General features: G+C 45.9%; 3 protein-coding genes and 1 long non-coding RNA gene across 6 annotated transcripts; all 4 read left to right on the forward strand.

Moving 5' to 3' along the window:
* Positions 1-6,384: 6,384 nt before the first annotated feature.
* ERBB3 (erb-b2 receptor tyrosine kinase 3) lies at positions 6,385-84,584 on the forward strand. Its single transcript, XM_084829773.1, has 37 exons — positions 6,385-6,474; positions 7,144-7,246; positions 7,903-8,041; positions 9,121-9,261; positions 10,080-10,093; positions 10,464-10,551; positions 13,332-13,476; positions 13,834-13,917; positions 26,535-26,586; positions 28,960-29,091; positions 32,928-33,079; positions 39,708-39,894; positions 49,930-50,055; positions 51,304-51,369; positions 54,127-54,245; positions 55,533-55,674; positions 57,352-57,465; positions 58,196-58,316; positions 59,125-59,198; positions 59,983-60,073; positions 60,637-60,836; positions 61,894-62,026; positions 62,127-62,217; positions 63,797-63,951; positions 65,479-65,532; positions 68,171-68,312; positions 69,330-69,449; positions 70,054-70,152; positions 71,671-71,856; positions 73,629-73,784; positions 74,304-74,379; positions 74,746-74,892; positions 75,103-75,200; positions 76,943-77,095; positions 78,960-79,031; positions 79,648-79,915; positions 81,360-84,584. The coding sequence occupies exons 1-37, from the start codon at positions 6,385-6,387 to the stop codon at positions 81,899-81,901; spliced, it is 4,872 nt and encodes a 1,623-aa protein (XP_084685899.1). The 3' UTR covers positions 81,902-84,584.
* A 14,772-nt stretch (positions 84,585-99,356) lies between these two features.
* On the forward strand, positions 99,357-119,402 carry PA2G4 (proliferation-associated 2G4). 2 transcript variants are annotated; one of them, XM_084837384.1, is made up of 13 exons: positions 99,357-99,603; positions 103,132-103,260; positions 106,008-106,113; positions 107,237-107,306; positions 108,531-108,623; positions 110,223-110,286; positions 112,721-112,799; positions 113,020-113,098; positions 113,389-113,522; positions 114,147-114,241; positions 115,593-115,720; positions 116,769-116,822; positions 117,412-119,402. In XM_084837384.1, the coding sequence occupies exons 1-13, from the start codon at positions 99,516-99,518 to the stop codon at positions 117,475-117,477; spliced, it is 1,185 nt and encodes a 394-aa protein (XP_084693510.1). In that variant the 5' UTR covers positions 99,357-99,515; the 3' UTR covers positions 117,478-119,402. The 2 variants fall into 2 exon arrangements, with proteins under 2 accessions (XP_084693510.1, XP_084693511.1); XM_084837385.1 differs by having other exon boundaries at positions 99,357-99,574.
* A 7,408-nt stretch (positions 119,403-126,810) lies between these two features.
* On the forward strand, positions 126,811-130,918 carry LOC146353822 (uncharacterized). The gene is made up of 3 exons (XR_014788185.1): positions 126,811-126,960; positions 127,951-127,973; positions 130,621-130,918. It is a non-coding gene; the product is annotated as an uncharacterized LOC146353822 (long non-coding RNA).
* A 2,055-nt stretch (positions 130,919-132,973) lies between these two features.
* ZC3H10 (zinc finger CCCH-type containing 10) lies at positions 132,974-138,927 on the forward strand. 2 transcript variants are annotated; one of them, XM_084837387.1, is made up of 2 exons: positions 132,974-133,023; positions 136,539-138,927. In XM_084837387.1, exon 2 carries the CDS (start codon positions 136,565-136,567, stop codon positions 137,750-137,752), a length of 1,188 nt encoding a protein of 395 aa, XP_084693513.1. In that variant the 5' UTR covers positions 132,974-133,023; positions 136,539-136,564; the 3' UTR covers positions 137,753-138,927. The 2 variants fall into 2 exon arrangements, with proteins under 2 accessions (XP_084693513.1, XP_084693512.1); XM_084837386.1 differs by having other exon boundaries at positions 133,005-133,481.
* Positions 138,928-143,471: the final 4,544 nt, after the last annotated feature.

Consider the following 143,471-nt stretch of genomic DNA (forward strand, 5'->3'; position numbering starts at 1 on the left):
TGCCTGCAGGATGCCCAGCTCCAGCTGACGTGATGAGCAAGTGAATCAGAAAGACGCATGTTGCTGGGAAAGGAAGGGAAGGCTGGGAAGGCCAAACTCCGAGTGCCACACCGAGCATCATTATTTATTTGTCACATTTATATCTCGTGCATCATCCAGGACTGCAGGGTAGCTTCTATGGAGCTATTTAATTTTACATTTACAACAACCCTATGAAGTGGGCTTGGGTAAGAGGCGAGTGACATGTGCAGTGAACTTCCTGCCCAAGGAGGTAACTGAGTCCCAGATTCCCAACGTCTAAAGCCAACGTTCTTCCCACTTTCATTAGCTGCACCGTCGATGGGAGTTGCCATGGACAAATCTGGGTGTGGGGGTGAAAGAGAAAAGCATGTAGGGTGTGTGTGTTTGGGGGCTGATTCCAGGGTGCCATGCATATTCTTGTCATAAGGCTGGGAGAAGGAGCGTATGTATTGTCAGGGGGATAAGCATCTGTGGGACTGAGATGGGCATGATAAAGAGGCAGTGACCTAACAATGGAGCTTATTTCTCCAACATATTTATTTCTGACTGGAATATGTCCAGTTTCCAGCCATTGGGTCAGACTCTGCCTCCCACTCTGAGATTAAAGGTCTCTTTGTTGCTGGGGCTCCTCTTCTTATTTGATAAGTTTTAAAGGACCAAACGTCTTAAGTCTCTTGCTCAATGTTTAACTTGGAATATAAGAAGTGTCGGTTGACAAGTGGAGTGAATTCACAATCCTAGTGTTTACCTTTATTTGAATTAGATAATGAATGCAGGGAATTCATCACCAATTAATTGTAATCTAGGGTCACTGGGTTTTGCCCTCCTCCCGAACCAATTTTCAGTGCCAGATATGAGGGAGCTGGTTGTGGTGACTCCCCAAAGAGAGAAAGGCACTTTGCATATGGTCAGAAACTTTGTGCATCCTCTCCAGCCACCTTGCTGGAGAAATGGCTCCTGCGAAAACATCCTGTTGAATGGGGTTGGGCAGAAGGTGGGTTGTGGAGCACCGGCAATTTCTGGTGGACCATCTAGTGCAGGGATACGGAACCTCTGGCCCATGGGACTAATCCAGCCTGCAGAGGTTCTGCGTCTGGCCCCCTGAGGCTCCTTGGGTTTCTCCAGGGGACGGGCTGGGCATCCAAGCCCCCGGAATTCCTCCCCCCAGAGGAATCCTTGCTGTTTTCTCCAATCTCAGCGGGGATAACATGGAGAATGTGAGTGGTGGGGGACTCAGTTGTTGCTGGCAAGAACGGCTGCTTTTCCAGCACGGGCCGAGTTCTTTCACGTGCTACACACTGCCCCAAGACAAGGACAGGCTGGTGCTGGGATGAGCAGCAGCTTCTCCTCCCAGCCTGACTGAGTCTCTTGTCTCCCAGCATGGAGAAAGGTAAAGTGTGTGGGGGTGATAATATCCAGCCTTCAGAGGGCCTGGTGGAGGGCAATCCCCCCCCCCCATTTTTGTTTCTGGACTCAAGATTCTCATGCTTGCTGTTCACTGGGATTCTTGCAAAGAGTACTGGACCTTGTTCCGATTCAGAAAGGTACTTCATATGTTCTTAAGCAAGAGTGCATACTCAGGACCACTCAACACAGCTTAATTATGCCTTAACTGTTCAGAAATCCTGAGTCTGAACTCTTGTTTTGTAAATGTAGAGTTCATTGGCAGACCAAAGGGTGTCTAGTTGTTAAAGTAAATCACTGAAGACAGGAATCAGGCCACCACAGATAAAGAAGAGAATGGTACCAAGACTGGACATTAGCTTGTTCAACTGCTGCAACTTGACATGGGAGAACTCTAGCTGATATTGAAAACAATATGTATTACATTTGTATCCCACCTTTCCTCCAAGGAGCTCAAGGCAGCATACATGGTTAAATTAAGCCATGGAGGGCTGTTGTGTCATGCGAACCAGGTTACTGTGTCTTATAATCCACCAACAAAACCTGCATTAAAAAAAAATGAAGTAACTTTCCAAGTTTTAAAGTACCTCTCAGAAGTTAAATATGAAAAGGCTAGAACTTTCAAACTGGCCCAGTGTTTCATCTCAGTCCAATTTTGGATCTGATGCATGAGGCCTAGAAGGTAATTCCATCAGGGCTGTCCCAAGACATGCAGCCCAAAGTGCCTTGCAATGGCCTAGAGCAAGGGAAGGGAACCTGTTGCATGTCTCCAGATGTTGCTGGATACCAGCCCATTAGCCCCAGCCAGCATGGTGATGGGAATTCAACCACATCTGGGGGGGCACTGGTTCCCCACCCCTCGTTAAGAGGATGCAAGGGCCCAAATCTTGGGATGAATGAAGCTCACTCTATGGCCTTGAACCTCCTGTTAGCCCTGCCAGCCTAGCACAGGTCTCTTGGGAGGATAAATGGGAATTGGAGGGGGCAGAGCGAAGGGCATTGAGTTGCACCCTCTTCCCAAAAGCCAGGCCATTCACCCATCACTCGCCCATAGTAAGCCTATGGAATCCAGAGTTCAGCATGCCACGAAGCTAGAGCTGATGTGAGCGTAGTGCAGAGGTGAGCAACCTCGGGCTTGTGGGCGTAATCCAGCCTTCATTGTCCATCCGGCCTGTGGAGGCTTGGGCTCCCTCTATCCTGGTCCAAATGCCCACTCAGCCATGACGCCCACAGGGCGAGCATCTCTCTGCCTAACATACCTTACTGTAGCCTCCCTCAACCTGGCATGCTCCAGATGTTTTGGACCACAACTCCCAGGATTCCTGACCATTGGTTAAGCTGTCTGGGACTGTTGGGTGTTGAAATCCAAAACACTGGGTGGAGGGCACCAGCTTGGGGAAGGCTGCCTTGCAGGGTTGTTAATGAGGGTAAAATGTGGGGATGGGGGCAGGAGCCTTGTCTGCCACCTTGAGCTACTTGGAGGAAAGGTGGGATAGAAATCAATAAAATGGGTGCCCTGCAAAGTCAGAAAGTTATGGATAGGTGCTCCACGTGGCTCAAGCTGCCTCTTTTGTGGCATCAAATCAATCCTTCTGCAGGGTCCCTAGCCAATTTGACCTGGTGGAAAGACCCTCCCCATTCAATGTGCGCTTCATTCCTAGACAGGGTCCAGGAGAGCCGGCGGTGCTAATGCAAATCCACCGAGGTTCTCCTCCAGTGCCCTGGGGAGCTGCGCCTGGGCCTGCAAATTCTGTTTGGGCGGCATTTGGGGCCCACTTTCCCCGCCTGTCAAGCACAGGCTCCTTCTTGGGGCTCTGCTCTGCTCTCTGCCCTGTTTTTCAGCAGACTCTGATGCAGGCAGCCCAACCTGTGTGGTGTGAGCTCTAGCTCCGGCCAAGGGGCTGGCCCCAAGCTCTCCATCTGCGCATACTGCATGTTGTCAATGCTTTGTGTGGCCAAGGCCGGGGAGGATTTCCCTCCCATCTGAATCACTTCTGCAGGGACCTTTCGCAACAGCAGGTAGTGCTTGCGCTCTGAGTAAATTGCTACGAATGAAAGCCGGGCGGAGGGAAGGGAGACTGCCTGCTCGTGAAGCAACTCCAAGCAACAGCAAAAACAAAGGAGGAGGGTAGCAGAGGGGTGATCAGCCGGAGGGATCATCTCCAAACAAGGTGTTGAAAAACAGCATGGCTGCTGCTGCCTCCCTCCACCCATAACCGGGGTGTGCCACCTTCTCCTGCCCTGCTAGCACAGGGCTCCTTTACAAACAGAGGACTGAGTCACCGAAAGAGAAACAAGGTGTCACAGTGGTTAGAGTGGGAGGGATGGACGGACATTAGGAAGGCCCATGGGATCTGTCACTAAGCAGTCCCAGGACAGGACATGGGATTTAGGGCAGGAAAGTTGTCCGTGGAAGAGAGTACTTATGAAGTGAGGATTCTGTGTCTTCTTTAATCTCTTATTTTGATCTTATCACCTCTCCACTACCTTTTACCAAGGTGCTCTGCCAACAGTCTCCCACTAAATAAAGGCGTGTTAGATCAAAAGTGATTAAGGTTGCAATCCTGTACCCATTTACCTGGGAGTAAATTCCAGTCAACTCAGTGGGACTGATTTCTGAGTAGGCACATAGCTTTGTGCTGTAAATCCTCTCTTTCTGTGCGTGTGTGAATGTGCGTGCGCAATATGTGGTCAGAGTGTTGAACTGGGACGCAGGAGATCCGGGTTCTAGTCCCCACTCGGCCATGAAGTTCACTGAGTGAGTTTGGGCCAGTCACTGCCTCTCAGCCTAACGCACCTCACAGGGTTTTTGCGAGGATAAAATGGAGAGGAGGAGGAGGAGGAAGAAGACCATGTGAGCTGCCTTGGGTTCCTTGCAAGAGGACAAAAGGCAGGATGTAAATGTATTCATACATATTTCCCTCACTCTGCTGAAATGAAGAAGACTCCTGAGTGCAGGGAAACCCTGGAGGCGCAGCCTGCTCTCTGCGTTCCCTCTTGCCTTGCTAAGATGGGAGAGGAGGAAGTGGGTGGAGAGCAAACGCCTGTGGCACAGGTGTCCCGGTGCCCTCCAGTGCAGCTGCCTGTGCTAATTTTAGGCGCTTCAACTTTGACATTGCCCCCTGTAAAAATGCCTTTCCAAGCCTGCCTTCTTCGACATTCTTACGCCTCCTCCCGACAGGGGATACTCCTTCAGAGCGCAGACATGGCAGTGAAGGAGCAAATCAGGCTCTGCTAGAGGCAGTTTTCTAGTGAATATCATGGAAGTACATGACGGGTTTAGTACAGGACAGACTCCACCAAACCGTCACGGGGACTATTTATTAATTAGTTTGTATCTTGTAGTTTCTCTGAGGAGCATGAGGTGATAGAACAAGGCCTGGAGTCAGGGCTGGGGGGCTAGGGGGGCTGCCCCCCAATTTTATCTGCCCCCCCTAATTTTTTTTACGAACCCATAATTATAAAGCAGTTTACAATTGTTTCTTTAAAAGGCCTGCACACCAGATGAACTGCTCCCCTTCTTTTTTGGCAGCCACCCTCAGAACTTTTAGGCTGGCTACAGGCCTGGGCAGAACCCCCTTTTTTCATCATCACAACGTGAGAGGTAAATGTGGATTGTGTGAGTACGGCTGACCCAAAGTCACTTCATAAGCTGAGTGGGGATTTGAAGCCACGTCTCTCTCCCCCCATCAGTCTTGATAACCACTAGGGCATAACGTACAAATTATCATGCTTGGAAGACAATTTTGGGGAAGTTTTCCTTTGGGTGTAAAAAGCTTGTCCTGTTTATAACTTCTCGCGTTTTCTGGCCTAGGGCAGAATTAACACCACATCTCTGCCACAAATGCGTTACTCCCAAAATAGACTTATCAAAGCCCCTCTAAAATCTAAGGGCAGGTGGGGAGGGGGACAAAAGGGCAGCGGGCGAGATGGACGGGGGGGGCAGGGAGAAGCCCCCAGCTGAGGGGAATGTCTCACACACACACCCAGCTTAGTGGCACATTTAAAGGTATAGGAGAAAATTCCAGGTTGCTACCTGGCAGTGTTTTGTCACTCCTTCCTTCATCTTGTCTTCAACTAACCATAATTGAGATTAACCACACGTTAGGGTTCAGATGGTATGCTAAACCACTGTTCCTTTAGAATGGAAGCAGAAGCTTTCACTCTCCTCGTGGCCATGCCAGCGGAGAGGGGAAGGGAGGGTGCACAAAACTGAGGCTTGTTCTTGTAATTTTAAACCATGGTTTAATATTATGCCCATTATTTAGCATTCTGCTGGAACACAGTCATTGTGAGCTTTGAATTCTGGCACAGGGCAGCCCTCCCTAACCTGGAATCCTCTAGATGTTGTGAATTTCAGCTCCCATCATTCCCAGCCAACAAGGTCAATGGTCAGGAACCCTGGGAGTTGAACCCTGGGAGTTGTAGTCCAAAACAACTGGAGGGCACCAGATTGGGGCAGGCTGCCATAGGGTGTCACGGCAGATACTATTCCTATAACTATACTACTACTGCATATTTATACAGTGCTTTTTGAGTGTTCAGCATTCTTGATCTATATTATCCCACCCATCTGTACAACAGCCCTATAACGTAGTTCAGAATTATTATCCCATATTGCATATGGGAACAGGTTCAGACTGAGACGTAGAGAAGCCATTAAGGCCACTAGAAAGCTCGTGGTTGAACCAAGATCTGAGCTCTGGGCTTCCACACTCAAGCACTCAAAACCCAGGTCCAACCAACTAGATAAAGTCAGTGGTGTAACAATAAATGGGTCGAAGCCCTCTTGATCGCACATGTGGGACTAAAAATGTTTCTGCCACTAAAAACCCATCATGTACCTGTCTGGTGCCCTTGTTCTCCCTGCCCCCATAAATTCTGCGTGCACAGGAAAAGTATCACGCATATTATCCATTATAGATAAGGGTGGTGAATGTCTTCCTTCTCTCTGATGTCATGGTGGCAAAGCCCCAGTTGGCACTAGGAACAGAAAGGGTGGTTGCAACTGACAAGGTTCTGTGGCAGTTGGAAATGGCCAAGTGCCAGGTATGAGAACACGATTGGCAGCCGATGATTTATAGAAACCTGAGCTTTAGCTTTTGGGATGGGAAGTAGCTGGGATTTAGTAAATCAAGGACTGTGTTCTACATCTTTTTGTAAAAACCAACTTCCTCCTGAGATTGGTTTTGAACTCTGATGACTCTGATTATTCTCAAGCTGTGAACTCAGCCTACACAAATGGTCGTCATGTAGTGTGTACGAACAATGATTGTTTGTTGTCGTCAGCATTATTAATCATTTAGAAAGCACCTAAAATTTACTAAGCACTGTACAAAGATTAAAAAAAGATAAAAGGCAGTCGCTGCTCAGAGCCATACAGTCTAAGAGATGCAACACAAGAGGAAAAACAGATGGGAGGGCAGAAGAAAATGCTCGTGGATTGTTGTGTGCTAAATGCAAGTTTCAGGGAGCTAGACTGTTTGCCATCTTTCTAGAGCAGAAATGCACAGCTCAGGTTCAAACTTGTTTCAGGCTTTGCATTGTAGTTCCAGAAGAGCAGCAGTGCGGAGAGGAGTATTTATAAACAGAAGCATGTAGAGAGGATCAGAGACCTGCTCAGTATGGGGATGCATACACACCATGCTGTCATGTCTCTCACTGCTGACCACCACTCCCAACTGCCACAGAGCCATCAAGCTCCCTTTGATGGTCCAGGGTTCCTTTGAGCACTGCATTGATACCTTTCCACTCTTTGCCAAAATCACCCACGTTCTGCCTATAGGAGACTGGAACGCTCATAAAGTATTCGAGCGGATTGGTTTGGCGGTGCTCTGCTGACAGCGCCAACTTTTTAAAAGAGAACTTTGCAGAACTGAATCTGAGAGCCCCTCTGTCTTCGCTCAGCCTGGGGGAATGATTTCATCTGCTTCTAGTGTTCGCTGTGGCCAGGGGTGCCATTTCTGGCTTCAGTAGTGGGCTGGTGGGGTAGAAGGAGGGAAAAAGGGTTTTAGTGTGGGAGGGGAGATCCAAAGGCCTGCTCTTGGATAGAATCAAAATCCAATTGCCAAAAACCCATGCATTTTAAGAAAAGCATTCGTTGCGGTTACTGTTTTATACCTCGTAATAACTAGCAATGTTCCTGAGGGGTAATCAGGTGTGCTCTGTAACAAGGGGCGCGCAGGGCAATGATTTCCCCCTCTGTAACACACACCCCTGACTATGGAGGTTCTACACCTTCATGGCCCAACAGTTCCTTTTGGCAGGATGTTCTTTGCAGTACAAAACAGCACAGAACAAAAAGCTAGGGTTGCTCCTTTCCATGAATTCAGTGCCTCCACGTCTTCCATCTCCTCCCAACTATCCTTCCCCCCACCCCCTCCCGCTTACTTTCTAGTCAGGGCTTAGCCAAGCTTGACCACCTCCTTTCGCTCTCCCTGAGTCATTTTCTGTCTCACCTTTTGGTTTGACAATAAGGGAGACGGGGAGAGTATGAGGGTGGTCAGGGTGGGCTGGGGGACAAAGACAAGGACATTTCCCAGAAGGGGAGAGATAAAACACTGGACAGCAAATCCAAAAATGGAAACGAGCCGAAGCCGCAGCCGTGTAGCCAGAGGCAAGCATTGTGTATGTGTGTTGCTGGGCGTGTAGGAATGTTGATGGTGTAGTCCTTGGTTTCACGTGGCAAATACCAGCTCCGCAAAGGAATGCATGTAGATTGCTTCTGAGGTGGACTTGGCATTGGTGGGTTTTATCCAGAAACTGCCAAGGGCTGCTTGGAATGCAGGAACTATTTAACAGAACTGCAGGTGGGATTTTTAAAAAAAGTATTACCGATACAGATAAAACCCATTTAAATGTAAAGCATGTGATTTCATCTCGGCACGTATCAGTGCTCTCTACCATGCCTAGCAGGGCTGCGTGTACTCTGTACCAAGTTAACCCAAGTTCTGGGCCACAAAATGCTGAATTCTGCCATCTGAATAAATCAGTGTCAATTTGCATGTTTTACTGCTTCTGCTACTCATGGGGAAGGGTAAAGAGCCATGCAGGATGCTGAAAAACTGCTCAGATCCAACCCCCGCCCCCGTCTTTGAGATTTAACCAGACATCCTCTAGTCTGTCTTTGCAGGCGGGGGTGGGGCATGGGGACTAGAATCTTGTGATTGTTTTAAAAAGCAGCAGTTCTCCAGGTGCTGAATTCTGAACCACTAACAAGTTCTGCTTCCGCAGAGTGCGCTCGCAGACTGCACAGACGTGGCTGTACCTGTGCTTTCTAACATTTGCTTAGCATTTGCTTCTGCAGCTTCTCCATCATGTAAGTTGGAGGGAGCTGCCTTTCCTGCTGAGAACATGAATTTCTCTCTCTCTCTCTCTCTCTCTCTCTCTCTCACTCTCTCTTTCTCTCTCTCTTCTTTTTAATCTGGGGACATGGCGCGTTCTGTCTCTGTAGCTCTTTTGTTTCAAGCTAGTCGCTGCTCTGACAAGCAGGCATTATAGAAAGGCCCCTAATGGGCTGCAGCAGGGGAAGGAAAGCCAGTCCAGCGCCTTTTCCATGCAAAGGCATAAAGGCGCCCCATTGTGTAGCCATGACAGCCATTTAATTGGAGGGGGCTGTGGGTCAGGACCCCAGGGCAGCCTGCGCCTCAGAAACTCCTTCCACTTTTGCCACCCACCCACCACCACCCTCTATAGCAACCCAGGCCGAGGCTGTGGGAATGGAGGGACGTTCACTCCAACCTCTCTACCCATGGAAATAAGAAAGGCTGGGCAGGTCCTTCTTGCCATGGGAGGGAAAGTGGAGGAGGGAGCAGAGACAGGATCAGAAGATGGAGGGTATCAGAGTGCCATTTTATTCTGTGTCTGGCAGTCAGTCATGGGAAGAAGAAACAACTTAAGCCCTGCCCCCGAGAGATCCTGTTTATCCTCCCTTGTCTTCCCTTCCCCTATCTTTGAAGGCTTCATCATCCCTGCCTTTTATTTATTTTATTACACTTATGTGCTGCCTTTCTTCCAAACAGCTCAAGGTGGCATACATCCTTTCCCCTGTAATTTTATCCTCACAACAAGCCTGTGAGGTAGGTTAGGCTGAGAGAGACATATCTGTCCAAGGTCCCAGTGAGCTTTATTGCTGAATAGGGATTTGAGCCTGGGTCATGCAGGTCCAGGTCCAACGCTCTAACCCCTGCCCTATAGCATACTGGCTCTCCTGCATTCTGTATTCCCAGCTTTAAGGGCTGGAAAACCTGAGGGTTTAAAACGAAAACAAAATAAAAGCTGAGCTGCTCAGGATGTCGAGCCCTGCCCTGTATACCCATTGCTGCATTTGCATGAGACAGTTGTGCAGGCCTGATTCAGTTCTGCCTGCTTCCTTCCCAATACGCCTCCCCCCTCAAAGGAGCAAGAATATTTTGTTTGTTTACTGAAATGGATGACCTGTCAAATGTGTGTTTTCTTGGTGCCCTTGCAAAGGGGAGTGTCTGCTGTATTCCCTTAGAGGATCTCGTCCCGGGAGTCAACCCTGTCCCATTCAAGTCTCTTTCCCCACGCTCTGCTGTCTCTGGATGGAAAAGCCCTGCACGATGCTTTCTCTGCACTAAGGGTTCCTTTCTGGCAGCTTGGCCACTGTTAACTTTCATGTGTGCTGCTCTCAGGGCTGGCGTCAAAGGTAGGCATGGTTGGGCACTTACCAAGGGGCCATGCCCCAGCAGGGGCCCACTGACAAGAACTCCCTGGACTTGCTCCTCCTCCTCCCCCTTCCTGCAACCTGCTTGTTCATCTGCCACGTGCTCTGGCCCAGAGAAAGATGGCGGTGAGAAGGAGGAGCAGTAGATGCCATTGTTGACTGCTTGCGCACTGGCTCTCTGCCTGTCGAGCAAGCCAGCCATAGCAAAGGTGAGAAAAGGGGGCAGGAGCAGCTGGGGACAATGGCAGTGCGAAGGCCGGCTCACCAAGGGAGGGGCTCCGCTGAGGGTGCCTTGCCCAAGGGCCCTCCAAAACCTGGAGCCGGCACTGGCTGCTCTGCATCTGCTGTGCAGGATCCGCCCCTGCCCGGGTCCATCTTCAGCCTCAGCCAGAACTGGGCATCGCACTGGCGCTGGAGGGCAGGCGCAGGACATTGCCAGGGTGGGGTTGTCTGGCACAGGTCTGCCTGCAGCATCTATTGCCGAGGAAAGGTTGCACACACTACAGCCCCCCTCCCAAGCTGGGCCCCTCCAGATGTTTTGGACTACATTTGCCATCATTTCTAACCATTGGCCATGCTGGCCAGGGCTGATGTGAGTTGAAGTTCAAAACATCTGGAGGGCCCCAGGTCGGGGAAGGCTGCACCACAGGAATGGGAAGGGTTGCCAGCCAACCGGGGTTTTACTGGACTGAAATATAACCATAATCTGCCTGGTCCCCAGGATTTGGGTCATGACTTACTAGGGCGCACCTGGCTTGGCCTTGCTCTGCCAAGTTCCTCTAGGCACTCCCATGACCCACAGACCTGGGTCGCTTCAGACCGAGGGCTCCTAGCACCACCAACCAGCAGGCACTGTGCATCCATTCCCTATTTCCCTCCGTAACGGATTTTCCATGGTAAGAAAAATGTTGAAGAAGCGGTGAGAAAATGTGGGAGAGTTACAAATGGAAGGCAACAACTTCAGGACCCCCCCTAGAATTCATGAATGAGGCAGGGTGACTGCACCCTCACAGCCTCGTCTGGAAGCACCCTCAGAAGCAGAGCAGCACCAGCAGGAATGGCTGAGGTCTGGGGGCACTTTTCCCCCTCCTAATAACTCCTGTCTCTTTTCTTGCACTTGAAATATACTGCAAGCTGCCTTTGGTTAGGAAGGGGGGGACTAAATACGCCAAGTAAATAAATAAGCAAATAATACAGCACAACGTGCCATCACTAGCAAATCTGACCTGGGGGGTGGAGAGAGAGAGAGAGAGAGCACATGCATTCCCAGTGCCAAACAAGGCAATCGGTCAGATGCCGAGCATTAGAAAATCCCATGCATCAAATTTTCCCAAAGGAAAAGTGGGGTATTGGGGGGTGGGGGGTGGAGAGGGACAGAATGCAATTCCATGCCACTGATCTAATTGGAATTACAGCTGAAACCTTTGAATGCAGACGTCTTCTATGTTTCCTGTTGCTTTTGCCCTTCCCTCCCTCTCCCCCAATCTGTGGACCTTTAAAAAGGACAAGCCTTCTTTAGCAGCTACATTCTCCCTCTCTCTCTCTTCCCCGGGGAAATGTATCCCCCTTCTTCCCCCGCCCAAGCAGCCCTATCAGTGTAGCATGCCATAGATATCAGCCATATTCCATCCATGCCTTTGCTCCCCATGGCAAAAGGACTGCAGAGCTTCCATCTGATAGTATATGACAGCTTGAGCTACTGTTCATCACCGGGCACCAAAGCCTTTCAACAAACTTCTCTTGGCTCCTAGCTAAGTACTGGGGAATAAATATGGCCAAACTGTGGGCTTCTGGTGGGGAGCAGTGACGTGCCAAAGCACTGTAGGCGAAGAGCATCATTGTTTCTAGAATGGGGCAATGCAATGATGGTTATTAATATCAGCATTTATAATGGGCAGAGAACATGTGGTCCTCCAGTTGTTGTTAGACCAGCAACTCTCCCAGCCTCTGAGTAATGATGATGGGATTTGGTAGTCGAGCAACATCTGGAGGGCTGCATTCCTCCCCTCTGGGTTATAAAATTAACTTGTTGGATATGTATGAAGTGCATTGATTCTCACACAAACATGTGAATCAGATTTTTTATTTCTTTTATTTCTTTTAAGAATGTATATCCTGCCTTTGATAAGAGATTTTTTTTCCTGGACATTTTACAAATAGATCAAATGTAAAGTTAAAATACATAATCTAACAACAATGAGACCAAAAGATCTCACAGAACATCACAGATAAAATTAAGAGTTAAAAAGGCCTGGGAAAATAAAAAGTTGTTTGCCTAGTGCCAGATAGAGATCTGTGTTGGTGGCAAACCAAGCCCCCCGGGGAGAGAAACAAGGTACCACCACCAGGAAGCCCCCTTTCTCCTGTGACCACTCACCTCAAGTGTGTGTGGGGCACCTGGGGAAGGGCTTCTGAAGATGTTCTCAGTGTACGAGCAAGTTGTGCTCAGTAAAGTTGAATTCTGCAAGCTGAATACATTATGCAAATGAAGCAAATGTTCATAATTTCTCCTCTGTTTCGTGTGCATAATTTACAGCCATGGGGATCAGTAAGGAACTATGGTAAGCACTGGAACATTTCTTCCTAGCCTGTGGAAGCCCTGACCGACCCCTTGTAGTTCCTGAGACTTCACTAAGCATTGCGTATGTATTTTCACAGGGATTAAAACTTGCTTTTTTGTTTGTTTTTCAACTAATGCTGAGATTCCCAGGATGTTGAATTCCAGACTTGATTCCCTGTTGTACAAAGTGCTCACGGAAGAACACAAAGTATGCATCCCTACTTATTCTCATTTTGCAGATCAGGAGTTGAATTGAGTGGCAGTGAGTGGTCCAGGACTGAGTGTCTCTACAATCATTCTCTCTCTCTCTCTCTCTCTCTCTCTCCAGGATTAGTAACACTATCTCATGTATTTATTCCTGAGAATCCAGAGGGCATTAATTCCAAACTATTCATTCCAAATTGTTGCATTCTCCTGTTTTCCTTGTTCTTTTTTTAAAGTGCTGAATTGATGACTAGTCACTGCAGCACACTCCTTCTCACTATAGCAATGTTGTCTCGCCTGGTGTAGAGACAGGTATGGTTTTTGGAGAGATGGGTGATGGTGTGTAACTCCATCTTTTTGCTTTACTTACCACCTGTTCACCCCTAGCAGGGCAAAGTTTTATTCCTGTCAGTTTCATGCTAGCCTTCTTTTCATTCGTGTCATTTTCACTTCCAGAGCACCTTGTCAGTTTCTGGATGTTCCTGTGCTGATGTATGAACATGGCCCCTTTGACAAAAACAGCACACACTCCATTCTCCTCAGAGCAACAGTTAGCAGCAGCAATGGTGGCTCCAAAGAAACACAGAGCTCTTTCAAAAAGGTTAAATTCTAACCATTGGGGAAAAGTTCCACGTGTATAGTCCACGCTGTTGAACTGAGTCGCTGGCAAGTGAAGGCAGAGAGGGGAGTAATAGAGTAAGGTTGTTGAGGAAGAAACGTGTACACTTTGTACACTTCACCAGAAATGTGTACAAAGTGACCAGTACACTTGACCAGTACACTTGACCAGGAATGTGTACAAAGTACCAAGAATTGTGCAATTAACCCTGAGCAGGGCTAGCATTAGTAGCATTAGTAGCTGGTCATTAGAAGAACTTTGTAACCAAGAACTAGAATCTGACTTTTCCATTTTCCTCCCCACTCCCAATTCCTTTCCCTTTTGTGCCCTGTGTTTTAGATAGTAAACATGAGGGCAAGGATTGCCTTATTGTCGATCTTTGTAACCCAGTCTTTTGGGGAGGAAAAGCCCAGTAAAAATGCTGTAAGTAAATAAAGGCTCTCCCCCCCCACTTCCTAATTTTTAAGAGGGGCTATTGAGTGGGGATGAAAATGCCAGTTTTCACTGTCCAATCTCAAAATATAATCAAGTGGACTGAATAAGCTGATCATTAGAATCAAAAGAACTGATTGTTAACACTTATAGGGCAAACGGCACATTAACCAGTTCTGGATCCTGCAAAAATTTGCCATGACCAAGTCATGAGTTAGTCACGATTAACTTAAAACATGACTAAAATGTAGCAGGATTGGAGCCTAAAACTGCACTATTTCATGGGCATTCCTTCCAAAGGACGTAGCCAAATTAGTCTGGCACAGCAAAAACACCAAAGAGCTTTGTGGCTCCTGACAGACTAACAGATTTATTGTAACATACAGATAAAAATTCCTATAACATCATAGCTGGATGTTTTTGTATTCTTATTTTACGATTACTGTCATCTCTCTGAAGCCTTCTGGATGGCACAACTAGAAATTTATTTATATAGGTAGATACCATATGCATCTATATGTGCCACTTCATAAAACAGTTTAGTCACCCCATAATATCTCTTATAGGACAATCCTATGCGGTTTTACCCTGAAGGAAGTCCCATTATGTCTAATGGGGCTTACTCCCAAGTAAGTATGCATAGAATTGCAGCCTTAACCACTCTGTTATATTCACAGTCAGGTTGATAAAGTGTAGCCAAAAGGTGAGTTTATTACCCTTTTTTCATTCAGGTTTCTGGCTGGTGGGGATTATAAACTACATTTCTTACCCTAGGGAGTGATTTTGGATTAATTGCAGGGATCAGCATCTCTGATACCTTTTTCTATTGGTACCTGAAGAGGGATGGTGTTAATGCTTATAGACACCTCTTCCTGAGTCAATTTCCATATTAAATGATGAGAATTTGGCTGTTTTTACAACCATCCACCTCCAGGACACTGTTAGGAACAAATGGTTGAGTCCTTTAGATGTTGATGACCGGTGTAGACATTTTACTATACCGATGACTTAATCCTGTGGACTTTCTGCCCTCAGCTGGATCTTTACCTCACTATAAGAAACTAATGTGTTTCCATTCTTAGGACAAATGACACTTGTTCTTTTGTTGTTGTTCAGTCGTTCAGTCGTGTCCGACTCTTCGTGACCCTATGGACCATAGCACGCCAGGCCTTCCTGTCCTGCGCTCTCTCCCGGAGCGTGCTCAAGTTCATATTCATTGCATCCGTGATGCTATCTAGCCATCTCATCCTCTGCTGTCCCCTTCTCCTTTTGCCTTCAGTCTTTCCCAGCATCAGGGTCTTTTCCAGGGAGTTTTCTCTTCGCATTAGGTGGCCAAAATATTGGAGCTTCAGCTTCATTATCTGTCCTTCCAATGAGCAGTCAGGGTTGATTTCCTTTAGGATGGACTGATTTGACCTCCTTGCAGTCCAGGGCACTCGTAAGAGTCTTCTCCAGCACCACAGTTCGAAAGCATCAATTCTTCGACGCTCAGCCTTCCTTATAGTCCAGCTCTCACAGCCATACATTTTACACCTTTTGAATCCTTGAATTCTTCCAATGGAACCTGATGTGGGCCATTGAATGTGGGGAAGGAGAAGTCATAAGTGAAACTAAACCCACCGAAAATGTTTTGTCCATAAAATGCAGCGGGATTTGGACCACAAGATTCAAAATGAAAGTCTGCACTTCTTTTCTAAAAAGTAAAATGAAATGAAAAAGAAAACTCATTTTGGAAAATGAATTCAACGTTTAGAGAGGGCAGCTTCCATATTCCAATATTTTTGCAATTATAAAACATATTTCTACTGATATGTTGTAACTCCCTCAAGATGCTTCTGATATTATTAGAGCTTTCATGAGTCACTGAATGCTGTGTGAATTATATATGAAATAAGGCCTAGGGGCCTAGGCGCATAGAACCCAGGGACCTTGTTGCAATGAAATATGCAAAATTATATCGGAATCTAGCCAAAGACAGTTTCAGTGTTGGCAAAATGGAACCCAGTTTGGCAAGGTAATTCTTCCTCCAAACCCACCTTTTCTGTGAAGCTTTTTACACAGATTCTTTGACCCGTACCCTACCACCGCCTACCACTTAAGGCTGCACCCCTATGCCCATCTCTATGGGGGTAAATCCCATTCAACACAGTGGGACTTTCTTCTAAGTAAACATGCATAGGATTGTGTTAGCATGTGTAATTTAAATCAATGCATATTTGTCCCCTGTTCAATCTTGCTTCAATCCCTCACCTTCTCCTCTGGTCTCCACTGTGTTGAATTTTACACTGTAAGCTCCTTGGGGCAAAGCTCTGGACTTTCATACTTCATAAACTGCCATGCATATTGAGGATGCTATATACACAATTACTAGATTCCTTCTGCATGTTCCTGTTTACAGATTCCCACCCCCCGCCGCCACAAACGTGGGTTTTGAATCCCAGTATAAGGTTTCACAGATATTTTTCTGATCTAAATTTCAGTAGGATCAGAATCTAAATAAGTGTTGAAGCTAGAGATTATGGACACTCAGGCTGCAATCCTATACACACTTACCCGGGAGTAAGGCCTGTTGAACTCAATGGGATGTACTTCTAAGTCACTGTGTTTCGGATTCTGCTTTCAGGATGCAATCCTAAGCATACTTGCCAGGGAGTACGCCCCACTAAAAAAATAGTGAGTCTTGCTTTTGAGGAAGTATGCATAGGATTGCAGTGCAATACTATGAGATGCACCATGAAATGCCAGCCACTGCAAGTATGTCTGGCAAGTCCTGTGCCATAGGATAGCACCTAATTTAGCCTCCAAAATGTAGCAGGCTTGAATGTAGCTTGACCCTCTTGAGACTGCTGGGATTGTAAGTGGGGAAATGGATTTCACAGTGCAAGATGGACCATGGAAGTGACATGCAGCTCTGTGGGCTTTACAACAAGCCCTTTTGTGGGATGACAGGTCCTCGAAGACTTGGCACACTCCCCAGAAGTTTCCTAGTTTGGCTTTGATGAATTTGCTGAAAACCTCCTTTCAGTCCCCATAGGACTGGTCAGAAACAGAAGCTGCAGTTCAAGTTTTGTAAAATGTTACTCTGGCAGGTTAAAAATAACTTGTTGGGCTCTCCCTTGCATTTTTAAGGAGCCTTAAGGTGATTAAAATGGAAAGGAGTGAAATATGACATTTATTCCTTATCTTTGTTATGCTCTCAGTTTGACCTTTCTAAAACCATTATTTACAAGCCGAGACCTGTATGCAGCGTTTGTGGCTTTTATCTCTGTACAAGGCTGCTGTGTTGGAACTGAGTATTCAGGGTCACAAGATGCATGCATATATGTGAGAATTCAGCATTGTAAATTCCCACATATATCTGGGAATTCACCATTGTGAACTCACATTTGGAACTTGTATTCCATTTTGCAAATTTCACAGACCAGTTCATATACTGGTTTTCAGTTCACATAATGTCACCAGTTTACATACTGTCAAAGTTCTGTAAAATATGCTAATCGAGTGTTCATTTATTTGATAATGCTGAAATTTGTGGTTGGTAATAGTTGACCTGGTTCGCACATAATGCTAAACCATGGTTCATTTAACCCATGGTTTGTTGCCCTACCCAGGGTTTATCTGACAGATAATCAAACAAGCAACAGTTTGTTTTTTTAGTCCCTGATTTGTTTGCTTCCCTCCTCCTTTGCCTGCTTCCTCACCTGTATCCCAATTGCCTTTGTGGCAGTACTGGCACGTAGAGCAGCTAGGTGTTGTTGTTTTTTTACCACTCTTGCTTCCCAGCTCTATAGCCTGGCAAAACAACCCATGAACAACCATGTAATGACAACTCATGGTTTAAAGAACCCAGAGTTCACAAACCAATAGCAAGCCATGGATTCACTTTCTTAGTTGTTCATGGTTTGTTAGCATGGCTGGGTTTGCACATCATGACAACCCAGAATTCAACAACCCAAGGGTTAAATAAACTAGGGGTTAGTGTTATGTGCAAATCAGATCTATGGTGTGCGTGTGTGTGCGTGTGTGTGGTTGGCCACATTGCAAGATATGTTTTAAACTAGGGTCACCCCATTTTTTTCAATGAGGCTCTTGTGCATTTAACAACAGCATGATGAGCAGAAATGCAACAGGTAAAGCTTTCTTGTCATCATTTTCTTTATCGGATTCTGTAGCTGATAAACCTGCACAAACCTTGGACTAAAAGTTCTCTGCATAAATTCCTGCAGTTTTCTGTCTGGATAGATAAAGTATAGGCACCTGACGAAATTTCGTACCCTACTAAGGGATGTGCTTGGGGCTATAATTTCTGTAGTGGTTTCCTGATTTGGATCCAAGATGGCTCAAAAAGGCTGAAATAGATCTACAATGTAATTGAAGGATTCATGGAAAAATCATATAGTTAACACAGGGCAGATTATGCAAAGTGCATACAGCATGAACAAAAGTCCCCTTGCTTTTCAGCTTTTCATCTGCAGATTATTGCGCACTGTTGGTCCACTTACACTATTAATGTACCACTAGTGTAAGCAGTTTTCGTGCACTGTATACTAAAATTTTAACTCATTTACCCTGCCTTCAACTGTAATACTCATGGTTCCTTGAAACTATAACCTTCAGTCTGGAGACGGTTCAAATGTATAAAGATATATCCACACATGTGCGTTAATGGGGGGATCAGGATTGTCCCACCAACCCTGCCCCTGACTCCCACCATCTGCACATGGGCCTGTGTGCGTACATATCCAACATACAAAGTCGTCAGAGATGTGAGCCATATGGGGCTGGCCCCATGATTAGGCAAGGTGAAGCACTTGTCTCAGGTGGCATATGATGGGGGCGGCATCACAACGGGCTGCCATACTCTGGAACAATGTAGGGTACAGATCGCGCATTTGCAACCGAACTATGTTGTGGAATAGGCCCCTGCAAAGGCAGGGATTCAAGGGGAGGCCAGGTGGGGCCAGCAGGTGCAGTCCTGACTCCCCCCCTGCCCCCCTAGACATACACGCTACACACTTTGGCTGTCTTCATGAGGCTTATGTTTATTCCATTTTAACTCCATGCAACTTTTTAGGTAGCGAATGTGCACGCAGAACTACTCTGTTTTGATGGAGAAATAACATATTCTGGCATGCATCCAACAAAACCTGCCAGTTGCTCTGTGATTCCAAAGGACTTTAGAACTTGTGTTTCCCAAGAAGCAGCTTCCTGTGCCACATGACAAACAACTTTTGAAAGTGGGGAAAGTTTCGAATGTAGTTTGTGATATGGCAGAGCCAGGGGATGGGGCCGTCTGCCAGGCAGAACTCCTACTGAGCATGCCCCAAACCTTGGGCATGCTGAAAGTGGCTCTTTGGAACCCAGTCTCTGTTTAGTCACAACATGATAAAGAAGCAGCGTACACAATGCTTGTACATGCAAAAACAGAATGTCCAACAGATATGCAGGGTATTTTTCATGTCCCAAAGTAATTTTATTTTAGTTTCCAGGAAAACACCAATAGGCAGAAGATTGTCCATACACTATGACTACAATACTTAATATTATAGACACACATTAATGATACTGTAAATCTCAGGGTTATCAAATTACATTTTTTGAGACAGCAAATGTATTTTTAACTTTCAGATGGACAGCAGCTGTCCAAGCTCTACCTATAGCAGCAGGAAATAGAGTCCATACTGTGCAATTAATCTGTTGGAAAGGCAGTATACACAATGGTTAACAGGAAGAACATAAGAAGAGCCCTGAAGCTGGATCAGACCAAGGGTCCATCTAGTCCAGCAATCTGTTCACACAGTGGCGAACCAGCTGTTGACTGGGAAACCCACAAATAGAACACAAGTGCAACAGCGCTCTCCTGCCCATGTTCCCCAGCAACTGGTGTACATAGGCATACAAAATTAAGTACCTCTTAATTTTGTTTCTTTATTAGAAGTACTTGTGTCCTATCTTTCCAGTGCATCTGCTTCTCTCAGGATGGCCTACAACAGATTTTTTTTTTTTAAAGCAATACATTAACACCTCTATGAATTCCACCTCTGCATATGCATGTAATCTTTTGGTATGCCTAGAAAAAGTGTTATTGTGGGTGGGGGGATGCTGGACTCCCAGTGGCCAACAGAACCACACTCCCAAGCTGGCATGTTTCCTTAGACAGGAGTTGCCTTATAGCAGGGCAGACTATATTTGTCCATCCAGCCCACTGTTGTCTACTCTGAGTTTGAGACAGAGACCTGGTTTGCATGACATGGTAGGCCATCATGAGTTAATTCTCCCATGGGGTCTCTGTGCCACCATTTTGCATATGCAATGCATAGCAAACAACCCATGGGTTGTTTTAGGGTTGTGGGCAGTTTGTTAACCATGCCAACAACCCACCCTCGCTGCCTTCTCACAACACAACAAGCCGTGGCTTGCATATGCAAAATGGCAGCCAGCACACATCACAGAGCCCCGCGGGTAAATGAACCCACGGTAGCTTGTCATGATGTGCGAACAGGCCCAGAGACGTTCTCCCATCCTCGACTCTCTGATCTTTTCAACTGGAGCATGGTCCCTCCCCGATGAGCTGTGGTCCCTCCCCTTACACTGCTCCCATGCACATACATGCATAGTGGCAATGTGCTGTCTGGGCAACCTGCAGCCAATAAGAGTGGCAAATTAGAGCTGGGCCTGGCTCCCCCAGCAAGTCAGGCTGTAATCTTATACACACCTACCTGGGAGTAAGTCCTGTTGGACTCAGTGGGACTTAATTCTGAATAAACATGTATAGGATTGTACTGCAAATTGAGTAACACTGTGGAAGAAAGTCAATACACGGAAGTCTCACTTCGGCCAAAGAAGTTAAAGGCCATGAACACTTTGTACCATGCTAAGCAAATGTGCTACTTCCCCCCTGTTGTTAAAAAGGTGAGTGTGAGAGCATAACGGCCAAAGCCAGTTTCAGGCAAAGGCCTGAGGGGACACACTGAAGGACGTTTATGTAGGGTCAGTCTTGCTTATGGTCTGGCTCCTGAGCATTGAGGGCCTCCTGTGGGCAACATCTTCACAAGTCTTTGGCATAACCCTGCTGGCTTGGGATCATGGGGATTGTAGTCCAACACATTTGGAGGACATGGGGTTGGGCAAGGCTGGCATAACCCCTTAGTCCATTTACCCCACTGTACCCAGGACTGGCCCACAACATTTGGTGCCTGAGGGAAAGAACAAGATGGCACCCCCTTTCCATTCCATGTGAAAAAGCCGACTGGCCTGGCCATTTAATCTTTCTTCAACACTGACAATGGGACAGTGTCCTCCCAGCAGCTGGAGGCAGCAGGCTAGCTTAGGGGGAGTACAGGGCTGGCCATGTAACAGACAGTTCTCTCCTCCAACACCCTGCTGTCGTCTCCCAGCATCTGTTGCCTGAGGCGAACAGCTCGCTTTGCCTAATAACGGTAGGGCCAGCCTTGACTGTACTTCTGCCGAAATATATGCACTGGAATTAATGCATACTCCTCCTCTGTTCACTCCTGCCTCTATTTCCCTCCCCTCTCCCTGTTGCCTCTTCTGTGCTGAATATTAGATTGTAAGCTTCTTAGGGCAGGGACCCGTCTGCTTATACTGTGATGCACAGTGACGATTATATAATGTCCACCAACGCAAAGAATGATTCTTCTGAGTGACTTACAGGTGGCCATAATGATAGCTAATAATAGCAGACCATAAGAAGAGCCATGCTGGATTAGACCAAGGGCCCATCTAGTCCAGCATTCTGTTCACACACAGTGGCCAACCAGCTGTTGACCAGGAACCCACAAGCAAGACACAAGTGCAACAGCACCTTCCTGCCCATGTTCCCTAACAACTGGTGTACATAGGCTCACTGCCTCTGGTACTGGAGGTAGCACATCGCCATCAGGACTAGTAGCTATTGAAAGCCTTGTCCTCCAGGAAGTTGTCCAACCCCCTTTTAAAGCCATCCAAGTTGGTGGCCATCGCTGTGTCTTGTGGTAGTAAATTCCATCATTTAACTCTGCGCTGTGTAAAGAAGCCCTTCCTTTTATCTGTCCTGAATCTCCCACCAATCTGCTTAATGGGATGACCTCAGGATCTAGTATTTATTATGAGAGAGGAAGAAAAATGTCTCCCTATCCGCATTCTCCACCTCATGCATATTTTTATACACCTCTGTCATCTCTCCCCTTACCCTCCTTTTTTTCCAAGCTAAACAAGCCCAGCTGTTGTAACCTTCCCTCACAGGGGAGATGCTCCAGCCCCTTGATCATTTTAGTTGCCCTTTTCTGCACTTTTTCCAGCTCTACAATATCTTTTGTAGGTGTGGTGACCAGAACTGTACACAGTATTCGAAGTGTGGGTGCACCATAGATTTGTATAAGGGCAGTATGAAATTGGCAGTTTTATTCTCAATTCCTTTTCTAATTATGCCTAACATGGAGTTTGCCTTTTTTACAGTGGCTGCACACTGGGCTGACATTTTCATCCAGCTGTCCGCCACAACCCCAAGCACTTTTCTTAATTGTTCACAGTGCTTCACATACAGCATCTTCACAACAATCCTGTGAATATTATTATCTCCCTATTATGTCTTGGTGGGGTTGGGTGGAGAGGCGGATATTGAGACAAAGTAGCCTACCTAAGGCCACTTAGTGAATTCTTAGCTGAAGTAAGATTTCCGCCAACCATGTCCTGGCTCGCAGGTCATTCTCTTAACCACTATGCTAACTCTGGTCACTAAAAGGCATTTGAAGGGTTAGCTGGGTTTTGAAATAAAAACCCTGCTGGGTTAACAAGTTATAAGCAGCAAGAATGGTGAAGCATTAGCATGAACAAATTATGGGGTTGTGTAAATATCAGTGTTCTGTTTCAGGTCAGCCAGGGCCAGGGCCATGTCAATATGTGCGTTAATCTGTAAAGGAACACAGTGCGTATGTAATTATTTGCTTTGTGAAGCCTGTATCCTAGGGTACCACAACGCCCAAATATTCACTGTGAGGCACAAACTGCAGCAACAACACTGATAGAGCTGAGATAAAACGTGGAATTCCTGCAAAAGTAACTCACTCCGTTTTTCCCACCCTAGTCTGGGGTTTGGGATGCTGGAGGCCCAGCTTTTTGAAGGTCTTCCACAGCTCTTGAATGGGAAGGAATGTGGTATACTGCAGGGGTGGGCAGAAAGTAGATCTCCAGCCATTTTGGATTTCAACTCCCAGCGTTCCTGACCTTTGGCTGTGCTGGCTGGACCTTCTGGGAGTTGAAGTCCAAAACATTTGTAAATCTATCTTCTGCCCACCCCTGGTGTGTTGGATAGTATGTTGTGATTTGGGTTCTAACTCCTGTCCAATCATAACCAGTTGTATATCTCAGCCTAACCTACCTCCCAAGGTGGTTGTGAGGATAAAATACGATAATCCGGTCAACTGTCCTGAGCATCTTGGAGGAAAGGTGGGATACAAACATAATAACAATGCTCTAGACTTTGCTGTTTTCAGTAGTAAAGAGGAGAGCCTGGGATGGGTGTCCAGGTTTTCATCCCCCAACTCTCAGCTGCCTTTCTGTTGTTGATGTCTACATGCTCTGAGGGTCTGGATTTGTCCCTCTTCCATCCAATGTTTATGACTAGTGGTAACTCTTTTTAAAATTTTTATTCGCTGGCAGTCTGGTAGAGCCCAGATCCCTCTGCTCCCTTTTAGTGAATCAGCCTGTATGTGTCACCTCTCAGACAGGGAGTGGGCAGCTGGCCACACAATAAGTTGTATGTCTATGCGTACATAGTGTCTGCACTAAAAACTAGGCTTTTTCAGCCCCTGAAGATATGGTAGAGCAGAGTTTTTGGAACAGCACAGAGGGCTGCAAGCCGGGACAGGTGGCCTTTTAAAGACCCTGCTAGGCGAGCATCTTCTTCCTTTGGGCTGTGTTGTTGTCATTTGCAGAGGGTGAGGAGGGGAAGGAAGGTTTATCTAGAACAGAGGTGCAGAGCCTCAGGTCCAGGGCAAATCTGGCCTGCCTGGGATCCCAGTCTAGTTCCCCAGAAGGCCACACCCCTGTCCTTCGATGACAGATTGTTTGGTGCTTTCCCAGCTTTTGTAGTTTTCCCTGTATTCTAAAAGCCTCTCCTAAGGCTTAGTTACAGATAGTAAGAGCTTTAGGCTCAATGAGGGAAGGTTACAACAGCTGGGATTGTTTAGCTTGGGAAGAAGGAGGGTAAGGGGAGACATGATAGAGGTGTACAACATTATGCATGGGGTGGAGAATGTGGATAGGGAGACATTTTTCTCCCTCTCTCATAATACTAGAACCTGGAGTCATCCCATGAAGCTGATTGATGGGAGATTCAGGACAGATAAAGGGAAGGACTTCTTCACACAGCGCAGAGTTAAACTACGGAATTTGCTACCACAAGACGCAGTGATGGCCACCAATTTGGAAGGCTTTAAAAGGGAGTTGGACAAATTCCTGAAGGAAAAGGCTATCAATGGCTACTAGTCCTGATGGCTCTATGCTATCTCCAGTATCAGAGACAGTATGCCTATGTGCACCAGTTGCTGGGGAACATGGGCAGGAGGGTGCTGTTGCGCTCATGCTCTGCTTGTGGGTCCCAGTCGACAGCTGGTTGGCCACTGTGTGAACAGAATGCTGGACTAGATGGACCCTGGGTCTGATTCAGCAGGACTCTTCTGATGTTCTTAGGCTATTGTATTTTTGGCCCCACCCCTTTTGTCTTTGGCCCCAGCTATCACTATCACTGACATGTGGCCCCCAAGAGCTTCTCAAACATGGAATTTGGCCCTCAGGCTAAAAGATTTAGGATCTGGAAAAATGAAATAGAGGCGGCTGAGGACTTGGATAGATTTGGCCCTGACCTGATCCTGCAGCAAGACAGAGTTTCCATTTCCATTTTTTGTTACCTATTGAGAAGAAGTCTGTTGATTATTAGAGCCGTGTGTGTCTCCACAGTGGGGTTTTGAGTCATCTTTTGGGTAAATTGGGTAAATCTATCTGCTGAATTTGGTAGGATGCTTGTGTATCGGTTAGGATCTCTTGTGTAGACTTGTATGTTGCCCCCAGTCCCTAAGCCTTCCAGTAGCTCAAACCTCAGCTCTTACCTAAATCCGTGTGATTTCACCCAGGCTGGTGAATGTTGACTTCAAAATAAGACTGGTTTCCTCTCCTTCTCACCTTTGATGACCTCCCTCTGACTCCTCTTGGTCCCTGAAAACTACAGAATGAACTCAGCTCTAAATGTATGGATCACGGGTAGAGCCACAATCATTATATTGGATCTGGGAAGTCAGTAGATGACAAGCAGCTTCCTTTCCCTTTCTTTTTTAGTCATGGACGTGTGTATGAATACAATATCGATACTGAATTGTATGTTTTATACTGTAAGCCTCCTTGGGATGACTGCAGTCTTGAAAGGCGGCTAAGAAATGCATGAAACACACAAACTGAGGTAGGTTCCTGTTTGGGGCAGTAGTGGTTGTGGTAAACATCACTGCTTTGAACATTTATTCATGGAGGATAAGGCTATCAATAGCTACTAGTTCAGTATTGGAGGCAGTATCTGTATGCCTGTTGCTGGGGAACGCAAGCAGAATGGTGCTATTGCGCTCATGTCCTATACATGGGTTTCCCACTGGAGCATCTGGTTGGCCACTGTGGGAACAGAAGCCTGGACTAGATAGGCCTTTGGTCTGGTCCACAGGGCTCTTCTGATGCTCTTAAACCCATTCTTCCCAGACTTGAAAAACAGAATTACAGCTCCTCTGGAACAATGGGAGGGGCAAGGCAAAGACTCATCTAAGAAGACTTAAGATTATTGAAGTATATACAACATATTTAACATTTTGCAGTGCACCAATGGCCTTTTCTCCCAACTACTTCAGTCAATGTCTGGTGGCTGCAACATGGCACACTCATGCAGCAATGGTTGTGATTATCTGGTCAAAAAGTGGGTTGAGCATGGGTGGCATGCCAAATTAAGACTGTACAGTGCTTAAGGTTGGTTATGTAAGAACATTCAGTATGTGCTCAAATATTACCCTGGCGAGGTCCAGACGTTTCACTCACAGACACTGAAGGAATCCATGAGAGGGGTTGTGCAGCTTGATGAGGGGCTCTACATACATACCCCAGTCAGAATTCTCTCCTTATGTAGAAAATCTCTATGCACATACATCAGTACACATGTAGAGCACCTTCTCACATGTGCTAGATAGATGGGAATGGGGCTTGGCCTGCAACCTGCCCACATTGCATTGGGGCATGGGGGGGGTCATCTGAACTCACCTTTTGTTGTTTCAGTCCCTCTGTGGAGTCATGTAACTGATGGGGACAAGCAAGGGTTGTGCAGTTGGCATGGCTGGCTTTCTGTTCGGACCACCTGGGAGTGCCCTGGGTTACCTGACCTCTGCAGGATGCATGCTGTACCTCCACCATGCCCAATGGATCCAAACTAGGAGTGCAAGAAGAACCTTCTGTGCTGATTTAGAGAAAGGATGCCCTGGTCCTCAACCCCTGAGCCAGACAGCTCACAGTGAAAGCCAGGGCTCATGAGAGGGCAAAGTATGACTCCTTCTCACCTAAGATGGGTTTCTTTTTTCTAGCAAGAGTATGGATATATGTGGGGTTGTCATGACTCTTGTGGAGCCCCCTCGGGTATGGGAGCTCCCTGCTGTTATATGGTCCCATCCAAGTGAAATTGCCACTACTGGGAGCAGGTTTGGCATTGCACACACATCATGGGTCCAATAATTTCCCCTGTAAAAAGCAAACCTCAGGTGTCCTAATCTGGGTGGGAGCAGGGAGAGACTGTGCCTATGGCATGGGGGTAGGTGGGGGATGGTTCTTATCTCAGCCCAGGCGGAGACAAAACTGCTCCCCCCCACACACCACTGCTCAGCTCTGAGTCATGTCTGGGTCTTGAATAGAATAGCAGCCCTGCAAAGGACGTTCCTGTGACAGGGGGACAAAACACAGTGGTCCTGGCCTGTAGCCTTCTCCAGCTTCAAATCCACCAGTTGTCATTTCCTCCCTCCTAGCCCCCTCAGCCCAAGCTGTGTATGGATCCCAGAATCCACAGTCCAAGTACTTCCCTCTCCACACTCAAATCCATATTCGTACTTATTACACTGCAAGCCTAACTCAGAAGTAGGTTCCATTGGGTTCAGTGAGGTTTACTCCCAGGTAAATGGTTAGAAGACTGCAACCTTCATCTCTTATAGCTACTCATAGAACCCAGGAGTCCTGGCTCCTGACCTCCAGGGCTGAAGTCGGCGGGCAGGCGGGGCGTGTGTGCTTTGACAGGGGAGATGATTGAGGGGAGGTAAACCCTCCCTCCTTCCCTCCCTCCCTCCCTCCCGCACTTTCATGTCTCCCCTCTCCTCTTGCCCTGTTATCTCTTCAGGAAGGGCCTTGATATGTCTGGCTGTTGCCTGCCTCCCAGGCTGGAGCCACTGTCTGGACAGGGGAGAAGGGGGGTGGGGGTGGGGTATAGCTGCTAATGCCATCTCACCCTCTGCCTTTCTTGCCCATTGAGCAAAGAAGCTGCCAGCAGGATAGAGTATAGATGGGCTGGAATGGAGGCAGCATTCATGTCTCGTGGTAACAAACGGATCTAGACCCCTATTGGCAGTTCCTTGCCCTACCCCACTCCACAGTCATCTTGCAGCCCTTTGGTAGCTTAAGCCCACAGTATAAAGCACAGTAACAGCACTACATACATAGAAAGGCGGGGGGGGGGGGGTCAAGTAGTTTGCTGGTAGCTGGGATTGTGATTCTAATCTCAGCTCAAAGCAGGGCAGGTTCTAGAGCAGAGGTGGGAAACCTCAGGCGTGGGGGCCAAACGCGGCCCACCGGGGCTCCTCAGTTGGCCATGGCCCCTTCCTCTGGCCACACCTCCTTTCTTCCAACCACCAGTCATTTGGTTTCCTGCCTTTTGTGCAGTTTCCCCCTCACTTCTAAACGTCTGAAATGCCTCTCCACAGGGTTAGTTACTTGCAGGAAGAGCTTTAAGCTACAATATGCTGGTATTTATATTTTTTGTATTTTTGCCTTCCGCCTCATCCACCACTAGAAGGCAGCCCCTGAGAGCCTCTCAAAGTGTTGAGGCTGTCTAGGTAGAGTCTACTCTCAATTTGTGCAGGGCAGCAATGAGGTCTGGCCAGCGCTCTGGTTGAAGGGAGTGTGAGTCTGAGAACGCTCCCCTAGAATTCTCTGCAACGTGCAGGCGTAGCATAGAAGTTTTCTTGTCCGAGAAGTAAATGCGGAAAGGATTCCCTGAAGACAGCTCATTTACAAAGCCCCACCTTAGAGGACACAAGGTGTGAAAAGCAGGACTTCTGGGTTTCGTTGACTGGCAGTAGGGAGGGAATATCCCAATACAGGGAAGGAAGGAGTGGGAAGAGACTAATTCAGAGAGATCAGGGTTGAAGGCAAAGACTAAGCCACCATCTCAGCAGAAGACGTGAGGGGCTATGCTGACATGACAGCTCTGTTCCCCTCCCTCCAAGTAGTCTTGTGGCAGGATCCTTTTATGTCACTGCTAGGGTGGAGCGGTCAGTGAGACCTACAATTCCCTCCTGCACCACCCCACAGATAATCAACCCATTGTTGCCCAGGCAAGACATTGCCTGGGGCCATCCCTTCACAAAGGGGTCCAGGGAGTAGAGCAACCCCATCCTGGCACAATGAATTCCCTGTGTCCGCTCTTCCCTCCCCTTTCAGAGTTGGCAGGGCCTTTGGTGGCCATACCCAAAAGGCCTGACTCTTCTGTGCCTGCTGAGACACTTGCCTTGACTGATGGAGGGGAAAGATTTTGAACTTTACAGGAGCTGCCGGGAGAATCATTTAACGGATTTTTAATTACTGAATGGGTTTTTAAACCGCCTTTGAGTTAAACTGTGCCAGTGGGATCTTGCTTGCTCTCCTCATCCCACTGGAAATGCATGGCCAAAGTCATAATCAAACCTGTTCGCATTTTCAGCCAAATTGGCCGCAAGTGCATCTCTTTGCCCTTGCTCTCTGCCCCAGTACCTGAGCTGGGTATGCTGTGGCAAGCTGTGTGTGTCCAGGATGGCCAAAGTCCTGCTGTGTTCTGGTACAACATCGACCAACCCATGCTTTGGGCGGTTGATTGGCTGGAACTGTTGGTTGATTTGGATTGTTTGTTTGTGCCACACTTGGCAAAAGAAGCTGCCCATCCAGTTTGGTGATGTGTCAGTTTTGCGGCAATTGCAAAAGCCTCGTGGGCTTAGGAATGCTTGTGTTTAACCCCCATGACCTTTGCAGACACGGAGCAACTGTACACACCCAAGCAGGGGCCTCTGGAATGGCAGAAAACAGCAACGGTTCAACAGCTTGGAACCGAGAATTCTTTTTCTCCATCCCTCACTAAATTTTACATCCTGATGTGACTTTGCCCATATAATGCCTGATGCTCTGCAGGTGGGCTGGACTACAACTTCCATCATCCCTAGCCAGCATGAGTAGATAGAGCAGCCTTCCCCAACTTGGGCTCCTCCAGATGTTTTGAAGTTCAACTCCCAGAATCCCCTGGCAGCATGGCTCATGGTCAGGAATGTTGGGAGTTGCAGTTCTAAACATCTGGACAGCACCAGGTTGAGGAAGGCTGGGATCAGAGCACTGGGCTCGTACCAGGAACACTTGGCTCCAGATTGCTGTCTCTTAGCTGAAACTGCCTCATAGACTGGGTTTGCACGATCACGGAGGTAAAAGAAGCCATTGTGGCTTCTCCTCCCTCCCTGCACGTGTCACCCACTCCGCTTGTTTACATACAGTCAGGGCCAGAAATATTGGAACAAGGATAACTGTTTTGGCAGTTGGCCTCTGTACACCACCACATTGAAGTTGAAAGGAAACACACCCAGGTGGGAGCGAAATCAGGATTTTCAGCTGTAATTCAAGGGGTTTGACAAAAGTGGGGCACTAACCATTCAGGACATACAGCCAGTGGCATACCCCCCCCCATTGTTGGGGGCTCATAAATAATGGAACAAATGGCTGACAAGCGTCTGCATGGCCAGGTGTGGCCTGTATCCTGGGTACCCCATGACCAATCAAGCAGATAAAAGGCCTGGAGGTGGTTCTGAGTGTTACATTTGCATTTGGTAGCTGTTCACTGGAGCTCCCAACATGAGGTCCAAAGAGGTGTCCATGCGAGTGAAGGAGGCCATCGTTAGGCTGAGGAAACAACATAAACCCATCAGAGAGATAGCAAAAACAGTGGGAGTGGCCAGCACAACAGTTTGGAACATCCTGAAAAAGAAGGAATTAACTGGCAAGCACAGCAACAGCAAAAGGGCTGGCAGACCATGGAAGACCACTAAAGTGGATGACCGCAGCATTCTGCTCATGATGAAGAGGAACCCTTTCACAACATCTAGCCAGGTCAAGAACGCTCTTGAGGAGGGAGGCATGTCATTGTCAACATCTACAGTCAAGAGACGGCTTTATGAATGTAAATACAGAGGCTTCACAACAAGGTGCAAACCACTGGTAACGCTCAAGATTAGCCTTTGCCTAAAAAAGCCTGCCCAGTTCTGGAATAAGATTCTTTGGACTGATGAAACCAAGATTAACTTGTACCAGAATGATGGGAAGAGAAAAGTATGGAGAAGGAAAGGAACAGCTCATGATCCAAAGCATACCGCATCATCTGTCAAACACGGTGGAGGCAGTGTTATGGCATGGGCATGTATGGCTGCCAATGGAACTGGGTCACTGGTGTTTATTGATGACCTGACTGCTGATAAAAGCAGCAGGATGAATTCTGAAGTGTATAGGGCTATACTTTCTGCTCAGATTCAGCCAAATCGAATGCTGCCAAACTGATAGGACGCCACTTCATATCGCAGATAGATAATGACCCAAAACATACAGCAAAAGCTACCCAAGAGTTTCTCCAGGCAAAGAAGTGGGATGTTCTTCAATGGCCAAGCCAGTCACCTGATCTCAACCCACTAGAGCATGCTTTTCAGTTACTGAAGACAAGACTGAAGGCAGAAAGACCCACAAACAAGCAGCAGCTGAAGGCAGCTGCAGTAAAGGCCTGGCAAGGCATCTCGAGGGAGGAAACTCAGCATTTGGTCATGTCTGTGGGTTCCAGACTTCAGGCAGTCATTGACTGCAAAGGATTTTCATCCACGTATTAAAGGCGATCCTTGAGTTTGAAATGATGTGGTTTATTCCATTACTTATGAGCCACCAATGACGTGTGTGTGTGTATGCCACTGGCTGTCCTTCCTGAATGGTTAGTGCCCCACTTTTGTCACACCCCTTGAATTACAGCTGAAAGTCCTGACTTTGCTCCCATCTGGGTGTGTTTCCTTTCAACTTCAGTGTGGTGGGAAGTTTGCATAGAGGGGAAAGTAGAACCATGCCTACTAACTCTGTGCCTACACACATTCAACTTAACCTGTGAAAGGGCACACACACATGCGCACCAACTGTGCCCACATAGGCTCTGTATGTACAATCAGTGAGCCTTGGGTAAGCAGATTCTTGGATCACATGTACAGTTCGTGTGCCCATAGGCTCTTTCACAGATTATGCCATAGGTGGCTAGTTCAGCAGGCACAATCCTACTTCCCCTTCTATACATGTTCAGCATAATGTATGATAAGTCCAAAGGCTGACTAAACGCAAGTGTGTGAACAGCGCGGAAGCTAACTCATCAGCATGGATATCTGTGCAGCGGTTGTTTCAGCGCCATGACTGAGTTGCATATTAAACAGTGCGTAAATGCACCTACTAGGGTTTACTGTTCCTCAAAGAGAATGCAGAACAGTGAATAGACCCATGAGGGGGCTAATCTTGATCTAAGCCATCAGAGGCCTATCAAGCAACCTGTTTCCCTGTGACTTCAGCCCTATTACACCCTTCCTCTTACAATTAAGTTATTATGTGTCACTTCATCTGTGGGGGAAAAGCTGATTGCTTATTTACCTTTGGGGGTGGTGTTGGTGTTGTGTAGGCGCTCACAGTTGTCAGTCATTTGTCTGGCAGAATGCCATCTAGGTATGGGTGAGATTACTCAGTGGCGAGCAGCCAGGAACCAGGGCACCAGGGCGATTGGAATTTTTCACGCTCACTTCCTCGAGAAGTAAAATTAGTCAGTTGTGCCCATTTGTCTTCCAGTAGAACTTTCGTAGGCTCTCAGTCTGTTTCTCATTTTTATTATTTACAAACATGATTCTTTTTAATAAATGTTTTAAAATTTAAAATATAATCTATTTGATTTTCAGGAAATTTGGATTTTGAAATTCTATACTCTTTATCATAACACTGAAATGAAATTTGTGTTCCACAATCACTGGTGACAAAGTCCCCCTTTCTTGATGTTTAGCTCTGTATCCACATATAAGTCTTGACTGAGAGCTGTGTGCCTCAAAATGTTGGGGCCTTGTGTTTCTTGAATGGGAGCTCCACATTCCTCATGGCAAACATGTTTTGAAAGTAGTGGGAGGGGAAAGCTCAAAAAGAGTTGGTTGCATGGCATTGGGGTCAGCTTGTTCAGAAGAAGAAAAGTCAAAAATCCACTTGAATGGGACACACCTAAAGGAGCTCTTTGGATACTAGCCATAATTTCCGTTTTTGTTGTTTAATTAATTAATTAATTAATTAGTTCTATAACGCCCAATAACCGAAGCTCTCTAAGTAACAAAAATTAAAACCACAAAGTGCAGCATAAAACAATTGTTTTGAGGAACTAAACAGTATCTTACTGGTTCACACCTGATATTTGCCTCTGGCATGGCCTGGTGGGCGTTGTGGGTCAATCTGTGAAGCATTGATATGTGGACAGTCCTACTTATGATGGGGAGTAGCTTCCGAGGTCAGACGAGATCAGACGAGATCAGGCGCATCCAGCCCTTTGCTCAGAGTAGATTTGATCTTTCCTATTACAGATCAGCCACCAAACTGTACCCATAAGTGCTTAGCTGATGGCTTACACACCTCTTGCCTTTCTCTTGTTACAGTCTGTGCAGGCACCCTCAATGGACTCAGCGTGACAGGGGATGCCCAGCAACAATACCAGACACTACAGAAAAGGTACAGCAACTGCGAGATCGTCATGGGCAACCTCGAGATTGTGCTCATTGAACAAAACCAGGACCTGTCCTTCTTGCAGGTAACAAAGGGGATAGAAAAGAGATTAGTTGGTGTGTGCGCTGGGGGTGGGCGGCATGAAGGCATCAAGTTTGTGATGACAATCTTGCATAGTTTAGGTCTGTACACAAGAGCAAACAAAACAAAACCCAGCTAAGAGCAGCAGGGTGGTCCAATACAGAGAAGGAGATGGGAAAAGATGCTGGGTTGGATCCAGATCCATTATTCCTCCAGCAGAAGGATATCGCTTGTGGAAGGGGACTTTCATGTCCTCTGCTCCCCCATGCCATCTTCCAAAACTACTCTAGAAGGATTTGGCTCCAACCCTAGGTCATCCCTTAGCTCCTGTGTCATACTGTAACTCAGCCTGTAACTAAGCTTAAGCATGCTCAAGTAAAACAAATGCGTATTGCTTCCTTGTTTACCTTGGCTTCCCCTTCTTTTGTTGTTTCCCCTGTACCAAACTTTAGAGTGTAAGCTCCTTGGGGCAGGGCTCTTTTACTCTGTAAAGTGCCATGTGCACTGATGGTGTTATATTAACAACAGCAACAGCAACAGCAGCAAAGTACAAATAGATCTGGTGCAGGCATAATACTAGCTTCCCTGAAAACATAGGTTTGCAAATCAGGAGCTAACCTGATCAGTGCACACTTCCCCTTCCCCTGTGTGGAGCTATTTTCCTCCCCTTCCCTACCCAGAGTTAAACATGGCTTTGTATTACATGTTTCCTCATAAACCATGGTTTGTAGTAGGCTTGCAAAACCATGGTTCTGAATTCTACATTATTTGCATTACCATGTGCTGAATTTGTGCACATGTAAAATGGTTCATGCTGGGAAGGGAGGGGAGAAACCACTTTGGAGAGGGGTAGAGGAGGGGTTCATTCCTGAGCCTGGGTCCCAATTTGCAAACCATGGTTTGTAGGGAGCTGGTGTTATGACTACACCAGCCTTACGTGTGTTCCTTTTGCCAGCAGATTTGTGAAGCTAGCACAGAATCTTCTACTTATCACCCTGGGAATCTTGGCTTTCATCAGTTTACATATATAAGAATGTAACAAGGGCCTTGCTGCTTCAGATGAAGTCCAGCATCAGTGATCAGCCAAATGCCTCTGGAAATTCACAAAGAGGCATGATAGGAATAGCCAATCCTCCTTGTTTATTCGCAGCTGCTGATAATCCATGGCATGCTGCATTTGGAGGCTACCTGTTGTGGCTAATAGTTGTTGACAGTCCTATTCTCCATGAAGATTCTAGCTCTCATGGTTATAGAGTAATGCCTGAAAATCTACATACCTTTCTTCCTGTTGCCCCCTGCTCTATTTTTATTCCCCTTTAAACAAAAAACAAAAAAACACCTGAATCATGAGACGAATGGGTTTACTTAATGTAAATAACTTAGATTCATGATATATCAATGATATATTGTAATGATATATGAGGAAATGCTATCTTAAGCATGTTTACCCAGATGTCATTTTACCGTACTCAACAGGGCTTACTCTCTAGTAAATATGTTTCGGATTGCAGCCTTCATTTGCATAATTTAATCAGATCTCGACATCTGAGTTTCCTGGTTGCAATATTTGGGGTGGTAGTGCAAAAATATACAGTTTTGAGTATAGGAGTGGCCATAGATGGAGTACAGGGTGGAAGACCAAACATGCCCCAAAGTGCAGAATGGAAAGTGGATTTGTTGTTGTGGCTTGAAGGCTGTGATGCAAGCAACATGGCTGAGCTGGTAAGGCACCCTCGTCTGTCTTTCTTCTTTGGCTCTTGCCCCATCCCACTAGTGTGAAGAACTCTGCTGGTAGCTTTTTCTTTTCTTCACCTGCTTCCAGATTTCCTGCCAGACAGGGCCCTGCCCTGACTTGCTCTCTGTGGGCACCAGGTGGGTAGACAGCACATGTGGCACCTAGTTTCTGTCTTGGCAAAGAGCCAGAGTGGAGGGTTTTGCCATGTTGGGCTCTTCAGGTGGGGAGCAGTAGGTAAGTGCCAACACTGAGGGAGGTATGGAACAGTGCCGCTAATTGTGTTGTTGGGATCAGTGGGGTTTGCATTTTGGGGATGAGTAAAAGCTAGGCTATCCCTGGGTGGTATTGATTTTTAATATATCTGGCCCAAGGTTTCTGTGCTGGGGTAATTTCCTTCAGTTCACACTCGAAGCAGTGGAACTTTGGATTCTGCACCCCCCGCCCACTGCTCAAAGGAGAAGCTGGAAGGCTGAGTAGGCCCTATGATACAATAATCTAGACTGAGCCTGCCCATGGTATGTGGGATCCATGCCATCACGAGTGGGAAGGATCCTTTATAATGTGATTGTACAAATGGGGCCTACTTATCAGAGCCAGAATTAACTTTCCTCTGTCCTGTGACAGGGTGAAGTGTCAACAACTAGCTCACTGGTGGTGCTTCAAGACAGAGGGCTTCTAGCGCTACCAGTCTAAAGGCATTGTGCTGCTAAAAATCCTCCTTAACAGATTGTGTATGTGTGTGTGTCTGTGTGGAAAGAAAAAAAGATGCAAGAAGGGGTGGAAAAGCACAGGAAGGCTACAAGTTGAAGATGATGTCTAGACCTGTGGTGAAATTCCACGAAACAAGACAGAGCAATTGCACAATAAAAGCCTCATCTGGAAGCACTGAGTGTGTTTTCTGAAGTCAAATGGGCCTTTCCCTGTCCATTCACTCTTCCACAGCAGGAGCCTTTTTTCTGAGGGTCACTTCCATTTGAGAAAGAGAAAGAAGCTTATTCGGTGTGATGGGTAACAACCAAATGGAGGCATTCTGGCAAACAACAGTTCCACAATTGAAATGATATCATGGCCATGGGGAGGTCACAGGCTTTACATGTTTTGTCATCCTGATGATAGAAAAATTAGGAGCATCTTCTCGGAAAGGTCATATCCTATGGTAACCAGCTCCTGATTCAAGCAGTGGCACATAATTAACCTATAGAACTCATTCAATCATTCAATCATTAATTTATTATATTTCTATACTGCCCCGTAGCCGAAGCTCTCATGATACTGCAATGCCCGCAAGACGTTGTTATGGCTGTTGCTTCAGGCTCTGACATTCTAATAGGAAGCCCCCATGTTCAGAGAGTTTACATATCTGGAGTATCAGATGTTGGACATTAACACGTGTTAGCTAATTGCTGTCATTCCACTAGTGAACTTTTCTGTGTTCTCTGAACTTCTCTGTGGCTGGTGACTGTAAGCAGGCAGAATGTCAGATGATTATTAGTGAGTCCCACTATGGCAATTCTCATATGCTTTGGGAAAATGGACCTGCTTGACTTACGGCAGAGGTGGGCAACTTGGGGCCCTCTAAATGTTTTGGCCCACAACTCCCATCAGCCCTAGCCGGCATAGCCAGTGGTGAGAGCTGGTGGGAGTTGTAGGCCAAAACATCTGGAGGGCCACAAGTTGCCCACCCTTAACTTTGGGCCAATCTAGGTTTGCAGATGTTTTACTAAACTATGCTTGCCCATTTTCCTATAGAGCAGGGTTATATCAAAATTAGTCCCAGGAGAAGGGAATGAAACCCGCCCCTCCTGCACCTTACCTTGTTGCATTCATATGCTTTAGGCCTTCCCTCCTCCCAGCGTAGCTCTGATATCCAAAGTAAGGTGGTGGTAGTGGTGGTGGTGGGGATAGGCTTTTAAAGCATCTTAAGGTGCAGGAGAGGGGCAGGCTTTGCTCTCTCTTTCCATTTCATTCATTTGGGTATAAAAAGTAGAGCCTCTGCTTTATAGGTAAATGGGGAAGCATGTGTTTTAATACACATGCACTCATACAGTTTGCCCCTTAGGCTAACCTCTTGTGAACATTAAAAGATCTCTGCTTTGACCTTTCTAATGCAAAGTAGCAGGAATCTGGCTAGCTGCAGAAGACTTCCTGGAAGGGTTTTACCTCAGTAACATAATTCAGGGAGATGAGCATCATTAAGGCTAAACTCTTTTAACAAGTATGAATTTGGTGAGTGTGGACTGGAATTTGATAGTTTTTTTTGTTAATCCAGAGGGGAGTAAATATTAGCTAGTGGCAATGAGAGACAGAGAGAGAGAACATAGAAAACATTTCTGCTCTAATGCCTTACACACAGAGACATGGAATATATATATATAGTCAGGGCCAGAAATATTGGAACAAGGATAACTGTTTTGGCAGTTGGCCTCTGTACACCACCACATTGAAGTTGAAACACACCCAGATGGGAGTGAAGTCAGGACTTCCAGCTGTAATTCAAGGGGCTAGACAAAAGTGGGACACTAACCATTCAGGAAGGACAGCCAGTGGCATACACACACACACATCATTGGGAGCTCATAAGTAATGGAACGAATGGCTGACAAGCAGCTGCATGGCCAGGTGTGGCCTGTTTCCTGGGTATCCCATGACCAATCAGGCAGATAAAAGGCCTGGAGGTGGTTCTGAGTGTTACATTTGCATTTGGTAGCTGTTCACTGGAGCTCCCAACATGAGGTCCAAAGAGGTGTCCATGCGAGTGAAGGAGGCCATCGTTAGGCTGAGGAAACAACATAAACCCATCAGAGAGATAGCAAAAACAGTGGGAGCGGCCAGCACAACAGTTTGGAACATCCTGAAAAAGAAGGAATTAACTTGGCAAGCCCAGCAACAGCAAAAGGGCTGGAAGACCACGGAAGACCACTAAAGGGATGACCACAGAATTCTGCTCATGGTGAAGAGGAACCCTTTCACAACATCTAGCCAGGTCAAGAACGCTCTTGGGGAGGGAGGGATATCATTGTCAACATCTGCAGTCAAGAGATGGCTTTATGAATGTAACTACAGAGGCTTCACAACAAGGTGCAAACCACTGGTAAAGCTCAAGAACAGGCAGGCCAGATTAGTCTTTGCCAGCAAACACCTAAAAAAACCTGCCCAGTTCTGGAATAAGATTCTTTGGACTGATGAAACCAAGATCAACTTGTACCAGAATGATGGGAAGAGAAAAGTATGGAGAAGGAAAGGAACAGCTCATGATCCAAAGCATACCACATCATCTGTCAAACACGGTGGAGGCAGTGTTATGGCATGGGCATGTATGGCTGCCAATGGAACTGGGTCACTGGTGTTTATTGATGACCTGACTGCTGATAAAAGCAGCAGGATGAATTCTGAAGTGTATAGGGCTCAGATTCAGCCAAATCGAATGCTGCCAAACTGATAGGATGCTGCTTCATATTGCAGATGGATAATGACCCAAAACATACAGCAAAAGCTACCCAAGAGTTTCTCCAGGCAAAGAAGTGGGATGTTCTTCAATGGCCAAGTCAGTCACCTGATCTCCACCCAACAGAGCATGCTTTTCAGTTACTGAAGACAAGACTGAAGGCAAAAAGACCCACAAACAAGCAGCAGCTGAAGGCAGCTGCAGTAAAGGCCTGGCAAAGCATCTCGAGGGAGGAAACTCAGCATTTGGTCATGTCCATGGGTTCCAGACTTCAGGCAGTCATTGACTGCCAAGGATTTTCACCCAGGTATTAAAGGCGTTCCTTAAGTCTGAAATGATGTTGTTTTGTTCCATTGCTTATGAGCCACCAACGACGGGTGTGTGTGTATGCCACTGGCTGTCCTTCCTGAATGGTTAGTGCCCAACTTTTGTCAAACCCCTTGAATTGCAGCTGAAAGTCCTGACTTCGCTCCCATCTGGGTGTGTTTCCTTTCAACTTCAATGTGGTGGTGTACAGAGGCCAACTGCCAGAACAGTTCCTTGTTCCAATATTTCTGGCCCTCACTGTATATTCTTATCAAAGATTCTAACAGATGTCTCATTGCAAAGCAATGAGTACAGCAGAGTCTGATCCAACAAAAAAGACAGAGATAATTAAATACAGTAATGGTTGCTGCTGTAAACTTTATGAATAATGCAAATAAGAGACTGGGAATGTGCAACAAAAGAATTCTGCTTGAGTTGTGCAACTTTTAGGGTGGGCGTACACCTGATGGAGGCAGACCTGTGTCTTTAAGCATAGATTGCCTCCAAACAGCATTAAAGCAGGAGGGGTGACGGAGGGCAAATTATAGCAAGCAGCAAGTAGGCAAAATTCTTCCTCTGACCCCCACCCAGCTATATCTCAGAGCTGCATTCATTTCTAGACAGAGCTGGCTGAGAAAAAAGTGGCTGGTGGTTGTAGTGGAAGTTCTACACCTCTCTCTTGCCTGTCAAGATGGTGCTGGAAATCACCAACCCCGCCACTTTACTGCCATTTGGCAGTGAGTGACCCATGTTTGAAGACACGGGTCTGCTGCAAGCACACTGAGTTTCACTCTTAAATCAGTATAAAATGGCTGCCCTGCTCTAGGTTTCTGTTCCTTGCTGGAGTTTTCAAGAAATGCTTCCCTCATACAACCACTTGTGGAACACTTTGGCTCCTACTTTGAATTGTGGTGATTACAAATACAGCTTGTTTTTCCATCTGCCATCAAATGAGGAAGAGGCAGGAGAAAACGAATGACATGGAAGGAACATGGGTTCTCCTCTCCCACCAAGGCCTGGAATCCCAAGCTGTAGCCTGTTCTGAGTGGTGACATGATCCATTACAAACATTACTAGCTGTGCAATTTGATAATGACTGGGGTGGATGTTTTAATGTCTCTTATGTTTTCCCCTGATTCTTCCCAGACTATCCGAGAAGTGACTGGCTATGTTTTGATTGCTATGAATTACTTCACATACTTGCCACTGCAGAACCTGCGCATCGTGCGAGGGACCCAGTACTATGAAGACAAGTATGCACTCTTCATCATGCTTAACTATGAACCAAACGTCACATATGCCCTACGCCGGCTAGGCTTCAACCAGCTCACGGGTGAGTTGATGGTGGCCTTATGCTAACCAGCCAGCATTCCTGTAGTGCAGGGGTGTTGAACCTCAGGCCTGTGGACCAAATCTGCCCCACCTGGGGTCACAATCCTGCCCTCCAGGTTTCACCAGTTGGCTGCACCCCTTCCTCCGGCCCAATCCCCTTTTCCCCATCCGCTGATAGTTTTGCAGGTTTCCAGCTCTTGCAGCTTTTCCCCCATTCCAAAAGATTGAAGTGCCTCCCCTAAACCTTCATTACTGGCAGTAAGTGCTGTAGGTTACAATATGCTGGTATTTTGGGGCCCAACCCTTTTGTCCCATTGCCTTTTGCCTTCAGCCACACCCACTGCTGGAATCAGGCCTCTGAGAGCTTCCTGGAAATTGAATTCAGTTCGTCTCCCTTGCTATAGTGGTCTGTACTGCTTCCTTTCCAGTGTGGAACAGTTTTAGTAGATAACAGTTAGCAGCGTTATAGCATTAAATGAGCCTGGTTAAAATGGTCCCTGGGCTGGAAAGAATGAATATACTGAGAGTGCTTTGCTCTCCACTACTCTGAACATAGCCAGGGCATGCCTTAAGCATTTGGGCATCGGATTGTGTTTCTTCATTTCTTCCTGCAAGCTACCAGGACCTAGCTGTGCTGTGATGTCCCACTTCCTCCTGCTGTTGGGTGGCATGACCAAGTCTGTTTTCAGTGCTAAGGTTCAACCTTGGGCACCCAAAGTAATGCTAAAGCATATTTCTTGAGCTAGTGTAGGTTGCCTTGTTTTGCTGACTAAGCACAACCAGCCCCTTCAATACATGTGGGATCTGAAGAGAAAGATTTTCAGAGTGGAGGTATGACACTGAGGCAGGATTGAGCATCCTGGGCATTTGCTGTGGTGATGTTTGGTGTTTGTACTCACACCGCTTCTACAAAAAACCATGTAGGCATCTATGCTCTGGTTATTTCCCTCAGCCCTGGATCAATTTTGAAGTAATAATAAAAAGGGTGCTTTTCATCATGTGGCAAGTGTCCTTCTCTCACTGCTCAGTAGCCACAGTCTGGCTGTCTTGATCTGAGATTGGGGGCAGGGGACCTGCCGCCAGATGAAGTAATGATTCAGGTTGTCTGATACCTTACATTTCTGAAGCTGAGTGAATGACAGGAAATGGAATGCTTTCTTCCCACTTACAATTATAAGCTTCTTTAGACATCCAACTCTAGCCCTAATCAGAAATAGTATATGATGCTGGATGGACCATTGTGTTCTTGTTGCATATCTATCCCCTGAACTGCTCCCTGTGGGCAAGACTGGGACATGGGAGCAGAGAGCTGGCATATGTGGGACACTGGGGCTGTTACTGGGTGGAGCGTGATGGCTCAGTGAATAAATAAGATGACTTCAGCAACTGTCACCTTGAGAAAGAAAACACATTCCACTGCTGAGATCTTACACCATCAGTCCTAGCAATCATCACAAGGTATTTAGCTTTTGGGGACCTTCCACATAACACAATCCCAGTTAATTCCTGGTCTAAACTTACTCCATTATGTTTTGTTTCAAAAGGATACATGGGGAACTCCCTAGCAGCTGGTTCTGAAATGTTAATTAATTCATTTTAAAAAATCAACATGCCTTTTTGTGATTCAAATTTATCTAGTTCTTACTTCTATGTAATTTGGGTGTATTGTTCTACCTGCTTTCCCTGAATTAAGGAGTCCAATAGAGTCCATGGCTTCCTTACTATAAATGTATTAGAATCTAACATCTCAGTCTCATAACACTGACTTTGTTAAGATCTATTATCTAATAAGTAGATGACAGATCTTAATAAAGCCAATGTTATGGGGAAGAGCCGTCAGGTCCCAATTAGAATTAGTGATAGGAGCATAAGAAGAGTCCTGCTGGATCAAACCAAAGGTCCATTTAGTCCAGCATCCTATTTCCCATGGTGGTGGCTAACCAGCTGCCTGCAATAGTCCTCTCCCATTGTACTCAAGAGGAATACTGCTTCTGAACCTGAAGATCCCATATAGCCATCATGACTAGTAGCCATTGATAGCCTTCTCCTCTATGAATTTGTCTAACCCCCTTTTAAAGACATCCAAGTTGGTGGCCATCACTGCATCTTCTGGCAGCATGTTATATAAATAAATTATGTGTTGTGTGAAGAAGTATTTGCTTTTGTCTGTCCTGAATCTCCTGCCAGTCAGTTTCATTGGATGTCCCTGAGTCCTGGTATTATGAGAGAGGAAGAAAAAAAAAATCTCCTAGGGTGCAATCCTATGCATATTTAGACAGAAAAAGTCATACTACTCCCAGCTTTCCCCAGCCAGGCCTTTTTTCTGTCTAAACATGCATAGGATTGCACCCTTATTCACTTTGTCTAAACCGTATTATTTTAGAATGAGAGGAGCCATTGGGAAAATATCCCTTGGCTTGCCAAAGGCACAGCCACGGATCTTAGTAGCTTAAATAAAGGGACAGGATGTGGCCTGAAAACAAGATCTGAAGAAATTCTGTCAGGAATAGAATGATGGTTGATCCTCATGTGTTAAAATGGAAACCATCAATAGGTGAGTGGTTGCTAGGCTGGTGGCAGTAGATGATGTGGACAATATGGCACAAAGATCTTAGTGTATGTGGCAATATGACTTATTTCTACCTCCCCAAACCTAGTGCCCTCCAGGTGTGTTGTACTACAACTGCCATCATCCCAAACCAGCATTACCATGATGGCTGGGGATAGTGGGGATTATCAACACATCTGGAGCAGAGATTTATTGGTTAGGGGTGCAAGCCCTTATTTAACAAGGGCCCTGTGTTGTAGTGGATTGAGTGCTAGACTTGTACAAGGGAGAAACTAGTGCAGAGTAGTGGTTACTGTTGCACATGGGTCAGTAGACCACAGTTCAGATGCCTGCTCAGCCATGAAGTTCCCTGGGTGACTTTGGCTGATCAATATTTCTCAGTCAATCCTGCTTAACTCGACTGATTGTTGTGAGGATAACAGGGGATAATTGCATGAACGCTGCTCTGAAGGGTGGCATTCAAATGCGAAAAAAGAATAAAAATAATATTTTCAAGACAAAATTATTATGATTTTTAAAAGTTTAAGAAACAAGCTTTACAAATGGTTCCTCCGTTATTGTAATCTGTGCAGTTGACTTCTGAACTTTATTCAGAAAAAAATAGTAGCTTCAATTTCTTAAAGTAGGATGAAGGAAGAGCCCCTCCCCCCATCACCCTTGCACTAGTTGTCAGTAAGGGCCTATCCACACAATATGCTTACACCGGTCAAAATGTTATGGGTTGCCTCCTCCCCAGGGAACTCTGTGAGTTGTAGCTTTGTAATGAGAGTTTGGCTGTCTATCAGAGAATACCTAGCACCTTCACCTAGAGTTCATAGGGTTCGCTGATGGAAGCTGTAACAATTACGCAGTGCAGACGTGCCCCTTACTTGTGACTTTTGGGCACTTGCCTTAGCATCTGTCGCTAGCCCTCTTCACCGTTATATTTTGTAGGGAAGGGGAACAGAAGGATGAAAGGCAGTATAATTAGACCATAGGGTTTGTATCAACAGTATGATATGCAAGAAGGATTTTGAAGTGTCTATTTTTAAAGTAAATATTAAATGTATTAGTAATCTCAGCTATATTGAATGAGTCTAGAGGTTTGAAATGGTGGGCACAGAGTCTCAGTCTTGATCTAAGGCTCTTTCATCCTTCAATAGCAACATTCAGCCATTGGCTACAGATCAAACCAGATCTTGGATGGTTCATCTCTACACTGAACAACAGCCTGATCTTATGGAGCTGCCAGACAGAATTAACCCTTTAGGCAGAGTCTCCTTGGCTGTATTCTCTTGGATCTTGGAATACATCTTCTAGCAGTAGCTCCTGCACAGTCCTGAGTCTAAGATCCCCAAGAGGCCAGGATTTCTTCCTTCTGGTCACTTACCAGACTAGGATGATGGAACATCAGATGAAATGTGTATTAAGAAAGAATGAACAAAAGGAAGGAAGGAAGGTGCCCTTCAGAAGTGGCATTTACATACTTTTAAAGGTACTCTGTCCTTATATTGATTGTTCTAAAGCGGATTCTAATTGGAAGAGAAATGCGGTCTGTACATGCTCAAGCCCTATTCAGGCGTCTGTATGTGGATAAAACAAATGGGTGAGGAGACGGAGTGCTCCAGCCCAGTGGAGGCTGGTGGCTCCGATGTCAATGGGGTAGTGAATCCACTCCGGGTTTCAATCAGAACCAGTCAGAGCTCTAAAAGAGCTCTAAAACAGCTACCCAAGGTGCAAAGCTTCGCACCTTGGATAGCTCCTTTAGGGTTCTGACTGGTTCTGACTGAAACCGTGAGCACATTCAGAGCCACCTGTTTCCACCGCTCCAGCCCCCCGCCCCATCACGTCTGTTGCCCTCAATGCGTGGAGGGCAACACCAAAGAGGAGAGCCTCTTGTAACCGTGGGGTTCTCCATGCAAGCCAGAATGTGGATTTTTCAGCATTCTGGCTCACGTGGAGAGCCTCCACGGACAAAGGAGGCTCTCCTCTTCAGACTCTTGCCCTCCATGAGTTGATGGTGAAAACCCGACAAAGGAGAGTGGCAGGGCTGGAGTGCTTCTTCTCCTCATGCATTTGCTTTATCCACATATAGAACAGAGCCTGAATAGAGGCCCACAGATTAAGGTGACAAGACTTTTGAGAACAAACATGGCAATCCTATGAGAATCTAAACTTTCATTGTTAACTCGTAAGACTGAGAAGGCCTAAATCCACAAGGGAGCTCAGAAGGATTCTGTGAAGTTGGGGGCTGGGGCTTTAGTGCCCTGTGCTGGGGGCTTCAGTGACCTTTTATTCTATGTCCAGTATAAAATTTCACTTTCCCCTCTCTGCTTGTGCAGCACTGTAGATTACACAGAACCCTGGGAAAAATAAGCTTTCAGTGTTTCAACAGTAGAATGTGACAAGCTCTCTTTATACACCATCACCCGGCCAATTTGCAGTGTCTCAGAGAGAGGTTGGTGCTGCCAGTCTATGGTGGCAACCCTAATAAAATGACAGCTTCACAATGAGGACAGAAAACATCCTTGTTTAATTCCCATCAGCCACTGATCCAAAGATTCTAACTGGCAACCTGCAGCTCTACTCCTCTGTTGCCAAGCCTCTGAACTTCTGATTGTATCAGAGAGAACAGCTTCGCCCTCTGATCTGGGGGTGAAAGTTCAATCAACCGAAAGAATGTATGGAACCACTTAGCCAATTAGCTCTCAGGATTAACATAACTGCCACTTTATCAGTTCCAAGAAGCAGGTTTATGGGCCAATCATACCACTCTGCCCTTTAACTGGCTGGGCCTGAAGTTGTACAACAGGTTAGAGACTTATGCACAGCTTGGGTTGGAGTCCCTGCTCAAGGTCAACTCCAATTGCAGTGGAGAAAATGGAATTAGCTGAGGAAATGGTGTTGCTGTGGGGGGACCTACGCAGTTTTGGACTGTAGGAAGCAGGACTGCGCCAACTCAACTGGCTGTGAGATGCAACTGCCACAGCTCTTCCCACTTCTCACTTAAGAACATTTTTTTAAAAAATCCATTATGAAAGATTGCTGGGATTATCTTGCAAGGGAAGGAATAGGCAGAAGGGGAAGGAAAACTCGCAGCGGTGGATGTTCGCCTTGCTTGGGGCTTGGAATAGCGACCTGAGTGTGCCCTAGTGTCGTGCTGATGGTTCGAAAACCAGCACGTTATGCCAGGTCTGTTAAGGGCTGCCCAGATGCTTGCAGTTTTCGTTTGACTGCAGTGCACAGTGGCAGGAATTGTTCTGGAAAAGGCATGCAGCTTTGCACCCAGGATGTCTCAACAGCGACATTGGGAGCCCAGCTGTGTCGATTATGCCACCTAGGCAGGTCTATCGATTCTGCCTACAATCAGTAGAGGAGCAGAGCAGGCCAAGGGATTCAGTGGGCTGTCTGTCAGAGCATTTCCAATGCCCAGAATACGCTGCATGCCTCTGACACAGCAAGGGCTCTTTTGTGTCCTTCATTGGCTAGTCAGATGACCAAAACCCACAAGCCCTGTTTCAGACATTGTAAAGCATGTCTTTGAAAGGCATTTCAGGAGAATTCCTTCAGCGCAAATCTCAGTTATTTTCCAGAACCCATTGTCACAATATAGTGCTTGTGCTTTGACCTGCTTTCTCATCCACTACACTTGACTTCCTGTCCAGATTTGGGAACCATAAGAAACCTCAGATTTAGTTGGTTGCCGTATTGGAGTAATTATGATGCTGAAGGTGCTACAAATTGTATTTATGTATTTCAAATATTTCTGGGCTGCTTTTCAGGGCATTGTCATCCCAAGGCAGCTGACACAATAAAGTCCCATACAGTAAAAATTCATACGGTGATAAAACAGCAAAAATTCATAAAATCAACAAACACCAGCAATAAAACATCTAGCCTAGACAGTACTAAAATTTAAAACAGAAGTGTACCTAAAGACACAGAAGAGTCCAATAAAACATGATCAGGAAAAAGCCAGAGAAAACAAGTATTCAAGGACTTCCTAAAAGCTTGCAGTGATTTTTATTTTTTATTGTATTTCTTTAAAATATTTCTTGGCTGCCTTTCAGGGCAGAAGCCCTTCCAAGGTGGCTTCCAGTAATAAAATACATAAAACATTTAAAATATTAAAAGTAATAAAAACATAAAAACAACAAAAGCCAACAATAAAAACAGCAACAGTGTTAACAGCAGTAGCAGCAACAAATGATGGGTCCTACTGGACCCCTGATGGCAACCCACTCCAGAGGGGACACTGTGGAAAAGGCCCTGACTTGTGTACTAGTCCATTTAACTGCCCTTAAAGGTGGGCAAATGAGAAGGGCCTGTGTTGCTGATCTTAAAGTGTGGGCAGACTTGTGAGTGAAGGCGGTGTTCACTGTGGTGATTCACACTTTACGTGGTAGACAAACTTACTGCTTATCTCCTGAGTGTCTCCTAGTGATAATATTAAAAAGGAAAATGTGTGTCTACCATGTGTTCCCCTTCTGTTTAGGCAAGCGGCCCAGTAGAGAAAGAGTGATTTATATATGGAAATAATCTCTGCTCATGGTTCCCCATGCCGGATCAACTCCTGCTTGTACTGCACAGGATACAAAATATCTGCAACCAGCACCAAGGGCTGCGGACAAGAGGATCCATGCTGGATTGGGTCTGTACATGCATCCCCCAGCAGAGGGATAGGCAGAAGGTAGATCTCTTGATGTTTTGTATTTCACCTCCAAGAAGCCCTTGCCAGCATGGTGAGCGGCCAGCAATGCTGGGATTGAAGTCCAAAACATCTGGAGAACTATCCACCCCCTGCCCTGGCAGATGTTCAGCGTGGTCAGCCTTGGTGCTGATCGGCTCTTTGCAAAGGAATCCAGTCCCATCCTGTCCTCCCCTGAACAGGTGATCAGCACTATCAAAGCTGACTGTTGATCAGTGAATTGGTGGGTATGCGTATGCAGGCCGTTGCTTAGCTCAAGGTTCTTTGGGGGCCACTGAGTTTGTGGCTAGAGCAGGGATTGAACCCAAGATCCAAATTTAATTCTCTCTTCACTGGATCACAGCAGGTGGGTGCCACCCCTGTATTGACCTATATTAAGTCTGAATTCAGGCAGAGGATACATGTGTGAATATGGATTGGAGAAGAGTGGGGTGGGCCAACTCTGATTTTGCATAGGGGCCTCTATATCCTTCAGCTAAGTACTGCTGGTTGGCTGAGTTTGAAGTCTTCCTAAATGACTAGAGGTGGTAGCCCTGAAAGCTGTGTGTGAAGTGAGAGTTCCTGGGGCTCATGTCAGCAGAATTAAAGAGGAAGGCAGACAACCAGGAGCAGGTCTCTGCATGTTGTAAGTTCCTGCCCCAACCAACCTGTTTGGTTGATATTGATGTTGTTGTTGTTGAGCTACTGTGGCACCAAGAGACAACACCTGTCTATCAGCTTTCCCATCGCTTGATCTTTCTGCCGGCTGACAGAACAACCCCAGGCTGGGGAGACATGATGGGTTTTCAGAATTACCCGTGCAACATTCCCTGTTTTAGGAAAGTGCCTTTGGCGTGCCATGGCTGCTATTAGTACTTAGAATACATTTTCAAGCTGCTAACAGTATACTAAGCCCTATGAATGCAGAAGTACTGCGCTTCTTCCATAAAAGAGGTTGCTGCTATCAAGGTAGCATAGACTGTAAGAGTTGCGGAAAGCATTGGGGAATTGGCAAGGAGTGGGAGGGGGGCTAGTGGCAGTGGACCAGCAAGGATGGTGATGTTATGGAAATTTGGGAAATGCTTTGTCAGATGTAAGCCCCATGAAAGTCCTTGCAGGATTGGAACTCCATATCGGTAATCAAAGCAAATAAACCAGAGGATCTGGAGAGTCATTGGATTAGACTCAGCAAAGGTAAACAGAAGCATGGTCAATAGAGGCCAGAATCAGGAAGTATGAAAGCATAAATCTGATCAAGCCAACAAATACAAAGGTAATAAATAAACAAACAAATAAATACATTAGTATTTAAATGAAGCCTGGCCAGTCCGGAAGCTTCCTACTGCCAGCCGCTTGTAGGAGATTGATATTATCTGCATTCTCTTCACTGCCTGAAGAAGCCTTTGAGGCCTGAAGCACACACAGATAGATCCTAGAGCCATGAGTACATGAGAACAGGCCCTCTGCTGGTAAAGAAGATTCACAAGTCTGGCGGAAATGCGGTCTGCTAAGAGGCTGGCTCCTAGAGTTAAAGATGTTGGTTCAGCGCATTTGCGCCCACACACACACACACACACACACACCCTTTGCTGAAGAAGTTGTTTGAGAAAAGGCATGAAGAGATTCTGTGAGAAGGCACAGAAAGGAGAGTAAGACAAGAAGCCAAAGGGCATTTTGGAGTTAGGATGGGACAAATAAGAGAGCATATATGTTACCATAATACTGGAGAGAATTCACACAGGCCATCTCTTTGGGAGTTTGTCCTAGCCCCTTTCACATGGTATATGACTGCGTGGTGGTGGGGAGGGGGACTGCACATGCCTGACCTCCACATGTTTATATTAAAATCTGAAAAGAGCCCCTGTAGGTACATAGCACTTCTCTGTGAAGTCAGGGACCCTGAAAAAGCAAGGGACCCAATCATATACTGTAGGGTGCAGAACTGTAATGGAGGGGGGAATTGCCCCCCCCAGCTCTCTGTGAGCTGGGTGACATCATCCCCCACCTCCCGCCATTTTGCCTTTATTTGTGCTGGGAGAAAGGGACTCGGGTGCCAGCTGAGTCCCTTGCTTTTGGGTGGTATGTGCTGCATGCAGCCGCTTGGCTGGTCCTGGGGAGAGTGACCACTCCTCCCAGCACCGGCTGAGTACCTGGCTTCATGCGTTGCACATCATACCCATGGGGTCGCCATGAGAAGGACTAAGCCAATGCTGGGAGGATCAGCCTCCCCTCCCAGTGCCGGCCAAGCCCTTGGCTTTGCACAGTGAGCATTGTCCCCACGGTGCATGCTTCATGAAGCCACTTAGCCAACACTGGGAAGAGTGGCCGCTCATCCCAGAGCTAGTCAAGTCCCCTGCCGCCTGCCCGCATCCCCACTGTTATTGCTGATGTGAGATTGGACGAAGCAGCAGGGATTCCTCCAGGATGCAGCACCTCCAGGGGCCAGATCACGCCCATGAGCTGGAGGTGCCACATCCCTGATAGAGAGAGAATCCTATGTACAGTTGTACCCACAGGGGCTCTTTTAAGACCTTCGTGTCAATACATAGAGGTTGGATATACATGATCCTATTTCCCCTTCTCCCTGTGTGTTCATATAATGTCTGAAAGGGGCTGAAGGGTCAATGGGAATGCTCGTCACAGTTTGGCCTTCTAGTACTTTCCATAAGAAGACGAATGGGACTCAGAATTCGTGAGACAATCTCAAAGCTCAGCATGATGGTTGTTCCTCACCACAGGTCTTTGGACTCATCTCATCTTAAGGAGTGAAAGTGGTCACAGCTGTCCCTTTTGCCTTTCAGAAATCTTGTCTGGGGGTGTCTACATTGGGAGGAACGTCCGGCTGTGTCATGTGGACACTATCGATTGGGGAGACATCATCCGAGACCCACGCTTCCAGGCGGTGGTCCATGACAATGGGATGAAGTGTGAGTATCAGCTACCAGTAAAGCGGTAGTGTGCATGTACTCGTATTCTCTTAGGACCGGCCTTTCAATGTTGTACATTTGCACAGGGGGCTTTAAAGGCCATGATCACCCCTAAAGTTGTAGGTTTCTAGGCATTGGACATACGGTTTGTTTGGGAAATAGGTGCAACACTGTCCCTCTCTGCACATGGGAAGATGGCATCTGAGCTATATATGTCTGTGTCCTATTCCTGCCCCCCCCCCCTGCCCCAAATTCTTTTCTCCTTTTGATTATTCCCCACCAATTTCTAGAGTCTCCATTTTGGGGGCTCTTCTGTCATTCTTCAGAGGTAGCTGCCAGATTGCATGGAACCATTTCCTTCCTTTTCTTTTCCCGGCTACATTTATACCCTAACTTTTTCCTTCATGGAGTTCAAGGCAATGTACATGGGGTTCCCACGGAGTCTTCCATCCAGACATTGACTAGGCCCAGACCTGCTTAGCTTCAGCAAGGTGGCTGTAACATGTGCCTTCAGACTATGTCCTCAGTCTTCATTGCAATGTACATGAGGTTATTCCATTTTATTTCACAACAATCCTATGAGGTAGGCTTGTCTGATAGACAAGAAATTGCTCCGAGCTACTGAAAGAGCTTCATGGCAGAGGCAGGATTAGAACACTGGTTTCCCTGGTCAAAGTTCAACCAGATCAACCATTGATGATTGGTGTATGAGGATGTGGGATATGACCTCCATGATGAATTTAACTAACTGATTAGAATCAGAGAAAGATGGTTAGTAAATAGTTCTTCTATGGAAAAATTGAGTCTCTTTATTTTATATTGGAATGAAAATGTTCAAGATTCAGTCAAACCTTATTTACTATTAGGAGCTATTTGAGTGGTAAATTTGATTATGTTATAGGTCTTTTTTGTTAATATTTTTATTTATGAATGGATGTAATATGGAAGTTAACTGATATATTTATTTGAAATGATGTAGTAGTGAAAGAATAACCTGAACTCAGAATTGTTTTAAAAAAGGAATTAAAACATTCAGCTAGATCAGATGGGCTCAGGTCGACCCACATACAACCATTCTAAAGTAGTTAAATAGATCTTAAGATATTTGCCTTAATATTCCATGTGCATAAGAAAATCACATGGGAAGGAGGCCCACATGCCTCATGCATTATAAACTTATCTTGACACACCACAATCCTAATCTCTGGTTTAGGTGGCTGATGCTGTGCTTTTTTTCTCCCTGGGTAGGTACTGCGTGCCATGTGAACTGTAACGGGCACTGCTGGGGTCCCGGTGCCAAGGACTGTCAAAAATGTAAGCATTACGGTGTCTCTAGCCCTAATTGAGGTAGAGTGCTTGTCAGTGATGTAGTGGTCAGTTTTGAAGTGCATGACAGTCCCCATAGCCATGCCCCCAAGGAGAGTCCAAACATTCAGGCACCCCCTTGATTCATATTAACAAAGCAGTTCTAGCACATTTACTTAGCACCAGAGGAGCAGGTCTTTTGTAAAGCTAATGGGTCTTAATTGCCCATTACCAGAGGCAGTACACCAGTTGCTGGGGAACATGGTGGGGGGGCGGGAGGGTGCTGTTGCACTTGTGTCCTGCTCATGGGTTCCTGGTTGACAGCTCGTTGTCCACTGTGTGAACAGAATGCTGGACTAGATGGACCCTGGGTCTGATGCAGCAGGGCTCTTCTTATGTTCTTAAGACCAAGCCACAGCAAAATTCTTCACGTTACAAGAGGGAACAATATATTCATTTCCCCCCGAATACTGTGAGAATTGCAGCTAAGCTCAGAGGGAACGAGGAAGCCTGAGGGTGGTGGCAGATGATGTCAGCATCCCTTCTAATAAAAGAGGGCCAGCGCTGCATCCCGCAAGCCCTGGCTCCACTACGCCACTGGTCCTTGGGTGAGAAGCTGGCACTGAGCTCTTCTCAGGGCCTTTTAAGGACAAGAACAGTCATCTGGGACTTGGCATGTGACGGATGGCTCTGATTCCAAGTTCAAAAAGGAAAGACGTGACAGCTATTTTAATGGATCTCCCTGTCTGCTTAGAGCAGGTGATACGTAACTGCCCCTCTAACAACCAAACTGGAAACGCAGAGGTCAGAGAGCAGGAAATGCTCCAGTGAGGGGGGAAATGGAGAAAATGGTGGGTTCACACAATCATTTTCAACCACAATGGCTTAAATAAGCCACTGCCATTTGTGGCATATGCCGGGCGCCCCTGGGCGCATGTTCCATATCCCATCCCCACTCGTAGAGAGTTGTGTCATCTGAACCCGGTGAAGGTGTGGCTAACAAGCCACCCAGAACCCATGGACTGTTTTAGGATTGTAGGTGATTTGTTGGCTTATTTAAGCCACTGCGGCTGAAAATGATCGTGTAAACTGGGTCTCTGCGTTGATTTGACTCTGTCTATAAACCCACTCAGTCCTGATTAGCAAAAGCCCAAGGATGTTCCCCAAACTAGGGGGATCCATACACAAGATCCCATACACAGGCACCTTACACAAGATCCCAGCCTTTTAGTCCGCATTAATTACCCCTGTTCATTTAATGTCTCTGAATTACTCATGTGAATTATAACTAGGGATGTCAGAGAAATCCATAACATAACGAAATGAGTTTGTATTTTAATTAATCTGACCTGCAGATTCTGCAGCGGACTGGCTTTTCCTCTGTTGGGTGCGTTCCGTGGGCTTGCGAACCATTTTTCTAACTGTTGGGAATTTTGTGCAAATTTCATTGTAGAAAAATACACAATTTTAAAAAATGGCCAAAAAATGTGCATTTCCCCCATAGACTAAAGCATGAAAATGCTCATTTTGGGGGGAATTTGCACATTTTTGCACATGTGAATTTGCACAAATTCGGAAACTAAAAAAAATCTGATTCTGTCAGTGGGCGGATGACGGAACGAGAGGCACCTGACAATCCATGAAACACTGACGGAATGGATTTTACACAGTGCCATCCCTAACAATAACCTCTGCTCACGTCACACACATGGAAAGTGATGTCCAAGAGGCAGGAGGAGAATCCACCCTTTTCCTACTCTTTCTTTTCAAATTTCAGATAGGCAAATAGGCAGTCAAACTGTTGGCCGTTCTGCACAGCTTTTAGTACCCTGACAGTGCGATCTTATACATGTCTGTGCAGAAGTACAGCCCATTCTGTTCAGTGGGCTTTACTCCTGGGTAGGACTGCAGCCCAAGTACACAGTCGCTGCTCAGTCACTAACACACAGTCCGGATGGGCTCCTTCCTTCAGTGTGTTCCTGCTTGTGTTGTGGAGGTATCTTGTTGTCCCAGCACTGGATATGCACCGTTTTATGCCTGGGGAAATGTGATTCTTTCCCCAGCTGGTGCATCCATTGCTTTTGTGACTTTGTGAAGAGAGCTGGCTGAGATTTAAGGTGGATAGGGCTATTTTCTATGCTATTCATAGTGAACACAACCTACTCCCCTGTGCCAGCAGCATTTGTGAGCTTCTGGATTCTTTTAAAAAATGTCCTCGATGCATTTTCCCAATGTAGGGCATTAATCCAATGTTAACGTCTTACCAGTAAAGCTGCACATGCATGTGCACATGCACACATCCCATCCTACCAGGAATCTTTAAGTTTATTTTTTAAATTAACGTTTTGCTTATTTCCTTGCTGGCTCTGCACTCCCCATCTGTGCCAAGCCAGGCCAGAAGCACACAAGCAGCCCCCTTTTAAAATGCCAAGTTGTGAATGCTAGCGAAGTGGCCTCTCCAACCCCTTCCTCGGCCCCATTCCCATTCACTGTGTGGGCGGGGATACAGGATCACAGGGCTGGCTTTTGGATCAGGGCTTGCATGAGTATCATGCTAAGAATAAAATGCTTGGCTTACACTCTTCACCATCATGTGGAAAGGCCCTGTGTTGAGGGGTAACCAATCCACATTAAGCAGTTCTGTGTTATGTGTCCAGGGTCCCCAGGGCGGGCCTGGGGGAGGAAAGGGGGAGCTGACTCTTAGAGTGGTGGAAGGCACTATGGCACTGACTGCTTCTCCCCAATCATTTTCCCCCTCTACCACAGTGACCAAGTCCATCTGTGCCCCCCAGTGCAACGGACGCTGCTTTGGCCCCAACCCCAACGAATGCTGCCACGATGAATGTGCAGGGGGCTGCACTGGTTCTCTCAAGACAGAGTGTTTTGTATGTAAACAGGCCTCTCCTGCTTTCCGTGGGTAGGGTTTCTATGTCTGGGTTGTGTCAAGGAGGAAGCTGAGGAGATGGTGGTGGTGGTGGAGGTGGTGATGCAGTTTTCTTTCATTTATTAATTACAATTATTTATATGCCACCTTTCAGGTTACAAATCCTACCAAGGCGGCTTTTAAGTAGCATAAAAATAACAAAATTGCAATAAACAGTATTAACAGATTACGGAAAGAATCATCAGGATCCTCCCCACCGGGCAGTTGGTGGAAGATGGCCCTGGGGACAGGGAGAGTCCAGCTGGGGCAGAAGTAGGGGTCTGGTGTCACCCTGATCTCCCTCCCTCCCTCCCTCTCACAGAATCTTTTCTACAGAGCTGTTGATGGTAGATGGCCCAGCGGTGGTGTCGGGGGTGGAGGGGAGTCCAGGTGTGCAGGCTCTGAGCTCTCCTTTGCCTGCCTTTCTCTCCTGGAATACTTCTCACAGGGCAGTTGGATCATCCCAGGGTGGGGTGGGTCCAGCTTTGGGAGGCTCTGAAGTCTGCTTCACCTGCCTCTCTCTCTCTCTCTCTCTCTCTCTCTCTCTCTCCCTACTCCACCCTCCCTCCCTCCTGAGGTCCGTGATGGTAGGTGGCCCTGTGGAGGGACTGTGTGTTTTGAATGTCTGGATCTGTATGTTTGTGTGTAGGGAATCCGGCCACCTGGGGAGGACCCAGGTTGGGCCTCACAATCTCTGGCACCTCACTTCTTACAGACATCTCTCATGATTACTACTGTAGCAATGCCAGCTCTCTCAGTACTGCCATCCATCAGGAATGCTTGTATTTACAGAGAGCGCCATCCTGCCTCCACCTCCATGCTCTCTCCTGCATATCTGCCCTGTTTTCTTTTGCCCCCCACAACCTGCCAGCCAAGCACCATCATACTACTGACTATCTTTGCACAATCATGCCATCAGCCCAGCCCCTCACCTTTAGGTTTTCCAGAGCGCAAGTACCCTTTCTCACTGTCCTTCTGCCTCAGCTTCTTTCCACACTTAGCTACAAGTCCCATCTTCCTGCAGTCCCAGTGTTCAGTGGGATATCAGGGATGTGAAAGCTGCTGAAAAGGCTGCTGTTTCCCACTGGGCCCCTAAGGCTGTGTCTCCATGGGATTAGTTCAGTTTTGTGTGCTGCCAGGATAGGGGTAGCCTGCCTTTGATTAGGACATAGTGTTTGGCCTCTTGGCCTGGAACAATGAGGGCCAGAGTCTCATCTGTCTTTCTACGACATCCTTTCTCCAATCCCAGGCCTGCCGGCACTTCAATGATAGTGGGGCCTGTGAAACGCTCTGCCCCCGGCCCTTGATCTACAACAGGCAAACCTTCCAGCTGGAGCCCAACCCTGACGTCAAATACCAGTATGGTGGCTTCTGTGTCAAAAACTGCCCACGTAAGTCCTGGGAAGCGGTTATAGTGATCAGGGAGTGGCTGTCTCTCACACACCAAAGTGGGGGCTCTTCCATGGAGTGGAGTGTCACCTTTCTAAGGCCAACACAGCCATTATGGAAGCTACTCCAGTTTTCGCAGAACTCAGTGGAGAGGGCCGTAGTGTTTATCAGCCTCTTAACCATTTACACTGGCCCAATTGTATGGAGAATCCTCACAGCAGCAGCTGCCTGGAATGTGCATGCTGGCATGGACCACCGCAAGATTTGGCTGGTGCCATGGTTGGTTAAGAGCCACCGTGCAGAATTAGTTTCCATATGTCAACTTGTGTAGGGTGTGTAATTTTTGAACTGGCTCTCAGACAGGTATAGGGAGGTAACACAGGAAATGAGATTCCATATATCTCAATATGATGTGAGTCATCTTAGGGAGGCTTAGAAGTTTGGTAAGGGATGGATAAGCAGCTTCATAGCCCCTCCATATCTGTGTGCGCATGTGTGTGCATGCACTCATGTGCATGCTATATGCTTCTCTTGTTGGAAGTAGCACTTGACTGATGCTGCTGAGTATCAAATGGATATCCCCTAATTTTGCACAAGCTGTTTTTCCTTTATTGTTTTGTTCCTTCCTGAGCCCAAACACATTTTTTAAAATTTAGTCTTGACTGTTCCCAGGATGAGCCGAGGGTCACAATAGCTGAAATGGTTGCTTTGCATTTTTTAAAAAGCATGTACATTTTGCTTTGATCTGTGAAGGCTCGTTGTGGTTTGAAAACCTTTGCCATATCATCCTCATACACTGCCTTCTGCCATTCCAATTCTCACACTGAAGCAGAAGAAGGTTGCATTCTTTGGGGGGCATTTGGGAATCAGGACTCCCAGTTCCCCTTCCATACAGTGCCCTGCTAGATCCCTCTCCCCTTTCAGAGCTGGAGATGGTAACTCAGATTTCTGTCTCCCAACTCTCTCTCTCTTTTTGATGTGTTAATTTTTAATTGGTTTTCCAAATACAAAGAGTAGTATCTAATGTTAGTCCTGCTTAGAGTAGACCCATTGAAATGAATTGGACTTTAGTGGCTAGCTGATGTCCCAATAATTTCAATGGGTCTGTTCTAAGTAGGACTAACATTGGATACACCCAAAGACAAACAAACAAACAAATGGGAAAAATACATTGAACTTAAATTTAGTTATTGATAGAGAGTAGTACATTCAACGTTTTTCCACTTTACAGGCAAAAAAGATTGGAGGGATCCACTGGCTGCTTGGAGGTTTTCTTGATGGTTCTTCATAGTAACAAATCATATTTACTCTCTTTTCCATAATTTGAGGAAAGGCTTTGATAGATGTTTCTGCATATGTCCCTGATTTGTATATCAAATAAAATCATGCCATATTTTATAAAAGGCGGATATTTTGACTTTGTGTTCAGCTAATTTCACGTAGTACATCAGTTTTTCTGCTGTAGCTCTCCGCTACAGCTCCATGTACCAAGATTTCAGTGTTACGTTCTTCAGGTTTCCAATGTTCAGCTATTAAGCAGTCCTCTCTTTGAACATGAGGGCCAACCATCCTATGCTCTTCTCTCAAACCTAGAGGCAGCCCAAGGGTTTCCAGCTACTAGTTCCATATATTTTCTTTCTTCCCCTGTTACCTCACACCTCCTTTCACAATCCCTGCAGATAATTTTGTGGTGGATCGGAGCTCGTGTGTCCGGACCTGCCCGAATGACAAAATGGAGGTGGAAAAAAATGGCCAGAAGATATGCGAGCAGTGTGAGGGACTCTGCCCGAAAGGTAGGAATGGGATGAACAGCCACATTGGCTGGAGTGCCTGAAGGGATCCTGGAGGCTGAGCGCCTTGCTGTGACATGTTAGCCATGGACTTTCTTGGGTGTCGGAATGCAAAGTCAAATAGGAAGGGATATTGAGACTTCCAGCTTCTCTGCTTGGCGGGCCATTCAGGGCCATATGCTCCTGTCAAGCGTGAAGGCCATGCATAGCATGTCCAATTTGCTGCATCTCTCTCTCTTTTCTAAATCTTGGAAGAGTTGGCTGGGAAAGTATTGGGCTGCCGCTTCTGAGTTTCTTTAAGAGACATGAGAACATAGGAAGCTGCTTTATACTGAATCAGACCATCGAGCTCAGTATTGTCAACAGTGGCTCTCCAGGGTTGCAGGCAGGAATTTTTTTTCAGCCCTACCTGGAGAAGCCGGGGATTGAACCTGGGACCTTCTGCATGCAAAGCAGGGGCTCTACCGCTGAGCTATGGTGTAATTCTACACCTGTGTACCCTGTGCCTTTTATGGGACATGTGCACTTAGTCCTTGGGAATACAGACCTTGATTCCAAAAAGTAAAGTGGGAATTGGGCCCCTAACTTGTAGACGTTCCAAAGTGGGGCAGATCCCAGTTTCCAAGACATCCTTGCCTCTCCCTACAGCTTCAGGGAAGTGTATGGTGTGGCAGGTTAAACTGGTATCATTCACCTCCCTGAACACTCATCACTGACCCTGTCTTGTCTCCAGCTTGTGAAGGGACTGGAGCTGGAAGCAGATACCAGACAGTGGATTCCAGCAATATTCACCAGTTTATCAACTGCACCAAAATCTTGGGCAACTTGGACTTCCTTATCACTGGTCTGATAGGGTAAGTATACAAGAATCGTGTGCCTAATGCTAAAACAACGCTACTTGTGAGGTGGGACAGAGTGGGTAAGTGAGAGCCACATAGCATTAGTTCTGCTCAGGGAATCCTCACTCAGCAGTGATGCAGCCGTCTCTGGGAAGGAGCATGACTTTTGACCAACAGCTGTGCAACAGGGGGGACCACTGTCCTAGATAGAACCCCAGTGGGCCCTGAATTCCTTTGAACTGCGGAGTGTGAGTTTTTTCCCATCTGAAGCAAAATGGAACTTGGGGCCAACTGAAAATCTATCTGGAACATTGAAAGTTAATCTCAGAGGGCAGGGATTTGCTCCACAGTAGCTCCCCCTAACCTGGTGCCCTCCAGATGTATTGGGCTGCAGTGTGGTGAGTCTGACAGCCAAGGGCTCAATGGGCTTTCATTCTGTCTTGCAAGCTCATTGCAGCCTTGGATGGACACACAGTCATGTAAATAATGCACAGTGAAGTAAAGTCATGATCATCCTATAATTCAGTGGCCGCCAACATTTTGGGGCCAATGGGCACAGTTGGAATTTTAGGAGAATGCTGTGGGCACTCTCGCAACATGGCTGCCAGGGGCATGGCCAATCATGAAAAACTCATTGCCCAAAGGCAAACTGGTGAGGCTAAAAGGAAAGTAACATGCCCAAGAATGAAGCGCAAGCATTATATAGTAGAATCAGTAATCTTGTAAAGACACTTGTGAAGAAGAATGCCATCGGGCTCCCTTTCAAGGTGGCCCAGTCTGAGGTCAGCCATTGGTTCTGACCAACTCTGCTCTTTTCTGACAGTGACCCATATCACAACATAAGCGCCCTGGACCCAGAAAAACTCAGTGTCTTCCGGACTGTGCTAGAGATCACAGGTGAGCCCTGGTGCAGGGAACTCTTTGTTAAGAGCAAGGACAGATGTGGGATGCTCTGCAAGTTTCTTGTCTAATGGAGATTGTAAGGGAGGGCTGTGCCCCTTGAGTGTCCAGTGCGGTGTCCAGTGTGCTGTTGGTACAATAGAAACAGGAAGGGTAGACAGAAAGTTAGAGATGGGGATGTGGGTTTAGAGGGCATGATATCTGAGAACGGGGTTACGGAATGCTGGGAAGGGTCCTTGTTCATCTCTGGAAGCCTGCTGGGCTCCATATCTCTCCTGTGACGGGCTGGAACTGGGCTGAGATTGGTTTTATACAGGCTGTGGGAGAAGCAGCCAAGACGTTCTCAGATTGATGTGGACCACAATGCACCACAAGCAGAGCACAGGTGTGCTGTTAAAAAGGGGAGCTTGCAGAGCACGACACCACTGCCCTGCTGAGGAGGGCGGGGTTAGCACGCCCCTATCCCACGCCCCTCTAGAACCTGGGGAAATAGTGAAATTCATATACAGGGTTCTCAGCCTAGAAGATAGAATAGAGGTTGCTTCCTGACAGACAGCTCCTAGCGCTATGAATTAGAAGTCATTGTGTGAGCTATTCCATCTTTTCCTCCCTAACATTTTTTTTGTGGAAGAAAAGAGATGGAAGAAGCGGTGGGGAAACACAGGAGAGTTATAAATGAAAGATGACATTGTCTACCCCCCACCCCCAACACACATAAAATTCTAGGAATGAGGCAGGGCAGAGCAATCAGCAATCACTGACTGTCTGTTCTTGCTCCCAGGTTATTTGAACATCCAGTCATGGCCCAAACACATGCACAACTTCAGTGTCTTCTCCAACCTGGTCACCATTGGTGGACGCAGCCTGTATAAGTAAGAATTACTCCCTTGACCAGCCTTCTTTGCCTAGTTCTTGAGTTGTAGAAGGCCTTAGGACTCCTCTGTCTTCTTGGTGATGCCAACAGAACATCTGCTGTGGAGCCATGCGCAAGCAACTCCGAAACATCACAGTGGCAATGGTGGCCGAGTCTGGAACCTGGTTGACTCCCTGTACATAGGAACACTTCCCACTATGTTGCTCAGGGGTTGGACTGGTGGACGGGATTTGGACCCTGGTCTGCCAGTTACCCATGCTTGTTGTACAGTCAGAGAGGCCTACACTTCCCAATGTTTGCAGGCTAAAGGAACCATTGCCCCGTTCCTCTTCCTGAGGCTATTAGTCATAAGGGCTATGCGTTACTCCAGTATCAGAGGCACCATGCCTCTGCATATAAGTTGCTGGAGAACATGAGTGGGCAGGTACTCCTGGGATCCTGTCCTCCTTGTGGGTTGCCCAGAGGCAGCTGGTTGGCCACTGTGGAAACAGAATAATGGTCTAGATAGGCCTTTGATCCAGCACGGCTCTACTTACATTCTTATGTTTGTGCTTTTCCTAGTGGTGGTTTTTCATTGCTGATCATGAAGAACTCAAATGTGACCTCTTTGGACTTCCGCTCGCTTCGGGAGATCAGTGCTGGAAAGGTCTACATCACTGAGAACCAGCAACTTTGCTATTACAACACTATCAAATGGGAGCGTCTCTCGCGCCGACGTTCGGACCTTGACATCAAGAGGAACAAAGCCGCCAAGAAATGCAGTGAGTGTGCAGGCAGAAGAGAAGGGATAAGGAACCCTGGGGACCGGAAGACATGACGTTTTGGTGCTTATTGTACCAGGCTGCATTCAGATGAACGAGAGCAAATACCATTAAGTGCTTCTGTAGAGGTTATTTAAGAGCATGGCTAATTTCTGTACTGCGTGCATGTGTTGTCTGTTTGCCTGTCTCATGCTGTACAGGAGTGAATTCCTTACTTTTTCCTCACAGGAAGAGTACCTAGAGTTCTCTTCTCATCCTTCTGGAGAGGAGTCAGTCTCTCTCTCTGTGTGGTGGACAGAAGCCCCACAGGATGGGGCAAAGCCAACCCTGTTCTGATCATGCTTGCGCAAGCAATTCAGAAGCTGTATACATGCCCCTCTTCCCTCTGCTCTTCCACTTCTGTCACAGGCCCACTTCGTTCATACAGGCCCCGAGTGGTTGGGAGCTACTTCTATAGTGTGAGTTCATGTTGCTGGAGAGCGTGTGACTATTCCGGCCGTGTATGGTTGGGCAGTCACAGGGGTCTTTCCCACACACTTGGCACCTGCTCTCCTATCCATTGGCACTGACAAGTTGCTTGAAAAACCCCATGGTATGCAGACAACACTTCTATGCTCCCATTTAATAAAACTGCTCATTTCCTTTTGCACTCAGCTGCCTTGGCCTGTGCTGCCCACGGTGACATCAGAGCGACAAATGAGAGCCACAGGGACAATGACGCCTCTACCTGCCCAGGAGGCCCACTGTGACATCAGAGCAGATGTTCCACTCACTGCTGAATGACACTTGGGCTATGAGCGTGTTTATTTGTAACGACAGAGTTGTGCAATAAGGAGGATAATGGACAGACACCTAGGAAATTGGACCATTGCTGTTCCCAAAGGATGTTGGGTTTAAAACATTGAAGCTAGGACTTTCCCTTTTATCAGCTTGTCAGATGTGGTCAGGGAGATGAGAACGGGGCTTGAGGGATTTCCCCTCTAGGGAGCACATGGCCTCCAATTTAAGACAGGCCCCTGGTTCCAGTTGTAATGTAGGCACTCTCTTTCTTTACCAGCCCAAGAGGGGAAATTCTGTGATCCTCTTTGCTCTGGGGATGGCTGTTGGGGGCCTGGCCCGGACCAATGTGTCTCCTGCCGCAACTACAGTCGTGAAGGAACCTGTATTGACTCCTGCAGTTTCTATGAGGGGTAAGGACAGCTCACTGCAGGCGCTTTCCTCCTCTTCCACCCATTCCTCCCTGGCCCCAGGTTTGTAACGACTTGTCTCTCCCCCCTTTGCTATGTGTAGGGAGGTTCGAGAATTTGTACAAGACAGTGTGTGCTTCTCATGCCATCCACAATGCCAGAGGATCGAGGGAGGCCTAACCTGCAATGGATCGGTATGGCTATATCCCTATAACTATATCCCGCCTTTTCAAATTCACAAAGCAGCTCACAACATCTAAAATAATTGCAAAGATCTGCCCTTTGACTAAAGGCTTTTCCTGAGCAGAGGCCGCCTTTCCTGAAGGCCCACAAAAACCTCCTCTGGGAAGTTGTTTCATAGCCCTGGGGACACAGCAGCAAAGGCCCTGCTCCTTACAGGCCACTTCACCTCATGTAGCGTTATTACCTAGAGCAGGCCCCATGTTGGAAGATCTAAACAGGTGCTGGGGATCATATGGAGGGAGTGGTTTCTGAGGTGTTGGTCCCAAGCCATGGGTGCAGGGCCAACTCCAACACACCACTGGCTGTCTCAAGTCATTTCATTCTCCTTAAGCACTGGACCAACTGTACAAATGATCCAAGAGGTCAGTTGGGGTGACATATTTTTAGCATGGCTCTCACCCTGCAGTATAAAGAGAGGCGTATTCATATTTATTATTTTATTTTAGATATATATTGTAAAATATATTTTCAATATTTTAGGTATTTTCCAAAGCTCAGAGCAGTGAACAGATTGTTAAAATACATGTACAGAGCATAATGAAACAAGAATACAAAAAACAACACAGCAAAGGACAAAAGCTAGCCACACAACAAAACAGAGCAAGCCAAATGTTTGCTGAGAAAGAGAAGCTTTACATCCTCTTCTAAAGCCCAACAGAAATGTTGGGCTTTTGCACCTCCTCAGGAAGAAGAGTCTAAAGTTTAGGAGCTACTGCCATAAAGCCCCTGCTGGCAGCGGCTGCCATCCTTACCTGTCACACAGGTGGAGCAGCCAGCAGCACCAGCTGTGCAAACCCCAGCTGGATGAAATGCAGAGAGGCGCCCCCTTGTGACCCTGCAGGGGGATGCCGGGGTTCATGGTCCAGACTGCGTGCTGCAGATGCCCAGGTGGCAAAATGTATTGGGCTGGTCCCTAGTCACCTCCCACCGACTTATGGACAGTTCAGAAGTCAGGTCATGCAGGGCAGGGCCTTGCGACTTGCGGCCCTTCAAATGTTTTGGCATGCAACTTGCGCCATCCTTCACCATCGGCAATGCTGGCTAGGGCTGATGGGTGCTATAGGCCAAAACATCTGGAGGGCCACAAGTTGCTCCCCCCCCCCCCCGCAGGGCCAGCTCTCATTTTGTGGAGTACTGGAGGTGTAGGGATACCGTAGCGAAAACCTGTTTTACTGACAGATTACATCTTGAGAAAAAATGGTAGGGACTTGGCAACTGACACAGGAACTGCCAACTCCCAAGTCAGCCCAGTGCCCCCTCCCCTGCCCCCGCACCACAGCCTTATAAGCTCAAGGCACTCTGGGCAGTTTCTCCCAAGCCTTTCTTTCCAGCATCTGATACGGCTATGACAAAGGAACCTACTAGGGAATATGACACCAGGGCTTTTCTACTCTGGGAACCCACTGCCTGCTACGATCCAAGTTGAGCAGCCCATGGGAGTAGTATCTGGGGCCTCTCCCTTCCACAGACGTCTGTGCTGTGGAGTGCAATGGTCCCCCAACGGCTCTCATCTCTCTTTTTGCTCCTCAGGGTGCAGATGCCTGCACAAAGTGTGCAAACTACAAGGATGGGCCACGCTGTGTGGAGAGATGTCCCGAGGGTATCCTAGGGGAGAAGGGGCTCATCTTCAAGTTCTCTGATGCCAGCAAGGAGTGTTGGCTATGCCATGAGAACTGCACGCAGGGGTAAGAGTTAAAACGGGGTTTCGGCAATAGTGACCGTTTTGGTTTTATAGTGCCTTCTCCTGCCAGTTATCACTCAGTTGCTCTGCAAGCAAATAATATAATAAAATGCGACCAGACGACCCACATTTAAATCACTGGGGAAGGGAAAAGGTATGTGAAGGAGAACCAGTAACCTTCGCTAGAAAAGTAGGGCTGGGCAACTTGTGGCCCTTCAGATGTTTTGACCTACAAACAAGGTAGGTTTGTCCCATCAGGCCTAGCCAATACAGTCAAAGGTGAAGGATCATGGGAGTTGTAGGCCAAGCCATTTGAAGGGCCACAAGTTACCTACCCCTGTATAAAAGCACCTGGCGAATCATCAGGTGCCTTTCAAAGGTGAGCAGTCGAGGCAGTGGTGCAGCTAGGTAATTTTAGACCCAGATGTAATGGTCTTTTGGGGGCCTCCTTTAGATGGCCACATGTATTCCTTCATTTGTGAAGCACACAACTAACGTTTCTCCTCTCTCTCATACACACACACCTGCCATTTCATGCTTTACACCTGCTTCTGCATTCTTTAGAATGATTGCCAACTCTGACTACAAAATAATAATAATACTCTGAGCATGTGCAGTCATGCATTTTTAAGCTCACAAAATAATAATGACAACTAGAACAAAAAGGAGTTTGCTTCTGCTGCCCTCATGCCTTCATCGCCTTCTGCTCTCTGGCTGGTTATTTGCCTCCCCTCCCCCGGGCTTTGGGGCCTGGACTTTGGCTCCAAGGTCCAGACTTTGCCGCACCACTGAGTAGAGAGGGACAGAGCCAAAGATGCCCAGGGGTCCTGTTACCACACTGAAGGGTCCACCAGAGCTGAGCCATCTGCCTATTGACTTAAGTAAAGGGGTGATGGTAGGGTCTCTAGGCAGCAACTGGAGCATGCTCACATCTGCCATCTGGTCCAGATGTGTGGATGTAGCCAGCACTGCTTGGTTCAGAGCCACAGTTATTGTGTTCCCCCAAAGTCAAGAGCATCAGAGGTGGCAGGAGAGAGAAACAGTGGAATCTAGCTGTGGGGAAGAAACAGGATATACTTTGTGACCTGAGCAGCTTCAGCTGCAGTGCCTTTTGGAGCCAATCCCCAGCCTTGGAGTTATGCCTGTCAGCCTGAATCTTGGTCTGCTCCCAATGGGGGAGCCATATTTTGCCATGTTCTGTTTGTTGCTGAAGCAGGTGAGCATAGAACCTAGGCTTTGCGGTTCTCGCTTTCCCCACTCTGGCTTGCTAGATGCTGCTTCCCTGAAGACATTTGGATCCATTGACTGGGTTTGCTTGACATGAGGGTGGTTAATAAGGCATGTTTGCCAGGTTTGGACATCATGACAACCTGCACCTGGCAAGGGTAATTAGGGAAACGAGCCAGCACATGACCGGCATGCGCGAGGGTGGTTGACAAGCCACCATGGCTTACTAACCACCCTCGTGTCGTGCGAACCAGCTCTCTGTCTCTTATCTCCCAGGCTAATCATTTGGTTCTGTTCCTTGTAGGTGTGATGGCCCACAAATTGAAGATTGCTTCATTGAGGAACTTCCTGTTGCCAGGTAGCTGTCAGGATCCCACCAGATGTGGTGGCAGTGGAGAGTTTGTACAAAGTAAAATTTTAAAAATGAAGATACATTTAGAATAATAAATAAAAAGCACCAGATATATGGAGAAATTGGAGATTCTTAAAAAAAAATGCAAATATAAAATTGGAGATTCTTAATTTCATTGAGGAAGAAAGAGGCATCGTCTTTACCTACACCAAAATTGCTCGTCATATTATGACTGGGTTCACAGAACACACTAACCTATACTCAGTGGTTGAGTGTGGGTTATTTGTTGAACTATGGATTATCTGGCTTAGCCTCTCAACCCAGGAGATTTTCCGTAGGGTGGCTTGTTAACCATGCCGTGTGGCTTATTTTTCTTGAACAAGCCACCCTTGAGAACCCATGGTTTGTTGCTGGGTTGTTCAGGGTGGTTAACAAGGCCATGGGATCTGGGGGGCTTGTTTCCCACCACAACAAACCACTCTGGCTAAGTTCGCATGACATGACATTCCCCTGGCACATGTGAAGGGAAATGAACCAACGTGGCTTATTTCCCCTTTGTGATTGTGCAAACCTGACCACTGTATGTGGAACACTCAAAGGTTGTTATATAAATGCTAAGTAATATTACTGTTCTGGAAATGTGGACTAAAACCCACTAGTGGAAACCAGACATATTCTTTCTCTTCTGGAATCTGTACTGGAATACTGTACTGTACTTGACCTTCCTCAAACACCTGACCCACCAAATACCAGCAGCTTCTGTGTGGCATTTTAATATTCTCTATCCCATAGCATAGCCACTAATGGCTGGTTAGTTTTCCCCTGGAAGCTAACAAGTTGCACAATTCTTCCAAAGGTTTAGTCCTTCCTGCATTTATACCATTAAGATCTGGTTAAGACAAATTGAGGGATTTCATCAAATTATGTCTCCCCACCTTTTCTTCCTTCTGATCCTTTCGTCTAAGAGGCACCTGTTTCTAGTTGCTTTTCCAAAACTAAACAGTAATTGTGGCATGAATCATCTCCAAGATTAACCCCATTTGGGATACTGGCACTTTAAGAAGCTGCCTTTCAAGCCTACCAAGATGAATCACAGCTCTTCTCCCTGCTCTCCCCACCCCAGCTTGTTGCAGCTTTTATTGCCATTCTAGCTAAGAGGACCAGGCCTCATGTAAACAGAGGTCTCACATTTGGGCTGGTAGCCTCATCATAGCAGTAAGACTCAGGCTGGTCAGAAAGAAAACTAAACAACTCTCAGAATAGATTTGGGGCGAAAACCCAAACAAACAAGAGAACTCTGCCTTACTCAATGCAGGCTTGAAAGGGCCATTCCCTTCACCCCATTCCCACTTTTCCTTTCCATCCCATTTAGAATCACACCCCACACTCTCCCGCCAATGCCAGTTTGCCTTGAGGCTTTTGTGGGCGGCATGAAAGGAGGGCAGGGCCATTGCAGGCCCCTGCCTGTCGCCCGAGGGCGTGGATCATCGCCCTTTGATCTCCTTCCTGCGCTTGTTTTCTCCCGTAAAAGGTGGGAGGAAATTTCCACCTCCGTGTGAAAGATCCTCTTCTAATGCCATTGGTGCAAATGAGACTAAGAATGCCGAAGATGACGGCAGAAAGTCGTTTGACTGAATGGATTGTGGAAAGCTGGGATTTGGGCTCTCCACTTGCTTGGGAAGTGAACCCCATGGTAGGGGGCTACATTTGGCCAAGAAAAAGACTGGCTTAGCCATTGGATGGGGGAGTCTCATGGGTGACAGAGGTGGCCTTTTAAAGGCTACTGAAGGATTTGCCCCAAATGTTTATAGTCATGTTCTCATTTTAGTGTGTGTGTATATTCCTGGGATTTTGTTTCTGTTTTACAGTCTTCCGGAGCCTCCAGAATGGGGCAGAACAATAAAGCTTGAAAGAGGGGGAAGGACTGCTGGTGGCTCTGACCTGCAAAAGGACAGGCAGAGCCACGGCGAGTCCTTTGACGGGAGTGTTAAGGACACTGGGAAATGCTGAAAAGGCCTCGCATCTGGGGGCTGCCCGTCTGCTTTGTTCACCAAATGCATGGCTCTTTTGCCGATGCACTGTGCTAAGGCCAAGGCTTTGTGTACCATGCACTAAAAATGGTTACGAGTGTCCTGCCTCAAGAAGAAAAAGGCTGCCACCTATAAGACTTGCGATAGTAATAGCATGTGTATCCCACCTCAGGGTGTTCAAACTGTTTCACACACAGTATTCTCAATTATCTTCACAACGACCCTGTAAGGAAGGCCAGTTTTCCTATTTCCGATTCCAAATTAAGCCCATTTTCCTATATTGCTCATTTACTCTACCTCTGCTAATCATGGGAGGGGCAAGGAACTATGGAGGTCATTAAGGCTTCTCCTTTTGATCTGTGAAAATGGTATTTAATCTCCAGTCTCTTCCCCCGCACCCCACCCCACCCCCTTTCAAGATTTTACCAGCATTACCATCGCTCTTTCAAACCAGTGCTTGCAACCATGAAGGCCAGAACCTTTTGTTGTTGTTGTTGTTAATGAAAGCTGGGATCCTCAGGTTGCTGAGTACCTTCCAGGTGTGCTACCCATTTCAGTGCTTTTGCTGCACTTGCGTGGAATTGTGGCCCTAACACCCAGTGTTTGCATCCCAGGACAGCCCCGACCGTGATCGCCGTGATGGTGGTGGGATGCCTCTTTGTCTTCTGCTCCTGTGTCTTGCTCACTTTCTTGTATTGCCGTGGCAAGAAGATTCAGAAGAAGCGAGCCATGCGGAGATACCTGGAAAGAGGGGAGGTGAGAGTATATGCATGTGCCATCCCACAGATCACAGAACACTGGGCTCGTTGGGACATTAGTGTGATGCCCCCATTAGGGTTTTATCATATGGAGGCAAGTGGGGGAGCTTACAGCTCTTAGCCAAGAGTCTGATCATAGTTTCTTTCCAGTGAGGGACAAAAGCCCACTAAGGCTGCAATCCTGTATTCTGGGAGTAAGTCCCACTGAACTCACTCTCTTTGGAGAATCTTCCCTGGGTGCGGCCACCCACAATGGGGTGACTACCAGGGAAAGAGCCTTCTTTGTAGTGGCCTCCCATCCCTGTAATGCCCTTCCCAGGGAGATCTGCCTGGCATCTTCACTGCATATGTTTAGAGGCCAGGTTAAGACATTCCTCTTCCAGCAAGCATTTATCGCTTAATCTGTGGCTCTGATTATTAACTTTACTGTTGGCTCTTTCATATTTTTATGTCTTCATATTTTGATATTTTGATTGTCGTATTTATTGTTTTGAGGGCATTTGCCACTTGGGCAGAATGTACATTTAATAAATAAAATAAATTTAACCCAATGGGGCTTAATTTAGAGTAGGTATATATAGTTTGCACTGCACCTGTGATAAACTACCTTGAAATTGGGGACATCACATTATAAGAAAAAGAAGCTTTACTTGTGGCTTAGCATCTTTGGGAATGTATAGGAGTTACAGTACCGGTTCAGTGGGACTTTTTGCAATTAGAAATGCCTCTTCTACAAGAAATAAGGAAAATAGCTATGAACTATGAATTCCCCTAAAAAGTGGGGGCAACCTTATGCATCTGGAAGCATGTCACAAGTGGCTTGTTGGGCGCCACAGTGGTGTCTAGCAGCTGTGCTGGACAGTTGCAGACATAATCCAAAAGAACAGGAACACAAGTTAACAATCAGGAATGCTGCGAGGGCAATGAGGAGCAAAGGAGACTCTGAATTGCGATGCCCCCTGTCAAATAGGGTACTAGAGAAGAATGGGTTAACCTCTGTCATTTGTACCTGCAGAGTTTGGAGCCCCTGGATCCCAGAGAGAAAGCCAATAAGGTCCTGGCCCGAATCTTCAAGGAGACAGAGTTAAAGAAACTGAAAGTTCTGGGATCAGGAGTGTTTGGAACAGTGCACAAAGTAAGTCTGAGACCCCAAAGGAACAGCTTCCGCCCCTGACTGGTTAAGCCAGGAATGGAGAACGTGTGGCCCTCCAGGTGTCGTTGAACTGCAACTCCCATCACACAGAGGCCTCTGGCACAGCCTCACATTTTGCGGTGGTTGGGGTGCTGGCCTGGTTGGAAGCTTGGCCTTGGCCAAGGACAGTGAAGTTGCTCAAGGACTGGAGCTGGCTAGGCCTGCCACTTCTTGCTTGGTGTATGGTGGGGCTACAAGCAATCAGGGTGGTGGCCAGATATGGCCAACAGACCTCCCATTATCTACCTCTGCTCTGTGGCTGGGAGTTGAGGCAAATGTGAACCTTCTCCTTCCTTTGTCTTTTGTGGGGTGGGAGAGGAGCTCCCTTTCCCAATTGTAGGGAGAGGTCAATGTGAGAGATTCCCTCCGCCCCCAGGAGCAAGGTGGGTGGGTTCCTAATTGCAGGTGCAAAATAAGCTCACTAGAGTTTCCTCCCATCTTGGATGAGAGAGAGGATCCCCAATGGTTCCTCAACACTTAGCTGGTTTATTCATGGTTCCTCATTTCAAAGATATGGTTCATCTCCTCTGGCTTTCTTTTCCATCAGGGTTTCTGGATTCCGGAAGGAGACTCGCTCAAGATCCCTGTGACCATCAAAGTTATCCAGGACCCAAGTGGCCGGCAGACCTTCCATGCTGTCACTGATGTAAGTGCCACATAGGGTCATTGGTAGGGGAGTTGGGACTGATCTCTCCGGGTCCCACCTCATTTCAGTTCATTTATGGAACATGGACATCCCTGTTTCATGCTTATTGCTGTAGCCCCAAGGAAAAACACACCTTTTTTGACATGAGAGGTGGGGGCCAAAGTAGATGTGATAAAGTAGATCCCATAACTGGATCGCCCAACACCCTTTCCTTGCTTAAAAGGAGATCAAGGTCATGGTGGTGTGTGTGCATGAGTTATTTACCCTTTTCCCTTCCACAATTTTTCCAATTTAAATGCCTCCCCCCAAGTTGCTATTAGCTCTGAAGGAGCTCTGTAGTTAATAGCAGCTTGAGGGGAGATGCAGGGAGAGTGATTTAAACTGCAGTGGATGGGATAGTTTGACTCCACTCCATCAGCATCGATTTCAGGAGGAGATCCAATCATGAATCTCTTCTAACGTGTCATTTTGCCAAGGGATCCTCTGAAATCTGATAGTTGAATTCCACATTTCAGAGGACAGTCTAGGAGATGCAGTAAACCAGGGCTCGGGAACCTTTAGCCTAAGGGCCAATTTGGGCCACCAGGCCAGCCCATCTGGCCCATGGGCCCAAGGCAAAGCCCCCTCCCCAACCCCTCCTAGAAGCTAGTAGGGAGGGGAATTCCTGCTGTTATCTCTGAACTGGGAAGGCATGTGACATGCTGAGGGGAATCTCCACTTGTTATCTCTAATCACTGATCTGGGAAAGCCCACGTGCAGTGAAGCCAGGGCCCTGACCAAGGCACCAGCTGGAGGAGTGCTTTGACCAGGGACCAAATTACGTCAGGGTGTGTGGCCAGTCTCCTGATATCATCCAGCCCTGTGAGGGCTGGGTGGGTGTGGGGTGTCATTTACACACACCCTTTGCACTAAACTAAGGTACCTTGGTGAAGGTTATAATGGGCACCAAGTCTCTGTTTATCCTGATTGCAAGTCCAGACTAACCATGAGGTGGGCACCAGTCCTTGGCTTTGGTGGCAGATTTGGGGCACAGCTTAGGGGCGGCAAGCTTTGTCAGGTTGTGTCCAGAATGTGCTGGCCATAAGCATTGAAGTCAGAGCATTAAATGGCAAGAAGAAAGCACCTTGAAGGAGATACCAGCGATGTGCCCTGCAAGCAGTGTCCCCAGATGGTTCCTCTTGGATGGTGCGCTCAACCTGGTGCTGCCCAGGACCAACTGGCCTTGGGAGCCAGCATGCAAGGCCCATGCCTGGTACTCTCTTGAAAGCCCTTATCTGCCACTGCTAGAGGAGGCGGCTGACCAGCTCTGCATGTGCAGGCAGACTAGCTTATTCATCCTGGGCAGTGTAAAGTCTAAGACAAGCCCTTTCTAATGGGTACCACTGTTGGCTCTGCCGATACTCAGCACTGCACTGTCATTTCTCTTGGTACTCTGCCAGTCCCTTCCTTTGCTTTTGGGCATAACTTCATATTGACCTTTGCCCTGATTCTGTGGATTTTGCTTCTGTTTCTGTCCAGCACATGTTGGCGATAGGCAGCCTGGACCATGCTTATATTGTCCGTCTCCTGGGCATCTGTACTGGCACCCAGCTGCAACTTGTGACGCAGCTCCTGCCGTTGGGCTCACTGCTGGAGTATGTCCGGAAAAACAAGGATGCCATTGGCCCACAGCTGATGCTCAACTGGTGTGTGCAGATTGCCAAGGTAAGTAGGGGTATCGCAGAGGAATGTCGGGGTTTTATTAATGGTCTTTCCCAGTGCAGTGAAGGCTGGAGATCACCTATCCCAGCTTATTGTTTGAAAAGACGAATGTCTTACACCCAACTTACTCTTATTCCTGTTTTTTTGAGAACCACCTCTAAAACGTTAAGAATATTCATGGAACATCCCAAGCATAAGTGAAGACAAAAGTTTATGGGCTGGATCCAGAGAAGTGCAAGCAGAACTTAAAATTAAAGTTATCGCTCACTGGGTTGAATTCAAGAAGGGCTAGTGGAAATCTGCTAATGCGATAGGGCTTTCCTGGGTCCTCCTCCTCCCCATTACAGCCCCGCTGTGCCTCCCCCAAAATCTGCTTCATTCAGGTGGCTCAAGCTTTGCATCTCCAATGGCATGGGATGGGCACCAGACATGTCCACAGGACAGGAGGATTACCAGAATTTGGGGCGGGGGGGAGCAGAAGTGCCTTTGCACTGGCACAAGATACTTTTGGATCCAAGCTTGTTTGGTTTGGTTGCCCAAAATAATTCTCTTCTGTCCCCTCTTCCAGAAAGAACTTTCACAAATATGTACATACCTTATAGATAGCACTGACTCTTTTCAACCAATAGAAATTAACCAATTCAACCAACAGAAATTAACCAATTCAGCCAATAGAAATTAAGCATACCCTACAGACAGGTCACATGCTGAGGCCACCAGTGGCATGAGGAGTGGGGTTGGGGGAAGAGGTAAAGCAGTGCCCAAAGGCTCTGTAGTCACTGAAAATAGTGAGCAGCTGGGGGAGGGGGGGACACTTGATTGACAGCTGGTGACGAGCCAGCAGCCATGGTGAATTATTAGGATAAGCAGTTAACTAGAGGTTAATATAAATTGTGTAATTACAATTAATTTAGTTATGAGAGAGAGAGAGAGATAATTGTTGCTTGTTTCAGAAGCCATTTTCTTTGTGCATGTGTGTATGTTTTTTGGCATCGTGTCTTCTTATTAACATGCATATATACTCTGCTGAGAAAGATAAATGTCAACAAGCATCTAATGTCTCAGTAGAAGCATGTGGAGAATTTACCACACCACCCAAAAAATCACCATCAAAACTTAAGTCTAGAGCAGTGGTTTTCCAACAGTGTTCCAGGGAACACTGGAATCTCTTGAGAAGATCAGCTGGACAAACTTCAGCTAAAAATCAATGCTGGACAATCTTCCCTGAAAGACAGTGCATCTTCTATTATCAAACATCCCCTGCAATATGCAGCCACACAAGGGTGTTGTTCTAGATTGTTCTCTCAGTTCATGCAAAGCAGAAATGTGCCTCAACAGGCCTAGTCTAGCTTGAACTAAGCATGTACCCTAGAACATATTTCAGAATGTTCTTCAACGTGTTGGGGTTTCTCAACAAATGAGTCAACATGGAAATGTAGAAAGTGTTTCACATTGTGGGAAAGGTCACTACTGAGCCAAAACCCAAAAAATATACCATCTTCTTCTGTCCCATCCCTTCCCAACATACTCCTGGCTCTACCACTGGTGATGGTCTCTAAGAATGCAGGATATTTACCCATTTCAGGGCTGCCTGATGTGTAATATCTTGAAGGTGTGTGTAATACTTGATTTTCAGCATGATGGGATGGGTCTACATGTGTGAGAGTGGCCTAGGCTGATTACTGTCCCTGTGAAGAAGATGCTCAAAAGCAAAATACATTCAGGGGGCTCAAGCTTTGCACCACATTCTCATTCATCTGTTCCTCCTTCTTCAGGGCATGTACTACCTGGAGGAACATCGCATGGTCCATCGCAACCTTGCTGCCCGCAATGTTTTGGTAAAATCCCCTAGCCAGGTACAGGTGGCGGATTTTGGCATTGCTGACTTGCTGTATCCAGATGACAAGAAATACTTTTACAATGAGATTAAGGTTAGTGCCTACTTGAGTGAGAGACAGTTCAGGTAGGAGGATGCTTGTAAGAGGCTGGAGAGGGAGGGATGTTGCTCCTTTATTCCTCCATATGAAGTCTCTAATGTGTTAAAAATGGCAGCTACCAGAATGTGGGGAGGGGAAACTACAGGCCATGTGGGCAGGAAAATGAGGAAATCCAAGAGGAAGGGAGATGCTTCTGGAAGAATACACTTGGGTACTTGAAGGTTTTAGAAGAGGAGAAAGATGAGAAGAATTGAGTCTCCAAGGGGGTATGACCACCATTTTGACAAATTTTTTTCCTCTGTACAAGGTTGTACAGATGGGCCATTAGGAGTAAAGTTTTAGTTCAAAAATCCCAGGGGAAATGAATTAGATTCAGAGTTGCTCTCCAGCTTAAACTCAGACTGCAAAGCATGCCTTGTGAGTTTTCTACCTGGCTCTCCTTCTGTGTGTGTCTATATGAATGTTTGTCTAGCTTCATCCTTAAAATTTACTTTTCCGTCTTGTGTTTTTCAGACACCAATAAAATGGATGGCTTTGGAGAGCATACATTTTGGAAAATATACACACCAAAGTGACGTGTGGAGTTATGGTAAGTGTCCTAGACAAACCGACTCCTATGGGCCGACTCCTGAAAATTTGACTAAGATGTCTCCACCTTTTTCACCATAAGAAGTCTCCAGAAGTCACAAAACCTCTGCTCAGGCTTCCCCAAGTGTACCTAAGTTAGGGATCAGATAGTTTGCCCTCTAGTGTTCTGTCTTGTCCCCAGCCCCCAAACAAGCAAGTTTACATGGTGCAGCCAGGACCTCTCAGCACAACTCCTGCCACATTTCCTGTAGCTGGGCCACACGTGCACATATCCTTGCCCTGAGATTTTGTCCATGGTACCCCTGTTTCTCTATAGCCTCTAGGGCATTCCATTCACTTGCATCTTCTGTCACCTCATCCACTGCAGGAGTGACGTTATGGGAGATGATGACCTTTGGGAATGAACCTTATGCTGGAATCCACCTTTCAGAAGTGCCCGACCTTCTGGAAAAAGGGGAACGTCTCTCACAGCCCCAGATCTGCACCATTGATGTCTACATGGTGATGGTAAAATGTACGTGATTGGAATAACTTTCCCATTCCTGGGAAAACTCTCCCATTCCTGGGATACTTCTCTGACATGTCCTTTGATACACTTTGGCCAGTAGAGTATTTTTGCACTGAATGGACTGGAGTCCTCAGGCAGATGGTCTTGCCCTGGGGGCATAGGAGACGTCATGGCTAGGACCTGCCTGAAAGATTTTCACCTTCTCTCATCCCACAGGCTGGATGATTGATGAGAACATTCGGCCCACCTTCAAAGAGCTAGCGAATGAGTTCACGCGGATGGCCCGCGACCCCCCTCGCTACCTGGTGATTAAGGTCAGTGCTGGTTTGACCCAACTCCCCTCCTGCAGCTGAAGTGTCAGGGGTGTTTCTGAGCGCAGGGAGTGGGATAGCAGTGCAGATTCTGAGGGAGAACCATCAGACATGGGGGAGGTGTTTTCCCAGGCTAGTCCAGATATGAGTAGGCCTGCTTCTCAGGTTACAAACGTACAGATGGCTGAGCTTGAGGGTCCCTCCTCACCCCTGCCTGTGAGAGGCAGCAAACAGGAGGTTGACCTAACAGATGCCAGGCGCAGACGCAGAACAAAGAGGGAGAAGGCAGGGGTGGAACTTAGACAGTCTACCCGATTGGCCTTGCATGAGAAGCTGCACTTAGAGGCCTCACGAGAAGAGAGGGACCTCCCTCGCTTAAGTTAGACTAGTGAGACCATCCCCCTCCTCAAACAGCGGGCAACTCTCGTAAATTCCATTTGGATCCCTTGAAGGCATTCCCTATAGATGGAGAGTTTCTCTGAGAATTTGCATCTGTATGACCCTGTGAAGAATTGGATTAAAAGCTGTAGACTGAAGCCTCTGGTCTGTGTATGTTTGGGCATTGAAGTGAAGTGGGGGCTAAGGGAATCTTGACACGAAGCTACAAATAAAACCTGCAAGGACCTTGCAGGTGTTAAGCCAGGGGGGTGGGGCCTCTTCCATCTCGAGTGCTGAGTTCAGTTTTGGAGAAGCTCTCAGGGGCTGCATTCCAGTGGTGGACGGGACCAAAGACAAAGGGGGTGGGGCCAAAATACTAAAAAATACACCCCCCAAGCATATTTTAGCTTAAAGCTCTGCTAGTAACTAAGCCTTAGGAGAGGCATTTTGACCCTTTAGAATGAAGGGGGGGGAGTTGCACAAAAGCTAGAAACCACCAAATGATCAGTAGTTGGGGGAAACGGGGTGGCCATCTAAGGAACGCTGGGGAGCCAGATTGGGACCTCAGGAAGGCAGGATTTGGCCCCTGGGCCTGAGATTTCCCCACCCCTGTGCTTTGGCCATTTTTTAAAATGACCCACCAAGGCCATGAGCCCCAGCCTTGCTGTCCTGCCTCAGCCCTATGAGGTTGCACCCTGCTTGTAGCCAGATTCTGCTTATGTCTAAACTGCTTTTCCATTTCAAAATGTTAGACATTCCCTTAATGGAACCACGGGGCTACTTGAAAACTTAACTTTCCCACGTTGTTGCTGAGGTGCCTCCTTTGCCCGGGAATTGACCGTGTCTCTCTTTAATGGAAGTGTGCTGTTGTTTGAAAATGTAAATGCTCCCTATCTGGCATGGCAGGGAACAAAACATCTCTCTTTACGATCCAAAGGCAGGTTTCAGCCCAGAACCTGTTTCCATCATAGGGCTTAACTCCTGAGATATGGTTTGGGATATTATGTATTATGCGAAATATGCCCACTGGGATTGTTCTCCTCTGTGTGTGTGTGCGTGTGTTTGCGTGTATAATATGTACACACACATGCACAGTCAGGGTGAAAGGGAAGATGCCTCTGAACACATGCCCAGGAGGGCTCTTCTCTCCCCAGAGTTACACTTCCTCTATCAAGGCTTGCAGGGTAGGGCTCCTAGGAAGACCGGAGGCCTGGTGTCTTTCCTCTTTTATCCCCAGGCACTGCCCATGGTCCTCTCTTACCTTGAGATTATGTGTTCTGCTCTCATTGAAGCACTCCCAGTGGAACTCAGCAGCCATTGGTGTGGCATTAAAAGGCAGTGAGGGTAATACTTGTTCTTCTCCACAGAGAGAGAGTGGGACACTTTCCCCAGCTGAGCCACCCACTCTCAGCGAAAAGGAGCTGGATGAGATGGAGACACTGGAGATGGAGACAGAGTTGGAGGAGGAAGAGGAACTTAATAACCTCTTTGCCTCCAGGCAATGGGTTGACTCCATACGGGTAAGAAACTCACCAGCAGCAGCAGCACCACACACACACACACACACCCCGCCACTCGTGCTCGAACAAATGAATCTTGGCTCTCACCTGTTTTGCCCTATTTGCCTCAGGGCCTTGCCTATTGTCCTTACCCTTAATTATTTTAAAAAATATATTTTTATGAGATGTTCTCTTTTGTCCCTTCATAGAAAAGTGTAGGGAAGCTTTGCCTGACCCTGTAGAGTGATTGCCTAGATTAAGCCTTGATTACAAATACATGAATCCCCACGGTTTTGAACTGCCAACCAAGCAGCTTCATCTCTGAATGTAGGGGATGAATTGGACCAGTTCTGTCAGAAGGGAATTTTTCCTCTCAGGACAACTATTGCCTTGTAGGTGGCTGCTAGGGCCGCAGGCTTGTAGACGGCAGTGTTTTTGTTGCCAGAGCGGATGGAAGAGCCTTTGCAGTGCTACCTTGTTCAGGGCTGGCCCAAGACATTTTGCTGCCTGAGGTGGAGCAGCAAATGGTCCCACACCCACAGATTTTAAGTTAGGGTGTATAGTACCCAAGGTTGGCCAAATTATTTTAGCACCTGAGGCAGAAAATCCCACAAATGCCTCTCTCCCTCCCTGGCAGTAAGAATATATTTTTTAAAAACAGATTCATTACATTTCCATACCACCCAATAAGCAAAGCTCTCTGGGTGATTCATAAAAATTAAAACCCTAAAATGCAACATGAGAAAACGTAATATAAAATATTTAAAAGTTTAAAAGTTTACTTTTCCATGCTACAGATCTAACCTTGTTACGTGTAATTCTGCTGCTCAGGAAATGTAGAACTGAATGGTGGCCTAATAGAAAGGAAGGTGTGGGCTCAGGCTGAGGATTCAGAAAGCATGAGGATGGGGCAGGCCAGGAGTCTGGTAGGCATGGGGGCAAAGTGTGAAGCAGTGCTGGATGAACAACAGCACCTCATCAGGGATTAGGAGCAGGGGAGTGTCTCTCTCTCTCTCTCTCTCTCTCTCTCTGTGTGTGTGTGTGTGTGTGTGTGAGAGAGAGAGAGAGAGAGAGAGAGAGAGAGATCCTGGAATCATAGCAGAGTGGATTTCTGACAGTCTGTGGGACTGTGAGGATGAAAGAAGTGCTACTGAGGCTCAACAAGTTACAGAGCCAGTCAAGATGGATTAAGAAATGAAGGAATACTTCAAAGGGATAGGCTGCACCATTTCAGTATTTGCCTACATAGATGGAGCATCAGAAGCATCTGCCAAGGTGAGGAGAAGAGTGTCCCTCTTTGGACACTAGCATCTTGTGTTACCTTGGCTGCTGGTGTTTGGTAATGCACTTCCGGGGCACGGAAGCTCTTCCCCTGTGGCCACCACAGGCCTGGTGAGGCAACAGTAGCAACACAAAGCCTAGGGAGAGGACATCGAACATCCCTCTGTGCCTCTACCTCCTCCACTCAGAGTCCCCAAAGCCAGGAGCTGCTGATACATCTGCCTGATGAGGCCTACAAGACCTGAGGAAGGGTGCACATGAAACTAGCAGAAATATTAGAATGAACATGTTTTTTACAGTGTTTTTATTGTTGTCCTGTTTTACAACGTAAGCTTGGAAAACATTTTGTTGAAAAGCAGTATATAAATATTCTAAATCTGTAAACCAGCCTTTCCAGACTGGGGCCCCTCCAGATGTGTTAGATGGCAACTTCCATCATTTGCAGCTGGCATGGCATGAATGATGGGAGTTGCAGTCCAACACATCCGGAGAGTACCAGGTCAGGGAAGGCTGATACAAACAAATGATTATTTTAAAATATGACTAAGACTGGCCCTGCCGCAGCTCACCACTATGTGCTCTTTTCTTATTTTTTTTTCCCCAGAGTCCAAATCTTTTGAATCCTTCTGCTGGATACATCCCCATGAATCAGAGCAGCCTGAGTGGAAGTCGCCAGGTATCGATTTCCTCAAAAGCTGTCTGGAGATCAGAGCTGGTGTAGTGAGGGATTGTATACCCAGTTAGATCATTGTCAGGCTGGAGCAGGGGGCGGGGAGGGGTCAGTCTGAGGTGGGTTAGTTGAGAGGCTGTTCTTGGCTGGCATGGAGGAGAAGGGCTGAGTGCCAGAACACATGCTTTGCATGTTCAGTCCCTTGCATCTCCTGTTAAAGGAGCTCGGGCAACAGGGCTGGAGCAGACCTCTGCTGGAGACCTTGCAGAACTCATGCCAATCAGCCATAGAACGGGCCTGCACAACTTGAGACCCAGTAAGTCAAATATAGCCTGCTCTTGTGGCCTGCTGCACACTTGACAACCTTCCTGTTGTCAGGCAGAAAAATCAGGAGGTCTACTGAGGCCCTGGTGGGCTGCCAAACACAGCCAGAGGGCTGTGTTCCTCTTAGTGGGTCACAAGTTGTGTAGGCCTGACACAGAATTACCATTGGTTTGGCTGCACGTGTCTAAAACCTCAGAGGAGTCTGGTAACTGTTTTGCAGGGTCAGCACTTGGTGGGTCTTATTGCAGGTCTTCTCAAACCTTTATCCTTTTCTAATCTCTGTCTCTTTGTAATCCAGGGCACAGGACTGGGCTCCCGGCAGACTTTGCGTGTACGGCAGGAGTCGATGGGCCGCACGGTGTCAGAGTCGTCAGAGGGACGGGGCACCGCCTCAGAGTATGACCTCACTGAGGATCTGTCGCTGTCGGGGAGCCTGTGCCGCAGCCTGCGGTCCCGGGGAGACAGTGCCTACCTGTCTCAGCGAGAGAGCCTGATGCTTCCCATTGGAAGTGCTGATGGAGAGGAAGATGCCAATGGCTATGTCATGCCAGATCGAAAGAGCAGAGGTGGGAGCAGGACCAGAGAGGGGACTGCAGGGGACCGAGACGTGGCTCATGCCCTCCTAAGAGCGCTGGGGTGGATTGTGCCAATACCAATTTGAAACGGCGGGGTAGTAATGGATCTGGCCTTCAGGGGCAGTAGACTGGGTCTGACTTTCCCTGGCTTATGATCTGCTCCAGTTGTTGAACTTTTTGATATGCAGCAGCACGTTCTTTGTCAGTCTTAGTCGCATGAGGTAGCTGAAACCTGGCTACCTGACTGGAAATGGAAAGCAGCCCACTAGGGTAGAATAAAGAACCAGGGGGAAGTGCACTGGGGGCCGGGGCTATGGCAGCCCCAGGAAAAGGACTCTTTGTAGAGCTCGCTAGGGAGAGCAGTAGGCTCCAGCCAAAAGCTCTCCTGGGTGGGGCAGTAGATCAAAGGGGCCAGGTTGAGGCAACCTCTGTGTCCTTGCACTGAGGTCATCCCCCTCTGGGCCTGCAGGGTAGATTCAGCTGGATGGGGCCCAGAAACTTTTTCAAGACATGCAGAGCAAAACAACAGCAACACCACACCTTAAAAATGCTACACATCCGGGCTGGTTTCCACCTGATTGAGTCTATCCCACTTTGAACAAAGGAGCGGAAAAGTCAGACGTTAACTGCATTGCAAACGTATGAACTCAACATGGTCCATGCTCTCCCTTTGCCCATACACTGTCTTTTTCTCCTCAACCTTAAGAGCTAGAAACACTTTAGAACAGAAAGCAAGATGAAATTCCTTTTGATTTTAACAGGTATTAGAACCTAATGCACGTAGCAGAAGTAGTTTGCGGGCCACATAGAACCCAAGGGCCAGAGGGCCACTTTTGAAAAGGGGAAATGGGAGTGGTGAATATAGCAGTAAAACCGTAGCCTTGCAAGCAGTTACTCAGTGGTTGCAACTTGCCCCTTTCCTCTCCCTCCCTACTGCTGCCCTTTGTCCTTCCTCCTCTCCATGCTGCAATGGGGTTAACCCAGGCGCCTGGGGCTGGGAATGGCAGCATAGTTCAGCCATGAGCACAGCCTCCATGGTGATGAACAAAGCAGCGCCATGCAGGCTGCATACAGGGCTACCTTTGCCTGCCTTCTAGCCATAGAACAAATGGTTTTTAGGCTAAAATGGAGGGTGAGCCTGCTGTGCATAACGCTTTCATAATGCTGCCTTCTTTCACGCGAGGCAGCGCTACAGAAGCTGCACACGTTGCTCGTTCTCCCTTTGGGCCTTAAACCCACTTGCTGTAAGGTTAGGAGCAGGAATGAGAGGGCCCCACGTGCAGCCATCATATTCCGCCCTGTTGCAAATACCCTGCAGTCCTGCGGCCCATCAACGCACGGCTCTATCCAAACTCCAGTGGTCACCAGGAAATCCCTGTTACTCACTCCAGTCGGTTGCAGAATTCAGAACCCCTTGTCCTCCTCTCCCATACAGAGCGTGCTGCTGGCGTCACCGCCTCCCTGGTCTGCGGCTCACTTCCTGTGCATGAAGCGGAGGAGGAGTACGAGTACATGAACCGGCGTGCTCCACAGCCTCAGCGGCCCCGGCCAGCCTCTCTGGAGGAGCTTGGCTACGAATACATGGACCTGGGCTCGGAGCTGAGCGCGTCTTTGGGCAGCGTGCCGAGCTCCCAGCTCACCACACCCTGTCGGGAGGATGAGGATGAGGAAGAGGACTACGAGTACATGAACAAACAGCCCAAGCTCAGCAAGTCCCTGAGTAGCGTTCGCAGCTCTCGGGGAGACTATACCGACATGGACTCCGGCATCACGCAGGGCTCCCCAGACGAGCAGGGCTACGAGGAAATGGATGCCGTCTTGCCCCCAGTCCAGTGTCCTGGCTGCCAGAGCCCGCCCTGTCCGCCGAACGGGTTCATGAAGCCCCTGCGCACGCTGGAGGCCTCCGACTGCGCTTTTGACAACCCGGATTACTGGCACAGCCGGCTGTTTGGCAAGGCCGATGCTCAGAGGACTTAGCTGGGGGCTGGCCGTTTCACCTGTCCCTCTGTGGGGGAGCTCAGACTGCACCCTTGCTCTTTAGCTGCAAATGCCCTTTTGCTCATGGGCTAAAAGGGAGAACTTCCTGACGGCTCCTAAGTAAGCCGCTGTGACGTTGCGCATGATGAGCGAGCGCATCAAGACCAAGCGACAGTGGGCTCCTCCGGGGTTGCGTCACAGCTGCCCTGCCTTTTGCTGTGGGTTGATCAACTACACTTCAGGCCCCTTCCATTCAGATGCTCTGGGCCTAGGGGGCAAACGGCTCCATTTTGGGGAGTCATCATCTAAACTGTGGGTTCCGTTTCTATGCAAACACAGAGAGAGGCCTGCTTTTGAGAGTTAGGACTCTTAAAGGAGGAGATGCACCGGCTGTTTCTGCGGACATGAGAGCCCTGTGCTCAGATGGGTGACGCAATCTCTTCCGGAAGCAGCTCTGGTTTAGAAAGCGAGGTAGGATCCTGTGTGCTGACCTGCCAAAGTGTTGAGCCCCAACCGGTGCTGCTGTGACCTGCGCACAGCTGAGGCCTTGAGGTGCTCGCCGTTGCGCAGCCTTTGCAAAGACAACCCTCTGCCCGTCAATGGCAGGGGGGCCTTAAGCACAAGCCAAGCATGCTGAGCCTTGTAGGTGGCTGTAAGACTGCAGGGAAGGCCTTCTTGACGAAGAAGGTGATGCCCTTGCTTGCCAGGTCCCGTCCCGACAATATAAGCAATAGAGGAGGAGAGGATTAGTTATCAGGGTGGATATGAAGGATAATGGTGCTTTTTCCAAAAGCCTGACACAACCTCATCTAGGGGGACAATGTGCCCAAAGGTGGGCCCGAGATAAGACTTGTGCATTTTGATCCTACCTCTCAGCAGACGTGTGGTTTAAAAAAGATGCTTTATAACCCAGAAGTTCCTTGGTTCTGCCTTCATCTCTGTCACTGCTGTTTCAGAGTGCTGTTAGCAATTCCTGTGCCTTACAAGTTTCCTTATCTGGAAGCAGACAAGAACAAAGCCTGAACATGCTAGAGGCCTGGACGTCCATCTCTGGCATTTAGATGCTCACTGCTGCAGGCAAATTAAAGTCTCTTTCTCTCTCTCTTGCCCATGGAAGATCCAGCAGTAATCTCAAGTATCCCAGAACAAACCGCACTAGAGAGACAGCACAGACTGTTCTGTAGAAGAGCGAAACTGATCCTGTCCCCCTGGTGGGCAGGGAGAGCTTGGGGCGGAGAGTCCTCCTGAAAGGCAGCATTCTCCATGTCCCCTCCCTCAGTGAGATGGTTTAGGCTTCTCAGGATGGGGGCCAAGTTGAGAAAGCACCAGTGATGGAGTCCTCACTGCAATCAGTGAGCAATAGAGGGGAGATGTGCTTTACTGCTGAAGTTGACTACTGCTGTTCAAAAGGCTGCAAAGTTGCACTATGGTCCTTAATAGTGTTACTCCTGGTTCTTTTGAATCAGGTTCTTTTACATGGGAGTCTCATTTGGGAACAAATTTCTCCCTTCCATCACCACCACCCCACCCTACCCTGAAGGCCAGTCGTATTGTACGTAACCTTGACTTTGTTCCCACATGCTCGGGATTGCATCATATAAAGGGATATTTACAAAAGGGAAAAATCAAACCTGATCAGAAAGAGGTGAAGGCTGTGGGGGAAGCCCTGCATTTGATCTTACTCTCTTGTCTGAGTCCTGTAAATGGTCTCTGTACTCTGGTTTGAACAGCAAATTCCTGCCTTATGTCCTTGCTCTGCATTCTGGATTGGCTCATAACTTGCATTGCAGAGCGCTGATAGGGTGAGAGAGAAAAAATATCCAGATTGTTCTGAGGCCCCCTGTGTTGGTCTCCAGGCTTTCCTTTCAATTGCAAATATGTGACTGAACTTAAGTGGAGATTTTAAAAAAAATGTAATGCATTTTTGTACTGTTTGTGTAATCACAGGCTGATGAATTGCTGAGCAAAAAACAAGGTTTGTATGGAGTCGAGCTGCATTTCCATCCTTCCCTCAACCACTCCAATCCAAACAAATGGGGGTGGGGAGAAGGAGTAGGAGGAGTGTGCGATGTATGAGAGGAACACCATTCTGCCTACTGACAACCACATCAGACCATTACTACACATTTTGAAGTTTTCCTCCTTGAATTAAGAGAACTAGAAGCTTGTTTAATATTTAAACCGAACCTGAGGTTGTCTGGATTCTGTGGGAGCTATCTGATTTGGTCTTGCAAGTTCTTAGACTCTGTGCTTATGATATACGCTGTCTATTGAATGTTCCTTCTCTCCTGCCCACTGTGAGAAACATCAAGAGTTGATCAAATTAACTCTGGGCCTGGATCAGAGTTCTATAGGGTGTGGTGAAATCTCAAGAGTTGAAAAGCAGCCAACTTTACCTGGGTCCTGCCAACAGCACTGGCACCTGAGTTGAGTAAAATCTCAACCTGAGAGGTGCTGGCTAATGCAAGAGAAGGGAGCTAGAGATGCTATTAGACTGCCCCCTACAGATTTTTTAAAATTAAAACTTTCTGCTGTTTAATTTGGCTACTAGAGAGGCAAATTCACTGAAAAAGATTTTCGGGGAGAAGGAAAAAGAAAGTTGTTCTATTTCAAGATAAACGAGGGCACCCTCTCCTTATCTTGTTGCCATATTACAGGACAAATATGGCTATAGAACTGCAGCATTTAAAAGAAAATGAGAGCCATTATGGATGAGACCGAAGGCCTATCTAGTGCAGATGTCTATGGAAAGCCGACAAGTAGGACAGGAGTGCAAGAGCACCCTCCTGCTCGTTCTCCCCAGCAACTAGGATCGAGAGGCATACTGCCTCTGATGCTGGAGGTGCTGATACCCAGCATGACTAGTAGCCAAGTAAGCAAACTCTGAGTAGGCTGAACACTCTCAGGCTGCAATTATATGCACACTTATCTGGGAATAAGCCCCACTGAACACAGTGGGACTTCTGATGTAACTGAGTTTTTTTTTTAAAGAACCTGATAGTGCAGTCATAAGCATGTTTACATGTTCTGAGTAAACGTGCACACAACTGCGCTACCAGGTTAAAAAAAAAACCTGCCAGTCACATCAGAACTGTGCGATATCGTGGAAGAGTTTTTAGTTTCATTCTAGAGCCTGGAAATTTCCTCTAACCCACCTTTCAAGTTTTCCTTTCCTTTTTTCAGAACATCACAGAGCATAGAGAGGGACCCTGCTGCACAATAGGCTTATTTGTGGCTGTGGTAGTTACTGCTAAATTTTGACTGAGCAACCCTTCCTCCGCCCTCCAAGAATGTATTAAGGGCCAGTGCCATAGAACAAAACTGAACACAGCTTGGCAGTAGTTCTGCAACAGAGCTTGACCATTCTTAGGAGCTGGATCTGGGTTGAATTTCAGCTGGGTTTATAGGTATTTGGATTAAGGAAGTACCAATAAGAAAAGTTTAGTGTTGTCTTGATGCTTATACCATCACGGCACTTGTGCAAGTTGCATATAAAATACTGCTGAAACCTAGAGGCACTCTCCAGGGAAAGTTTGATGTGCTGGAACTCGCTAGCTGGGCTTAGACAAATGTAGTAGCATTGGGATATGCACACAGTCTCAAATCGTTGTGGCCCACAATCTTTTGCTTCAGAATAGTCCTAGTTAGGGTCGCCAACTGGCCAGCAAAAAAAGGCCTGGCTGGTTCCTGAGCTTTTAACAGAGATCTGATATGCAGAAACCAACAGGTGAAGCTTTTCATGACACGGAGATAAACACTGTCATCTATTAATTGCTGCAGATCAAACTGCTGTTAAGGAGACAAGGGCCAGTTTACGCCAGGCTTAAACCTGTCTCATGTACCTGTCAGAGTTGCATGGAAAGTGAAAATTCACCAGCTGCTGCCTCTCCCTTCACTACAGTTCTGTGTTGGGAATGGTCACCTTTGCTGAAACTCTGTTCTGTGTAACTCTTCTGGCCCCTTATCTGATGCATGATTATCTGAAAGAATGGGCTTTACTTACAGGTAAGTGTGAATAAGATTGCAGCCTCACAGTTACAAGAGCCTCTTGAGGACTTGGCCTGGCCACACTTTATTTATTTATTTATTATTAAATTTATTAATCGCCCATCTGGCTGGTCACCCAGCCACTCTGGGCGATGTACAACATACAATAAAAACAGTTTAAAACAATAAAATTCTACAATAAAAACATTTTCTAAAATACCCTAACCCACCCCAAATGCCTGCCTGAACAACCACGTTTTTCATGCACGACGGAAGCTCATTAAAGAGGGGGCATGACGGAGTTCCCTAGGGAGAGAGTTCCACAGAGTGGGGGCCACCACAGAAAAGGCCCTCTCCCTCGTCCCCACCAGTCTAGCTGTCCTGGCTGATGGGACAGAGAGAAGGCCATCCGAGGCTGATCTTGTTAAGCGGCCTGTCTGGTGCTGCTGGAGGCGCTCCTTAAGATAGGCTGGGCCGGAACCATATAAGGTTTTAAAGGTCAAACCAACACCTTGAATTTGGCCCGGAAAACAACTGGTAACCAGTGCCAGTTAAGTCTAATAGCTGGTATACTATGAAACAATTAGAATAAAAGGGACCTATTTCCTCTCCAGCTCCATATTTTGATTGTAGAAGAGACAGCTCTGTCAAGAGTTTCAGCCAGAGTCTAATTGAGGGAGCAGAAAGGTGAAAAATCAGAGTTAAAACAAAACAGCTAGATCTGAGTTGGCAGGATTAAGAGATGGAGGTGTTCTAACCCCTGTATTTACCCATCAGTTAGACATCTGTGGTATGAATGGTTTGAGGGAAGCAGCCAAACTAAGGAACATTAGGACTGGGATAATTAAGGGTGCAATCCTATGGGGATAGGCAGCCGCCTCCGAACTCGGAGGCGACCACCTATCCAATGCAGGGCAGGAGAAGCATAGATGGGATCATCCCCTCTGCACTTCAGCTGCCCTGCATTTGCAGCTAGACAGCTGATTTTGGCTGTCCAGCCGCGGGAAGGCGGAGTGGGGGAGGAGGCTGCTGGACAACACGTACGATGTGTCATACCAGCATTTCCACCTTCCCCGCCCCGGAACGCCCTGTTTTCACTGCTCTGTGCTCCTTTTCCGAACGCAGAGCTGTTCCGAGCTGCCTGCGAGGCAGTGCGGGAAGGGGGGAAGGTTGGTTCCCTGGGCACTGACCTCGGAGCACGGGCTCTGAGGTCAGTACCCGGAAACCCACATATCCCATGGCCATCTAGGTGCTGACTAGTGACCATAGGATTGCTCCCTCCGCTAAGTAACAACTAACAAATGCCAATTTTTATACGCCGTGATGAACAAGAAGCATTACATTAACCTCATTGGATTGGATTGGCACCGCTGTTCATTGTTTGTTTTTTTGTATCTGTAGGGTAATAGTGCCATATTTAATAATGTTTTCCCTAAAACTGAATGTGTATATTGTCTGTCATGTTGGATTGTTTTGTCTTTTTGACATGCTTTGAAAATGGTGAAATGAAGGTTTTTGTCTTTAAAAAAATCTGAACTGGAAGGAATCGTAATGTTTACATACTTTTAATTGCTTTGTACAATGCCCCAGCTTAAATGTCACAAGGAAGAATAGTGGTGTTTAAAAAACAAACAAAAATAGGACACCTCTGTTGTCATTAGCTAGGACAACAGAGTACTCCTGTGCCAAAACATAAGCAAACTGGAAGAATGGGGAGCGGCCTTGATGACGCAAAGAGATACACTTAGATGGGTTCACGTCATACTAATTTTTGCTACCTAATTGAATAAATGCTGATTAAGAAAACTGAATCTAGCAGACAAAAAATGCTCATGGAGGAGGCATAAGTTTTGTGCCTTTAGAAGCAGCAGGTCTCACTTCCAGGTAACTGTCTATAGGCTTGTACCCAAAGAGATTTACCTGTTTAATGCGTGTATGCCAGGCTGTTGTTAAAGGCACAGGAGCAAGTCCAATTAAAAAACAAAACACACACTGGCAACCCTGTCTATTAGAGAGAAAATCCTATGATCAGATATTCTGGTATAAATGGTAACTACGTAAATGGGTGTATTTTATTGGACATGCTTTTGGTGCTAAAGAAGTATGCAAGCTTTTAAAAGACACAGCATCCTTTCCCACGCCAACTTTTAAAAAAAGATTGCTACTAGTCTGCTATACAGAGACCAAATTGCTTCAAATATAACCTATTTCAAGACACTGCTCTGAGAAACACCTTTTAGCAGGGGTGGGCAACTTATGGCCCTTCAGATGTTTTGGCTTACAACTTTCATCATCCCTCAATTGACTATGCTGGATAGGGCTGATAGGAGTTGTAAGCCAAAACATCTGGAGGGCCACAAGTTGCACACTCCTGCCCAATGTGAATGACTGACAAAATAGAAGGGGAATTGTTGCAGATTGTCTCCTGACTTGTGGAAAGAAAACCTAACCACCTCAGCCCATGCTGAAGTTGTCTTTGAAGACCCTAGCTTCTCTACACACAGTCATATTGGTTCTATTTCCTCAAAGAATCCTGGGAATTGTAGTTTGGTGAGGTGCTGATGAGAATTGTCCTTAGAGATTTCTAGCATCCCTCCCCACCTCTTGCAGAACTACAATTTCCGTGGTTCCCCGAGAAGGCAATGATTGTTAATCCAGCCTAGGTTTGTAGCGTAGACATGCTATTCACCGTCTCGTCAATTCTATAAGTGAGAGTCTTTATGAGGGCATTTCCTCTTAAGAGTGTGTGGCCACAGGTATGTTTTAGTCCTTGCAGTGCCAGCGCTGAACACAAACCATCTTTGAAGATGACCCAGTTCTTCCTGACAGAGGCACTTCCTGTTGCTGAAGGCCTCACAAAACAAAATGTGTGTGTGTGTGTGTGTGTGTGCGCATTTTAAATACAAAATAAAAAATGATATTGATACATTGCAACATTTATATCCATGTCTGTTTGACTACTGGAGTGGGTGAAAAGAGAGTACTACTTAACATCCAGCATTTATAACATAGATTTTCAGTGTACATCATACATATTATCTCAGCAATAAGCTGCAAAGGTGTGTGTAGGATGACCACCATCTTACATAGAATTTAGGTGTTTGGAGACATGATCTAAATAGGGTTGCCACAGGGGTTTGGGTGTGTGTGTGTTTTTTTCATACAGTGGCGTGACAGACCACTTTCCCTATTGGTTCATTTTCAATCGCTGTTTTCATATTGGGAAAAGCTGCATTGCTGAATTTCTGCCTGTCAAACAGTTTTTTAAAGCACAGGAACCTTGCCAGAGAGATGGTAGAAACTAAATCTAGTTCCAGTGATGGCATGGATCCATATGGTTTTCTGTACTATGACAGTGCTGTTCTCTGCCCCCCACCCCCTGAGATATAGCAAGAAATGCAACAAAGGGTTCAGGGGCCTGTAGACTGGGACAGCATTCTACCCACAGCAGAAAGTATGAACCGTGTTTTACATCTCTGCAGTAAATGTGCAACCCACCCACTGTGCCCCAGCTTCAAGTTATGGGGGGTCCCAGGGGATGATGGTGCATTTTCAGGGACAAACCCCACTGACTATAACAGGAGTCAGCAGGGCACCCTTGAACTATAGCATTTGTGATCGCGCAAATGCATGTTAGTTCAATTTCGTCATAGAGCGATAGTGGGATACTGGCACGGAGGGTATGCACCTTAGCATGTAATATACGAAAGCTGAACTATGAAGCTTGTGAAAGGGGACTAAAGGACACAAAGAAATATTACCCATGGATCCTCCCCACAAGTAGTTCTGGCAAAGTGACCTGAGATAAAGGTTATTTTCAGGCTGTAGTGGGAGCACTTGCTTGCCCACGATAGCACGCTTATACACACTAGTGATCTTGCACTTATTTTCAACGTATTTTTAAAGTTGGTCCCTCGGCATCCTGCTCTAACGGCGTTGAAACATCTGGAAAATGGGGAGAGAAAGGGTTGGGTCAGTGAGGTCACAGGTAGGTGAGTGACCCCCCCCCCACCGTGGGCAAGGCTACACATCCCCATGGGCAGGACTATGGTACCGACTCAAGTGCGGATGATGGAACACCCCCACGACAGGACCGTAACTGAGCTGAAGAGGAAAAGTCTCAGACTATAACCAGTCTCAGAAGAACCAGTTTTTCCATGATAAACTTGGGACGCATGCTGGATGGCCACGACGTCATGTAAACCCCATGACCTCAACACGCAGCCAGGCTGGAGTAAATCACCAGTGGAAATACACACCCTGTTATAATGCAAAGTATTTTGTGGTGGCTTGGACTTGAATGGGCAACTAAGACCCAAAAGGCCTGTTCCTGCTAGAATTGGTCTGTTGGTATGGATTTTTGGATTCTCCTTGGGGGTGCGGCTATGGGGATTGTCATGATGAGTGCGTCCACTTCCAAATTCACCACTACACCACTGGGCCAGGGGGAGCTGAGTGGCAGAAGCGACTTCCTGCCACGAGCACCTGGCTTGTTCTGTGCCCCCTCAGCATGCCCTGCCCCCCACTAGCAATGCTTGTTGTCAGTGGCTGGGTGGACAGGGGGCCATCAGTCTAAGGGTGAAACGGGTGGGGGCAGATCCAACACAGCCCCCATGTCCCTGACCCCACCTGCCTGCTCCACAGGCTGCTGAACCAAGGGGGGGGGCCGTCCCAGGGTGCTGGGGTGGGGCTTTCCACCCACCTATCCCCCCTACCCCTGATCCCCCACCACCCTCAGAGGTGGCCTCAGTCTCTCCACTGGTGCCGTTACCATCGGCCCTGAGCAACTACCCCTCACTTCTCATAAGCGGTGTGAGGGGAGCACATGGCGCTATGTAATGAACCTCGTCTTCTCACCCAAGGCCCACTTCCCTGGCCAAAAGCAATGTGGTGGTCAAGGGGGCCACCTGCACCACAAGCTGGGCAGGTAGCAGGAACATCCAAGAGGCCTGGTCTGGCAATCGCAAGACCCCACGCATGGAGCCAGTTATCTGGGGGCAGGCCACAAGGTGCGCCCATGACGTCACCAGGCCCTTTGGCCTCGAGGGTGGTCGTTTGGGCAGGAGAGGAGGGAGCCGTCGGTGCCAGTATGCTGCGCGGCTCCTAGTTGCAATCCCAGAAAACGGGGCTCCACTATCTCTCACAGGCCCCGCCCCTCCAGAAGCGGCATGTGGAGACGCATGAGTTGCCACACCCACCTTCAGGAGAGAAAGGGCAGCCCCTCCCTCCCTCTGGGGAGCTCGCACAGGCTGCCCAGGGGGCTCCATGCTAGGTCGGACAGCGCCCCCTGCTGGTGAACAGCTGGGGCTGGTGGCCCAGGCAGGGGGAGTGCGTCCCCGCCAACAAAATCCTCTGCAGCCCCTTCCCTCGCAGCACGGCGTTCTCCATCTCGCCAACCTTGCAAGGATACTGGCATAGAGACGCGCAGGCAGGCGGGTGAGGACCGGGCGCCCTCAGCACCAGCAGTGGAGTTTGGAGGGGCTGGAAGGAGAAGGAAGGCACGTAGGTCCACAGTCCCTGCTCTCCCAATGCCCCACAGCTGTGCTCACCATGGCGCAAAGAGTCCACTCGCCCCAGGGGGCACAGTTGGGCCCACAACCGCCTCCTCCTCCTCAGGTAGCAGCACCTTGCAAAGTGCTACCTCAAAGCTCAGGCTTCTCACTCCCTCCCCCAAATGCCTCCACACGCATCCTTCCACCGCGTTTGGGTGGCTAGCAGCTGGTGATGCCCAAGGGCACTGATCTCATCTGCGGCGGCCTGGAACCACTGCGTTTTGTGCTCAGCGGCTGCTCCTCGGTGGCTGCAAAGGACCATCTTGTGATCCCTAACCACCATCTCATAACGGGGTGCCTTTGCCTTTTAGCTCACGTCTTTTGCAGGGCTCCAGCTGCTTGGCAAGTGCCCGTCCAGAGCCTTAGCCCCGAGAGGGCCCTTCACCTGGGGAGTAGCATGGCTGTCCCATGAGACCTTGGCAGGGCAAGCAGAGGCACAGAGGAAGCTGAGCACGGGCATTAGAGTAGGTGCCAGATGCCCACTGCTACAACGGCACCTGTGAGAAAGTAGGGGGCATCCACCCCTGTATGCCCTCCCATCAACATGGAACACTGTGCCACAGGATTCATCCTCTTGCTGAGGGAACAGAGGACCAGTCCACCCAGAGAACATTTGTTACTGGGCAGATTAAACCTATAATCAACCAGCCAACCAACTGATCTTAGCAGACTGCAGTTTAACACCATCACCATGGGGAAAGGGTGGCAGTTTTAGCATTAGCCATAGCAACATGTGCTCCCCTCCCACCACTTATGGGGGCAGGGGGCAGAATCTCTGTCCTGCCCTCCTGTGTTATGGAGATAGTGTGAGGTTTACCTGTGCTTGTGTATTTAGCCTGCTCTTGGCTGCTGGTGGGAGCAGTGCACTTGGGGCCCATACTTCAGGCAATACTCAGTATCAACATCTGGGGCAGTGGGGGGGAAGAGAACAGAGGCAGTTTGAGCATGGATAACATCTGCTTCCCCCATCTCTTTCTATGTCTTACATGCTGTGGGCAAGCAGCCCCAATTTCTGCACTGGAGCAGGTGTTTTGTGTTTCTGGCTGCTGCCATGGGGATAAAAACATAAGAGTCATGCTGGATCAGACCAAGGGTCCATCTAGTCCAGCATTCTGTTCACACAATGGCCAACCAGCTGTCGACCAGGAACCAACAGGCAAGGCATGAGCACAACAGCACCCTCCCATCCATGTTCCCCAGCAACAGGTGTACATAGGCTCACTGCTTCTGGTACTGGAGGAGGCACATAGCCATCGAGACTAGTAGCTACTTTTCCTCCAGGAATTTGTCCAACCCCCTTTTAAAGCCGTCCAAATTAGTGGCCATCACTGCATCCTGTGGTAGCGAATTCCATAGTTTAACTATGTGCTGTGTGCAGAAGTATTTCCTTTTATCTGTCCTGAATCTCCCACCAATCAGCTTCATGGGATGACCCCGGGTTCTAGTATTTTGAGAGAGGGAGAAAAATGTGTCCCTATCTACATCATGCATGATTTTGTAGAATTACAAAATTCTGTCATCCGCCTCTATCATGTCTCCCCTTATCCTCCTTTTTTCCAAGCTAAACAGTCCCAGCTCCCCTCATAGGGAAGATGCTCCAGACCCTTGATCATTTTAGTTGCCCTTTTCTGCACCTTTTCCAGCTCTACAATATCTTCTTTAGGTGTGGTGACCAGAACTGTACACAGTATTACACGTGTGGTCACACCATTGATTTGTATAGGGGCAGTATGATATCGGCAGTTTTATTCTCAATTCCTTTTCTAAGTATGCCTAACATGGAGTTCGCCTTTTTTACAGTGGCCGCACACTGGGTTGACATTTTCACTGAGCTGTCCACCACAACCCCAAGATCTCTTTCCTGGTCGGTCACTGCTAGCTCAGATCCCATCAGGCTATACTTCAAGTTGGGATTTTTTGCCACAACATGCATCACTTTACACTTGCTTACATTGAATTGCATTTGCCATTTAGATGCCCATTCTTCCCGTTTGGAAAGATCCTTTTGGAGCTCTTCACAATCCCGTTTTTTATTTTAACCACCCTAAATAATTTGGTGTCATCTGCAAACTTGGCCACTTCATTGGTCACTCCTAATTCCAGATCATTTATGAACAGGTTGAAAAGCATTGGTCCCAATACAGATCCCTGTGGGACCCCACTATTTACATCCCTCCGCTGGGAGAATTTACCCATTTATTCGTACTCTCTCCTTTCTGTTCTTTAACCAGTTACTGATCCACTAGAGGGCCTGTCCTCTTATACCATGACTGCTAAGTTTGCTCAGGAGTCTTTTGTGGGGGACTTTGTCAAAAGCCTTTTGGAAGTCCAAGTAAACACTGTTGACTGGATCACCACTATCAACATGTTGACACTCTCAAAGAACTCTAAAAGGTTAGTGAGACAGGACTTACCTTTGTCCTTTTATATAGTTACTAATTTCATCTTTAATTAATGCCTTCAACGAATTCACCCAGAACAGAAACTAAGCTAACCGGCCTGTAATTTCCCAGATCCCCCTGAATTCCTTTTTGAAAATTGGTGTTACGTTGGCCATCTTCCAGTCCTCTGGTATAGAGGTTGATCTTAGGGACATGTTGCATATTTTGGTTAGAAGATCAGCAATTTCATATCTGAGATCTTTGAGAACTCTAGGCTGGATACCATCTAGGCCTGGTGATTTATTTGCTTTCAGTTTGTCAAGGGTGAGAGCTTCAACTTTTGTCACCACTATTTGCCTCAGTTCCTCAGACTCCCTTCCTGAAAACATCAGTTCAGGTGCAGATATCTGTCCTAATCACCTGCAGTGAAGACGGCTGAAAATAATGAATTCAGCTTCTCTGCAATCTCCTTGTCCTTTTTCAGTACTCCTTTAACTCCATTGTCATCCAGTGGTCCAACTGCCTCCCTAGCTGGTTTTCTGCTTCTGATATATTTAAAGATTTTTTTATTGTTGGCCTTGATGGTGTTAGCGATAGGCTCTTCAAAATGCTTTTTTTGCATCTCTTATTGCTTGTGCTGCCTTTTGTTTTCCTCATCTGGGCAAGACTTCAATTTTCTGAAGGAAGCTCTCTTTTCTCTAATGGTTCCCTTAACACTACTCATTAACCATGCCAGCAACCTCTTGGACTGGGTGCTACCTTTCCTAACCTGTGGTATACATTTTAGCTGGGCTTCTATTATTGTGGTTTTGAGTAAATTCCAAACATTTTGAAGGGATTTAATCCTCTTGACTCCCCCCTTTAACTTCTTTTCCACCAGTTCCCTCATTTTAGAGAAGTTTCCTCTTTTGAAGTCAAAAGTGACTGTGTTGGACTTTGTGGGCAATTTTCCACTTAAATATATATTAAATCTGATAGCACTGTGATCACTGTTTCCAATTGGTTCAACAACATGTACATCTCGTACTAGGTCCTGGGCAGCACCACTTACGATTAAACTCCCCTCTGGTCGGTTCCATGACCAACTGTTCTAGGGCACGATTATTTAGGGCATCAAGAAATGTAACCTCTTTGTCATGGCTGGAATATGCATTTATCCCATCAATGTGGGGGTAATTGAAGTCACCCATTATTACAACACATCCTTGTTTGGAGGCCTCCCTGATTTCACTTTCCATCTCAAGGTCACTCTGAACATTCTGGTCTGGGAGATGATAGCATGTCCCTACCACTAAATTAGGTTTGGAGCCTGGTATTGTCATCCACAGTGCTTCTGTGGAAGAGTCTACTGCTTTTAGGTGTTCTAGTCCGCTCGACACTATGCCCTCTTTGATGTACAGGGCAATACTTTCCCCAGTATGCCCTTCCCTGTCCTTCCTATAGAATTTATATCCAGAGATGACTGTATCCCACTTGTTCTTTCCATGGGCATTACAGGTTTCTGTAATGCCCACTATATCCAGGGTTTCCTTTAAAACCAAGCACTCCTTCTCTCCCATTTTGGTTCAAAGCAGGGGTGTTGTTGAAGAAGGCCCACCTGGGCATCGGCCCTGGCTCTTTTTTTGAGCTGTGCCCTGGATCTTTTGAGCTGTCCTAACTGCCATTTTTAAAAGATTTCCCCATTGACTTACATTGGAAAACAAAAATAGCCATAACTTTAGTTTGTATGACATATACATGAAATGTGGAGGCTTGGTAGCCCCCATGGAGCTGAATGAATATGCCAAATTTCAGGCAGTTAGGTCTAGTGGCTTTTGTGCTAGTCACAGGTAATATTTGCTATTTTCAAGGAAATCTGTCAAAGTAAAGAGCTCTAATTTTTTTGTGCTTCCACATATGTGGATGGAATTTGGCAACATGGCAGCCCCTATAGAGATAACTGAGCCTGCCAAAGTTCGGACAGTTAGGTCTAGTGGTTTTTGTGCAACCACAGGTAAAATTTGCTTTTCCCAAGAAAATCTGTCAAAGTAAAGAGTTATAATTTTTGTGTGCTTCCACATAAATTCATGGAATTGGGGACTTAGCAGGCCCTATGAAGCTGACTGAACCTACAAAATTTCAGACAGATCCATTGGCTTTTGTGCTAGCCATATGTAAAGTTTCCTTTTCTCAAGGTCTAAAACAAAAAGTAAAAACTGTCAAGTCAACCCCCTACCTAGCAACCTAAATTTGGCTTCCAGGACCTCACAACTACATTTCCCCACATCGTTGGTACCAACATGGACCACGACCTCTGACTCCACCCCAGCCCTATCTACTGGGCTAGCTAAATGGCACATGATATCCACAACCTTCACACCAGGCAGGCAGTTCACCATGTGGTCTACATACCCATCACAAACCCAGCTGTGTATGTGTCTAATGATCTAATCTCCCACTACCACAAGCCCCCCTCCCCCTGGAGGCACATCCTTGATGAGAGAGGATATTTGTTCATCTTCCGAGGAATGGGTCCCTTCTACGGGATCATTTCCCCCTTCCACAGAATGACACCCTCCTTCCCCAAGACCCACATTCTCCATGACAGCAGAGGAGCTGTCACCCTGAGAGTGGGACACAGCTAATAAGTGGTTGGCAACTCCTTTGAGGATCACCTCCATCCCAGATGCTGTTCAATGAAAGCTATGGCTTTACCATGTGTTGTTGTTGTTGGCAGTGTATGTGTATGTTTGGTGCTAGACAGGGGTAGATACTAGAGATTCCTGTACCTCACTTTAGTTTGATGTGGCTTCAGGAGGGGGGTGACAAGAGGGATCCTATTAGAATGCTAACTGGCAGGGCCAGGCTATTGGGCGGCATAGAGAAAGTGATGCATTGGTTGCGTGGGTTGCCCTGGGGAGTTGAGGAAGGCCAAAAGGGCTGGTTGGGCCATGCAGTAGCCAGCCTATTGACACTCCTGATTGTCTCAGGTGTGTCTAGATGTGGCTTAGCTCCCCTTCCCTTATGTAGGGTTGTCCCTGGGTTCAATCCAGGGATCCCCAGCATATAAAACAGAAGTTGTTCCCCCATACCAGGATTATTAAACTATGGAATTTGCTACCACAAGATCACCAATTTGGATGGCTTTAAAAGAGCATTAGACAAATTCAGGGAGGAGAAGGCTATCAGGGGCTACTAGTCATGATGGCTACATGCTACCTCCATTATCAGAGGCGGTATGTCTCTCTATATATTGCTGGGCACAAGTGGAACAGTGCTGTTGCATTCATATCCTGCTTGTGGGCTACCCACAGACAGCTGGTTGGCCACTGTGTGAACAGAATGCTGGATTAGATAGACCCTTGGTCTGATGCAGCAGGGCTGTTCTTATGTTTTTACCCTGTGCTACTGGCTTCTTTGATTGGGTGTTGGGGCTGGGAGTAGGGAGAAAGATGAATTGCCCCATGATGTGTGCGTTTGCTATCTGCTGCTGTGGTTGAGTGGTTAGGTGGTGGTGGCTTGAGTCCTGGGAGCTCCCTCTCTCTGTTGCCCCGGCTTCTTTCCCCCCACCAGGCATTCAAAAGATATGGGAAGCATTCCTGTCCTTTCCCCTGGTGGGGCTCAAACTCCTGACTCCAGCTCCCCATCCTCTTACCCCATGGAGTGCACCGTTGTGGCTCTTGGAATGATGGTGCTGTGGTGTTACGACACTGGAAAGTGCACTGACATCAATGGCTGTGTCCATCTCTACATGTCACAGGGGCAGCATTGCTATGGAGTTACACCAGGAGGCGTGTCTGTAATTTTCCTGCCGTTTTTGTATTTTTCTTCCCACTGTTTCTACCCTCCCATGCCCACTAGAGCAGGCACAGAATGCAGCGGATGTTCCACCGGCATAGTGGTGGCATAGCTGTTTCCTGGGTTAGGACTGCAGTTCACCAATGCAATAAATTGTCTGGGAAGCTTGTGGCATCATCTTTCTTATTAGTGTCCTCGGTCCAGCTGTGTTGTCAGATGAAACTTGAATACTGCATTCAGGCTCCACACAGGTGTCAGTAGCCCAACAGCTTTATTTACAAAGTTATATACAGTTCCCTGGCAGGGCTCTAAAATACAGGCCTGTAGCAGGGTTTCTTTTGGGCCAGGGAAGCAGGGAAATTGTGAGTCTGGCTGGTCCTTAAAAGAACAGTGCTTGTTATACACTGGGCCTGAATACAATGCGCAGGGTTAACATTCCATCATAGCAGCAATATTTTCTCCTTTGCCAACCAGCACCATGTGTGCATGTCACAATTTCAGCATCACACTACATAAGTCCTGAATTTGTTAATGGCCACAGAATACAGAGACTTGTATATTTCATTTTTTAAAGGAAGTTTCTAGCCCAATATGCTTGTAAATGTGTAGGCAATCTTATGCTTGTCTGATGAATTCTCAGAACCCTGAGGGAAGCTAAAAGAATTTTCTGTGGTGAGGAGCAATCCTACAGCATGAGCCGGGAGTAAATCCCATGGAATTCAGTGGGGCTTATTTTTGAGTAGCCAGGGATAGGCTTATGCTGGTAGCATCCTGTATAGATCTTTACTCCTCCTATCTATGCCTAGGCAAAACAGACTACATTAGGAAAAATAAGAAATATATGCGGATTACTTTATATAGGTAGCAGAATTTGGCTTTTTGCTTTTGAACATTTTCTCTGCTGCACAAGGGACTCATTACAATGCCTGGATTTGTTAAAGGTGTCCCCAACCAGTCATGTCCGACTCTAGGGTGCGGTGCTCATCCCCGTTTCTAAGCCGAGGAGCCAGCGCTGTCCGAAGACGCTTCCGTGGTCATGTGGCCGGCATGACTGAACACCGAGGTGCACGGAACGCTGTTACCTTTCCCGCCGAGGCGGTGCCTATTTATCTACTTGCAATTTCTTGCTTTCGAACTGCTAGGTTGGCAGGAGCTGGGACTGAAGACGGGAACTCACTCCATCACGCAGCACTCGGGTCTCGAACTGCTGTCCTTCCGGTCTGCAGTTCAGCGTCTTAACCACTAAGCCACCGCGGTCCCTGCCTTTAACATTAATTACTCTTTAACATTAATTACCCATCCTATACTCACAACCCATGTAGCTGAAGAGTGTAAGTAAGAGCGTGGATGTTTCGCACCATTTCAAGGCATGCTTATGATGGGTGAACTGAGAATTTTAAGCAGCATTTGTGTTTCTGGCTATGGAACCAGAAAGCAGTATTTATCTTGGATTAACTCGCAGTGCGAAGTGTATTCCGTGAAACTATATCTTCCAGCCCGCGCCGGACGCGGAACAGACCAGGAGACACAACCAGAACAAGCGCCACGAGATGGGTTTGTGAGAAGGATCATGCGCCTGTAATTCCATCTGCAGCCATTAGGTGACGCCAGTTAAAGGCGCGGAACTTTGTTTACCGTTATGGTTTTCCCATCGTACCTCACGCCGCGTCGAGTTCTGACTAGACCCGGCCCCTGCGCCCGATGGGAGTTGTAGTTCTCTGCGGCTGAAGGAGGTGGACTCGCTTCCCAGCGTGCCGCGCGCAAAGCCCGCGCGCTCGCTCGCCTCCAGCCTGTCTCGCAGTCGGTCTTAGCGAGGCGGCGGCGGCGGCACCAGGAGCGACAACGACCACGAGCCGGTCGCGCGGTGGGCGAAGGGCTTGAGGCGAGGCAGCGGCGAAGACGCGGCCCAGTCCGGCCATGTCGGGCGAGGAGGAGGCGGCCGAGCTGACGATCGCGGAAGACGCGGTCGTGAACAAGTACAAGATGGGGGGAGAAATCGCCAACCGTGAGTGTGGCCCGCTGCTGCGGGAGCCGGGACCGGGCCTGTTCGCGGAGGGCGTCCGCGGAGCCTCCGGGGCGCGATGAGGCGTGTTGTCACGCAGGGCAGGAGCCCGGTGAGGGCAGGTTGCCTGGGGTGGGCCGGCGGGAGAGTGCACTCTGGCCGCTGGAGAGAGGTGGGGGGGTTGCTCGTGTCGTCTCTTGACTCCCAAAAGCGGGGCGGGGAGTTGACTGGTCGGTCGTCCAGGCATGGCTGAAATAGGACTGAGCGGGAGGAACCGGCGCAAGACCTTCCAGTTCCTACCTTGGGCTGAAGTTGAGCAGCTGTTGATGGGGGAGGGGGGGAACCACAGTTTCGAGTCTCCCTCCCCTCCCCATCCTTGGGGACGTGGGAGTTTTCCCCGAGAGTCGGGTTGTCCTTGGTAGGAAGAGAGGATAGTCGCCCTCGCACATGGTGCACTGTCGTTTATTCCCCCGCTGCCCCTCCATACCCGCCCCAATAAACTAAGACTCCTTAGGACAAATTTAGTACTATTATGAGCCTTATAAGTACATTGCCAGACATTGGGGTTGGCGGTGGGGGGGGGGGGGCGGAAGAAATTCATTCGCTTCTTCAACTCCCTTTCTTCAAAAAAAAAAAAATGAAAAGAAAAGAAAGAAAGGAAAGTATTTTTGTCCTCTTAAGTGTTTTGATTATTTGGGGGAGGGGAGAGAAAGAGTTGGTTTTCCATGACCTCCCTGGGGAATGGGGACGCCGTCCTCCAGGAACTGTACGGCACATGGTCTGCGACTTGCCATGTGCTGCTGGCGCTCTCTCTCGTTCACTAGTTTCCGACGTTCTGGCTTCCAGGTTTTCCCTTTTGTTTAAGGAAGAATTTCTGCTTCGGATCATATCACCTTTAAATCCACTGTACTCTAGGAAGTTGATGATTAGGCATGCTAGGGAAAGGGAATCCTCCTTTGCAGCTCAGCCATAAGCAGCCTGTGTTTAAGGATGTGGGGGAGGAGGCTTTCCCTTTAGCAAACCATATATATAGCACAGTTGACTTGTAGGCCTGAGTGGTTCCTGTGTGTGGGCAAGCACACACACACAGATTGGGTGTTCAAATACCTTGGCCTGCTGCATTAGATTTTACAATGCTGCATCAAGCTTACCATTTTTTCAATTTACCTTTGCTCTATCGAGGATGTTGGCCAGTAGCACCACCAGAAAGCATCTTGTTTAAAAATATGCTAGCCCCATTGACTGCTTAATGGGCGAGGGGTCCATGCTGTAATGTGTGGCTTCATGATTGAGAAATCCAAGTGCTCTATTCTATGTTTGGGATTTATATTGGGTAATTTATACCAAAGTAACCTACAGTCTTGTGCAAATTCTTTTTCTGGTTAAATTCAAAGGTTAAAGAGGCAGGAGACTTAACTCCGCAGATCCTGGCTTCATGTGGGCTTGCAGAGTGAACATGGGACAAAACTATCTTAATGCTCCTTCTCAGCTCTCTCTGTAAATGGGGTTAACTATCCACTCCTTTTCTTCTTCAGCAGACCTCTTAAGATAACATGAAGTTCATCATGAAACTGCTATAAAGGATGAAGGCTAAATATTTATAATTTGGGATCATATAACTAAAGATACAAATGCCTACCAGTTGTGTGTTAACTTGAATCCACTGATTTTGCAGGTTGAATGCAAAATGTGTTCCAGACAGAATAACTTGGATGATGTACCTATAACAGGAGAAAGTTACAATTTGGCATTTAAGTACTCACAAAATAGAAACGACTATATCAATTTAAAATTACCTTATGCCAGTTTAACACCTGTCTATCAGAAGCCATCCCAGACAAAAATATATTGTGCTACTTCAGGAAATTTTCAGGCTTGGATGAATCTTCAGAGAAGATAATTGCATAGTTGTGAGGAAGGCATCTTAATTAGATGAAATACACTTCTCGGCCCATGTTTCTGTTTGGCTCTCTTATGATCTACATAAGTTAAACAATTATATAAAAGGTGTGCTTTTTGATGAGGTGACTTTGTTGTAGGAGTAATTAAATAGCTAATAATGGGGCTACAGCTAGCACAGTGTTGTAAAGAAGCACACAAAAATTACTAGCCTGCAAAAAATTTACTAGCCTGTCAGAGGTGGGATGGAGAGCAGCATTTCTATGGTGGGTATGGGGGAAGTGGCTTCCCTCCTCCATCATCATGCTTTGTTTCTGTGCTGAGGACAGAGGAGGGACAGAATGCTCTGTCTCTCCTCCACTGGCTTACTCACACGCCTGCATGGAATTCCTGATCACCGAAAGCTACCAGGCTAAATTCAAGGCTGTAAGGTTGGGAAAACTACTGTAACCTAATCTGAGCCTGTGGGATAGAGTGGACTGTTAAGATTTCATTACCCAATGCACTTTTAATTTGGAGGTCTAAAAATATTATTAGAGATTTCACAGTCCCTAGATGATGTAGGTAAGAGTATTCTAATTCAGCAGTCACCAGTTTGCACAAAGATGGGATTTAATATACATTGAGTAGGCAGTTAATCTGGGAAGAGAACCCCAGAGTATCAAGGCCCTAGCACAGACTATTGGTCAGTGGCCTTATCTCCTTATCTTTCTCACTTGAGTAGTTTTGTGGACTTCATTACTTTACCCACTAGAAAAGACTTGCTCACAAATAGGCAGACTGGGAGGTTATTTCAACCTTTTAACAGCTTATACAACAACAAATGCATTATATATTTTGTGATGTGCCCTGGGACCAGTACCTGAAGACTCATAGAATTACAATGCACTTCAAATTAGTTGTACTATGTTTTTGTAGATACAGAAAATTATTCCCTAAAAACTCTAGAATGGCAGAATATATGTAAAGTTACTTGTTTACTAGTTACTAGTTTAAGTGGATGCTCAAAGCTAGCAAATCACTTTTCCTTCAAGTGGAAGGAAGCAGAGGAAAAGTTCTGAAGGTCAAACTGATGTCAACTCTAGCTCAAAGATAACATACATAAGAATTTTCAAAATCCATCATATTGGTCCTTTGTCCTTTTCAGTTCATTCCTAACCAAGTTTTACCACAAGCAAGTCTCACTGATTTCAGTGGTACTTTCTTCCAAGTATGTATGCTTAAAATGGCACCTTTTGTTAATTCTGCAGCTTACTGTACTGCATCTGTAAACTTTTGAGTAGAAAGAAAGGTGGGAAGGTCCACTTTTCTATTGGACTTCTTTTTTTAAATAGCCCCTGCAACGGGGGCATGTAAAAACAGGTAGATGGTTGACAGTGTAAGAGCCCCTTTGGCTCAACACTTTTTGTGTCTGTGTGCCTGTCATAAAGACTGACATAATAAAATAAATATCTCAAAGCTTAAAATTAATTTTGTGCTTCTAACACTTACTTCAAGGTGGACAGAAAATGAGCCATGGATGTCAAGGGTTTCTCTAATGACTTCCATTCTGTGCTACATAGAGTGACATAGCTTCATGCAACTATAAAGTGTATTAAAATATTCAGTTTGAAATTTTGTATTGAACTGCAGGAGTCCTGCGTACTGTGGTAGAGGCAGCTAAATCCGGAGTTTCTGTTCTCAGCTTATGTGAGAAAGGGGATCTCATGATCATGGAAGAGACCGGCAAAATCTTTAAAAAAGAGAAAGATATGAAGAAAGGTATCATACAGCTTTGCAACTTTATTTTTAATATACAAGGTCATACTTCACCATTTAAATTACATTCATTATTGAATGTGCTTAAATGTACAGAGATGTAGTTGGACAGATGGGAGAGAGGCAGCAAAAAAGTGGGAGGTGGGGTTACTGCCACCAACAAACCCAACCTACATCTTACGCTATGAATTGCTGCAGATGGTTCTTAAGCTGCTTACAGGCCTGTACTAGTTGTTTTCTTTTCTGGAGTTGAATTTACCATTCTCATTCACACTGATCAATTATACTTCTGAACACCAGACATTCCATTGTTGCCAACTTTGAACTTCTTTTTAAGTCTTGCCTGTAACACAAGGGAAGGTGTCACGCAAACCCTGCTCACATTTCTGGGAGTTCATGGTATCTTGTTTACTGGAAGGGTGAAGATTAGAATTATTTTTGTTCTGTACAAAAGGGACTGATTTAATACTGAGGCACCCAACATAGCATTTTCTTTCCTCTTTTCTTCTTGGGACTCATGTACCTTGAAGCATTACAGAGTTTTAAAAAGTTGATATAAAAACCAACCTGCATCGATTTGCTTTGGGACTTCAGAGTGGAATAAAATAGCTGTTATCAGTTTTGGAGACATCAAATTACTCTTTAGATGTTTGTAGCATTATCTGAATGATGTTTACTCAGAAGTAAACAGAAATGAGGTTCATGGTGTCTTGACTGTAGCCAGTACCTTGGATGGGTTTGCTTTGTCATATGTGCAAAAAAGGCAAATGCTATTTTGGGCTGCATTCATAGAAGCATCGCTTCCAAATCCCGGGAAGTACTAGTTCCCCTCTACTCAGCACTGGTTAGGCCTCATCTGGAGTACTGTGTCCAGTTCTGGGCACCACACTTTAAGAAGGATGCAGACAAGCTGGAGAGGGTTCAAAGGAGGGCAACAAAGATGATCAGGGGACTGGAAACAAAGCCCTATGAAGAGAGACTGAAAGAACTGGGCATGTTTAGCCTTGAGAAGAGAAGACTGAGGGGAGATATGATAGCACTCTTCAAGTACTTGAAAGGTTGTCACAGAGAAGAAGGCCAGGATCTCTTCTTGATCATCCCAGAGTGCAGGACACGGAATAATGGGCTCAAGTTACAGGAAGCCAGATTCCGACTGAACATCAGGAAAAACTTCCTGAGTGTCAGAGCAATACGGCAATGGAACCAATTACCTGGGGAGGTGGTGGGCTCTCCCACACTGGAGGCCTTCAAGACGAGGCTGGACAGCCATTTGTCAGGGATGCTCTGACTTGGATTCCTGCATTGAGCAGGGGGTTGGACTCGATGGCCTTGTAGGCCCCTTCCAACCCTACTATTCTATGATTCTATGATTCTATGTGATCATTGGCCCAGCAGCATCCACATCAGTATCTTCACAAGAAGCGTACATCTTAAATTTACATAGCAACTTAAATGTTAAGCACTATAGTTTTTTCCATATTTCACAAAATTAATGATCAGTAACACGGATTAGAGAAGTGGGCAGGAATCTATGAAGAGTAGTAGAATAACAATCAGGGTTTTTAAAATCTGAAGCTAGGTACTGATTTACAGCTGTAATTCTATTCTCAACTTTTTATTCTTCACAGTCCTTTTGGATTGTATGGAAGTGATACTGAGATCTCTAAAACATTTCTTTTGGGGTCCTATTTTGTTGCTGTGCACCATTGCCATGCATGATAGTTAAAAATTGGTGGTGAACTTAAGCTTGTGTTCAGCACTGCAAGAGGAGTTCTAAAGACATATTGCAATCTTTAGTCCTGTGCATGTTTAGACAGAAAAAAGTCCTAGCCAATCATGCTAGCTGGGGAATGCTGGGAATTGAAGGACTTTTTTCTGTCTAAATACACATAGGATTGTGCCCTTAGGCTGCAATCCTGTACCCAGTTACTTGGGAGTAAGCCCCATTGAACACAAAGGGACTTCCTTCTGAGTAAACATGCATAGGATTACACTGTCAAAGTGATTGAGTTTGCTTTGCCTCTTGACTGAGGGGTGGTTCTATCAGCAGCATTGTAATCTTTGGAAAATGATGATTATGGAAAGTAGCTATGTTACTGCATGGAAGAGTGGTTCATGTTCCATCAGCTATTTCAGGTCACACCTTAGGTGTCTCCCTCTAGACATTAACCAACTAGACAAGCCCAACTCATTTTAAATTGAAGAAGCTGCTAAAGTTGCAAGACAGGTTGGTGCAGCTGTAGCAGTCATTTTACACTGACAGCCCATGAGTAATTTGAGGGTTGTTTCCCCCTCCAACAAGCCATGCCATCCAGGTTCAAACACTTAAGCCACACCCAGATGGGTGATTGGGCAAATGGTGTCCAGTGTGCGGCGTGGTTTAAACAAACCACCATGGCTTGTTCGACCCACGGTGATGGTGCAAACCAGGTCACAGTGTGGGCAGAAAAAGCGCAGCAAGCCAAACTGGCAGTTTTGGGACTGATGTAGTCTTGGAATTATATAGGGTGACTTGTATTCTAAATCCAAAGTGCTGATTTTGTGACCTGGGATAATGGCCTTCCTGCCTAGAGACCCATATTATTCATGTATTTCTGTCCTGCTTTTGTTTTATTTTTGTATATATAAAAGCACTATATAATATGAAATCTAGTCACATTAAAACTGCACACAGTAAAATTTGAAGTGGAGTGGATAACTGTTACAGGGCTTGTATATATGATCTCACCACTGCTCCCTTTTTTGTGTAGGTATTGCCTTCCCCACAAGTATATCGGTAAATAACTGTGTCTGTCACTTCTCCCCCTTGAAGAGTGACCAGGATTACATCCTCAAAGATGGTGATTTGGTCAAAATGTAAGCATCTGAGTTAATTTTCTTGGGTTGTCTATTGGCTTGCTAACTTCCACTCTCAGCTGCATACGTTAAACTACTGAGCAGGCTGTATGTGGTGCAACCTCTGAGATACTTCTGTGGGTCCAGAATTACATTGTTGGTACAGGGTATGTATCTGGTTTTTTGGTGCAGTTGGGTGTCTCTTTTTTGGTGCAGTTGGGAGACAAGACAACATTAGATGGTTCTGTCCTGCTTGTCAGGTAGAGATTGTTGCTTTAGGTGCTGTGCAGAGATGTAAAAATTTCTGGAAATTTGGGGCCATGGAAGAAACTCAGTAAATTTTTAGTTGTCTGAATAAATTAGAACTACATTAAATGACTGCTACAGCATCAGAAACACAGGACTCTATAGAACAAAACCCAAGCTGTCAAGAATGCACATTTACTGTCAATGCACAATGGTGACTCTGCTCACATGTTGGGAAACTGAGCATAAATGTCTGTCAGTAAAATATACTTTAGATCAATAATTTTAATAAGGAATGAAGGAACTAACTATGCTGGGAATCTTACAGAGAAGATTAAATATTTTTCCCCATGGCTTCATTATTTCCAGATATTTTACATATCTAGTCTTTCTATTGGTTAGTACTTGGATGGGTGACCGCCTGGGAATCAGGCTTCCTGCATTGAGCAGGAGTTTGGACTCGATGGTCTTGTAGGACCCTTCGAACCCTACTATTCTATGATTCTATAAAAGTGTTCTTATTACATGGTTTTCAGAAATCATTTTCAGGGGGGGCAGGGAGTAAAAGCTGGGTAACAGTATATAAATACTTTCTCTTAAATTCTAAAATAAAATATTTCATAATCCAGAGCTGTTCAGTTTTTCCAATTGGGAAGGAGGGAAGCAAAAACAGTCCTCAGGGGAAAAAATAATTTTTTTCCTAATGTTCCCATTTTTTTCCAGGCCTTCAGATCTCTAGTGCTGTGTTGCAAACTGTTGCTTTTATTGTAGTGGTTTTATAGGGTTGAGATGTTGGAGACAAGGGTCTTGTAAGCAGAGTATTTAAAGCCTCGGAAGTTACAAAGGTTTTCTTGTTGCTATCTGTGGATTAAACCTGTTACCCCTCTTTGTGTTGCAGTGACCTGGGTGTCCATGTTGATGGCTTCATAGCAAATGTAGCACACAGTTTTGTCACTGATGCATTGAAGGTAAATCTCTTGCATGTAGCTTTGAGAAATCATGTCCACATGCTTCTTTCAAGGCAGAACAGGTCCAGGAGAGGGAGTAAGCATCATCCTTAAGTAGAACCAGCTTGCAAATAACTCTTTGCAGCAGCAGGTACTAAGAAGGAACTTTTAAAAATTTGGACAACGTTTCTAAAACAACGTAATGCAAAAATATTACTTGGATGTCTTATTTCTTATGAATATTCACTGGAAGTTAGTTGCTTGAGGTAGTGGGTCTTTGCACCTGAATTTCTTAGGTGCTTTGGAAATACAATGCAGTAATGGCAAGTCTGAGCAAATGACATCTCAAACCAGTCCAGCTGCTATGCCTGAATTAACACTGTTCTGGGTACGTAAAATAATGGCTTTCAAATGTGGATTTGCTAGAATTTCATATTGCTTTAAGGACTGTTTTTCCCAGCAGTATTCTTGTGTGATGCTTAATGCTGGGGATGGTGATCTGTGTCATTGCCAAGAAAGGTATCAGCCCTATTGATTAGTTACATTGGGTGCTGTACTTTAATGTATAGCTTTTAAGAAGCATATCCTATTCAGTTTGGCCAAGATTGTCAGCTAAGCAAAATTCTAAGTCATTAAAACCATGGCTTTTCAAAATGAGCAAGGCAAAAGATGTTAGTGAATAATAGAAGACTAAATTCTAGGTAATGTTGTGTTTTTAAAACATATCTTTTGAGTCTCCACTCAATACAACTACATGCTTATGTTCTGATACCTCTCCAAACAATCTGATGCGGACATCTGCAATGTGGATTACTGTCTCAGCTGCTTGTCAGTTGGATTTCTTTAAGCATTGCTAGTACTAATTTAGCACCTAAGGCAGAACAGAGAAAAAATAACTTGCGGATGTTAAAATGTTGTGCAAATCCCATGTGGCAAAATACTTGGAGCATAATCCAGTAGAACATAATGCACATTAAAGTTCTATTGATTCCAGTGGGAAAGATGTAGGCATGGCCTAAACATTCCCACAAATCAGTGGGACAAAAGTGCTTAATATCAGCCATATTATGTCCTCAACGTTCTGTGCAGTTGTACTTTGTCTTCAGTATTTGTCAGTGAGAAAGTTCTGGCGTAACTTTTTTCCCCTTTGGTAGTGTGAGTGTGAGTGTGTGTGTGTGTGTGTGTGCGCGCGCGCGTGCGTGCGTGTATGTGTATAAATGGTTAATTTTTCTCCTACCCTTCTAGGAAACTCCAGTGACAGGTCGCAAAGCTGATGTCATCAAAGCTGCTCACCTCTGTGCTGAAGCTGCCCTGCGCTTGGTCAAGCCTGGAAACCAGGTAATAATAGAGGCTTACTTTTCATATGGGTTTGTTGCATCAAATTGCAGGAGGTGACCAAGGATCATGCGCACAAATCTGAGCCTGAACTTACTTTGAATGTATACTTGAACAATTCTTAGCTTACTCTAGGAGGAGCTGTTAGCTGCGTGGGCAATCTGCAGGCAGCTGACCCTAGAAATGAGAGCTTCTCTCTCAAATCAGTGGTGAGGCCTTCTGGAGTATATTACTGTGGCTTTCAGGCTGTAAAGGCTTTTAGGAGCCCAGGCAACATTTGAGCCTATGCTTGTGAAAATATAGTAGCTACTGTGTTTTCATTAGTCTTTCTGTAGATGGCTGAAAGTTCTTGAGTTCTTCAAAACATGGTACAAATATTTGGCACCCAAGCAAATGTTTATACACTCTCCCTTGAAATTGTTGTTGGACTGAAGCTTTGCTTCTCCCATTTAATAAATCCATCCCTGTCCCCTAATTTATGCTGATCTCAGGCAGTGGGCCAGTTCACACGATCACCGCAGCCCACTGTGGCTTATTTAAGCCACGGTGGGTTGCGGTGCGTGCTGGCAGCCATTGTGAATATTCAAGCAGTGGTGAGTGGTTGCTGCAGCTTATGACGCCCGAACCCAGCGAGGCTGGATTGTTGCTGTGGTTACGATAAGCCCCACTGCCTGCTGCAGCTTGAATATTTACAATGGCTGCTGGCACATGCCGCAACCCACCATGGCTTAAATAAGCCAGGATGGACTGCGGCAATTGTGCGAACCAGGCCAGTGTTTCTGTGGTTAGCTTCTGGAAATGGGAAATTCTAAGGTTTATTTTCTTTTTCTGTCATTGATTTCATTCATCTCTTATCTCGCTTATATAACTCATATAATCATTTTAATGACAGTCCATTTTTTTCGAGCTTCTCTCTATTGCATTGTAAATTGTGTATGAAAATATACATGTGCTATGATGCCTTTCATACTGGATTATTTGGACTGTTCGTAATGCCGGATAATTGTATTATAGCCTTGGCATTTATAGTTTTGTGTGTGTGTGTGTGCATGCAGGGTAGGGAGGAAATTCATGTACAATGTTCTAGTTCTCCACAATAATAGCCAGTGTAGGAGCCATTGAACTGGAAATGGACTTGCTTACAGAAAATTCACTGCAGAATATTATTTTATTCTATTTTATCAATTTATATACTGCTTACCATATCAAAATATATCTCTGAGCTTTTTAAAGAAACAGATTAAAATACATCATAATAAATACGAAGACTCATAAGTTAAAATGTTTAAAATCAAAGCTAAAAGCTCAATACTAAGCAGATTGATTGGGCAATACAATCATTCAGGGAAGGCTTAGAGGAAGAGATGGGTCTTTAAAGGCCATAGTTGATGCCTCCCAAATGCGGGGGGGTGGGGTGAGGGGCAATTCCATAAAGTGGGTGGCACCACAGAGAAGGCCTTCTTTCAGATTGCCACCAGATGGCAATCTGCAGGTTGCAATACCGCCACCAAGGCCTCCTCTGATTATCTTAGTGGTTACACAGGTCTGTGTTGTGGAAGACCAAATGGCAATTAAATGCCCATATTTACTCCATTCCAACAGAATTCACAAGTAACAGACGCCTGGAACAAGATCGCTCACTCATTTAACTGCACACCAATTGAAGGTAAGCAGTAGCTGATTGAAGAATGAACTAATCCAGAACAGGAATAGAATAAGATTTGTCATAAGTAATGATCCTTGACCTGTACAGCTTGAATTTTTGGGAGTTAATAGTTATTGTGAGTGACAGCATGTCAGCTTTAGATGCCTTAATTGCATTGGTGCAACACACTTTCAAAGAATTATTCCAGTTGATCCCTTTTTGTGGTCTTAGAATGCTTTTTCAGTCACTGAACAAATAACTTCTGTACTTAAATCCTGTTCTTTTGGATAGTAGGGTTGTCTGCTTAATTTGGGGATCACAGTTCAGAGTTGGGGATGTTTGTAAAATGCTTTGGGAAGTTTCTTAGAAACCACGATAGGTAGGCATGGTGTCAAGTCGAATCCCCTCAAGCTGCTAACTGTATTTTCTCTGTGGCACTGGCCTTAGCTGAATACTAAAAGTCACCTTAGGTAGCAATTCAGCAAAGCAAGCCCAAGATGGTGGGAGTGGGGTGGCAGTATCAAAAATGGATAATGGGAATGGATTTTGGCATACATTCCATGATGGTGATGTCAGAGAAATACAGTTTTTTAGTCATGCAAGTGTTAGAAAAGTGTTCTTGACCACTTATCACTTAAACTTTTGATATAATCTCATTGGGCTAATCTGTCAGTTTACTGCAAAGAATTACGTTTTCAGGGTTAGGCTATTCTTCCCATGTGATCTCTTGTAGACTTATTGTGTTCCTTCCGAAGTAGAAAAAATGTCAGCAGTACAGTAGGAAGTAGCTGTTCATGCTGTCAAGGGAATCTTAAGCAGCCATTCTTTGGGAAATATTCAAGTGCTATAATCATCCAGTCACTGGTGGTAGCATAAGAATTCTGTTTATGAAACTAAACAGAGCTCTCTTCTGTCTAGGGCAGTCAAACTTTATTCCTCCACCACCCCCGACAGACACGTGCTCATGCACACACACGCACACACAGTAGCTGTCTCCAAGTAAAGATGCTATTTCCTTGCTCGTGGATTGCCATGTGGAGGGTAGACAAGAGATGGGTTTCCCTGGAATTAATCTTTAAGATTGAGGTCATGCAGCAAAGCAAAAAGGGATGCTTCACCATGTACTGAACTAGACTGAGGCAGAGGGTGGTATGGGGAGGGGAATATATAGCCATCAAAATTGAAAAATTGCTCTAGGCAAGTCATGTGCCTCTGGAGAGACAGGTAGGAATGCTTTGTATGGTGGCACTTGATGTTAGAAGTCCCTGCACAACTACTTGACTCAGAGTTTCAGACATAAAATGAAAAGGCCTTTCTAAAAAAGCCAAGTTAAATGTGTTATCTTGTTTAAGGACATATTTAGCACTTCTTAAACTTTCTTCTGGGCTAGACCTGCACAACACAAGAATCGTGGACTGGTTGTAGGCCCACCCTGGACTCTTTGTGGTCTCTAAGGAAATTCCAACACCTATTGTTTGTGGTCTGGTCCTGGCCCTGAAGAAATATATGCTGCTTCATAGGCCCATCAACAGCAGGAATGGGGATGGGAGAATGCCTGCATTATGTTCATGTTGCTTCTCTCACTGGATTCAGAGGCACACAGTGGAGTTAGTGCCAGTTTTTCCAGCCTCTTGCAATCACCCAGCTGTGCTACACAGCCTGCCTGTGAATGAGACCCTCTGGCAGATTTGCATACTGCATTTTTAGGTGTGCATCTAAAATGAGTGGGCGATTTGTGGCCCTCCAGATGTTTTGGCCTACAACTCTCATCAGCCCTAGCCAGCATAGCCAGTGGTGAAGGATGATGGGAGTTGTAAGCCAAAATGTCTGAAGGGCCACAAGTTGCCCACCCCCATTTTAGATTAAGAAAAATGTATGATATGAATGAGACAGATGTGTTTAGAAACAAGCCCATCATAACGGTGAATATAATCAGAGTGCAAGGGCTGGCTGCAGCTGCCTGCCAAGTGTACACTCAGTTGCAAAACGGTATTGCCATTTAATGTGTAGGAAGGCTCTTAGCATGAGAACTGCTGGAGGAGTGAATGCCTTACATGCTTTTAGGTGTAGCAGGGAGCAATATATGCAAGAAGATGGAAGGGGCACAGAAACAGCATTAAAAAAGCTACTTAGGGGCTTTTCTGCAGTAGATGTGGTGACGTGGCTATTTTATTAATAACAGTATAGAGCAGTCGAGTCTCAAGATGACCCTTGAAAGATTACAAGGACTTATATGGCTGGTTGTAAGCAGTCAGAGTATCACATTTTTCTACATCAACTGTAAACTTGAAGCTTTGGTTTCTTAATGAACAGACTCTGACCTTTGGGCAAAGGATAAGCAGTGTCTTTGATCTTAGTTTTTGATTTTAAAAAATGCAGTGCTATGGAAGGTCAGCAGCAAGTCACACTGGCTACTCTGCCGCACCAGTGCTAATAGATACCCTTATCTTGACAGGGATGCTATCACACCAGCTAAAGCAGCATGTGATAGATGGAGAGAAGACCATCATCCAGAACCCGACAGACCAGCAAAGGTATGTCTGTGTGTCTGGAATTGATGCCAAGCTGAGCTCAGTAAGAGAAGATGAAATGCAGATTTGTGTTCTTGGCATTGTGTACTGGGAGTACAGGTCTATTGTAAGATGAAATGGAACCCAAGACTTTGAATTATTAGCTTTTTTCATATAGACTCCCAAACAGTGTCCGGATGGAGGTGCTCTTCTGTTTCATGTCTCTGTACTTGTGTCAATCTAGAAAGGACCATGAAAAAGCAGAGTTTGAGGTCCATGAAGTTTACGCCATTGATGTTCTCATCAGCACTGGAGAAGGAAAAGTAAGTGTGCTTGCTTCATACCTGTTCTGTAAGTGGGTGCCCTACAAGATTGGCAACTTGATCTAAATCAATGGCAGGGATATTCTCTTCCAGGCTCGATCACACAGTGTGATGTCTCAAAAAAGAGACTTAGATTGGGGAAGTCTCTGTATAATCACAACTGTATTCCAAAAACTTCTCTACCCCGTCTTTCTTATTTGTAAACTTCCTTGTCTCATGACTTTTTGACATGTGAGTAAAACTTGATATTATGCTGCTAAAATTGTCTTAAATCACTTTCATGTCTTTAGGCTAAGGATGCTGGGCAGAGAACTACAATTTACAAAAGGGACCCTTCCAAGCAGTATGGCTTGAAAATGAAAACTTCCCGTGCCTTTTTCAGCGAGGTGGAGAGACGCTTTGATGCTATGCCATTCACTCTCAGGTACTCCATGTTTTCTGATGCATTTGCACAGGCATTTGGCATCAGGGATTCCACTTGGCTCCTCAGCTGTTGAATGATTCTTACTAATGCGATGAGTGTCTGCTGCATGTATTGGAAAGGGAATGTTCTGGGTTACCTTACCCTTTCTAGTTCTACTTTGCAGATTGCTGGCCCTGCACTGTAGCTAATAAGCAAGACAGTGTATACTCTGTGCCAAAGAAGTCTGAATCTTATGCAAACAGAATCTGAATTCTGAAACCTAAATAAATGATGCAAGTTAAGCACACTGACATGTGTTTGACTTATTTTGTATAATCCTAGTTTTGCTAACTGTGGAGAGTATAGGGAGCTATGCAGGACACTGGAAGTCATATTTAGTTCCCCATTTGGCTCGTGAGATTCATCAAGCATTGTTCATACACTCTTCCAACTAAACTTTGCTGCCGCAAGGGTTAGAGAAGAGATTCCTAGGAAGCTGAATTCTGTACCCAGTACTATGTTCTGTACTTTGTTTATATTTTGATTCTGCTGCTCTTATGAAAATGGTAATACGCTATTTAGTAACTAAAAGAATGCTGAAAGGCTTGTTCTTGGGTTCTTAATCCATTTTTCTGTTCCATACAGGGCATTTGAGGATGAAAAGAAGGCCAGGATGGGCGTAGTAGAATGTGCCAAACATGAGCTGCTCCAGCCTTTTAATGTCCTTTATGAGAAGGAAGGTGAGCACTTGTGGCTGAATATCAGAGCATTTTTTGTCTTGCTTTGGGACTATACAATTGGCTTCTAAGACTAGTTGCTGTGCACTATTTTGCTTTTAGAGCAGAGGTGGGAAACCTGTGGCCCTCCAGATGTTGAATTGCAACTCTTATCATCCCTGACTATTGGCCATGCTGAGTGGGCTGATGGGAGTTGGAGTCGTAACAAAATCTGGAGGACCACAGGTTCACCACCACACTTTAGAAAGCTGCATTGATACAATTTTCTATTGCCTCAATATATTCTTTGTTGAGAGAATTCATCTTAGCTGCTGGATTTCATTTTAGAAGGGAATTATTATTTCAAATTCAGCAGACGTGCATGATAGCAGTAACTGCAGCACCTGTGCCTACTGGTTGGACTATATTTCTGAGAAATTTGTGGGCTTGTGGTTGGAGACTTGGATTAGCATTTGGGGTCACTTGCACAGGTCCAAAAATGTGCTTGCTGGTGGCAAGCATAGCTCTTACTGTGACAAATGTTTTTGTGATGAGGGCAACCTGAAAGTTGGGCAGGGGTCCATCTCTGGCCTCATGCTAGGCTTTGGAGGCAGAGACTGCAGTGAGACTTCTTTGTGCTTTACAGTCCTTCTGAAATCCAGTGAAACTGCAGATGTGTATCTCCCAAGCCAGGGAGAAGGGCGAGGGGCTTGTTTCTGCAGCTGTGCTGGATTTTGGAGGAGTTTCAAGCAGCAAGACTTCTTGCTGCTCCTGAACAATTCTGAAGCTCACTACAGCCTTGGAGGAGTGTGAGGCTGTGTCAAGGGAAGAGGCAAAATTGATGGTGACCACAGGACTCTTCGGACTCCTGGTCACTTTCAGTGATATCTCAGTACAACAAGAGGCTTGCTGCTCCTTGATGAGAACCTGCATGGTAATGCTGCCTGAAAATGCTCAGATACAGTTTGACATAAGCTGAAGAGAGAAGGAACTCTCGCTCTCATTAAATTAGTACCTCATTCCCATTCTTGTAACAGATGTTACAATGATGAAAGATGAAAGGAGCAGTCAACGAGATGCCTCGCTTAGTCCAGTTGAATAGCAACGTTTTTAAAAACGGTGTGTGTGTGTGTGTGTGTTTTGTTTTGCTTAAGAAAAGGGATTTCTCTCCCCTTTCTCTCCACCATTGCATTTCTCTTCTCCCCATTATCCCGTCTTTCAGTAGGGCTGGGAGGGGCCTATAAGACCTTCGAGTCGAACCCCCAACTCTTGCTTCTTGATGTACATTCTTTTTTCATGTGTGTTTGTCACAGACTTTATAATGGCAGTTGCCTAATGTTTTGATCTATTACTGATCTTTCCTTTTCCCCTCCAGGAGAGTTTGTTGCCCAGTTTAAGTTCACGGTGCTTTTAATGCCCAATGGTCCCATGAGGATAACCAGTGGGCCCTTTGAGCCTGAACTCTACAAATCAGAATTTGAAGTGCAAGATGCAGAACTGAAGGTCAGTGCTATGACAGTGTTTTTCATACAAGTATCAAAATCACAGGAACAATTTTAGTTGAGAGAATTGTTTGAGCTTCCTGTTCCCAGTTTAAACAGAATGCAATAAAAATTAATAGTTACTCCCAGTACTTGTTTGTCTAAATCAGGGATGGGCAACTTGTTGTTGGACTGCAACTCCCATCAAACCTAGCCCGCATAGCCAGTGGTGAGGGATGATGGGAGTTGCAGTCCAACGATATCTGGAGGGCCACAAGTTCACCCTTTGAGTGAACTAAAGAAGCAGATCTAAGGGAGCAGGGCCAAAGTTTTGGGCTTGAACTGCATTTTAAGGTGTCTTGAGGATGGCTTGGAAGGAAGCAGAACAACTTATTAAAATAGTATTTCTAGGAATATAAACAAAGTGCAGCAATCATATCTGTATTGCACTGGAATTAGTATAACTGTAATACTTTTCCTTAACCCAGTCAAGAGAGATGATGGGCAAAAGCCTTGCCTCACAGGGCAAATTCTTGTCTATGTATTTGTGTATGTAAATGCTTGAGGCATGTGGTCAGGTGAGACATGTTCAAGCTGTTTGTGCCTTCTTCCTGTAGTGTTGGCCTCTCCTGTAGAGCTAGTAAAGGTTTTCTTTGGCTGTGAATTGTAATCAGGTATAAGAACAAGGTGAGTAAATTCCTAGAAAACAGTTTTGAATTAAAACCAGGATTTTGAAGGCCTTTACTTAAGTGTTATTAGTATTTGTCTGTCTAAGCATCTCTTTTGTTTCTAGTTTAAGCTGGGCAGTTCTATAAGTAATAACAGACTGTGTTTTATCTAGAGACACTGAGTCTCCCAGACTTGCCTGGTCTTGGCTACTGTTGAGTAATTATTGCAAACAGGTGAAAATTGAAGTAGTTGGCTCCAAAGGATGCACAGCTCGGCTCCATGAGAGGCTTTGTCAATCCCAATAAGTGCCAAGAATTCTAGGGCTGACAACGATTTTCTCTTTTTTTGGTCTTGGAGCAGAGAGAATCGCATTCTAGGTATTTTTTTCCCTTCTCTTTCAGGCACTTCTACAGAGCTCAGCAAGTCGTAAGGCCCAGAAAAAGAAGAAAAAGAAGGTGACTTGTTTGTGGGTGTGGCCATCTCATGTGTGTTGGCCATTTCGTGTGTTGCCAATGAGACCCCAAATCATTATGTTTATGTCTTGGATCTTCCTAAATAGGATGTGATTCTTTGACCTGGGCCTAAATTCATTGTAATTGCAGTATATAATATAGTATAATCCCGTTGTACTTAATTTATCAAAATGACCTGGAGGACGTCAGGAGTGTGATAACTGCAGGAGAAATGGGTGCTGTTACTTTATATTGAGCTAAATAGTGAATCTACAATACACTGGGGTTCTGGAGGGTTCACTCCAAAAAAAATCTACCTCGTGATCTTAGGTAGAGTTCTATACAGGAGAAGTTTTAAGAGACTTTGATCTGCAGAATTTTAATGCCAGCCATACAAGGAAAAAACCCAACTTTATTTAGGTTCAGGATCGCCGTGAAGGATAAAATTGCCTTTTTAAACTTAACCCAGAAAACTTAGTGCAGGATCTAAAAGCAGACAGGATTTCTGCAAACTTATTTTCCTATGTGCTAAAGTATTTAACTACAGTTTCAAACACCTGGCCAATGTCACTGACTCTCTTTGTTCCTCTAGGCCTCTAAGAATGCTGAGAACGCCACAACAGGGGAAACAGCAGAAGAGAATGAGACTGGTGACTGAATGGCTCTGACTTCCTCTGCATAGCACCTGATTCTTTCTCTCACATGCCCCCACTCAAAACAAGAGAAACAAATACCCCTTAATGGCTGTTTGTCTCATAGGACCAAATGACAAATAGCCTGGACTTCCCACAGAGTGCAACCAGCCGTGACTGACTTTGCCACTGAGGGAGGAGTCTCTTGGCCACTTCAGAATACTCTTAAAAGTGTGAAATAATAAAATCAGGAGTAAAAACTAGTCTAAAGCCAATCTTTCTAGCCTTTGATACTACTTGTGCTCATTAGAGGTGAGCAAATACAGTTCTGAGCAAGAGAGGGAGCTTTCCTCTAGCTCCCACACCCCACACACTTTCGTTCCCTTTTACAGGTACTCTGATTTCTCTGAAAAATCCTTTGGCATATTTCCCCAACTAACTGTTTGAACATGCAAAGATTCCATCTTGGGTTTAGAATTGCATTACATGCAATTAGTATCACTTGCATGACCCCTTGCCGTTTTGATCTTTGGTCTATTATTCCCCTAGGACATTTTTTAGGTTTCTTTTTTTGTGTTTGTCTTTTTAACCCTCAACATTGTGTTTTTAAAGTGGCGGGAAGCTGGTTTAAAGATCATTCTTTGTGTAGACAGTGTCATTTTATGTCTACAGACTTTTCATTTCTTTTAATCCATTTATATGATACTTTTTAAAAAATCACCCCAGTGCAAAAATGTTAATCATCTTGTAAAACTCTTCCCAAGACCCAGAGGCAATAAAACTGATCTACAGGAGTCCACCAGCTCTCAGTGGAGGCTTTATAACATTTTATTCATTTGCATTTACCTATCCCGCATGCACTTGCTTTCCATGGACTAAAACTTGCCACTGCCCTAGTTGATACTCTGTGTAAAGCAGGATTTTTCAGAAGAATCCCCTCCATGCATCTTTTTTACATGGATGAATGAAATGCTACAAAAGTGGTTGGACCTGGAATAAACGCCATTTGTGGGAATCTCTTTTCTATAGTACGTCTTTTTAAATTGTCCAATTGAATTGTATATGATTGTGTGGGATTTTTTTTTCTATTGTATTCTAAACCAGGCCGTGTCCAGGCACTTACTGTAGCTGAACTGATGCCTGTAAAACTTTGTAAGGAGGGAGAGCACTTCTGCTCTCTGGTAGGCAAAGTCTTTCTGACCAATATATCTGGAGTTTAATATTTAAAAAACCTTACAGTTATTACCAAAGTGTGAGTCTGTAAAAGGAAATAAACAAGTGTCATTTTTCTGAAAAATATTTTCCATCACTCTTTGTAAACTTTCTACTTTAATTTCTAGTCTGTTCTCTTGCTGTTTTGTAAAACTCGCTTTTAGCGCTGAGTTTGGGAAGTAAAATGGGGAACATGTTGAGTGGAGGCTGAATCGTATGGAAGTAATGAGCTTGGAGGATCATGCACAAAACTTGCAATTAACTGCCAGTTTAGTTTTAAACTGCTCCCAATTGTTAACCATGAACTTAAGGGAAAGTGGGGAAAACACAACTTGTTCCTAACAAGGAACATTTTAGCATTTATAAGTAATACGTTTTCTTACTGCCCTTCCAAAAAGGAAAGGCTAAGTTCAGCCACATTACCAGTTTATAAACCACTAAGAATTGCTGGCGGTTTATTTAATTTTCTATCTTTATTTTGAAACTTTAAAGCAATTGTATCTCTTGATTTAAAAAATGCAGTTGGAAATTTTGGAAGAAAATTCCCACAAACTGTTCTGTAACTTGATTTTTTTTCCAAATAAAATTGATTAGTGACACCTATGGATAGATGAATGGGTCTGCTATGTTGAAGGGGTGGATGGATCTGAAATCTTGAATCTTTGTATGAATGAGAAAACAGATTTTTATGCATTTAATAGTAATGTTGAATGAGGAATTTTTTTTTATAAAAGTTTGAATACTCTGACTTCCTAACTACTGGATTCTTACCAGTTCTGGATATCCAGAAGTAGCTAAAAGTCTCCAGGAGTGCTGTTTTTTTGGCTAGTGAGTCCCTTAATATGCTCTTAAGGATGAGAAGCTATCATGAAGAAATTCTTACCCTAATGAAATGTGTGCTCTTCATACAGGATGAATGAGGCTTTAGTATTGGCCTGCATTCCATCAAAAAGCAGTGTAGATTTCTTCACCTTTTTAGCAGGGTGAAATTATAAGATAGCTTCTCTTGGCACCTGCCCTCCAATACGGTATCGTATGTTCTGAAGTTCAGAAACGTCTTGCTGTTTGCTTTAAGTAGGAGAGACAGTTCCTTGAATTCTGTCATTAATAGGATATAGTCAGCATGGTGAACCCACGTGAGAGAGTGTTTAGTGGAACTGGTTCTCTGCTTTGTCCAATTTTGTTACTAAAAAAATCTGTACCTTGATCCCATGATCTGCCATATGGCAGCAGTAAAGACTTGCTATATTTTCAGCACAGATAGACGCTGTGTACTGCTACACCTGCCCAGCAGTAGCTGTTGATACAGCTGTACCAGGCAAGGGAATGTCACATAACCATTTATTAACTCTGTCATCTTACATCATTTTGCCAAGTGATGAAAATAATTTTACTACTTGCCTGTTTCTCTGGACATCTGATCAAAACAGCATTTTCTTTGTCAGAGCTGCATTAATCCTAGTGCTTACCTGTGCAACAGCCTCCTCTCTGTTTCTCCAATCTAGTCCTCCTATCCACACTTACCACTACTTTGACCTTATACATTTTGAGTTCAGCAATGCACTGTACACCTGTTCAACTAGCTCTTAATGCACATTGAATAAAACGTGTTAGCTAGGTATTTGTAGCTCTGATAATATATAGATATTAAGGTACCTTTATGATTCTTGAGTATAATGCAGTTTAGTGAACTATTGCAGATTGGGAAGGATATGCTTTCAAAAGCTCCCAAACTTTGTTCTGTTCTGGGGTCTCAAATCAACCTCATCCATGTCAGTACTGTGACCAGTAATCATATTTTCAAGCTCTTCAACTGGTGTGGATTAGAAATGCACACATTACATTTGTTTCACACACTTTATTTTCATTAGGTTTCAACCAATTATGTTATAGATAAAGGATGCAGGAGAGGTCATGCAATATTATTTCTTGGCTCCCTTCCACATGTTCTAAAAGAATAGATGCAATAACTTCATTATGAGCCTTCTCAGGTGACCCAACATCTGTAAGACTACCTACCCTTTAGCCAATTCTTTTGTTAGGTGGGACCCACTAAGTTCAGAGGTCTAAACTTGTTAAATTTACATACTTGTTGCATGCATTCTGATATTACCTTGAATTGATTTGCATTGCCTTTGAGGGGCTCGCTTGGGTTCCAGTGGGTTTACTTACAGAGATGTTCTGTGAGTAAAGCCTGAGCTTTTGTTTTTATTTTTTAGAGATCATCTGGGGAAGGTGGTCACTTGAATATCATTAAGTTTACACTTAGTGTTGAATGAAATGAAGATCCACTTTTTTTTTTAAATTGTGTGGATGATGGGATTCTGCCTTACTTGCACAGACCAAATTATTTCAAATCCTTTTTTTCCATTTGGCCAAGGCTAGGTTTGACCTAAAAAGCACACATCAAAATATGAGCCTCAGCCACTTTGAAAAGCCTAAAATAAAATCTGAAATATAGTCCTGATGCATTTCCTGAGGGGCAGGTGCTTTTCCTCCTTGGTTTCCTCTTCAGAAAAACAATCCTAGGTGTGTGTAATGTTGCCTAGTTCTTTGGTTCTTGAAAAGATTATTCTTGCCCTTAGGCAGAATCGAAGGTTGGACAACTGCTCAAGGAAATACATTTTCCACTCCTTTGGCCTCTGCATATGTAAAATAAAACTGCCATCTAGTTTGTTTTTTCCCCCCCAAATATATACTGGGCCAATGATCCATACTGAATCTTGATTAACCAGATGTGTTCAGAATGGCATTGGCTTTTCTTCCTCCCCCTGTTCTAGTTTTACCAGCTATCATATAAAAATCATTCTCATGATCATTTCTATCCCTTGTTCACATTGCACTTTTGTAACAGCAGATACCTCTACCAGGTACAGTGAGCCCAGCTGACTGAAGGCAATGCATTCTGCCACTGAGGGTCCGACTAAGCTCTGTATTGTACCTTCTTTGTACTGCCTGGGTATGTGCTCACATGGGAAAATTGGCATAGAGCAACTTTGGATCACTGTAAAGCTAGAACAGAGACACTTGGCAGCAGGATATACTTTCCACAGGCCTGCTCCACATGTCCAAATGGATGGCTCTCTCCACAGCTTGGCTTTCCTGGCACAAGAGCAGGTTGCTCCTTATAGAAGGCAAGGAGGAATCTCCTTCCTGCCATAGCTCCGCGTTGCCCTTGCAGTAGGGGCCTGGTTGGCCTGCAGAGAGAGATGAGAGTGCATGCATAATGGCTGCATTCAGCATTAGGCTCAGAGTGGCAGGCTGGCAGCAGTCATTAATGCTACTAGTCAGCCTCTGGAACAGGCAAAGCCAGAGGAGCAAGCACAACACCAGTAAATTACTATATCCCCACCATCATAGCCTGTTGGGGTGGGCGAAGAAAAAACAGTTCATCAACTGGTGTACATATTAGTATTATGAATGTCTCTGAATTGTAAGCCAATATACAGAAGGTAGAGCGCAAGTAGTAGAACTTGATCAACAGCTAGGTTTTATTGTCTTAAAGAGCAAATCTAGGGCAGAGCGCACATGTAATGTTCCTTCTTGCTTACTCACATGTGACAATGAGCGCGCTACATGTCCCAGGTATAAGAGGCACTGCTGGAAATGTGTGTGGTATAATCTGTGAACTGCTAGTTTCCCCTTCTTCCTGAAACAGGTTGAATAGGGATTAACATAATTTCCCATTAAGTAAAAATTGGTAAGCTAACTGAAGGCCCCCCCTTCATGGATCACTGTCTTGTTGTGGCAAAGGGGCTTGCGTAACTCAGTGAAGCCATAAGCTATGCCGTGCAGGGCCACCCAAGACGGACAGGTCATGGCAGAGAGCTCTGACAAAAGGTGGTCCACTGGAGAAGGAAATGGCAACCCACTCCAGTATTCTTGCCAAGAAAACCCCATGGAACGTATCACAAGGCTAAAAGATATGACGCCGGAAGATGAGCCCCTCAGGTCGGAAGGTGTCCAATATACTACTGGGGAAGAGCAGAGGGTATTTCCAAGTAGCGCCAGAAAGAGTGAAGCGGCTGGGCCAAAGCCGAAAGGACACTCAGCTGTGGATGTGTCTGGTGGTGAAAAGAAAATCCGATGCTGTAAAGAACAATATTGTTTAGGAACCTGGAATGTCAGATCAATGAATCAAGGTAAGCTGGAGGTGGTTAAACATGAGATGGCAAGATTGAACATCAACATCTTGGGAATCAGCAAACTAAAATGGACAAGCATGGGCAAATTTAATTCAGGTGACCATCATATCTACTACTGTGGGCAAGAATCCCTTAGAAGAAATGGAGTAGCACTCATAGTAAACAAAAGGGTGGGAAAAGCAGTACTGGGGTACAATCTCAAACACGATAGAAAGATCTCAGTACGAATCCAAGGCAAACCACTCAACATCACAGTAATTCAAGTCTATGCCCCAGCCATGGAGGCCGAAGAAGCTGAGGTTGATCGGTTCTATGAAGACCTACAACACCTACTAGAACTAACACCAAAAAAAGATGTCCTCTTCCTACTTTAGCATTCCAATCCCCTATGATGAAGTCAAGAAATCACTGGGATAACAGGCAGGCATGGCCTTGGTGTACAAAATGGAGCAGGACAAAGGCTAATTGAGTTTTGCCAAGAGAACACGCTGATCATAGCAAACACTCTTTTCCAACAGCACAAGAGGCGACTCTACACATGGACGTCACCAGATGGTCAATATCGAAATCAGATTGATTATGTCCTTTGTAGCCAAAGATGGAGAAGCTCTATACAGTCAGTAAAAACAAGACCTGGAGCTGACTGTGGCTCAGATCATGAGCTTGTTGCAAAATTTCGGCTTAAATTGAAGAACGTAGGGAAAACCACTAAACCATTCAGGTATGACCTAAATCACATCCCTTATGAATATACAGTGGAGGTAAGGAATAGATTTAAGGGATTAGACCTGATAGACAGAGTGCCTGAGGAACTATGGATGGAGGTCCATAACATTGTTCAGGAGGCAGCAACGGAATCCATCCCAAAGAAAAAGAAGTGCAAGAAAGCCAAGTGGCTGTCTGATGAGGCTTTACAAGTAGCTGAGGAAAGAAGGGAAGCGAAAAGCAAGGGAGAAAGGGGAAGATATATCCAACTGAATGCAGAGTTCCAGAGAATTGCAAGGACTGACAAGAAGGCCTTCTTAAATGAACAATGCAAAGAAATCGAGGAAAACAACAGAATGGGAAAGACTAGAGATCTCTTCAAGAAAATCAGAGATCTAAAGGGAACGTTTTGTGCAAAGATGGGCATGATAAAGGACAAAGAAGGCAGGGACCTAACAGAAGCAGATGAGATTAAGAAGAGGTGGCAAGAATACACAGAAGAACTATGCAGGAAAGATCTGAATGTCCCTGATAGCCATGATAGTGCGGTCACTGAACTTGAGCCGGACATCCTCGAGAGTGAAGTCAAGTGGGCCTTAGGAAGCATTAGTAACAACAAAGCTAGCAGAGATGACAGTATTCCAGCTGAGCTATTTAAGATCCTAAAAGATGATGCTGTGCTGTTAAAGTGCTGCACTCAATATGCCAACAAATTTGGAACACTCAACAATGGCTGCAAGACTGGAAAAGGTCAGTTTACATTCCAATTCCAAAGAAGGGCAACGCCAAAGAGTGTTCAAACTACCGCACAATTGCGCTCATTTCACATGCCAGCAAGGTGATGCTCAAAATCCTACAAGCTAGGCTTCAGCAGTATGCGAACCAAGAACTACCGGAAGTACAAGCTGGGTTTCTAAGAGGCAGAGGAACTAGAGATCAAATCGCCAACTTTCGCTGGATCATGGAGAAAGCAAGAGAATTCCAGAAAAACATCTATTTCTGCTTCATTGACTACGCTAAAGCCTTTGATGGTGTGGATCACAACAAACTGTGGCAAATTCTTAAAGTGATGGGAATACCAGACCACCTTACCTGTCTCCTGAGAAACCTGTACGAGGGTCAAGAAGCAACAGTAAGAACCAGACATGGAACAACCGATTGGATCAAAATTGGGAATGGAGTACGACAAGGCTGCATATTGTCACCCTGCTTATTTAACTTATATGCAGAGTACATCATGAGAAACGCCGGGTTGGATGAATCACAGGTCGGAATTAAGATTGCTGGGAGAATTATCAACAACCTCCGATATGCAGACGATACCACCCTAATGGCAGAAAGCGAAGAGGATCTCAAGAGCCTCTTATTGAGGGTGAAAGTGGAGAGTGCAAAAGCTGGTTTGAAACTCAACATTAAAAAAACTAAGATCATGGCATCTGGCCCCATCACTTCCTGGCATATAGAAGGGGAAGAAATGGAAGCAGTGACAGTTTTTACTTTCCTGGGCTCCAAGATCACCGCAGATGGTGACTGTACTGTAGCCATGAAATTAAAAGACGCTTGCTCCTGGGGAGGAAAGCTATGGCAAACCTAGACAGCATAGTAAGAAGCAGAGACATCACCTTGCCGACAAAGGTCCGTCTAATCAAAGCTATGGTTTTCCCAGTAGTAATGTATGGCTGTGAGAGCTGGACTATAAGGAAGGCTGAGCGCCGAAGAATTGATGCTTTCTAACTGTGGTGCTGGAGAAGACTCTTACGAGTGCCCTGGACTGCAAGGAGGTCAAATCAGTCCATCCTAAAGGAAATCAACCCTGAGTGCTCATTGGAAGGACAGATAATGAAGCTGAAGCTCCAATATTTTGGCCACCTAATGCGAAGAGAAAACTCCCTGGAAAAGACCCTGATGCTGGGAAAGACTGAAGGCAAAAGGAGAAGGGGACGGCAGAGGATGAGATGGCTAGATAGCATCACGGATGCAATGAATATGAACTTGAGCACGCTCCGGGAGAGAGCGCAGGACAGGAAGGCCTGGCGTGCTATGGTCCATGGGGTCACGAAGAGTTGGACACGACTGAACGACTGAACAACAACGACAACAACAACAACAACAACAACAACAACTGAGGGCCCACACATTTACCATAGTGTAAACTCCATTGGCCATGCATGGCTGAATAAATTGGGCAACTACTAGCACTTAAGGCTGTGTCAGTTCTTACATGTTAAGGCATAGAACCATTTCAAGTAAAACTCAGGTTTTTATAAAAAGCACTACACTGTAAAAATAGTCATCTGTCTGGTTGTGATTGGTTAGCGCTCCCTTATCTGTGTCCATCTGGGGTATCCTTGCAGGTTAGTACTCCGAATATGTAATTACTAATTATCAAGCATTTGGCACATGAAAAAGTGCTATAACTGTTAATATTGATCCAGCTGCTCTTCTCTAAATGCCTTAACTGGCTGGGGGAGGGGAAGGGAGGCAGGAAGCAAAGTATGGGCTTCAAACCTGCACACGCATATGGTTAGGATTAAAGGCAGAAACCCAGTTTGCACAAGTCTTCTATTGTCATCCTTATATGCAGAGATGTCATATAAGGTTGCAATCCTATGTGTAAGTATTTGGGATGAGAGTAAATCCCATTGAACAAAGCGGGACTTGCTTCTGCAAATTCATGTGATCAGGCTGCATGTTTCTAGCACTTCGGTTATTTAGGATTAGCAGACCCTAGGTCTGTCTTTAGACTACTTCAATGGGCATTCTTCAATAATCCCAGACGTCTTGTGCGAGCTACATTTGGTGGTTAATGTGTAAAAGGACTGCAGTTTAAAGCTGCTTGCCTCCTACACTTTGACCTTGAACCTTTAATCCTGATCGTATGTGTGTAGGCGGATTGAGTTTGAAAAGTAGTTTAAGAAATGCTCTCTGTGCATAGGCAGAGGCAGTATTTACTGTATATTCCATCGCTGAAGTCTACTAATTGAAAGAGATTGGGTCCTAGCTCTGATCAACCCTAGTCAGGTTAATAGGTGGTTTCTCTACAACCTCAGAAGCTTAACTGTGCACCCCCACCACGTCCCACCGTTTAGACAACGACTGGCAGCAGGCTAAGAACTTCTCCTTTTACGTTCAAAATGGTGGTGGACTACACCGTAGCCTCAATCTGAGAGAAATATAATGCGCTCCCTTACGCATGAAAACTACATCTCCCACCATGCAACACGAAGGACACGAATGTGACGCAATCCTTCCGCGTACAAAGTGACCTATAAATAGCAACCGACGGCCTTCGTAGGCCTTTCTGCTGTTGCCGCCATCGCCATCTTTTTTGTGAGCTGCTTGGCGGGGACTGGCGCGGTCTTGTGTATCCGTCGCCATCCGACTACAGCCTTGTTGCCTGTGCTCGGGAACTGAGCCCGGGGGGCCCACCCCAACATGAGAGCTAAGGTGAGTGGAGGATCGGGCTGGTTAGTGCGCTTACCTGTAAATGTAGATTGGATTTGGGGCCTGTACGTCGTCTTCCGGCACGGGGAGGTCGCACCTTCGCTTGGTGGGCCGAAGATGTTTATGGGATGTTAATGACGGAGAGTGAGGAGCATGAAATGAAGAATTGGGAGGAATGCCTGAGGCCTTGGACCAAGCAAGAATTTCTTTATGCTTTGGGCCTATGTGGTGAGAAGGACCTGTATTGAGGCCTAGGCTGTTTTTGAATACATAGTTGGGTGAAGGGAGAGGGGGCACATCGTGTGTGGTGTAAATTGCATGGAGTAATTAATTACTAGTAAAAAATGAGAGGCCCTAGAATCCTGGGGGCAATTTCGTATGGAAATGGATATGAAGATCTGATGTCCGTGGAAGCTTCTTGCTTTGTTAGGCCACGGCTGAGTTACATAGTGAGTGCTACGGGCTGCATTCCTGAATGTGTGCGGTCACGGTGTGAGCAAGATGCTGGACTAGATAAGCCGTTGGTCTGATCCAGCATGGCTCTTCTCTCTCACACATACACACTTAGGCGTAATTAAGCCCTATTAATCTCTGGGAGACTTACTCCTGAGTAAAATATACGTAGGATTGCATTGTTAAATAGCGTTTGTGAGCCCTGAATAACTGAGTAGAAAAAAGGTGTGATGTATGGGTAATGCTTGATTGCAGTGTTGCGCAAAGCACCGATTTTCCTTTGACTTTGTAAGTATATGGATGCCTCGTTTAGCTCACTCTGTTCATCTGGTATTGATCTCAGGATAGGTTCCTGTATTTTGCTCCTGAACTCTGCCATTGCAGTTTCTAAATGATAAGTATGGTGATTGATTTATAAGTATTGACAGCTAAAATAAAAAATGTAAAAATGTGTTCTGAGATGTGACTTATGTCGTTGTTCTGTGATTTGGTGTTATAAAAAATGCTGACTTGTGACTTTTTTCTCCCCCCCTTCTCTAGTGGCGAAAGAAGCGAATGCGTAGGTATGTGACCATGTGTTTTTATTTTACTCTGCACCTTATTTGCTTGTTCTCTAACAGTCGAAGATCCTTTATCAGAATTCTTAATTAAAGTGCATTTAATCTCATTTTAGTCAGACAGTTATTCATACATAGCCATCTTAAAACTAGATGGTGGCAGTTAAAATCTGAAGGCCCCAAACCTATGTAAGCTCAGAATTGGTCCATTGGCTAAGGTGAATTGAAATGCAGTTCTAAGCATGTTTACTCAGAAAGTCCCATTGAGCTCAATGATGCTTACTGCCTTGTAAGTCTGCTCAGAATTGCAGCAAAGTGGTCTTACACTGGTGCATGGGTGCTGTATTTCTTCTTTCATTGGTGCAGCCAGAAGTCCACACCAATGCAAAGAATCTAGGCAGTGCAGGTGCAGCTGAACCATGTAAAGCCTAGTTTGTATAGATCCTGATGAGTGGAAACAGGCCATGGCTGTTTTGCAAGGGAGCACTTAAACATGAGTGATAACTCAAAGCAGAAGACTGCCAGTGAAGAGCTCCATAATATAATGGGGCATACGCAGCTAGTTTGAATACTAGAGGCCATACTTACCCTTGAGACAGACCCTCCCTGTCTTGCACACCCATAAATTCACCAGATACAAGAGAACAAATGAACCTCATTGGGAATGCACAAGGAATAAACTGAACATTGGCCCAACGCTAATGAAAGGAGCCAATGCACAGAGAGGAGGACTGAATGCAATGATGCAATCAAAGTGGAGGGCTGGGCAGTAAGCCTTCTGTTTTAATCATGATTCTCTTTTAATTCTTAAGGCATTTATTCCTCAATGCATCCTATTGGTTCTTGTTTCCTGCACAAGCAAGCTTTGTGTCACCTAGGGGTCATAAACTGAGAAACATAAGAATATGTGGTCTGTGCATGCAGCATTTAGCAACTGCACTTCATGAAAATGTTTTGTTTTTGTTGCAATGTGCATAGCTATAATCCTGAACACACTTACTAAGCAGCAAACCCTGTTAATCAAGTAGGACTTGGCAAACATACTATGCTTGCACTGCACCTGTGTTAAATGAGGACTTCATCTAGGGCAGTATCTCATCCTTTTGTAAAAAGCTACTTATATCTACTTTCTCAAACTGTAGTAGTGGTTCCTTTCTCTTCTCTCCCCCACTCCTCTTCAGTGGTAGAGAATTTCAATCAGAATTAAGCTAAGGTTCCCTCACTTGCTTGTTTTTTGGGAACAGTCCTTTCATCTTCACCCCACCCCCTGAAGATGTGTTACCTTACTAAGCTGAAGTGTGAAGTATTTTGTTTTTGAAAAATAAACTCTTAACAAATTGTATCTGTCGAAGATAATACTTGTACTATTTCAGGATTGTGTGTATGTATTGCCTTTTAGAAATTCTAGGGGAAATGGCAAAAAGCTACTGAATTTTCAGCATGAACTTAGTTGATTAGGTTCAGAATTCCAGCAGTATGCCATTAGTGAATTGCCAGTGCATACTGAGTTAAGGAAGTAAGGGTGCAATCCTATGCATGTTTAGACAGAGAAAAAGCTTACAACTCCCAGCATGCTCCAGCTGGCTGGGGCATGCTGGGAGTTGTAGGCCTTTTCTCTGTCTAAACATGCATAGGATTGCACCCTAAGGGCGCAATCATCTAGATAGACGGCTGCCCCCAAACTCAGAGGTGACCGCCTATCCAAAGCAGGATAGGAGAAGCACAGAGGGGATCGTTCCCTCCGCAGTTCTCCTGCCTGGCTTTTTCGGCTAGACAGCTGCTTTCAGTCTAGCTGGGGGAGCAGGGAGGGAGGCTATGCTCTCCCTGCCCCAGAATGCCCCCCAGCCACACCCCTTTCCAGCTGCCGTGCACTCCTCTTGCAAGCGTGGAGGATGGGGCTGTTCCGCGCTGCCTCCGAGGCAGCGCAGAAGTGGGGGGAGGTCAGTTTTCCGGGAACCAACCTCATTCCCGGCCGTCTAGCTGCTGTCTAGTGGCCATTGCCCCCTAAGTGTGTTATTATCCCCAGTTGAGACTAGAGAATTGAAGGCCTCGGGCATTTCCAATAAATGAAGCTCTTGGTATTGGGCATGGAAAGTGACACAAGTTCTGCATTCTGTCTGGTGTGTGTGTATAGCAGCTAGGAAGTGGGGCTGAGGAGGAATAAGTGCTGCCACCTGTCAACTGCTTGTGTTTTCCACTTCTAGAGTAATGAGTGTACAAGTTTCCTCACTTATGGTGGTAGAGTTCCAGCAGTTTTATTGCTCTGGTTTGCACTTCAGTGTGCCTCTTGCATGTTGATGTGGAAACTAAAATCTGACAATACATTTGGTGTTCTAGCAATTGCAGGGCTATAAGCTGCCTGGTTAGCACATTTATCTGAGATTTCCAGTTTGTGGTCCCTGAAAGCTGCAGTCTTAACTTGCTTCCCAGAAATGGATTTGCGGGAGGCATGAGCTGCATCTTGTCTTGCTCCCTCTTGGTTGTCTCCACAGTTCTGATTCTGCAAGCAAATTGTGGGAATTATGAACAGGTGTGGTGGGCATGCCGCTGGAAGACCCACCTGCACTACTTGAAAAGTGTCTTATTAATTTGAACTGCCATATGGTGCAATGTTACATTAGTACTGACAGTTAAAGAAGATTATCTCTTACAGGCTGAAGCGCAAAAGGCGAAAGATGAGGCAGAGGTCCAAGTAGACATCGCTCACAGTGCTACTGAAGCTGCAAAACAGCTTGGAAGGGTGGAGCTTGGGAAGCTGACTTCCAGATAATGCCTTCAGTTTTCTGCTGCTGCTAGAAGACTCCTTGTCTCTCTTCAGGAGGTTCCATCTTAAAGCCTAGGAGCTGTGATCCTTCAAGGGTGTTGCCCCTGAGCTTTACTATTCTGGACTGATTCTGTTCTTTGTGGCATGATGTAGTGACTGTATAAAATAAAACCCTTTTTGGGAGGAATTCTGAACATTTTTTCCTCTAACAAATGTTGAACCTTCAGTAAAAAGTTTTGAAATGGTGGTAACCCAAATATAATTTCTGGGTAGCTTAAATTTCACTTGAAAAATTGGTCTGTAATTTTGTCTTTATTAGTACTCTGATAGTTTTTCACACTTGTTCATACACAACTACCATATTGCATTCTAATCCTTGTGGTGGGGTGGGATCTAACCCTCTATTCTTCAGGTTGAAAGAAGTGATGCTACTTTGCAGAGTTCTCTTGAAGTGAAAGCATCCTGCTTTCAACCTGGTTAGCATCATTTCCTAAACTACCTTCCTCAGGAGGTGGTTCTGGCCAGAACAGAATCAACTGGCAAGAGGCTGTCATAGCTTTCAGCTGTACGGGTATTGCAACAACTTTTGAGAGTAGATTTCCTCCCAGTTGAGCTACTTTGGGAGGAGCACAATGCCTATATGTGTATCTGGATCCCCCGGCTAAGAAAGGTTGGCTGTTTTTGGAATACTTATAGCACATGTTTTTGCTTGGACGATACACTGAGCTTGTTCGCTAAAGTTAAAAGGTACTCTGTTGAATGTTTCTAGCTAGGTTGTGCTGCTTTGGAAATTAGTAGGAGCTGCCATTCATTTGCAGTCTGCCAGTGGCTTGGTTTCCCCTCACTTAGGGTTAACAATGAATTCTCGAAATCAACTGTTCCTAGAATCGCAGTTCTCATAATCTATCCCAATGTGAGGCTATTTCTCCATCCATAAGTAACATGCAGGCTGACAGCAGTCTAATACTAGGGAACAAGGACTGTATAATGGATAGTTAGCACAGATATTAGGAGCAATACACAACTACCATTCACTGTACCAGCATTTCCTAACTCCATGCAGTCTAGATGTGTAGGGTTACATTTCCCAGCAACCCTGAGCTGGCTGGGTTGGGGAAGGCAGCACTAAACCTATCTAGTGAATCTGTTCTATAGTCTGTATAATGGCATGACTTGAAACTTTCCTTTGCATTGGATGCAGAGCTGTGCATGTTGTAGAAGGGGTTGCAAGGAAAGCCCTTCATAACCTGAAAAAGGAATATGGCTGTAAAAGATTTATATGCTTCCTTTAAAAACAAGGGTGCTAATTGCACTTTCTAGTATTTAATTTCTGGAATTAGTAGGTGCTTGGTTAGTTTGTGGTAAACTTCCAGTTTGGCAGATCAGACATGTAGGCATGATGCTGTCTTCTGCTGTTGCAGAAGTGCACTGTGCAGATAAACTCGATAATTGGTAGCATGATCTATATCAAATTAGTACAAGCTGCAGAATACATTTCTCATGCTGCCCAAACAGTAGGGGGTTGGGAGGTAGATGGTTGCCTAGTGTTCTGTGATGGCAAAGCCTAGAAATGTGGAAGCTAGAAAGCATCAGTGCAAGACTTGGAATTTTCTAGAACTATAATGCCTGAATTTTATTTGCGCAGATAGCCATCAGGTGATGTATTTTTCCAAAAAGGTGCTTACTGTTTGGCTGTACAATTTGGTCAATTGCGAATTGGAATGGGTAAAAATGTACTTCATAACTACAGCTCCGCTATGTGATGGATCAAAAAGATGACACTTTCGTATTGCGTGGCTGGATGCCTAACATTCCGACTAATAGGGCATTTCCTCGTCAGTTTATTTCATTGCTGTTGAAAAGCGGCAACCCCAGCGAAACGGTAGAGCTACAGCGCTGTCTTGTGGGGGTGTTGAAGGGCCGAGCCTGGCGGGCGATTGGCGTTGGCGATCTGATGAGGCTCCTTGCCCCCGCCGAAGGAGTCCGGTGGAAGTCCCGTGGCCTTTCAGCGAGCGTGTCTTCTGACCTCACGCTCGTTACAAAGTCCGGCAGACCTCGTTTCATCCCCCCCCCCGCCCCGTCACGTTTCTTATTTTCAACGACGAATGCGACGGTGGAAGGGGAGGGGAAATATAGCGTCATATTGCCATGGCAACGGTGACTGCCGGTTACTCACGCCGCCGTCACGTGCGGAGGAAGAAGCATAGAGTACTTCCGGCGGCAGTGGCAAGAGGGGGAGGTTACGCCGGAAGGGGTTGCGCTTTGTTTGGACCAGAGGAGGTCGGAGTGAGGGTGAGTGGGTGGAGGTGGCGAATTGGTAGTCCGGCCTTGGCCCCCCTTGTTCCAGCTCCGGGTTCTAGTGCCCGCCCCCCTTTCCTTAGGCATGAACGGCCCGGCCCTGGAGACCCTTAGGCCCCGACCCTGCGAATCTCTCTCTTCCCTGGGCCTTCCACAGGAGCACCCCGCTCCCCTTCTTGTTTTCCGGGCAGGCTGTCTTCCTCCTTCCCCTCGCTGACCTCATGCAGCCAAACTGAGCGCCGCCTCGGACTTTCCCTCTCAGGAAGTGGGCTGGTTTTCGAAAGGGTTGTTTGCTTTTTGGGGTTAGGGGGAGCTTGTAGAGTTTGAATGGTGCTGGGGATAGTTGGAGAACGGAGCAGCAGATGAACTATGTGCACAGGAACTGTCATCAGTGATGAGCTACATTCTCACTGCTCGAATCGGGATGTGCATCCTCACCACTGATGAAACAGGTTTGTTCTTAGTTTTTTCTTTCTAAAAACAAATATATCAATATCACTTGCCGTCAAAGTACTACAGAGTGGCCTGATAAAGTAGATACTTAGTTCGAAAAGTTACAAGATGTGAACATACAAATTGTAATTGTACTTCCAGTCAACACAATGTTTGGAAGGGGAGTTGCTGCTTTTGTACAGTGTATACTTTTAAAAAGGCCAATCAACCTTTCAGCTGTAATGTTGTAAATATGTGTCCCCAACCACTAGAGAGACAAACTGTATAAGAAAGCATACTAGGCTTGACAGGTATGGTTTTTCTTCTTCAAATGTTGCTGTTACCTTTATTTGGGGATCAAATAGGTGAATAGCTTTCCAATGATGTGCTTAGGAGCTGTTGTGTTTTCTCAGAAAACTATTGGGGATTCCTTGGTAAGAAAATCAATAATGGTAGGCAAGCTTCCTTAAGGGCTGCTTTTTTCTCAGCAATGTGCTGCCATAGGGGAGCATGGAGTGCATTTTAAATTCATATGGGATTATTTACAGCAGGCTTAGCTGGGGCTCTGTGAACTAAGTGTACCCTACTTGAGCTGTCTCCCTACCCCATCCTGCTTTTGCTAATCTTGTGTGAGAGTTCAGTGTAAGTTTTGTGTCATTCTGCAAATATAAGATATGCAGTTCTAGTTATTAGTTCTGACATTCTAGTTCTTTGAATGGGGGAGTATTTAACCTACAGTTTGAGATAGAACATCCGAGACACAGATTTACCACCTCAGTGAGAACTAAGTCTAAGAAACAGTGCCCAAGAGTAAGGCTGTGGAGGTTGGGGATGGCTCAGTTCTCATTCCAGTCCATTTGTACATAGAACTCAATCTGGGACATGGCTGAAATGGGACAAAACCTGCTCAGTCCAGACATGGAGATCATCAGGGCAAGAGAACAGTTATAGTCCCTATTCTAAAGGTGTCCTGGAGTGAATCCCTTACTGTCTTCCCATATACATGAATAGCTGACATTAATTCCTATTGGCCTGTGACTGTGTGGTGGGGCCATAGCTCAGTGACAGAGTGCATGTTTTGCATGTGTTAGGCCCCAGGTTCAATCCCTGCCATTTCCAGGTAGTACTGGGAAAGGCCACTGTCTGAAATGCCACTAGATGGACCAGTTGTCTGATCTGGTGTAGGACAGCTTCCTATGTTCCTAAAGCACTATGCAGATGTGTATAAAGTTGCAGTTGGAGCAAAATCTGTGCACCATCCCTGGCTCTAAGTGACACAGGCACCACTGGTGAGGGTTCCATGGGAGGGAAATAATGTCCCTCCTAAAGGCAACTAGAAGATTGTGAAGGAGGGGCACAGATTTCTGATCCCCTCCCCTGCAAATTGGCAGGATTTGGGAGGACCATTGTCTTCCCCCTCCTATGTAGCCAGCTTCTGTGTAGGAAGCATTCCTAACCCCTTTCTTAGAGCCCAAAGGCTGTGTTCAATTTGAGGGAATGGGGGTCAGGTTTGGCAAAGCAGGCATTAATTGGCCTTCCCATATTTCAGTCTTTAGCAGTGACCTTAGTGATGGATGGCAGGTTGTGGGAGTAAAGGTTTTATGTTGGAGTGGGTTTCCGGGGAGAATATGCTCCCTACTCTGCAGCTCAGACTTGATAGGCCTTTAAATAGTACATATAAGAGCTAGTTCTGAACTCTTATCTGTTTATCACATTCAGAGCAGGGTGAAAAGACAGAAAATGGAAAAATGGCTTCCAAGGACTAGAAGAGGATGGCAATGCTTTTACCCCCTTGAGAAACTGGCTTCAGGGGGAAGAGACAGTTCCCAGGAAATAAGAACGAATCAAATATGTCAAAGAAATTGGCTTGGTGGAGGATGGGATGGTGGATCAGGCTGAGGATGGATGGGTCTTGGCCTATAGCTAGTTAAAAATAATTGAAAATGGCTCAAAGGCTGTATGTATCAAGAACAAATTTAATGTGTATTTGTTAAAAAGTCATATCAGATTTGATCATATTGATTTCCCAAGTCTTGAGCCCTCACTAAAATGCTTCTAAAGTGAGTGATACAGAAAGCTAGGTAGTAATATGTAACTTTCCAAAATTACACAGAAACAGACATACACAATTGCTACCTTCTACCCTACATTAACTAATCCTCCTAATGTCATCATCTGTTTCTGTACATGCTGAAGCTGTATTTCACTCCTTCAGTTGTGAGCCCCTAGGGGACAGAAGTATTGACATATATAAAAATGCTGTAAGCTGCTCTGAGTCCAAGGGACTATAGCAGGATATAAATCAAATAAATAAGGATGTCTACGAAGTATGGAAAAATCCACCCTTACAGGTGTGATTATGAGCACAGTAGAGTGATTAAAACATGTTAGGAGGTAACTAATCCATATTGGGTGATCCTGCATATGCATGTGTGAAGTCAATAGGATCCCACACAGGGTGCCCCATACCCAAATACATCTTGAGGTCTGGCAAGATAAACACATAAAGCAGAATAACAGACCTATTGCTCAAGTAGCACATTCAGTTGCTCACCCAAATATCTTATCACTAGCAGTTTAGAATTTCTTGATTTAAACTTCACAACACCATAATGAGGCTCTGTGTCATTTGTATAGTTGGCTTGTTTGGCCATCAAGTCCTTCTCCTGAAGCCACGTATTCATAAACACAAGTATTTCGTTTTGGGACTATAAATGCCATTCAGGATAGCTATATGATGCTTGTAAACATTTGAACAATGGGCTACTGTAATAAGAAAGGCAATTGAAAAATCATGAAACTATGAAGAAAAGGATATTAAATAAGCTAGTTGAATTACTCCAGTCCTGATCATCCCTTTCGACTGGTAGAATTGGGGGAAAGTATGGGGAGAAATTAAAATAGCTGTTTTAAAGCCATTCCATCCATGCACATGCTGTAAGATTATGGTTCCACTCCAGTCATTTCTCTCTGATGGCCGAGAGGGCATGCACACAGTCTGTAAAATACTTTCTTAGATCTGCTAATTGAACACTTTCCCCCTTATGTTTCTTGCTTGGTCTCTTGCACTTTCACAGTAGCCTGATTTCGGCTCCAGGAAAAAATGCCTGACCGTGACAACACCTATAATGGTAGTGGCAGCGATGAGGCAAGTGCCAGCTCTGATGATATCTGCCGAGACTTCCTGCGCAACGTCTGCAAGCGAGGCAAGCGCTGTCGTTTCCGCCACCCTGACATCAATGAGGTAACCAACCTGGGAGTCAGCAAGAATGAGTTTATCTTCTGCCATGACTTCCAGAACAAGGAGTGTGTCCGCATCAACTGCCGCTTCATCCACGGCACCAAGGAGGACGAGGACTGTTACAAAAAGACTGGGGAGCTTCCCCCACGCCTACGTCAGAAAGTGGCAGCTGGGCTGGGCCTTTCCCCAGCTGATCTCCCCAATAGCAAGGAGGAGGTACCCATTTGTAGGGATTTTCTCAAAGGAGATTGCCAGCGTGGGGCCAAATGTAAATTCCAGCACCTGCAGCGGGATTATGAGTATGATGCCCGGGGGCTGGCCACCCGGGAGCAAGGCATCACTACTCCTGTGCGTCGCTATGACCCCTATGATCCCATGTACGACACCGACCGATGTTATGATGACCATGAACCTGTGCTCAAGCGGCGGCGGGTAGATGGTCTCCACTTCGAGACTTATGAGTACAACTTCACCAGTCCGCGTACGGTGGAATACCGGCTCTTGGAAGAGGAGAACATCATGCTCCGCAAACGTGTGGAGGACCTCAAGAAGCAGGTCAACAACCTCCTGGCCACCAATGAAGTCCTCTTGGAACAGAATGCCCAGTTCCGCAACCAGGCCAAAGTGATGACTCTCAGCTCAACAGCGACAGCCACTGAGCAGACTCTAGCACCAACTGTGGGTACGGTCACCAACTACAACCACAGCATTGCTCAGACTCACACCACTCTGAGCAGCCAAGCTCTGCAGCCACGGCCTGTCTCCCAGCAGGATTTGGTGGCTCCAGCTGGAGCACAGGCAGCACCTCCCAGCAATGCAGCACCTCCTATGAACCCTGAAATCACCCCGCTGTCAGCAGCTCTGGCCCAAACCATTGCGCAGGGCATGGCGCCACCTGTCTCAATGGCACCTGTGGCTGTATCGGTAGCGCCTGTGGCTGTGTCAATGGCTCAGCCATTGGGGGGCATCACCATGAGCCATGCTACTACACCCATGGTGACTTACCCAATAGCCTCCCAGAGCATGAGGATAACAGCCATGCCTCACTAGCCCACTGCTGAGGGAAGTGTCCTCATTCAATCTGTGCTGCCCCTAGGCCAAGGGAGAACAGTGATCAGGATCCATTTCTGTTGAAAGATAAGGATTAGGAAGAGAGAATAAAACTGATTTCAGATGTGGATTTGAAAGCCACTGGAATTCTCATTGTTACACAGGGGGAAGGACTGTAGCTTGGGCTGACAATTTGCCTCAAGCAGGCATATGTGACTTCTGCCACCCCCTACAAATGGCAGCAGGGCTCAGGGATGACAGAACTAACAAAGCAATTTGGAGCGTACAGTAATCTCATAGACTTTGTGTGTATCTTGTATCTATTTTTCAGCTTGTCCATCCTCATGTCATCCACCAGGCCCTTTGAGTTTAGTAACTGAGGAAATTCCCCCACCTCTGGAAGCTTTGCTTATGCATACCCAGACAGACAAAGAGAGAGAGTCCATCCATCCATCCTGTGGGGTGCTAGAGGGAAAATACAGTTAAGGTCCCCAGTGCTTGCCAGTAGGATGGAGCGAGGCTCTTCTTTGCTCAGTCAAAGAAAAGGGCAGAGGCTCAAAACATAGTAGCTCCGCAAAGAGCAGAGACTGAGGCAGCCTGCATCACTTGTCTTTGCATACCTTTTCTAGCAAGGATCCCAGCTCTTATGTAGAACTTGAGCTCTGTTACTCTAATAAACAGTGGGAAGAAAACTGGGAATGGTTCCAGAAAACAAAATTAAATCTAGTCATTCCTTCTGTCTTGATAGAAATGGAAAGTTCAAATTGTAGCCCTGGAAAGACCAGGTTTAACATGCATACCATAACTGAAGCTCTACAGTTTGCAGGGTAGAGGTGGTTGCAACTGTATATGAAGATGGCATATTTTGTATGAATTTTTGGGTTTTCCAAGAGTCCAGAATGAAGTGACAGGATCTCTTACAACTGCCCTAAGGCTGAGCAGCTTAATTTCTTGTTGACACTTGCAAGCCCAGAACAGCTCATTAGGTTTCTCCCACTCTCCTGTTCTTTCCACTGAGCTCTTTACTGCTCTCTGCCTGTATTTCATGTCTGAATTGCCCTCACATCCAAGGACATTGTAGGGATTTACTTGTTGTACATCACTTCACATTTTGTTATGACGACACCACACTTAAAAAAAAAAAGGAAAAAAAAGACAAGGAACTCTTCCCTCAACATATAGGGTGGGATTTTTTCCTTTCTTTTTTGGTTTTGTTTTGTTCATGTGAATGTCACCTCCTCCTCGGGTCTAAAGTAGCATTCGTGTCTTTCATGTTACATTTGGATTGGTTTTTATTAGAATGTTTTAAAGACAATGAGGAGAATGTTTCATGAACCAGATGTTTCCACGGTTAACAGTGTAAATGTTCTCAGCTATTAAAACAAAAGTACAGTCCTCACAAATATCCAGCACTTACATGATTACACACACACACATGCACACGCATGCACACACACACATCTTCTCCCTTCACAGCACTTCACAGATTTCTGCATATGCAATTCAGAATCTCCAGTGTGATACTGTACAGATCCTGAAATGTGTATTCCTGTGGAGTAGAATACAACAGCTTCCTCAAACACTGACAGCATTGCAGGAGATAGGGAGATAGTGAAGGAAAGGGAAAGAAATATCTTCTGATTTCAGACTAAATCTGTGGGGCTTGTAGGCTTGATTCTGCTTTGGGTGCAGCTTAACCAGCTGATATTGATCTATGGTGGATATCTTGATCTATTCATTGGCCTGCTATCCTATCATCCTATATGTTAACTAACAACACAGTGCTATACATGTTTACTCAGAAGTAATTCCCACTTCGTTCAATGGGGCTTGCTCCCTAGTAAGTGTATTTAGGACTGCAGCCAATGGCATTACAGGCATGCTTTTTCCTCATCAGCACATCTCTAAACTTCAAGCAACTAGGTGTGGAGTCTTCTAGGCTGTGTCTCTTTGCTGCCACTGTGGGTTAAAGGAGGGAAATTAATAATCCTCTGTATGGCACATCAGAGCTGCACAGACTTTAACCAAAAACAATAAAATGGCACACAGGTGTGTGATTATGGTTGAAACCATGTTATATGTTAGTTTTGATAGCGCTTGCTAAAGGGATGTAATATAGCCATACTGTAGTATGTGTCAGTGCAACCTGACCTAAATGCCCCTTCCATTTAGATTAACCTTTGAGCGTTTTATATACCTAAGATGCAAGGAATACAAGAGGTTCCCCTTTTGACATACAACGGGGACCCGGCCAGGAAAAAATGGGGAAGCTGCAAAATTATATATGCAAGTCCCTTGCTATAACTCATTACCAGTTCCTATGTGTGCAAAATACATTGCACATCAAATATGATGGATGGACCTGTGCATTTTAAGCCACAGTCCACTTTAAGAACATACAAGTTGACTATTGGTTCCCTGCTTATGTATAATTTAAGTGACATGGGACTTTTGCATTTGTTAAGACGTGGTATTTTAATACATTAGTACAAAATTATTAGCCCTCAGAAGCAAGATGTCAGTCACACTGAGGATGCCCACATAAGGAAGTAGGCAGGGGAGTCTGGTGCATCGGAATGAATGAGGCGCTGTGCCCTGCTCAGGCCAGGCTACCCCCACACCCGCCTCATTACAATCAGTCCATGGTGTGGCATTGGCTATTGGTCTCCTCCTTAGTCAGACTCAGTGAGTCTTGCCTTTGTGGAACTCAGCAGGAAGTTCTCTCCCTACAAAGACTCATAAGCACATTGTTTTTTCTGGTCAAGGTACAGCAATGAAAAAGCAATGGGAGGAGGTAGAGTTATAGGAGGGGGATGGAAAGATTCTGCTGGTGCAGAATGCGGCAGCCCGCCTGATGAAAGGCAGTCATCGGCGAGACCACATCACTCCAGTGCTGAAGGAGTTGCACTGGTTACCAGTTGTTTTTTGGGCCCAATTCAAGGTGGTGGCATTGACCTCTAAAGCCTTATGTGGTTCCAGCCCAGTCTATCTTAAGGAGCACCTCCAACAACACCAGGGACGCCGCTCAACGAGATTGGCCTTGGTAGGCCCTCTGTCTGTCCCATCAGCCAAGACAGCTAGGCTTTTGAGGATGAGGTGGAGCAGAGCAGCCATTTTCTACTTGGAAGGGTTTCTTTTGGCTGCAGCTACTTTATGGTGGGAGTTGGAGGGAGAAGCAGCAAGTATGGGCCAGGGTGAGAGAAACTGAGTGAAAATGGAAAGTATAGGGGGCAAAAAAAAGATTGAAAATGAAGAGTGAAGGGGGGAAGCTGAAATGGAAGCAAGCACGCCCACGTCTGTGTGTATGAGAATGAAATACCTGCATGGTGAAAATAAAAATTGAAAATGAAGCTGCCAAGAGGGGATCAAATGGAAGGCTAGATAGATGGTGAGGTGGGAGAAAAATGAAAAGGGAGGGCGGGGGGGAGAACTGGATTGAAAATGAAGTGGCCAGGGTGAGCGGGGCAGAAATGGAAGGCCTGAGTGAGGGGGCTTTTCCATTCCTATTACATAGATTAGGAGTGTGGGAGGCTAGGCTAGGGTTAGGGTCTCCACCCAGTGAATCTCATGGTTATGTTGCGGTTTACCTTCCCTGCTCTGCTTCGTTAATTTTGGGTTCTTTGCTTTTCCACGGATTCTGGGCAAAAGTTGCATCCAGTAGAATTAAAACTTCCTCTTTCATTTGCAAGACTTTTATATTGGATCTCCCCAAAACTACCATCAAAATTAAAGCCTACATTGGTGTCTCTAGACTGCATAGTAAGAATTGCTGATCAGATGCTTTCCAGCACTGCCATGGAGCAAAAACAGATCAAAGCATGGATCTTTATGGATGCTCATAATTTTTTATGACAGATCACCCCAGAACCATCAACAAGCCATAGGTCACCTCTGCATCCACAAATCTGTTCTGTGGCCTACCATTGCCCACCCTGCCCTCTACCCCACAAGTCCTACCCCACAAGTCCTACCCCACCTAGCTCTGCTCACATAATAACTGTGTTAAAAGAACTGCACTGGCTGCCTATTAGCTACTGAGCCATGTACAAGATTACACTGTTATCGTATAAAGCCCTAAACAACTTGGGACCAGGATACCTAGCAGACCACCTTCCCTTATATAAACCCAGACAACATTTAAGATCTTCAGAGGAGGCCTTGCTGGTCATTCCAAAACGAACGGAATGTCGCCATGAAGAACCCTGAGGTGAGCCTTCTCTGTAGTGGCACCCACCCTCTGGAAAATCCTCATGCAGTTTGGGAGGTAGAAAATGTGACATCTTTTAAACGCCTTCTAAAAACACCTTTTCACACAGGCTTTCCCTGGGGTGTAACAGCTGCTGGGTTTTACTTTGGTTTCACACGGTCCTTTTAACTTTTAAGAGTTTTATGCTATGTCTTGTTAGGTTGTATTTTATGGTTTTAATTGTAGACAGCCCCAGCTATTGGGCAGTATAAAAATGTTTTTTAAAAAAGAAAAAGTCCCAATGGGCACCATCACTAGAAGCAGAAGTAAATGAGGCCCTGGCAGGAGTTGCCAATTTTTGCTTTAAAAACTACTCATCTCCTGCGTGGGGCCAGGGCAGATGTGGGATCTAAACAGAGCTTGATAGGTTATAGATGGAGCCTGGCAAAATCTGGAGTTTACTTTTCAGACACACTAATATGATTACTAACATCACTGTCTTGCTGCCCAAATAGACTGTGGAGTTTACTAGCCAGCTAGATTGTGAAATGGTGGTTGGCAATGTTTGCCCTGGCAGTGCTGATTTGAATCCCCCCCCCCCGCCCACTATCTACTGCAGTGCAACACAGCCCTGTTGAGAAGACGTGATGCAGGATTAGGGCTCTGTTCTAATTCCTGCCATATTCTACTTAGCAGTCTCTTCAGGGAAAATTACTTAAGTGTTGAAAAATAGCAGTTATACATTCAGGTGACCTCTGCTGTACCACATCCTTCCCCTCCCATTGTTTGGAAAACATCTACTGGTGGTTGCTCACTGGTTTAGTTGCTGTATTTTCCTTCGAGCTGTACTGTAGAGTTCAAAGGACTTTCTTCTCTACCCTCCCCTCCAAAGCCTCAGCGAGATGAAGCCAAGATGGCTCACCACAGCTACTAGTGTTACATCAGCTCCAGTGGTAGGTGAGGAGATGGTGTAAGATCCCAAATGGGATCATGACTTGGGTTTCTTTCTTTCCTCTTCCAATTCACCCAACTTCCCCTGAATTAGCAGGCTCCCAGAATAGATTTTAGCAAATTTTACTGAGCATTATAAACAATCAGAATATAATTAATTCAGAATCACATTCCAAATTTACAGTAGCAACATTTGTTTTCAAGGAAATGATAGAAATATATGAAATAACAGGCACGTGAAGTATAGAAATTCTAACTGCAATTCACCTACAAAAGGGGAAAATTCAATTGTGCAAAATACAGCACTACAAAGCCCATATACAAAAGAAAGGGAAAATACAACGAAACAAGACTAAACTTTCAAAATGCATGAAATATCCATTGAAAGAGGCACAGATCTGAGAATGCACAAGACAGGCATCTGGTACAGTTTTGACAGTCATATCAGAAGTAATATGAGTTCTTCATTTAAATTGAATTTATAATCAATCCAACAGCTAAGGTTCTATCAATTAATAATCTCCATAAGATGTACGGAATTTTTTCCCCAAAACATTTTATGAACATTTTCTAAATTACAAT

This window comes from Heloderma suspectum, chromosome 2 (genome assembly GCF_057233095.1).
Source record: "Heloderma suspectum isolate Gila_16-S chromosome 2, 16-S_ref, whole genome shotgun sequence".
NCBI classification, from domain to species: Eukaryota; Metazoa; Chordata; class Lepidosauria; order Squamata; family Helodermatidae; genus Heloderma; species Heloderma suspectum.

Coding starts and splice junctions, on each gene's coding strand:
- ERBB3 (XM_084829773.1), top strand. CDS start 6,385: ATGGTGGCAAAGCCCCAGTTGGCACTAGGAACAGAAAGGGTGGTTGCA. Junction 13,918..26,534: donor AAAAGCCCAGTAAAAATGCT/GTAAGTAAATAA, acceptor TCTTTTTTCTAG/CAAGAGTATGGATATATGTG. Junction 29,092..32,927: donor ACTGTTGGTTGATTTGGATT/GTTTGTTTGTGC, acceptor CTCTTGTTACAG/TCTGTGCAGGCACCCTCAAT.
- PA2G4 (XM_084837384.1), top strand. CDS start 99,516: ATGTCGGGCGAGGAGGAGGCGGCCGAGCTGACGATCGCGGAAGACGCG. Junction 107,307..108,530: donor TTGTCACTGATGCATTGAAG/GTAAATCTCTTG, acceptor CTACCCTTCTAG/GAAACTCCAGTGACAGGTCG. Junction 113,099..113,388: donor TCAGCACTGGAGAAGGAAAA/GTAAGTGTGCTT, acceptor TCATGTCTTTAG/GCTAAGGATGCTGGGCAGAG.
- ZC3H10 (XM_084837387.1), top strand. CDS start 136,565: ATGCCTGACCGTGACAACACCTATAATGGTAGTGGCAGCGATGAGGCA.